Below are 144,179 nucleotides of genomic sequence, written 5' to 3'. Positions count from 1 at the left end.
AAAACGTTAAAGTGCGAGTAGGACTCGATTTTAGGGCTAAAAATTTAACTGTATATATAGATGGTTCAACTGTAGTTCTGATGAGTGACTTTTTAGGTATCAAAGTATGTGACATAAATGGCAATATGTTTTGATTCCATTCAGTAGATAAGATTTAATTTTTTTCGCTGCCTTGGTAATGGATATAAATTTCAACCGGATGACTCAACCGGTTCCTAAGAAAAACCAGTCTTTACAGACGGAGAAACAGCAGACGGTCTAAAAGTTACGTTTCCACTGATTGAGGAGCAGAGTCTTAACAAATGGCTCTGAGCACTATGGGACTTAACATCTGAGGTCATCAGTCCCCTAGAACTTAGAACTACTTAAACCTAACTAACCTAAGGACATCACAAACATCCATGCCCGAGGCAGGATTCGAACCCGCGACCGTAGCGGCCGCGCGGTTCCAGAATGAAGCGCCTAGATCCGCTCGGCCACACCGGCCGGCAGAGTCTTAACAACATGACTTAAAAGATGGCATCATGCAAGTTCTGTGACAAATGCAGTTATGCACTGTAGCCAGAAAAATGATGTAATATAAATTATAAATGCCTAAATTCGTGCTATTATATAGAAAAAAATCTGTGAAAGATGCATTGCAGATGGCTAAAACTTGTAAAGATGCATGTAACATGCATTTGCATGGAAATCCGGACTCTTACTGGCTGCGATAGCGGAACTACGTTCTTTGCTGAAAGGTAGAAACCTGATACTACGGGATTTAGTGGGACAGAATGAGCATGCTCTCGTATCTGAATGGGTCTAATATTAAATCGTTCGTTGATATATGGTACACAAATTTATAGCAAAGACACTCTCCCTGTGCTTAAAATTAGTGAGAGGAATGAAGCAAAAAAATCGTATAAATGCATTAAGTGAGCTTAAATATCACTAAGTTAATTCATTCGAATTATTGTTGTCCCGTGCGTTCTAAGGCGCTGCAGTCATGGACTGTGCGGCTGGTCCCGGAGGAGGTTCGAGTCCTCCCTCGGGCATGGGTGTTTGTGTTTGTCCTTAGGATAATTTAGGTTAAGTTGTGTGTAAGCTTAGGGACTGATGACCGTAGCAGTTAAGCCCCATAAGATTTCACACACATTTGAACATTTTTTTCTGGTTGTACGACTCTCTCGAATAACGGAAAACGTCGACTGGCGTGAAGATCTGTCAACAAATAATTTTATGTAGCGTTTCTAACAATATTGTGTAAAACAGTTTGGACGACATTGTGGCGAAAGTTGGCAATAATGCAAAGCATACCAGAATAGAGTAGAACATGTAAATAGAACTCTTGTGTCAACTTGTAATAACTCTGTAATTAACTTCAGTGAATTACGACGAATATATTCTTCAGTTGTTGGAAAACACACAAAATTTTAGGTCCATTATCTGCTGCTTCCGGAGCTGCACAGTCATAAGCGCACAATATAAACAGTACTACTGTTTTGAATTGAAAACTGCTATGAGTTAATTTTTTCCTAAAATATAAAGCAGTTCGTTTCATGAAATGGGGGCCAGTGGCATGTGTCACACGTGTAAACTGCCTCTTGTGGTAACTAGACGAAAGAAGTGTTTACATAGCGGCGTCCTGCCCTACACACGGTGTGATGTGTTGCAGCAGTGGTTGTGCGGAAACTGCCGCCGTGTTGTTATCACGGCCTGTTATCACCTCTGCCTCTACTGCGTGTAATTTCATACGGCTTGAGTTACGTCAGCGCCGTAGGTAGGTGGAACAAAGTGCTCGTTGTCACAGCGTTATCAAGGTTAAGAAACCAGTTAGTGCTCCTACTATGCCACTTGTCCCACGGTGAAGGTGCCTTGCCGCTTTATTGCGTATCTGCGCCATGTGCTTGAACTGCAACTGAAAATTGCAAACACAACACTAATGTTGCGTGAAATTGCGCCACAGGATGTTAACCTAGTGTTTCATTGGCCTTAGTAAATTACGAAGTAAAAGACAACTGTGTCTTAAATACACCCGTGACCAATAAATTACAACTTGCGTTTGCATTCTATTAACTTTCAGCAGTCAATTTCGGAGAATGTTTTCTTTCGTGAACGTTAATTTTTTTGTCATGTTGTCTTAAGAAAGTATTTCGTTCAGTGAAAGCTTCTATTAAAACGTAACTATGCACCAGACATATCCATGTTTCGGAAAAGAACTTACACTCCTGGAAATTGAAATAAGAACACCGTGAATTCATTGTCCCCGGAAGGGGAAACTTTATTGACACATTCCTGGGGTCAGATACATCACATGATCACACTGACAGAACCACAGGCACATAGACACAGGCAACAGAGCATGCACAATGTCGGCACTAGTACAGTGTATATCCACCTTTCGCAGCAATGCAGGCTGCTATTCTCCCATGGAGACGATCGTAGAGATGCTGGATGTAGTCCTGTGGAACGGCTTGCCATGCCATTTCCACCTGGCGCCTCAGTTGGACCAGCGTTCGTGCTGGACGTGCAGACCGCGTGAGACGACGCTTCATCCAGTCCCAAACATGCTCAATGGGGGACAGATCCGGAGATCTTGCTGGCCAGGGTAGTTGACTTACACCTTCTAGAGCACGTTGGGTGGCACGGGATACATGCGGACGTGCATTGTCCTGTTGGAACAGCAAGTTCCCTTGCCGGTCTAGGAATGGTAGAACGATGGGTTCGATGACGGTTTGGATGTACCGTGCACTATTCAGTGTCCCCTCGACGATCACCAGTGGTGTATGGCCAGTGTAGGAGATCGCTCCCCACACCATGATGCCGGGTGTTGGCCCTGTGTGCCTCGGTCGTATGCAGTCCTGATTGTGGCGCTCACCTGCACGGCGCCAAACACGCATACGACCATCATTGGCACCAAGGCAGAAGCGACTCTCATCGCTGAAGACGACACGTCTCCATTCGGCCCTCCATTCACGCCTGTCGCGACACCACTGGAGGCGGGCTGCACGATGTTGGGGCGTGAGCAGAAGACGGCCTAACGGTGTGCGGGACCGTAGCCCAGCTTCATGGAGACGGTTGCGAATGGTCCTCGCCGATACCCCAGGAGCAACAGTGTCCCTAATTTGCTGGGAAGTGGCGGTGCGGTCCCCTACGGCACTGCGTAGGATCCTACGGTCTTGGCGTGCATCCGTGCGTCGCTGCGGTCCGGTCCCAGGTCGACGGGCACGTGCACCTTCCGCCGACCACTGGCGACAACATCGATGTACTGTGGAGACCTCACGCCCCACGTGTTGAGCAATTCGGCGGTACGTCCACCCGGCCTCCCGCATGCCCACTATACGCCCTCGCTCAAAGTCCGTCAACTGCACATACGGTTCACGTCCACGCTGTCGCGGCATGCTACCAGTGTTAAAGACTGCGATGGAGCTCCGTATGCCACGGCAAACTGGCTGACACTGACGGCGGCGGTGCACAAATGCTGCGCAGCTAGCACCATTCGACGGCCAACACCGCGGTTCCTGGTGTGTCCGCTGTGCCGTGCGTGTGATCATTGCTTGTACAGCCCTCTCGCACTGCCCGGAGCAAGTATGGTGGGTCTGACACACCGGTGTCAATGTGTTCTTTTTTCCATTTCCAGGAGTGTAGTTTTATAACTTGTGTTTTGGAGATCTGGTCTGTGCATATGAGCTTTAAAATATAGAATTACTAGGAGACAACTGCATGTTAAGAAATATTTTATGTGCATCACAGGAAACTATTATTATATAGATTATACAGAGCACAGAAAACTAAATGTAAAGGATCTTATACCTATTACTACCAAAACTGGATGTGGATTTAATATCAAATTTCAACGGTGAGTGCCACTGCTACATCGTATACAAGTCTCATAATAGGATAAGGAATGAAATTTATATGTCTAAAAACAAACTTACTTTGTATACATACCTTCAACAGTATAATCCAGTATACAGATTCGTTGTAATGTTAATTTAATACAAAAATTCACTAATGCTAGAGAACTAGACCAATACTCTTTTAGTAGTGTCTGGGATACCCAGAATCTCGGATGAAAGGAAGAAATCGATGCAGCTTAGCGACTTGCTGCTACATTTTGCTAACGATCGGTTTTTAGCATCAGTCTTCTGGCTGCTTTCATCCAGCCTTTCACGAATTCCTCTCCTGTGTCATCCTTTTCACCTCGGAGCAACACTAGCAACCTATACCCTCAGTTATTTCCTGGACGTACTCTAATCTCTGTCTTCTACAGTTTCAGCCTCTGTATCTCCCTCTAGTACCATGGAAATTATTCCCTGATGTCTTAACAAATTTCGTATTATCCCATCCCTTCTTCTTGTCAGTGTTTTCCATATATTCTATCTTCGACGATTCTGCAGGGAGCCTCCTCATTACTTATCTTATCAGTGCACCTAATTTTCAACATTCATCAGTAGCACCAAATCGCATATGCTTCGATTCTCTTATGTTCCTGTTTTCCCATAGTCCATGTCACTAATATACAATGCTGCGCTCCAAACGTACTGTTGTGTACACAGTTCCGCGTAGTCAGCGCGTACACAACTTTCCCACTAGAGCGCGCCCCGCTAAGCACAACAGCGCAGGAGCAGCGCTCGTCCGTCTCCGCACTACGAGATGGCGCTGTCTTCGAGACGGACCAAATTCTGCTTCCGCCGATCCGCGTATTAATATGTAACGCAGCCAATGAGATTGCTGCTAACGTAGAACCTTTTCTCCTTGCGGATCATACTCACACAATGATACCTGAACGCGCGAGGTATTATAACGAGTGTACAGACCTCCAATTGCATTAGTCTGCATTAGTCTGTACCAGTCTGCACTAGTTTGTACCAGTCTATAGTCAAGTTTCAGTCTGCACCTAATAAGATTATCATATTTCTGTACATAGCCATGAAGAGAAATGTATAGACACTTTGTCAAGTATCAGAGATATGTGAGAATAAGATAAACGTACCAAGACCAAAGAAACTTCAGATTGTCAATTGTAAACAGCATCCAGAACCAAGTTACGTAATATCTATGATTTTTATTATTTTAATAAATGTGTGTGAAAATTAATCAAGTTCTTTTTAAAGTTGGTCACCGTCAATCTGCTACTCTAAGCATGCAAGTAGCATTTCTATCGTCTGACCTAACAGCAGAAGATAAACACGCCACGATAAGACCACGAGACATACTGCTGACACTCGCCTACTTCGTTAGAGCGACAAGTCAAATAATCCGATGATGTGTGTACTGAAGGTCTTACAGTACGCACACCACACGTACATTATCAGAAAAGTCTTCCTGGAACTAAGACCTATATTTGATACTGGAAGACTTCTCTTGGCTAGGAAGGCCCGTTTTGCTAGTGTCAGTCTCCTTTTTGTATCCTCCTTGCTCCCTCCACCATAAGTTATATTGCTACCTAGGTAGCAGAATTCCATAACTTCATCTACTTCATGATCACCAATTACGATGCTAATTTTCTCACTGTTCTCATACCTGCTCTTCTCATTACCTTCGTCTTTATTCGATTTACTCTCAATCCATATTCTGTACTCATTACACTGTTCATTCCATTCAATAGGTCCTGCATCTTCCCGGACAAACAGTTGGGGTTTCCGTTTGACTCGGTGTGGCACGACGGTCTAGAGTTCAAACTTCTTGAACATGGGATACCGACGTCCCACCTGACGCTGCTGCGGTCGTACCTGTCAGAACGAACCTTCATGTGAGGGCGGACGACGGTGCGTCCACAGACCGGCAGATACGTGCAGGGGTGCCGCAGGGGTCGGTCCTCGGACCCTCGCTGTACTCCCTGTACACTGCCGACACCCCGAAAGTGGCAGGAGTCGACCTGGCACTGTACGCTGATGATACGGCCCTGTTCACTCCAGCATGAACGCCCAAATGCCGAGAAACCGCCTCCAACACGGGTGCGACGCCTTGGGCTCATGGGCAAGTAAGTGGCGGCTGAAATTCAACGCCACGAAGAGCCAGGCAGTTGTCTTCACCCGAAGACTTCTTCCTCCAGGGCTTACGCCAGTCGAAATCCTGGGAGAACCTGTCCCATGGAGTGGGACGGCGAAATACCTAGGGGCTACCCTAGACCGCAGGCTCACCTCGAAGCATCACATCCGTGATGTGAAATGGAGAACAATAGGACGCCTTCGGGCCCGTGTCCGCTACTAAACCCGCAGTCGTCATTGCCACCGCAACACGGTATCACGCTTTACCTAACATTGGTTCGCCTACTGTTAGAGTATGCGGCCGTGGTCTGGGGGAAAGCTGCAGATGTTCACATTGTGACTCTTCAGTGGATACAGAACCGCGCCCTGAAGACTGCTATGCAACTTCCGAGGCGCTTCTCGACGCGCCAACTCCACGAGGACACCGGGATCCTGCCTCTCCGAGACAGGTTTCGCGCCATCGCCAGGAAGTTCTACGAGAAAGCGGGACGCTCCCGCAACCGGCTCATCCGTGGACTGGGCCAACAACCTCATCACAGGCCAACCACGCGTTGGCCTGACCTGCTGAGGGATTAAATTTTACTAATCCCCAATCAGAGTGTGTCTTTCTCTTTTTCAAGTTATACCAGCAAGGACCAATCAACAAGAGTGGTAATATATTTTTCTCTCTTTTACAGGAACCACAGGAATGACAAATTTTGTCCAAACTGCACCACCTCGACCCAAGGAAGGCTCGTCTTTTTGAGCGTCAGCGGCAACAGATCCTGTAATTCTTCCTCACTGTCAGTGAGGATAGCAATGTCGTAAACGAACCTTACCGTTGATATCCTTTCACCGTGAATTTTAATCCCACTCTTGAAGCTTCCTTTTACTTCCATCAAACTGATGGCGTGATAATTATCGCACATGTTGGCTGTTGCAGTCTTGGATGATATTTTTCCGAACGTCTGAAGCTCTATCACAAGCCTCATATATCCTACACATCAACGTGAGTAGTCGTTCTGTTGCCACTTCCATCAGTGGTTTTATAAATTCCGACAGAAAGTTATCTGTCCCTTCTGCTGTATTTAAGTCGTCCAAAGTTCTTCTACGAGGGACGTTTGAAAAGTCCGTGCAAAAGAAAAAACTACTTACTTGTTTGGAGTAAACCTTTTTTTCCACATAGTCTCCTTTTAGACTTATGCACTTCGTCCAATGATGTTCTAATTTCTTGATCCCTTCCGAGTTATAGGAATTGTCCAAGTCTGCAAAATAGCTATTGGTTGCTGCAATCACCTCCTCGTTTGAATAAAATCTTTGTCCCGTCAGCCATTTCTTCAAATTGGGGAACAAATATTAGTCCGAGGGAGCCAAGTCAGGAGAACAGGTAGGATGTGAAATGAATTGGAATTCTTTTTCCGTTAATTTTGTAACCACAACTGCTGAGGTGTGTGCTGGTGCATTGTCGTGACTGAAAAGGACTTTTTGCGGTCCAATCGCCGGCGTTTTTCTTGCAGCTCGGTTTTCAAACGGTCCAATAACGATGAATAATATTCACCTGTAAGAGTGTTACCCTTTTCCAGATAGTCGATGAGGATTATCCCTTGCGAATCCTAAAAGACAGTCGTCATAACCTTTCCGGCCGAAGGAATGGTCTTCATCTTTTTTGGTGCAGATTCTCCCTTGTTAACTCGTTGTTTAGATTGTTGTTTGGTCTCAGGAGTATAGTAATGTACCCATGTTTCATCCACAGAGACGAAACGACGCTTTAAGTCCTGCGGATTCTTCCTGAACAGCTGCGAACCATCCTTGCAACACTTCACACGATTCCGTTTTTGGTGAAGCGTGAGCCATCGCGGAACCCATCTTGCGGATAGCTTTCTCGTGTCCAAATGTTTATGCAAAATATTATGGACCCCTTCATTCGAGATGCCCACCAGCACTAGCAATTTTACGCACCTTAACTCTTCTGTCATCCATCACCATATCATGGATTTTATCAATGATTTCTGCATTCATAACCTCCACAGGGCGTCCAGAACGTTCAGCATCACTTGTGCCCATATGGCCACTCCGAAAATTTTGAAACCACTTATAAACTGTTCTAAGCGAAGGTGCAGAGTCACCGTAGTGTTTATCAAGCTTCTCTTTATTCTCCTGAGGCGTTTTGCCTTTCGTAAAGTAATGTTTAATCATCACACGAAATTCGTTTTCGTCTATTTTTTGAGAATCATTCGACTTCCTTGATTCACACGAATGCCAAACACAAAGAAATAGACCAATATGGCTGAAATATGGTATGCGTTCTTTCCAAAGATGCTACTAACTAAACATGACCTCGATACGCCCCGGTGGTGCCATCTCTCGGACTTTGCACGGACTTTTCAAACGCCCCTCGTAAATTACGATTCTAACACTGGATCTCCTATCTGTACCCTATGTCCTCCTGTTTCTTCTTCTATCACGTCAACAGACAAGTCCCCCTCCTCATAGAGGCCATCAGTATACTTCCACCTATCCGCCACCTCCTCTGCGTTTAACAGTGGAATTCCTGTTGCACTCTTTGTTACCACCCTTACTTTCAATTTTCCAAAGGCTGGTTTGACATTCTCTGCGCTGAGTCAGTCCTTGTGACAACCATTTCTTTCTTGATTTCTTCACATTTTTCATACAGCCTTTTCGCTTTAGCTTCCCTGCAATTCCTGTTTATTTCATTCGTAAGTGATTTGTATTGCTGTATTCTTGAATTTCCTTAAGCATTTTCGTACGTCCTTTCGTCGATCAGTTGAAGTATTTCTTCTGTTACCCATTGGTTCTTCCCAGTTACCTTCCTTGTATCTATGTTTTCTTTCCGGCTTCTTTGACTGCCCTTTTTAGAGATGTCCATTTCTCTTCATATGAACTGGCTAGTGAGCTCTTATGGCCACAGAATAGTAAGAGACAGAAATTAGAAAAATTTTGTTGAAACTCACTGACACTGCCACAAGCAACTGCCACAGGCAAATTCAAATAATGCCACAGACAGAGGTGGACGTAAGAAGCAAGCCAGTATGTCACCAGTGGGTCACGACGACGACACACCCTGCTGAGTGAGGATATGCAATCAGCACAAAAGCAGACTGTGACAGAAAAGCAAAGAAAGCGAGACAAGCATATTCGTCAGCTAATAAGACATCTTCCCCCATGAACCATGGACGTTGCCGTTGGTGGGGAGGCTTGCGTGTTGCGTGCCTCAGCGATACAGATGGCCGTACCGTAGGTGCAACCACAACGGAGGGGTATCTGTTGAGAGGCCAGACAAACATGTGGTTCCTGAAGAGGGGCAGCAGCCTTTTCAGTAGTTGCAGGGGCAACAGTCTGGATGATTGACTGATCTGGCCTTGTAACACTAACCAAAACGGCCTTGCTGTGCTGGTACTGCGAATGGCTGAAAGCAAGGGGAAACTACAGTCGTAATTTTTCCCGAGGGCATGCAACTTTACTGTATGGTTAAATGTCGATGGCGTCCTCTTGGGTAAAATATTCCGGAGCTAAATTAGTCCCCCATTCGGATCTCGGGGCGGGGACTACTCAGGAGGACGTCGTTATCAGGAGAAAGAAAACTGGCGTTCTGCAGATCGGAGCGTGGAATGTCAGATCCCTTAATCGGGCAGGTAGGTTAGAAAATTTAAAAAGGGAACTGGATAGGTTAAAGTTAGATATAGTGGGAATTAGTGAAGTTCGCTGGCAGGAGGAACAAGACTTCTGGTCAGGTGAATACAGGGTTATAAATACAAAATCAAATAGGGGTAATGCAGGAGTAGGTTTAATAATGAATAAAAAAAAAATAGGAGTGCGGGTAAGCTACTACAAACAGCATAGTGAACGTATTATAGTGGCCAAGATAGACACAAAGCCCATGCCTACTACAGTAGTACAAGTTTATATGCCAACTAGCTCTGCAGATGACGAAGAAATTGAAGAAATGTATGATGAGATAAAGGAAATTACTCAGGTAGTGAAGGGAGACGAAAATTTAATAGTCGTGGGTGACTGGAATTCGACAGTAGGAAAGGGGAGAGAAAGAAACATAGTAGGCGAATATGGATTGGGGCTAAGAAATGAAAGAGGAAGCCGTCTGGTAGAATTTTGCACAGAGCATAACTTAACCATAGCTAACACTTGGTTCAAGAATCATGAAAGAAGGTTGTATACATGGAAGAATCCTGGAGATACTAGTAAGTATCAGATAGATTATATAATGGTAAGACAGAGATTTAGGAACCAGGTTTTAAATTGTAGCACGTTTCCAGGGGCAGATGTCGACTCTGACCACAATCTATTGGTTATGAACTGTAGATTAAAACTGAAGAAACGACAAAAAGGTGGGAATTTAAGGAGATGGAACCTGGATAAACTGAATAAACCAGAGGTTGTAGAGAGTTTCAGGGAGAGCACAAGGGAACAACTGACACGAATGGGGGAAAGAAATACAGTAGAAGGAGAATGGGTAGCTCTGTCGGATGAAGTAGTGAAGGCAGCAGATGATAAAATAGGTAAAAAGACGAGGGCTAGTAGAAATCCTTGGGTAACGGAAGAAATAGGGAATTTAATTGATGAAAGGAGAAAATATAAAAACGCAGTAAATGAAGCAGGCAAAAAGGAATACAAACGTCTCAAAAATGAGATCGACAGGAAGTGCAAAATGGCTAAGCAAGGATGGCTAGAGGACAAATGTAAGGATGTAGAGGCTTATCTCACTAGAGGTAAGACATATACTGCCTACAGGAAAATTAAATTGACCTTTCGAGAGAAGAGAACCACTTGTATGAATATCAAGAGCTCAGATGGAAACCCAGTTCCAAGCACAGAAGGGAAAGCAGAAAGGTGGAAGGAGTATATAGAGGGGCTATACAAGGGCGATGTACTTGATGACAATATTATGGAAATGGAAGAGGATGTAGATGAAAATGAAATGGGAGATACGATATTGCGTGAAGAGTTTGACAGAGCACTGGAAGACCTGAGTCGAAACAAGGATCCGAGAGTAGACAACATTCCATTAGAACTACTGACGGCCTTGGGAGAGCTACTCCTGACAAAACTCTACTATCTGGTGAGCAAGATGTATGAGACAGGCGAAATACCCTCGGACTTCAAGAAGAATATAATAATTGCAATCCCAAAGAAAGCAGGTGTTGATAGATGTGAAAATTACCGAACTATCCGTTTAATAAGTCACAGCTGCAAAATACTAACACGAATTCCTTACAGACGAATGGAAAAACTGGTAGAAGCCGACCTCGGGGAAGATCAGTTTGGATTCCGTAGAAATATTGGAACACGTGAGGCAATACTGACCTTACGACTTATCTTAGAAGAAAGTCTAAGCAAAGGCAAACCTACGTTTGTAGCATTTGTAGACTTAGAGAAAGCTTTTGACAATGTTGACTGGAATACTCTCTTTCAAATTCTAAAAGTGGAAGGGGTAAAATACAGGGAGCGAAAGGCTATTTACACTTTGTACAGAAAGCAGATGGCAGTTATAAGAGTTGAGGGGCATGAAAGGGAAGCAGTGGTTGGGAAGGGAGTGAGACAGGGTTTTAGCCTCTCTCCGATGTTCTTCAATCTATATATTGAGCAAGAAGTAAAGGAAACAAAAGAAAAATTCGGAGTAGGTATTAAAATCCATGGAGAAACAATAAAAACTTTGAGGTTCGCCGATGACATTGTAATTCTGTCAAAGACAGCAAAGGACTTGGAAGAGCAGTTAAACGGAATGGATAGTGTCTTGAAAGGAGAATATAAGACGAACACTAACATAAGGAAAACGAGGATAATGGAATGTAGTCGAATTAAGTCGGATGATGCTGAGGGAATTACATTAGGAAATGAGACACTTAAAGTAGTAAAGGAGTTTTGCTATTTGGGGAGTAAAATAACTAATGATGGTCAAAATAGAGAAGATATAAAATGTAGACTGGCAATGGCAAGGAAAGCGTTTCTGATGAAGAGGAATTTGTTAACATCGAGCATTGATTTAAGTGTCAGGAAATCGTTTCTGAAAGTATTCGTATGGAGTGTAGCCATGTATGGAAGTGAAACATGGACAATAAATAGTTTAGATAAGAAAAGAATAGAAGCTTTCGAAATGTGGTGCTACAGATGAATGCTGAAGAGTAGTTGGGTAGACCACATAACTATTGAGGAGGTATTGAATAGAATTGCGGAGAAGAGGAATTTGTGGCACAACTTGACAAGAAGAAAGGACCGGTTGGTAGGACATGTTCTGAGGCATCAAGGGATCATAAATTTAGCACTGGAGGGCAGCATGGAGGGTAAAAGTCGTAGAGGGAGACCAAGAGATGAATACACTAAGCAGATTCAGAAGGGCTTAGGTTGCAGTAAGTACTGGGAGATGAAGAAGCTTGCCTAGGACAGGGTAGCATGGAGACCTGCATCAAACCTGTCTCAGAACAGAAGACCACAACAACAACAACAGTCAGGACCTGTACCTCTTTCATAAGAGAACTTAGCGAGGGACTGACATAACAGTTAACAACAGGCTGTTGAATGAATATAGCAGAATGAGGAGGACACTTTCGGTCATTACGAATCGAGTCTTGCTTCAAAGCCTCACGCTGGCTCCCTTTAAATACTCCTCCAGCTGTCATCATGGGTTGATCATTGGGATCGACGACGTTCACAATAATTGCACTCGATTCCATGATTGCGATATTGTAGTGAATCTATGTCTTAGACGCTCCAGAACATCTATGAACTAGCCGAAGACGTACTCAAGATGATGGCCTTCACGTGGTGAACTTCATGCTGCTCGCCGCCTATCATCTGGTAATGGAGAAACTGACTGTCTTTCGACAACACTACATCGCAGAGTGTTGCAGATACCGGATTCCAACGAGGAAGTCAGTAACAGGGACTCTTGGGGCCACATTCAGCACTCAGGCGCCTTCGGGTGCTGAAATCTACCAGGGGTAGGGAGGAGATCAACCGACACACGACCTCAGACATCAGATACATCGCAGATGGGTTAAGGGTCATCGCAGAATTCCGAGTGGGATCGAGTACACCACAGCACCCAGTCCGAAATGGCTTGCTTCCAGTCCGCCGCGGCCCCAGCGTCGCTGACATCTTCTGCTGGGAGTGCAGCCGCTGAGCTGACTCAACGAATGTCAGCTGAAATCCAACACGCAGCTGAATGAGCAACAGCCGAGGCCGGTTCAGAAGAAGCACGATTTGCAAACATTGAGAATATGGTTCAAATTGCTCTGAGCACTATGGGACTTAACATCTGAGGTCATCAGTCCCCTAGAACTTAGAACTACTTAAACCTAACTAACCTAAGGACATCACACACACCCATGCCCGAGGCAGGATTCGAACCTGCGACCGTAGCTTTCGCGTGGTTCCAAACTGTAGCGCCTAGAACCGCTCGGCCGGCTCCAAACAGTTATCTTGACTTCATGCAGAGGTGTGTCTGCCCGGCCCTCTGCAGATCTATTCACTATCGCAGTATACATAGCCGCAGAGCACTTCAAGAGTATTTCTTCATCCCTAGTTCTACCCTATCCCACTTCTTTGCACATTGATTCTTCCTAATTAGTCTCTTAAATTTCAGCTCTCTCTTCATTGTTATTAAATTCTGATCTGAACTTTTATCTGCTCCTGGTTACGCCTTACAATCCAATAACTGATTTCGGAATCTCTTCCCAACCACGATGTAATCTAACTGGAATCCTCCCGTATCTCCCGGCCTTTTCCAAGTATACCTCCTCCTGCGATTCTTGAACGCAGTGTGCGCTATTATTATCTGAAATTTGTTGTTGAGCTCAGTTAGTCTTTCTCCTGTTTCATTTCTACTACCAAGCCCTTTTTCTCCAGTAACTCTTCCTTCTGTTACTTCCCCTACAAACGCATTCGAGTCCCCCCATGACTATTAGATTTTCATCTTCCGTTACTTACTGAACTACCCATTCAATATCCTCATATACTTTCTCCATCTCTTCATCCCCTACTTGGGATATCGGTAGAGATCGCGACTCGTGAAACTGACACTGGCAGATCGAAGGTTGGTCCTATTATGTTACAGTTAGTTCCATTGATTAAAATCCGCTCCCCTCAAGCTCTATACGTTTCGCTTCTGCAAATACTGCAAATACTCCCTGCTCAAAACAGCTTGCTACTACTACCAAATTCTCATGGGTGGAGAAGATCCAATGCAGCCCGACCCTTTGCAAGCTCAATTTTGGCACCACAATGTTCCTTGCACAGTCTATTCGTTTCCCCCTACCTAAAAATAACTGCACCAAGCATGTGTCCCATATTTGTAGCTTCACAAATTTTCCTCCAACATTCACTATTTTTTATTCAAACTCAACACCGATTATGTGACTACTTTCATCCTTAAATTACATTATATGAACTGGTGCAATAAACGCGGCTTTCCTGACCCAGCACTGTCGATAACTAAAAAATTTAAACAGGCAATCGTACGACTCTGACATCGTCCAACACATATTTATTACAACTTTGCCGCAAAATTTACTCCGACGCATTTATTTCTCCAGAACTGCGTTTCTCCTCCAACACTACTCCTGAGGACAGGGATCACCATCACCCTTCCTCCCTCTGCAAAAGACTACTGCCCCTAGCAGGCGCACAATACTCGAAAACACATACAACACATAAAAACACAATGCCTAATGAATCTACACAAACCTAATGATAGATAACTGAAACGTCCCCTTAGAAAAATTATACATGACTGTGCTTAAACTGACACACAATATTTTTTGGCGCAACGCAATCTGACTTTCAAAAATCCCTACAAAAGAATGGCCCTGACTAACATTAACCTATACCTTTCACAAATCACTTACCTCACAAAAATCTTCGTTACTCGAACTACCGCAATACAGCGAGCGCCGCTACTGCCAGCTAAATAAAAGATTCAAACTACTGAAGGCACTAACAACTGATAGGCATAGTTAGCAAATGAAAGATTTTGATAGAGAACAAACAATGTATTTACCTTAATATTGTTCAAAAGTCATATTATATATATCAGTTCATGGCATCCAGTCTTACAAATTTCAAAACTCCGCCATTTCTCTCCCCACATCCACCACTACTGGCGGCTCACCTCCAACTGCGCAACGCTACGCGCTGTTAACATCCAGCTGCCCAACACTACAATGGCAGACAACAATGTAAACTAGCCACAGACTGCACACAGCACAGCCAGTGATTTTCATACAGAGCGCTACGTAACGTTGCCAATAAGAAAACATAAACAGCCTACTTACATAACAAGAAAACAAAAAAAAACAAGAAAACTACGAATACTCTACTACTTTCTGGATCGCAAAGCATACGGTACTTGGTTTTCTCTGTGATTAGCACCTCTCTTCACTCTCTCTTTCTTCCTCTTTCCTTCCTGTGACACACCTGGAATCACATCTGGGCAACCCTTAAATGGCCATAACCGCCCTATGTGTACTATCGTCGTTCTAGTTGATAGCTGAAGCTTAACTTTAACGGGAGTTGTGGTTTCAACAACTTGGTATGGCCCTTGATACCTCGTGAGGAACTTCTTAATTTTCCCTTTTTGCATGTAGGCGTGGACAGTATTACCCATTACCCCATTCTAAACTGCGGTAAACTTTCTTGCCACTTTACTGCGTCTTCCTGTCTTTCCAAAGCCTTTGTATTCGCCTTTTGTACCCGTTTCCAAACATTCCGAATTGTCCTTGCGAATTGACAGACAGATTCACCAGTCCTTCCTTTCTGTAGCTTCACTAAATCAAACGGTGACGGCATTTTTCGCCCGTACATTACCTCATATGGAGACAAACCGGTATTTGTATGATTTTTTGCATTGTATGCTCATACAATATGCTACAAATACTCGTCCCACTGATGGTGATGAGAATCCATATAAAAACTCAGCATCTTCCCGATTGTTCTGTGTACTCGTTCTGTCCTTCCGTTGGCCTGTGGATGTAACGCGCTCGTCCTCAGCTTTTTTACATTCAACAATTTACATAGTTCCCTCATTAAATCCGACATGAAGTTGGTCCCTTGGTCAATAATTATTGTCTCCAATACACCAAACGTCAAAATCCAGTTGTCTACTAACGCTTGCGCGACCATTGCTGCCTATTGATTTGGCATAGCGACCATCTTCACATACCTTGAAAAATGGTCTATTATTGTGAGAACGAATCTGTTCCCTGAATGTGTTCGCCTAAAATCCCGAGCAAAGAAAATGGACATGTCGCTTCCAGTAATCGTTGTAGCTGTATCTGTTGCCGACTCAAATCTGCTCTCTGCGCACGTGGTATACAATTCTTGACATACTGATCCACATCTACTTTCCTCCCTCTCCACCAACATCTCTCCACCACTCTCCTATTCGTCGCTCTACACCCTCCATGACTGGATAACACGTAATCATGTGCTTCCTTTACAACCTCATCCCTCAGATTCACTGGCACTACTACCCTTGGCCCTAACTTCGTTTCCCTGCACAGAAGACCATCGTACACATTAAATTGTGGCTGTGTCCAATACAATTTACAATCGTTGTCCATGTCCTGTAGATTTTTGCCATACTGCTAGGTCATAACCTATGACCTCTACTTTTGCCACCTTCCTTTAACTGCTTAAACTGTTCCGCCTACCTTAAGGCCTCAGAACACCTTACATGTGTCTTCGCTTCACCCGTTAATCTAATCTTGGCTACCTGTAACAACTGCTCATCAGACCAACCATTAAACACAGCTGAAACTTCGAAGTCCTCCACAAATGAATGAACATCCTCAGATGTCTTCCCAGAAAACGGAATAATCAAACTCATGGCGGCTGGATCAATCTCCTGGATCCTAGGCAACAATGACTGATCAGATGCGGTTTCCCGCTCACTTCTAGATGTTAATTCATTTCTCAACTGAATACCGTCTGCTGCCAATTGTGCTATCTTTTCCATCAAAATCTGCACCGCTTCTTGTTCCGACACACCTCGTGTCCCTGACCCTGCCATTGTGTTGCTTTCGTTCCCAGTTGTCCCGAAACAAAACATTTAAGTACATGAACAACATGACTTCCTGCAGCTCCGTATCATCACACTCAGTATCATCATAAACCAATACAAAAGTAATGATATGCCACAAAAAAATTCTTACTGCGCCAAATACACTTACACTTACGCTGACAACAAAAAATAATATGCCCACGAAAAACACCTAATATATGGCTTGCTAGGAGCCATATTCGAAAAAACAAAAAAAAAAGGCAAGAAAGCGTCCAATACTCAAAAGAAAACTGGTAAAAACTCACCGCATATTGTGAATGTAATGTGGGCGGTGGGCTCGAATGTCATACTGGACATACGACATCCCACTTCTGACACCAAATATAGTGGCTGCTTCTGCCACAGAATGTATCAGGATGACCAAATGTAGCTGGAAGACACCAAATGTAGTGGATGGGTGCCAGTAGATGCCGTATTAAAACTCGGCGAGAACTTTCCAAGTGATTTATTTGTTTTTTAGCTACCTTGGTCCATGTCACAGGGTCCTGCAATGCTGAGGGCAATGCCCCAGCGTCCCAGTGCAACGTGATGATGTGCGGACCTGGCCACGTACACCAGCAGAGTTGCGTCATCGTCAGGATGCAGTAGTTTACCCAGTGGTCTGCACTCCTGCCGACTCAGCTGTCCCTGTCCTCGTTGCCTCTGCGCCACTCTGAGGAGACGCCGAGTGGCCCGCTGCTTCCTTCCTCACTGGTGTAGCTGAGATCACAGTGACGAACAAGCGCCCGTGATCCAGCGTCCGAATCTCCGGTCCTCGCCTCGGAAGTCTCTGGCGTGTGTCGGAAGCTGAGACGACTGCCCGCGGTAGCGAGCCGAAGAGTGGCCCGCCCTGGCTGGCTGTGGACCCTGCGTCGGCCTCAGAGGGTCGAACCAATGACCTGCCGATGACTGGGACGCTGGCACCCCACTTGTACTGCGTGTAGCCGGTGGTGTGACATGCCTCGCCATCCAGGAGAGCTGTCACACTTGAATGAATCTCGTTAGAAAACGGCACGTACTTATACTCTGCTGTGCGCCTCTGTTTTGCTAACGCGCTGCTTCGTGTCACGTACGCACCACACCCCGGTTGCGCCAGTGGGCCCCTTCTGCCAGTAGCTTGCACCATGCGAACCGCTGCATTTACACTTTTCAGTGGTTCGACAGCCATGTGGCCTCCATTCTACTTCGCAACCATAAATCTAACTTTCCTATCTTAAACTCTAGTGCCGTAACAGAAGCAATGCATCCCGAACAGTATGTTTGTAGTCCTCAGTTACCTCATAACGATTGTGATGCCTGATATGTCCATATGATGCAATATTACAGGATGCCAGATCGGGAATTCGAGCCCATGTCAGAAGTGCCAGTTTATTGGTGAATCTCTTCCAATGCATGTGCCCCCAAAATCAGTTAGATATTGCTAAATGCATTGGTGTCCTATCTTTTTGGAGTCGGACTCGGTCAAGAACCAAACATAGCACCTGTGATTCAAGCTACGAAATTAGCATACTGAGATGTTATCTGATTTACCTGCTCAGGATCATGAGTCTCGGGACATTCAAAACAAATATTTGTATGTGATACTACAGAACATATCTTCACGCCAGGTGGGTCATTTTGAAGTAGAAAAAGTGGATTCTCCTAACGTAAAAGAATACTCTTTTGTATCTTTCCATAGCGGTACGTGGTGTACTTTGTGGTGTAGTTGCCTTAAATCTAATCCTGAAATCATATTGCATTTCTCTCATTGTTTTTCTTGCATACATTCGTTAATGAAATTATGATTCGTTGCTCCATTGTGCCAACATACAAGGTGTTTCAGAATTCGGGGAAGTACAAACGAAAAGTAGCTAAGAAGCTCCAACAGACATGGGTCTACAAACCAACCGTCGTCGAGATACAACACATTTATGTTGCGTTTCATCAGTGCTAGGAACAGATGGAATATCTAAAATGTTGGAAATGTTGTTCATGCGTCTGAGTGCTACACTGAACTAATCTCAGAAATGATTTGCGAATCCTCCCAGACAGCCATGGGGAATTCTGTGAATGCTAGAAGGCTTCTTCAAACCGCAAGCATAATTCCTCAAGAGAGTTGACCTCAGCAGCGCAGACTAGGCTATTGACATGACCATACAAGCAGAAATCCATGGGATTTAAATCCGGAGACATTGGAGGACATGGCATAAGCCCTCCTCTATCTACCCAATTTTGATCACATATCCGAGTTAGAAGCTGGCGCACTCGTAAATGAAAATGTGCTGGAGCACCGTCATGCATGAGCCACATGTTCAGGCGTTTGTTCAGTGGGACATCATCATGTACATCTGGAAGCAGAGTCCGTAGAAACCACATGTGCCGCTGTTCCGCTAGTCTGTGTGATAGGACATGTGGTCCGATTATGCAATCTCCGAGCAGTTTTGCGCAGATGTTCAACGAGTAACGCTGCTGACGTCGTTATATGTATGATGCATTAGGATTGACATCGGGCCAAATGTGACAGTTATGGTGGTTAAAGATACCGTCACGGGTAAATCCAGCCTCATCCATGAACAGAACACCAGTTACAAACAGGGGATTCAGGGTACACTGTTGTTGCACCGATTGGCAGAAATTCTCTCTGTAGGAGGGAAGTCTGCATTGTTGAAAGCTTGCACTCGCTGGGGGTGATACAGATAGAGTACTTGCCGATGTAAAATCAGCCACACGCTGCTAGGACTCAGGACACGCTCTTGGGTAGCAATCCTGTTGAAGTGCTCGGGCGTTCGTGTACAATGTGTTACCAACCTTTCCTCATCATCAGGTGTTATGAATATGGGTTGCGGTTGCATAACTCCCAGTTGGTCTAAGTCGCTGATGTAATGGGCTAAATGTACTTCTGTCGCGCTGCCTGCGGGGAGTAAAAGCTTCTTCATACAATCGTGCAGCCTGAAGGGCACTGCCATTCGCTTTGCCATACATGAAGTGCATGTCAGCGTACTCTTCACTGGTGTAACCTCTGACCATGATGCCTTCACGTTCGTCACTGATTGTGAGGCTGGTACGGCACAGTGCACTGAGGGTGGAAAGGGAAGTAGTTGCGCATGAATAAACAAACAGTCGATCCCAAACCTTGACTTACCAACGTAGATACCGCGGTATCGAGGGGCGTTTACAGATGGCTCCCAACTGGAATTAATGCGATACCTCGCAACGGTTGATTTGCCAGCCCATGTTTACTGGAGCTTTTTACCAACTTTTGGCCTGTACTTTGCATGTGTGAACTATTTATCATTACTTCTAAAACACCCTGTAGAGGTTCCCCAACCTTTTTTACATCTAACTTAGGATGAATTCTAAGATATTGGATAGGAGGAGATTACAACCATTTTTCCAAAGTGTATTTGTAGTTGGACACAGTTGATAACACATGGAAAATACAAACGTATTTAATTGAAACATACATAGTAACACATATACCTATCTGGATAGGCACGCGTGTTAAAGTGCCTCTTCTGGGATCTGAAGGTACGCCGGCCGCGGATCGAATCCAACCGACGAATTAACGACGTGGATCGGTGTGCTCGCCGGCTGGAATGTGGCTTTTAGGCTGTTTTCTACATCCAACGAGGTGAATTTCAGGCTGGTACTCAAGTCCAGCCTCAGTTATACGATTCGTAAACATACAGAAAAGTTTCACACACTTTCACAGGAATAACACTACATACAGACAGTCGGGGTACACAGATTCGTTCCCAGGGCTAATGATGTGGCGACAGGAAGAGCATCCGGCCATCCTTTGGATTAACCGTGCCAAATCCATTCACAGCCATACCAACCCTACGCATATGCAGGGCAAATGCGCAAGAAAAAAAAAAGAAAGGTGTAATTAGAACACATTTAAATTCTTTTTGGCGTTCCATGCTTCAATCGGTAAAAAGAAACCATTATAGGATCACTTTTTTGTCCATCTACCTGGCTGTCCGACTTTTAGAAACCCTTCTTCTAAGGAACGAGTCGATGTATGAAGTTGGAATTTATGTATCTTACTACGGTCTAAGGTCCCTTGTCGAAGTAAAAAATTGAAACGTCAAAGTCCATGCAGTCAAAATATGTAACGTATTTTCATTCTTGCACACTCGCTCATCCATCAAAACCTATAGGGTACTTCCCGGTGAAAATGAGTATGAACAGTCACAACCGCAATGAACTTTTTTTTTAATAAGGTTTGGCAGTTAGCGTTCATGGAAGTGAAGCGCCTGCTCCGTTCATAGCCACCGTCTACCAACATGGTGTGAGTCTGAAGATGGTCTAAAACAGACCGAAACTGGTAACCTTATATAAAAAAAGAAGTTTATTGTGGTTGTAACTGTTCATATTCATTTTTAATAATAAATAAACCGCTATACTCCAGAGAGACATGTTCTCAAAAATTACTACTTTCCGTTGGTCTGGAATCATGAAACTGGTAAGAAGCAAGGTTTCGCAGTGCAGCCAAAGGGAAAAGTCATAATTGTTAATTTGTGATTATAAGACACGAAAAAAATGCCAGTTGTTATCGGACTGTCTGTCTGTCCTTCCGTCTGTTAACGCCCCTTTTTCTCACGAACAGGTACACGCACCAAGATGAAATTTATGTCGCTTACTAAGGCATATAGTCCCTTCGCGGTGGATTGCAGTCATTAGATACGACCACATACGCCACATATTATGATACTTGCAAACTCACTCATCAAAAAGAATAAGATATTTTCAGTTGGTCTGAAATTACGAAATTTGACGAGAAGAAATGTTTCATGGAATCATGAAATATGGCAAAAAGAAAGGTTTCACAGTAAAAGTAAAGAAAAGAATCCGAAATTGTTCGTTTGTAATTATATCACACGGAAAAAATTTTTTGTCATTTACTGAGCGACTCTAGGTTTATCCTTCCGTTTGTTAAGACCCCTTTGAGATGGAATAGTTTGTTCCATCTCTTTACAATTATTTTTTTTTGTTTTTTGTTGCATTATATTGAATATACTTCCAACATTTTTTTTTTTTTTTAGTTTAACTCGACTGAAGAAATGGACTGCGTGTTTATTTAATTCATAATTACATAAATGCACTTCCTTTCCTTAATCGCTCTACGTTGCCTTGGGTTAATTAACTTTGGGGTTTGTATTAAGAGTTCGTCTGCTGGTAGTGCCAAGGCAGAGGTGTGGTCACCCTGTAGGTCGGTTAGTGCCAACCTAAGCCTGGAGTAAAGACAGAGATGATGCACCTGTTTGCCAGGTGATAGTTCGGGGTTGGTAACAGGTCCCCCTCCCCACCATGTAAGGAGTACGGCCGTTGAGAGCCCCATGATAGACACACTCTTGGGGAAGTGGCTGAACTGAGCGGACGGAATCGATGGCGATCTCCGTCTTTGCCGCCAATTTCATCGTGGGATGAGGTATAACGAGTTACACTGTTATTAATCCGCTCTCTTTCAGGACTAAATTAGCGTGTCGTTACGGCCATTCATTCATTTTTTTGAAAATTTTGCCTGTACAATTACAGTTTTCAGTTAGGGTTTCTTTTCCAGAGGTGAGCATGGGGGCTCGCGTTATCCCTTTATAGTGCTGCAATCACTGGGTGCCTTCAGCACACGAGAGCAGCAATAGCTCTAAAAAAGTCGCATACTTTCACTTTTAGAAGCAGCGTTTTGCAATGTTAAAGTAATCTGGGGCCTCACCCCGCCTAGTTAAATTAACGCGTGGTCGTAACAGCTGATGAATAATTTAGATGACGATTCCGTGTGAAACCTGGTAGGAGATGTGTGTGTTTCGTGTGAGTTACTTGAGGTTCTAAGCGTGTAACGTAATTTTTTAGGCCATCTCATAAATTTTGTTCACGGATCCTTTTAACCCCCTTTGCAAGCAGCACGTCCTAAAGAATAGGTTGAGCGTGTGAATAATTGTGTAGAATGGAAAGCAAGAACGAACAGAGGGGTGAGTACAAAGAAATTAGCTGTTGGTATCGGTCACCCACGTGGTGTCGAATTGCACTGCCAGCGAACTACCAGTTCGTTCTTGGAAATTAGTAAAAGCTGAGGATGCTTGCGTGTGCTGTTAATTGTTTATTTGGGTGTGTCATATTTCACAGGATGTTTACTTTTTTAAGAATTTGCTTTCTTTTGTGTATATAGGGAGACGTCTGTGTCTGCTTTGTCCCCCGTTTTCCCGCCAAAAGAATTTTTGTTATTCGGTCCAAGTAGTGATCTTGGGTGTGAATTTCGATCACTGTCACAGCAGACGGACCACAAGGGCAGCAACGCAGTCCCATCCTCTTTCCCAGTGCTTAATAGCAACGAGATGCCTATTAGTTTAAGCACCTTCAGTGCGAGACAAAACTGGAAGTTATTTGACTTGACTTTGTTTGCTGCAATTACTAAGTTTGTAAAGTTTCTGGGGATATAGATAATAAATGTCTTATAAACTCGATGTCATGGATTCAGTGGTCATTACAAACCGCAGTCCTGTGTAGAGAGCAATGTTATCAACAAAGTGGAGTCCTTATAGATCATGTTAGAGCGTGGCATTTACTTACTTTGCCACTTGGTTGCTTGAGCCCTCTCCCGCGTTATCCGTTGCGCAATTTTAGTAGACGTCGGGCCGGCCCCCTTAAATTCAGTCATTCCGAGCATTGAACCAAGCGGGTAAGCACGTGTATATGAGGCGCCTTGGCCACACACACGTCCGGCTCACTCTAGCATATAGAAGGAAAGAGAGGAAGAGAGATACAAAGATAACGATACATGACCAGACGGAAAACTTTCACCTTTTTCTTAGAAACATGAAGATGTATCAAGTTGAAGTTTGTCACATACTGAGGTCAATGATTCTTTGGTGATGTAAAGACGTTAGGCTTCTAAGTCCATGTAATCAAAAGATACAGCCACTTATGTCACATATTTTGATACTTGCTAACTCATTCACTAAAGCCTATGGCGTACTACTCCATTGACATAGAATCATGAAATTTGGCAACAACAAAGGTTTCACAGCACAAGTAAAGGAAAAATAATCAGAAAATTGTTAATTACATCACATGAAAAAATATTTCTTTTGTCATTCGTTATCCGACTTGAAATTAAACATTCTCAGATGTCTTGGATTCCTTGGGACCGATATCATACAGTAACACTGTCGATAGGAGGTAAAAATCGTCGAGGTTCTTGTTGAATCCTGCCTAGTTGTCAAATATGGGGTGTCTAGGTTCAAATGGCTCTGAGCACCATGGGACTTAACTTGTGAGGTCATCAGTCCCCTAGAACTTGGAACTACTTAAACGTAACTAACCTAAGGACAACACACACATCCATGCCCGAGGCAGGATTCGAACCTGCGACCGTAGAGGTCGCGTCGGGTGTCTAGGAAACCTGCTTTTTGGATCGCTAGACAACAATTCAAGCAAATCGTATTAATGAATTTTATTACAAAAGGAAATGATTACAATACTTAACTTTGTGTTAAACAGATGTGTCGAAAGCAAAGGAGACAGACAAAATAGACAACGTTCTTCAGTGTATATAATTCCTAAGTCGCTGGAATTGAAGTGCCTAATTCTGATGCTGCTGTAGAAGAGGACGGCGACCAGTCAGTGCGGTGCTTATGTCCTCTTCGCATAGAGGGCATTGCCGTCGCGTTGTCGTCCTGGAGAGGGGTCAGTCAGCGTGCAATTTGCTGGCGTCTCCTTCACAGCCCTCTCTGCTCCCTCGTTTCGGTCTGACGTGCCGGTGTTTGACTTTACACCGTAACAGTTCTTCATTCCCAGAATGAGTGAACTGTCTATATACCTAATTAAGTCGGAGCCCTCAAAGCGCGAATCCTACTTACACTTGGCCAATTTTTTTTACATTCTTATGTAAAATAAATGATAACAATAACATAAAAAAGTTAAGATGGTATAAAACTTCTTTACGATAAATTCAAAACAAAAATTCACTTTAATTTTTACACTGCATTACACGTGAATAACTGTGAGACTATGATGATATTCGGGCCTGTAACCAATTCTCCAGGACTTCATCAGTAAGTCGAAATCTGTACTTTGATTTTGTGATAGTCTTTGTTGGAAATAAATATTCACACAATTCTATTGAACTGAGAAACGATTCTTAACTTCTACCTTCAACTGTGACAAATTTAAACGTGAAATAATTTTGCTTCCTTTTTTTAAACGATTATATTTGGTGGTCTACTAAGTTCATATTTGTGACGTGTTTAAATGTACTTATTGATTTGTTCACTTTTTTTCTGTCTACAAATGGGTCTCACTCAAAAATGGTTCAAATGGCTCTAAGCACTATGGGACTTAACATATGAGGTCATCAGTCCCCTAGACTTAGAACTACTTAAACCTAACTAACCTAAGGACATCACACACATCCATGCCTGAGGCGGGATTCGAACCTGCGACCGTACAGCAGCGCGGTTCCGAACTGAAACGCCTAGAACCGCTCGGCCACACCGGCCGACTCTCTCACTCAGCTCATTCATTTACATCTCAATAAAAACTGAGGTACTGGTTTCTTTTAACGGGGGGTGTGTATTTATCCATGGGATAATTTAGGTTACGTAGTGTGTAAGCTAAGGGACTGATGACCTTAGCAGTTAAGTCCAATAAGATTTCACACACATTTGAACATTTTTCTCTTAACGGATCATATAATGAGACATAATTTTTGGATGTAAATATTATGTTGCATTTAGGATTAATGTAGCATCAGGACGTTAGGTGCAAACAGGACAACTATCTCAACTAGAATTTCGAAATAATATTTCTTCTACTGGCGTGACCCACACAAACAGTTTGGTTTTAGCGTTTACAGATCCTGTTTCGTTGGATTTTTTTTATATGGCCGTATTAAAAGGTGGGCAAACACGCAAGATCTGTCACCAGGTGCCATGATGCCGGCTGGCATAGGGTTAGGGACCATTGAACCACAGTGTTAGGAATCAGCGGCACATGCAGCAAACAAACACACGTCTTGTGTACTGGCATATTTAATACGGTCGTAACTGCAACAGTTATCATAAGGAAAGGAAACCAGAATGGAGCGAAGTACAAACATTAACACTGTATATAACAAGTGCTACGTCAAACCGTACTGTCAATTTGGTAACGATGGCTGCAACCAAAAACAGATGATAACCGCCCGAGTCTACCGATTCAGGAGTAGGAAGTAGACTGGGCAGCTTGCAGTTAACACACTGCAGAAGGCACTCAGGTAGATCTAGTGGAAATTTGCAACTACACTGAGCTATCTACGTTAACAAAACGCGTAAATAACGACGGGCGAAATTCAGTAGAAATTCGGGAGGCTGTAAAAAGATCGATGCGCGAAGCATACAACTACTACCACCATCATACCTTAGCAAAAGACGTTGCCACCGATAACACGAGAAAATTCTGGTCCTAAGGCATTATCCAGTCACCCTTCGACCGGACTGGTTTGGTGCTAGAACACGACAAGGGAAGCCAAAGTTCTAAATTTCGCATTTAAGAAATCGTTCACGCAGGAGAATTGAACAAATATACCGTCGTTTGACCATCACACAGACTCCGGTGTGGAGGACATAGTAATAAGCATGGGTGGTGTAGAGAAACAACTGGATGAGTTTAAAGCAAATAAGTCACCTCGTCCTGATGGAATACCAGCTCCGTTTTACAAAGAATACTCCACAGCATTGGCGCCTTACTTACCTTGCATTTACCGCGAATTTCCCGCCCATCACAAACTCCCAAGCGACTGGAAATAAGCGCAAGTGACTCCTATATATAAGAAGGGTAAAAGAAAGGACCTGAAAAATTGCAGATAAAATCTACAACATCGTTTTCCTGCAGAATCACTGAACATATTCTCAGTTCGAATCTAATAAATTTCCTTGGGAGGGAAAAACTTCTGTTCACAAATCAGCATGGTTTTAGAAAGCATCGCTCTTGTGAAACTCAGCTTGCCCTCTTCTCACACGAAATTCGGCGGACTACAGATGTAAGACAACAGGCGGATTCCATATTCCTACACTATGTGATCAAAAGTATCCGGACACCCCCAAAAACATACGTTTTTCATATTAGGTGCATTGTGATGCTGGCTACTGCCATGTACTCCATATCAGCGACCTCAGTAGTCATTAGACGTCGTGAGAGGGCAGAATGGGGCGCTCCGCGGAACTCACGGATTCGAACGTGGTCAGGTGACTGGATATCACTTATGTCATACGTTTGTACAAGAGATTGCCGGCCGCGGTGGCCGTGCGGTTCTAGGCGCTGCAGTCCGTAACAGCGGGACTGCTACGGTCGCAGGTTCGAATCCTGCCTCGGGCATGGATGTGTGTGATGTCCTTAGGTTAGTTAGGTTTAAGTAGTTCTAAGTTCTAGCGGACTGATGACCTAAGATGTTAAGTCCCATAGTGCTCAGAGCCATTTGAACCATTTGTACGAGAGATTTCCACACTCATAAACATCCCTAGGTCCACTGTTTCCGATGTGATAGTGAAGTGGAAACGTGAAGGGACACGTACAGCACAAAAGCGTACAGGCCGACCTTGTCTGTTGACTGACAGAGACCGCCGACAGTTGAAGAGGGACGTAATGTGTAATAGACAGACATCTATCCAGACCATCACATCAAGATACACTGCAAGTACTATGACAGTTAGGCGGGAGGTGAAAAACCTTGGATTTTATGGACGAGCGGCTGCTCATAAATCACATATCACGCCGGTAAATGCCAAACGACGCCTCGTTTGGTTTAAGGGGCGTAAACACTGGACGATTGAGCAGTGGAAAAACGTTGTGTGGAGTGACGAATCACGGTACACAATGTGGCGATCCGATGTAAGGGTGTGGGTATGGCGAATGCCCAGTGAACGTCATCTGCCAGTGTGTGTAGGCGGTGGTGTTATGGTGTGGTCGTGATTTTCATGGAGGGGTCTTGCTCCCCTTGTTTTTTTGCGTGGCACTGTCACAGCACAGGTCTACATTGATGTTTTAAGCAACTTCTTGCTTCCCACTGTTGAAGAGCGATTCGGTGATGGCGATTCCATCTTTCAACACGATGGAGCACCTGTTCATAATGCACGGCCTGTGGCGGAGTGGCTGCACGACAATAACATCCCTGTAATGGAGTGGCCTGCACAGAGTCCTGACTCGAATGCTGTAGAACACCTTTGCGATGATTTGGAACGCCGACTTCGTGCCAGGCCTCACCAACCGACGTCGATACCTCTCCTCAGTGCAGCACTCCGTAAACAATGGGCTGCCATTCCCTAAGAAACCTTCCAGCACCTGATTGAACATATGTCTGCGAGAGTGGAAGCTGTCATCAAGGTTAAGGGTGGGCCAACATCGTATTGAATTCCAGCGTTATAGACAGAGGGTGCCACGAACTTGTAAGTCATTCTCAGCCAGGTGTCCGGATACTTTTGATCACATAGTGTAGATTTCCGAAAAGCATTTGACACGGTGCTCCACTGCAGACAGTTAACAGAGGTATTAACTAATATGCTAGTATCTTCTTAAGTAATAGCACCCAGTACGTTTTCCTCAAGGCGGGATGCTAGACATGTTACCGGTAGGTTCGAACAACACGGAAGTATTACGGAGATGCTTCTGCAACTGAAATGGGAATCCCTGAACGGAAGGTGATGTTCTTTTCGAGGAGTGCAGGTGAGAAAATTTGGAGAACCGGCATTTGAAGATGTCTGCCGAAGGGTTCTACAGCCGCCAACGTACCTTTGGCGTAGGGACCACAAAGATGAGATACGTTACGGCTAGGTTACGGGTGCGTAGAGGCACTCGTTTTTCCTCGCTGTATGTTCGAATGAAACAGGAAATGATATGACTGCATCTAAATCTACAACTACTTCTACATGATTACTCTGCAATTCACAATTAAGTGTCTGGCAGAAGGTTCATCGAACCTCCTTCAAGCCTCTTCTCTACTTTCCACTCTCGAAAAGTGCGAGGGAAAAGAGAACACTTAAGTCTCCCCGTGTGACCTCCGATTTCTCTTATTTTATTACGATAATCGTTTCTCCTTATATAGGTAGGTGCCAACAATATATTTTCACACTCTGAAGAGAAAGTTGATGATTTATATTTGATGAGAAGGTCCAGCCGCATCGAAAAACGCCTTTGTTTTAATGACTGTCACCCCAATTCGTGAATGGTATCCGTGGCACTCTTCCCCCCATTTCATAATAACACAAAACGAGCAGCCCTTCTTTGAACTTTTTCGATGTACTCCGTTAATCCTATCTGATGCGAATCCCACTCTCCAAAGCAATACTCCAGAATAGCGCGACCAAGCATGATGTAAGCACTCTCTTTAGTAGACCTGTTACATTTTCTAACAAGGGAACCTCCCCATCGCACCCCCCTCAGATTTAGTTATAAGTTGGCACAGTGGATAGGCCTTGAAAAACTGAACACAGATCAATCGAGAAAACAAGAAGAAGTTGTGTGGAACTATGAAAAAAATAAGTAAAATATACAAACTGAGTAGTCCATGCTCAAGATAGGCAACATCAAGAATAGGCGAACTCAGGAGCGCCGTGGTCCCGTGGTTAGTGTGAGCAGCTGCGGAACGAGAGGTCCTTGGTTCAAGTCTTCACTCGAGTGAAAAGTTTACTTTCTTTATTTTCGCAAAGTTATGATCTGTCCGTTCGTTCATTGACCTCTCTGTTCACTGTAATAAGTTTAGTGTCTGTGTTACCGCACCGCAAATCCGTGCGATTAGTAGACGAAAGGACGTGCCTCTCCAATGGGAACCGAAAACATTTGATCGCAAGGTGACAGGTCAACCGATTACTCCACAGGAAAATACGTCTGATATATTCTATACGTTCTATCCCTTAAGGAACTTTCCGATTCCTTACAGTTCGGAAAATATTCATTGACCTTGTTATTGAAGTCGCGAGCTATATTTGCTGGATTCATATTGCCCACGGAATAAATCTCACGTATTTAATGCACTCTCGTCCAAAGTAGCGAACAGTCAACTACCAGCCAGGGAGCCTCGTTAGCAGGAATACTGTCTCTTCCGTGCGCTGTAGTCGACGGACGTGTGTTTCGATGTTTGTTTAGGTGTAGCCTCCCCATACTACGGCGCAGTTACCTCGCATCGGACGGACAGATAATAATTGTCTGAAAATAAAAAATAAAAGTTTTCACTCGATGGAAGACTTGAACCAATGACCTCTAGTTCCGCAGCTGCTTACGCTAACCAGCTAACCACGGGACCACTGCGCTGCTGAGATCATTTCTCCTTGATGTTGCTTATCTTGCGCATGGACTACTCAGTTTGTATATTTTGCTTATTTTTTTCATAGTTCCACACAACTTCTTCCTGTTTTCTCGATTGATCTGTGTTCAGTTTTTCAAGGCCTGTCCACTGTGCCAACTTATAACTAAATCTGAGAGGGGTGCGATGGGGAGGTTCCCTTGTAAGAGTTCTGCCAAAAAAAACACAGTCTTTGGTTTGCTTTCCCCACAACATTACCTATGTGTTCGTTCCAACTTATTCGTAATAATAATAATCACTAAGTATTTAGATGAGCTTACAGCTTTTATATTTGTGTGATGTATAGGTAACTGAAATTTAGTGGATTCTTTTTAGTGCTCATGTGGGCGATTTCACACACTTTATGATTTAGAATCAATTACCACTTTTTGCAGCACACACATATCTTGTCTAAATCAGTTTGCAATTAATTTTGACCATCTGATAGCTTTACATGGCGGTAAATAACAGCATCACCCGCAAGCAATCTAATAAGGCTGCGCAAATTGTCTCCTAAATCTTTCAAGTAAATCAGGAACAACAGAGGGCCCATAACACTTTCCTGGGGAACGCTACATATTACTTCTGTTTTACTCGATGACTTTCCGTCAGTTATTACGAATTGTGACGTTACTGACAGGAAATCAGGAATCCAGCCACACAACTGAGAGGAAACTTCACAGGCACACAATTTAATCATAAGTCGCTTGTGAGGAACAGTGTAACGGGTCTTCAGGAAATCCAAAAATATGGAAACGATTTGACGTCCCCAGTCGATAGCAGTTATTCATTCGTGAGAAAATAAAGAGCTAGTCCTGTTTCGCAAGTACGATATTGACTGAATCTGTGTTGGCTGTTTGTAAATAAATCATGTCCTTCGAGGTGATTCGTAATGTTCGAAGACACTATATGTTCCAAAATTTTACTACAAATCGTCGTTAGTGATACGAGTCTGTAAATCAGTAGATTATTCTTATTTCAATTTTTGGGTGTTGGTGTGACTTGTGCAACTTTCCAGTCTTTGGGTACGGATGTTTCTACGAGTGAGCCGTTGTATATGATTGCCAAGTATGGAACTATTGTAAACGCTTACTCTGAAACGAATCTGACTGATATACAATGTAGACAGGAAGTCGTGCCTTTGCTGAATGTTTTATGTTCCTTCGGTGCACCGCTTCTAAGTTACTCATGCTGGCAATTGTTCTTGATTCGAATTCTGGAATATGTATTTCGTCTTTTGTGAAAGAATTTCAGAAAACCGTGTTCAGTAACTGCTTTAGTGGGACTGTCATCAATAACATCACCATTGTTATCGCGCAGTGAAGGTATTGATTGCGTCTTGCCAATGTTGTTCTTTACACACACTACTGGCCATTACAATTGCTATACCAAGAAGAAATGCAGATGATAAACGGGTATTCATTGGACAAATATATTATACTAGAACTGACATGTGATTACATTTTCGCGCAATTTGGGTCTATAAATCCTCAGAAATCAGTACCCAGAACAACCACCTCTGGCCGTAATAACGGCCTTGATACTCCTGGGCATTGAGTGAAACAGAGCTTGGATGGCGTGTACAGGTACAGCTACCCATGTAGCTTCAACACGATACCGCACTTCATCAAGAGTACTGACTGGCGAATTCTGACGAGCCAGTTGCTCGGCCACCATTGACCAGACGTTTTCAATTAGTGAGAGATCTGGAGAATGTGCTGGCCAGGGCAGCAGTCGAACATTTTCTGCATCCAGAAAGGCCCGTACAGGACCTGCAACATGCGGTCGTGCATTATCCTGCTGAAATGTAGGGTTTCGCAGGGATCGAATGAAGGGTAGAGGCACTGGTCGTAACACATCTTGTTGTAACTGCGACCAGGACGGTCGCGGGGTAGCAACGACGGAAGGCGGGGCGGGACCCGCGGAGAGGCCCGTGAACAACAACACAACGGAAGAGGACGGACACGACCAACGTAGGACAGAACGAATACAAGACCGAACAACAGAGTCACAAGGGAACAAACTCGTACACGAACCAGGAAGTAAGCAGTCTAGCGCAAAGCGCGGTGTAAACCGACGAAAGCCAGATTAGACTGACTGGCTGAGCTGTTTTTTTTTTCCTTTATTGATTTTCAATTCCCCCCCGAAGGGGGCGGGCTGGCAGCAGCTTAGTACGCTGCTCTACAGCCTATAGACTTTTATTTTAAAAAATGGAAGAAGAAAAGAAACAAGAAAGGCGATAAAACGGTGACATAAAGTGTAAAATGGCGGAAAAATGCGGAAAGTGAAAACAGAAAGCAAAAGGGGTTGGCAATGTTAATAAAAGACACAGGAATCAGACAAGTAACATAGTACACACACAATTAAAAAACACGGCGACTGTCTGGTTTCTGTTCGCAAGAGATAAAAAGCACACCCAGCGACAGTATGATGGCCGTTCGCAACACTTCCCAAAAAAACACAATACGGAACACTCACTGTAAAACACTGCACGAAAAGGGCGGCACAAAGATGACACTCCTGAGCCAAAGGCAGATGGGGGGGGCCTGGAGGAGGGGGAAGTACAAGGAGAGAGGAAAAAAACGAAAAGGGGGGGAACCAAGGAGGGAGAGGACTAATAAAGGGGGGGAGGGGCAGGGCAGATGCGAGAGGGAATGAGAGGAGGCAGAGGAGGGAAATGCAAAAGGACTCAGGGGAGAGAAGGGGGCAGAGAGAGGGGAGGTGGGGAAAAAAGAGGATGGAAGGGGGGGAGAGGGAGCCCGGGAAAAGGACAGAGGAAAGGAGGGGGAGTGAGGATCAGAGTTGATAGGAGGGATAAATGGAGGGAGAGAGGGCATCATCCACGAGGGGGAGTTGATGGAAGCCACCTTGGGAAAGGAGACGGTGTACAGATGGAGGCTAGGGGGGACACAACAGTGAAGACGTGGCAGGGGGCGGGGATGGGAGAGGAGAGGAGCAACCAGGGGGTGAGGGGGATCAAGGCGGCAGGAGGTGTAGAGGATGTGGATATGTTCGAGGAATAGGAGCAGATGGGGGAAAGGAATGATGTCATAGAGAATCCGCGTGGGGGACGGGAGGCGTATATGGAAGGCGAGGCGGAGTGCATGATGCTCAAGGATCTGGTGGGACTTGGGGGGGGGGGGGCAGATATCCAGGCAGGACTGGCATAACAGAGGATGGGACAGATTAAGGATTTGTAGGTGTGGAGGATGGTAGAGGGGTGCAACCCCCATGTCCGGCCAGAGAGGAGTTTGAGGAGTCAGAGGCGGTTGTGGGCTTTGGATTGGATGGAGCGGAGATGAGGGATCCAGGTGAGGTGACGGTCAATGGTGAGGCCAAGGTAGGTGAGGGTGGGGGTGAGGCAGACAGGACGGGCGCAGACAGTAAGGGAGAAATCCAGGAGCCGCAAGGAGCGAGTGGGACGACCTACGGTGATTGCCTGGGTCCTGGAAGGATTGATTTTCAGGAGCCACTGGATACACCATGCAGCAAAAAGGTCAAGGTGATTCTGAGAAGGCGTTGGGACCGTTGGAGGGTAGGAGCGAGGGCGAGGAATGCAGTGTCATCAGCATATTGCAAGAGGTGTACTGGAGGGGGGGTTGGGGCATATCTGCTGTGTACAGGAGGTAGAGGAGAGGGGAGAGGACAGAGCCCTGGGGCACACCTGCAGAGGGGTAGAAGGTGTGGGAATTGGCATTATGGATGGTAACATAGGAGGGGCGGTGGGAGAGGAAGGAGGCCATCAGACGGATGTAGTTGATAGGAAGGGCGTAGGTTTGGAGTTTAAACAGGAGACTGGGATGCCAGACACAGTCGTAGGCCTTTTCGAGATCAAGGGAGACAAAAATGACGGAGCGACGGGAGTTAAGCTGGAGGAAGAGGAGGTGAGTGAGATGGAGGAGTTGGTCATCAGCAGAGAAGGAATGTCGACAGCCACATTGGGTGTTGGGGAGGAGGTGGTTTTGGCAGAGGTAGTGATGGATGCGCCGGGAAAGGATGGATTCCAAGAGCTTGCTGAACACTGATGTGAGACAGATAGGACGATAGGAAGAAGCATCAGATGGAGGCTTGGGTTTGGAGAACATCAGGATACGGGAGGTTTTCCACAGGTCGGGATAGAAGCCAGTGGCAAGGATGACATTGTAGAGGGTGGCAAGGACTGAAAGGAAGGAGGGAGGGCAGTGTTTGAGGTGACGGTAGGTAATGCAGTCGTGGCCAGGAGCAGTGTTGCGTTTAGTGCGGAGTGTGAGGCTGATGTCCTGTGTAGTGATGGGAGTGTTTTCAGATGGTGGTGTGTGGCCCAAGTACCAGAAGCTAGGAGCACGGGGAGGAATGGAGGTATTCGTACGGTCCATGACATCAGGGAAGAGGGAATAATCAAAGTGGGGATCATCTGGGATGGAAAAAACATCGGAGAGGTGAGAGGCACAGTGGTTGGCCTTACTGAGGTTGTCAGGAAAGGGATGGTCATTAAGGAGGAGAGGGTACTGGGGGGTGGGGCGGTTCCCAGGAAGGCGGTGGAAAGCAGACCAATACTTGGAACAGTTTATAGGGATCGTGGTGTTGAGTTGTGTACATGTCTGGCGCCAGGCACGGCGTTTCTTCGCAGTAAGCAGGTTGTGGATGTGTCGTTGTAATTGCCGGTGGCGGGTAAGTGTATCCCGGTCACGAGTGCGAAGAAAAGAGCGGTAGAGGCGTCGGGGTTCTCGAAGGAGAAGGACGGCCTGTGGAGGCAGGGCGGGGCGGTGAGGATGGATGGCTTTGGTGGGGATATGGGTGGCGACGGTGTCAGAGAAGGTCTGGTGCAGGAAGGCAGAAGTGCGAGAGATGTCATCAGGAGATTGGAGGGTAAGGTCGTGGCCGTCAACCTGGGTGTGAATGGAGTCCCGGTAGGCATCCCAGTTGGCACGGGAGTAATCATGGACAAGTTTAGGAGGGACGTCGGGGCGAGGAACGTTGCAGGGATGGCGACCATTCGAGATAGTGAGGAGAACAGGAGCATGGTCACTGCCAATGAGGTCAAGGACATCTGCAGTGATGCGGCCAAGGAGGTTGGGAGAGGCAAGGACCACATCGGGAGTGGTGTTGGATTCGGGTTGGGTGTGCTGATGCAGGAGAACTAGGTCTCCCTGGATGGTGGTGAGAAACTGATGCCACCACTGGAGGTCGGCAGGATATTGAGGTCGGCGGCAAGCACATAGGTGGAGAAGGTGCGGTCAATGTGGGCCAGGAAATCGCACGGGATGGGGGTGTGAGGGTGAACATAAATGGTGGCACAGGTGATGGTAAGGGTGGGGAAGAAGAGGCTGAGGGTGAGATGCTCGGCAGGATTGTTAAGGAGAGGTTGGGGCTGGACAGGGAGGTGCTTGAGGTGGCCTATAGCAACTCCGCCATGCGCCAGAGGGTATGGGTTATCAGTGCGGTGAAGGGTGTAAGGAGCCGTGAAGATGGAGATACGAGGTTGAAGGAAGGTTTCGTTTAGGACGAAGGCATCCACACGGTGCTGACGGAAGGTGTGGGTGGGCAGGGAGCGAATGTTGTGGTACAGGATATGGTAGGGTTGTTGTACCATGGGAGGGGAGAGTTAGGCGAGGGTGGTGAGGGGGGTGAAGGTGAAGTGGGCCTGGTTGTGGGAGTATGTGGCATAGGCGGTAAGATGGAAGATGGAACGGGCAGCGAGGGTGATTTGGGAAAGGGTGTGGGAGCACTGGAAGCGGTGGATGTTTTGGAGCACAATGGTGATGAAATGGATGATGTCCTCTGCAATAGGTGGAGGGTGGAGCGACTTGTTGGGGTGGATGGGGTCATCAACAGGACAGACAGGGACGGTGAGCTCAGGGGTGACTGGAGGTGGTTTCACTTTACACTTCGAGAAGTAGGTAGGATGTGGTTCATTACAGGTGTTGCAGGAGGGGGGAGAGGTGAGATTGGGGCAATTCTTGAGGAATTGTGAAGCTTTGCAGTGGGGACAAGTAGGGGGGTTCTTGCAGGCAGAGGTAACGTGTTCGTTGTATGTGAGGCAGCATTGGCAGCGTTAGGATTGGACTGGGGAACGGGAGGGGTCCACCTTATGATGGCGATTGTAGATGAGGGCTCCCTCGGTGAGGAGGCGGTCAATGGAGGAGGAGGATTCGGTGAAGATCGACATGAGAAAAGTCGGTCCGGCATCATTGAAGATGTGACGGGCCAAGCGCATTTCAATGTCGGGCCGGGAGTTGATTTCCGCCAACACCTCAGCCTCTATGATCACGGGGCTAAGCTTCGTGATCACAGCGGTGAAGGTCGGCGGACGTCGAGGAGGTTGAGGCTCACGGGGAGAGGACGGGGTGTGGTAGGGGGTGAGGGTTGCACGTTGGCCAAATTGGATACGGGGGATGCGGGAGAGACTGGCTGAGCGAAAGGCAGGCACTTAAGTACGCTATCGAGGGCGCCGCTATTGGCCGCTTGGACGACGTATTCCACTGTGCTGCCCCCGCTCTAAAAGCGGGCTAGGAGGCGCGCGACGCCACACCTTGCGGCGCGATGGTGCAGAGACCTCTAGGGGTCTTCGACGTCCATGACGTCTGGCGCGGATTCAAATTCCGCGGCGCGCGGTACCAGACATCTGAAATGTGACGTCCACTGTTCAAAGTGCCGTCAATGCGAACAAGAGGTGACCGAGACGTGTAACCAATGGCATCCCATACCATCACGCCGGGTGACACGCCAGTATGGCGATGACGAATAAGTGCTTCCAATGTGCGTTCACCATGATGTCGCCAAACACGGATGCGACCATCGTGGTGCTGTAAACAGAACCTAGATTCATCCGAAAAAATGACGTTTTGACATTCGCGCACCCAGGTTCGTCGTTGAGTACACCATCACAGGCGCTCGTGTCTGTGATGCAGCGTCAAGGGTAACTGCAGCCATGGTCTCTGAGCTGATACTCCATGCTGCTGCAAACGTCGTCGAACTGTTCGTGCAGATTGTTGTTGTCTTGCAAACGTCCCCATCTGTTCACTCAGGGATCGAGACGTGGCTGCACGATGCGTTACAGCCATCCGAATAAGATGCCTGTCATCTCGACTGCTAGTGATACGAGGCCGTTGGGATCCAGCATGGCGTTCCGTATTACCCTCCTGAACCCGTAGATTTCATATTCTGCTAACAGTCATTGGATCTGGACCAACGCGAGCAGCAATGTCGCGATACGGTAAACCGCAATCGCGATAGCCTACAATCTGACCTTTATCAACGTCGGAAACGTGATGGTACGCATTTCTTCTCCTTACACGAGGCATCACAACAACGTTTCACCATGCGACGCCGGTGAACTGCTGTTTGAGTATGACAAATCGGTTGGAAACTTTCCTCATGTCAGCATCTTGTAGGTGTCGCCACCGTCGCCAACCTTGTGTGAATGCTCTGAAAAGCTAATCGTTTGCATATCACAGTATCTTCTCCTGTCGGTTAAATTTCGCATCTGTAGCACGTCATCTTCGTGGTGTAGCATTTTAATGGCCAGTAGTGTACGAACAGAATCTCTTTGGATTTTATGCCATATTTCGAGACAGAGTTTCGTTGTGGAAACTCTTAAAACCATCTCGCATTGAGTTCGAACTTCTGCAAAATTTAGCCAATCTTGTAGATTTTGCGTTCTTTTATATTTTTCATGCTTTTTTTCGTTGCTTCTGCAGTAGTGTTCAGGCCTGCTTTGTGTACCAAAGTGGATCTGTAACACCTGTTATTAATTCAACTGGTATGAGTCCCTCAAATTCCGTCGATACTAATTCTTTGTAGTGGCGCAGGAAACCCTCCGCCACGTACCGTATGGTGGCTTGAGAAGTGTGTACCGGTATGCCAATGTAGATGTGGCTGTACCTTCAGTGCTGGAGGAGAGTTGTATTGTTGTGATAACAGCGCGCGGGAAGCCAGTGAGCGGGCGTCATCGCTTGCGTAACTCGACGCGCTTCAAGGCCACGCGTGTCAGACCGCTTTATAAGACGTGCAAAGTGCCGGTGCGGTGGGTCAGTGCCGTGCTGAGCCGCGGTGTGAAAGGCCGCAGACACAACGTGCAGCGGCGAGCTGGCTGTCCAGAGCAGCAACACTCTCTAGCACAACGTACGTATATCTTTTATTTCGTCTCAACCTTTTCTCCCACTCTGGTTGGTAACGCTGCCATGTTTACACCCGAGAAAGAGAGATGGCAGCAGCTTCACCGTGCACTCAAGTTTTCTTAAAGATGCAGAGCTGTCGTGCGCTGAATACCGTGCTGTTATAATTAAAGTGCAGCTACTCATTTAGGTCCAGTGTGCGCCGTAATTATCGTATGGCAGCGATACTTCGTAGATATGGTAAAGCGACAGCGATTTACGCTGTAGAACAAATTATTTCCAACTGTGGCCACCAGGTGGAAATCTGGCGCTGTACTCTGTTTATGCTACGGTATAATATCCACAGTGTCATCTGACGAGCCGTAACGTGAGTGAACAGTACGGCTATGGAGAAAAGCGAGCGTGCTCTGTTAGTGAAACTGCTTTATGTGAACGGCAGCAATTACAGCGCTGCATTGAGAGAGTACCGCCGACTGAAAGGTCTTAGGAGAGGCCCAATGTCATTTCTTGGTATAATGAAGGTGACAATAAAGTCGTAAAATACGGGTGATCTTGGTGTGGCACCTGGAAGAGGAAGGCGTCCTATCCCAGCAGAAGTTATTGACGTGGTTGCTGTTGGTGCAACTGACCATGCCGCACATCATCTGAGTAGTACTAGCGCTCGGGCAGTGTCACGAGTATGGAAAATTTTACGGTCTGTTTTACACTGGTACCTGTACACGATCCAGGCGGTGGGGGAACTGAAACTTCATAATCCGCAGCAACGTTCCGAATTTGCTCTACGGTTTCTGGCACAGATCGAAGTTCATGAGATGTAGTCAGTCAATATTCTATGGAGCGACGAGGCACATTTTACGATACAGGTACAGTGAAGAGACAGAACTGCCATCGGACTCGCCTTGATACGACATTGTGCTGTGGATTCTCAAGCACCTTTTTCTCTATCCGTTGAAGAGAAGACACCCAGAGGGCCTGTCAGGTTTACTGTGATACCTCTTTGTACAACACGGGATTCCTGCTTTGGAAGAGCGCAGCTGTGTGGAAACTACTATTTCGTGCAAGATGGGGCAACACATGTCGCTCGCTCAGTCAAAGATCTGCTTAATGCAACCCTCTACGGTCATGTTGTGGTGTCACCGCCAGACACCACACTTGCTAGGTGGTAGCTTTTAAATCGGCCGCGGTCCGGTAGTATACGTCGGACCCGCGTGTCGCCACTGTCAGTGATTGCAGACCGAGCGCCGCCCACACGGCAGGTCTAGAGAGACTTCCTAGCACTCTCCCCAGTTGTACAGCAGACTTTGCCAGAGATGGATCAATGACAAATACGCTCTCATTTGCCGAGACTATAGTTAGCATACCCTTCAGCTACGTCATTTGCTACGACCTAGCAAGGCGCCATTACCAGTTTATATTGAGATTGTAATTAATGTATCATCAAGAGCGATGTTCTCCAATTATGGATTAAAGTTAAGTATTCAAGCAACTACGTTCTTTTCTTGATAGGATAATTACTTTACCTTGTTCCAGACCTCACGCCAGTCTGCATGAGCTTAAACGCGTGCATTTCGGCCTCCTCTAGCAACACGGTGTTGGCTCTTCTGCCAACACATCACATGTTATCTCCAGAGACTTTCCAGATGCATGGCCTGAAAGAGCATCTGGTGTGATCCACGTTTGTCTCTGCGAATATCTAAAAAGCATGTACCAGGGACACGATCGGTCTCTGTCCGATCTGAAGAACGATATAAAGGAACACGCTGCTCGGATTCCACTGGAATTTAATGAAACCTGTAAGGGAGGAGACGGCGGTCTACATGTGGTTTATTGAATAATTTTTTAATAAAAAACAAGACTTTCAATGCCTAGACGGCAATTTTCTTACGAGAGTTAAAACACGATAACTACTTTCGTTTGTTATTCGCAATCATCTTTAAATTGTTCAAAATGTGATGATAAGCATTGAACAGCGTCATTAGTGTTGCCATGCAATAACACGCATTCGTAAATACCAAAACATTAACAGTACGTTGTTTAAAAACATCACCCTGAGCAAGCCAGATTGCAGACCCTAATCTGATTGCAGACCCTAATCTCACAGGATCATTTTTCTGTAAGTCAGGTTACGGAATAGCTGATAATTTTTGGAACCGTTTCATATAATGTTCTCACTATAATACCTCCTACACTACTGCAAATAATGAGCTTCTGATTCAACTTTTACTCATTCACCTGGACATTTTCCTGTATTACCGCCATCCTGCGAGCTTACGATTTACAACCTGGCTTGTTCGCGGTGATGTTCTTCAACTGCGTACTGTTAATGTTTTGGTAGTTATGAATGCATGGTATTTGCATGACTACAGCTAATGATGCTATCCAATGCTTATTCGGCGCTTTTTCTCATTTTGAACGATCATAAGATGGTTGCAGATAGCAACCGAAACTAGTTATCCTATTTCAGTTGTGATTGTGATCTAGGCATTAAAAGCTTTTCTACGTTAAAAATAAAAAAAAAAATACTTTACATGCCATTGGAACTGCTGTGAGCAAGTCTTGATCATATGAGTATGCAGATGCAGCATCTCGTTCACGTCTCCGCTGCTCACAGTGAACAAGTTGGGTAAGGGGTGCTTAATAATATAATCCCCCCCCATGAACCACGGACCTCGCCGTTGGTGGGGAGGCTTGCGTGCCTCAACGATGCAGATAGCCGTACCGTAGGTGCAACCACAACGGAGGGGTATCTGTTGAGAGGCCAGACAAACGTATGGTTCCTGAATAGGGGCAGCAGCCTTTTCAGTAGTTGCAGGGGCAACAGTCTGGATGATTGACTGATCTGGCCTTGTAGCACTAACCAAAACGGCCTTGCTGTTGTGGTACTGCGAACGGCTGAAAGCAAGGGGAAACTACAGCCGTAATTTTTCCCGAGGGCATGCAGCTTTACTGTATGGTTAAATGATGATGGTGTCCTCTTGGGTAAAATATTCCGGAGGTAAAATAGTCCCCCATTCGGATCACCGGGCGGGGACTACTCAAGAGGACGTCGTTATCAGGAGAAAGAAAACTGGCATTCTACGGATCGGAGCGTGGAATGTCAGATCCCTTAATCGGGCAGGTAGGTTAGAAAATTTAAAAAGGGAAATGAATAGGTTAAAGTTAGATATAGTGGGAATTAGTGAAGTTCGCTGGCAGGAGGAACAAGACTTCTGGTCAGGTGAATACAGGGTTTGTAACCTCCCCGGAGAATGTTGTAATGACAATAATTAAATGTTAATGGGAATAGAGCCAAGTGTAACCTCCCCGCAAAAATGAAAGATGAAATTATTTAAATGTGAATAGGACGTCGTGCTAAGTGTAACCTCCCGTGAAAAATATGCAAAATGAAAAGAATTGAATAGAATTGCAAATAGTGCCAAATGTTAGCTTCCCGCAGTAATAACACTCAATGATAATAAAAATTTGCAAAAATGTTACGTCCCCACAAAATTAACGTTAAGGTGAACCTGATAAATTTTATAAGGGCAGCTGCGCTGACCTTAGGCCCTGTGCAATAATTAATCTGATAAATTAATTCTGGGAGGAAAAGCATAGGAAATATTGTTTCAATTGTAATAATTCTTTTCTTAAAAACGATTGCTTTGAAAACAAAATTATTATTGGGGCATTTCTTGAACAAATTAATTACAATTAACATACATTACATTATCAGATGTGCGCAATGCTGCTTCATTACCTTATTTAACAATATACCTCGTCCCGAACCTTGACCAGAGACCCATGTCGACGCCCGCCGACTCCTCACACACAACTCCGACTCGCAACTGCCAACTCGCAACTGAATTACATGCTCTCGCGACTCGCTACGTACAACTACTGCACTCACGCGCGGTCAAGCGCAGACTAGCAACAATAAATAACTCTCTGGTCAGAGATTCTGTCATGCCTCGCCATCGCTGCTACTGAATACATACGTGTTTCAGGTTATAAATACAAAATCAAATAGGGGTAATGCAAGAGTAGGTTTAATAATGAATTAAAAAAAATAGGAGTGCGGGTAAGCTACTACAAACAGCATAGTGAACGTATTATAGTGGCCAAGATAGACACAAAGCCCATGCCTACTACAGTAGTACAACTTTATATGCCAACTAGCTCTGCAGATGACGAAGAAATTGAAGAAATGTATGATGAGATAAAAGAAATTATTCAGGTAGTGAAGGGAGACGAAAATTTAATAGTCGTAGGTGACTGGAATTCGACAGTAGGAAAAGGGAGAGAAGGAAACATAGTAGGTGAATATGGATTGGGGCTAAGAAATGAAAGAGGAAGCCGTCTGGTAGAATTTTGCACAGAGCATAACTTAATCATACCTAACACTTGGTTCAAGAATCATAAAAGAAGGTTGTATACATGGAAGAATCCTGGAGATACTAAAAGGTATCAGATAGATTATATAATGGTAAGACAGAGATTTAGGAACCAGGTTTTAAATTGTAGGACATTTCCAGGGGCAGATGTGGACTCTGACCACAATCTATTGGTTATGAACTGTAGATTAAAACTAAAGAAATTGCAAAACGGTGGGAATTTAAGGAGATGGGACCTGGATAAACTGACTAAACCAGAGGTTGTACAGAGTTTCAGGGACAGCATAAGAGAACAATTGACAAGATTGGGGGAAAGAAATACAGTAGAAGACGAATGGGTAGCTCTGAGGGATGAAGTAGTGAAGGCAGCAGAAGATAAAGTAGTTAAAAAGACGAGGGCTAATAGAAATCCTTGGGTAACAGAAGAAATATTGCATTTAATTGATGAAAGGAGAAAATACAAAAATGCAGTAAGTGAAGCAGGCAAAAAGGAATACAAACGTGTCAAAAATGAGATCGACAGGAAGTGCAAAATGGCAAGCAGGCATGGCTAGAGGACAAATGTAAGGATGTGGAGGCTTATCTCACTAGAGGTAAGATAGATACTGCCAACAGGAAAATTAAAGAGACCTTTGGAGAAAAGAGAGCCACTTGTATGAATATCAAGAGCTCAGATGGAAACCCAGTTCTAAGCAAAGAAGGTAAAGCAGAAAGGTGGAAGGAGTATATAGAGGGTCTATACAAGGGTGATGTTCATGAGGACAATATTATGGAAATGGAAGAGGAGGTAGATGAAGATGAAATGGGAGAAACGATACTGCGTGAAGAGTTTGACAGAGCACTGAAAGACCTGAGTCGAAACAAGGCCCCAGGAGTAGACAACATTCCATTAGAACTACTGACGACCTTGGGAGAGCCAGTCCTGACAAAACTCTTACCTTCTGGTGAGCAAGATGTACGAGACAGGCGAAATACCCTCAGACTTCAAGAAAAATATAATAATTCCAATTCCAAAGAAAGCAGATGTGAAAATTACCGAACTATCAGTTTAATAAGCCACAGCTGCAAAATACTAACGCGACTTATTTACAGACGAATGGAAAAACTGGTAGAAGCCGACCTCGGGGAAGATCAGTTTGGATTCCGTAGAAATGTTGGAACACGTGAGGTAATATTGACCTTACGACTTATCTTAGAAGCTAGATTAAGGGAAGGCAAACCTACGTTTCCAGCATTTGTAGACTTTGAGAAAGCTTTTGACAATGTTGACTGGAATACTCTTTTTCAAATTCTGAAGGTGGCAGGGGTAACCAGATGGCAGTTATAAGAGTCTAGGGGCATGAAAGGGAAGCAGTGGTTGGGAAGGGAGTGAGACAGGGTTGTAGCCTCTCTCCGATGTTATTCAATCTGTATACTGAGCAAGCAGTAAAGGAAACAAAAGAAAAATTTGGAGTAGGTATTAAAATCCAGGGAGAAGAAATGAAAACTTTGAGGTTCGCCGATGACATTGTAATTCTGTCAGAGACAAAAAATGGTTCAAATGGCTCTGAGCACTATGGGACTCCACATCTATGGTCATCAGTTCCCTAGAACTTAGAACTACTTAAACCTAACTAACCTAAAGACAGCACACAACACCCAGCCATCACGAGGCAGAGAAAATCCCTGAACCCGCCGGGAATCGAACCCGGGAACCCGGGCGTGGGAAGCGAGAACGCTACCGCACGACCACGAGATGCGGGCTGTCAGAGACAGCAACGGACTTGAAAGAGCAGTTGAACGGAATGGACAGTGTCTTGAAAGGAGGATATAAGATGGAAATCAACAAAAGTAAAACGAAGATAATGAAATGTAGTCGAATTAAGTCGGGTGATGCTGAGGGAATTAGATTAAGAAATGAGTCACTTAAAGTAGTAAAGGTGTTTTGCTATTTGGGGAGCAAAATAACTGTGATGGTGGAAGTAGAGAGGATAAAAAATGTAGACTGGCAATGGCAAGGAAAGCGTTTCTGAAGAAGAGAAATTTGTTAACATCTAGTATAGGTTTAAATGTCAGGAAGTCGTTTCTGAAAGTTGGTTGGTTTGAGGAAGGAGACCAGACAGCGAGGTGATCGGTCTCATCGGATTAGGGAAGGACAGGGAAGGAAGTCGGCCGTGCCCTTTGAAAGGAACCATCCCGGCATTTGCCTGGAGTGATTTAGGGAAATCACGGAAAACCTAAATCTGGATGGCCGGACGCGGGATTGAACCGTCGTCCTCCCGAATGCGAGTCCAGTGTCTAACCACTGCGCCACCTCGCTCGGTACGTTTCTGAAAGTATTTGTATGGAGTGTAGCCATGTATGGAAGTGAAACATGGACAATAAATAGTTTGGACAAGAAGAGAATAGAAGCTTTCGAAATGTGGTGCTACAGAAGAATGTTTAAGATTAGGTGGGTAGATCACGTAACTAATGAGGAGGTATTGAATAGGATTGGGGAGAAGAGGAGCTTGTGGCACAACTTGACTAGAAGAAGGAATCGGTTGGTAGGATATGTCCTGAGGCGTCAAGGGATCACAAATTTAGCATTGGAGGGCAACGTGGAGGGTAAAAATCGTAGAGGGAGACCAAGAGATGAATACAGGACACACCACAACAACAAAAATAATATAATCAACATTATGCCTTTCTCACCCATTTGACCTTTTCTGCCCACATCTCATTCCTCATCCAATACACATGGAAACATTTCCATATATCTTTTTTGCATTCACAATTGCTCCTGGTGGCAAAAATTGGGACTAATTTTTTTCCATCCTAAATCAGTTCTACATTAACGCATTAGAGAATTTATCAAGTTTCGCTGCCATACAATAATTACAGACCACATTGGATCTCTGTGAGTAGCTGTACTTCAATCGTAACTAACCGCTATCTAGCATCAGCTGAACGTTGAGCGACAGTTACCTACGGAAATTCAGCGTGCACGCTATCACTTGGCTGACATATCTACAGTGCTTCCGCCGCTTCGCTGAATGACCCGTTGGCACTCTCGGCTACAACCCACGCACACCTCAGGCCGGCGTTGTACAGAGCGAACAGAAGCAAAGAGAATTGTCTCAAACGGTTGGCAAATGCGAGATAACTGCATTCTGACGTATTCGGTTCGCTTTCGCTAGTGTTCCCTCGTGTTCCGCTATATGTTGGTCTTTTAACAGACCATCAAAGAAGTTCGCGTTTTCTCCGTTTCGGCGCGAGCTGCACGGAAAGCTTTCGTCTGCAGCCTTGTTGCCAAAAGTTGCGAGATCTATGGAGTGGTCTGGAGAGCATGTAATGTCGCTGACAGAATCATGTAGACATCATAAGTGCTTCTCGGCTGCAAGAGATGCACGGCGCAAATGTAGAAGGAAAAGAAATATGATTGGTGAGAAATGGCTGAACCACTCAAAGATACAACAAGGAACGAAAGAAACGCGCTAAGTTCACTCAATGCGTGTATCGGCGGAACAGTGTGAATAAGCCGAAGCTTTGTGTTTCTTTTTATTAAAAGCGAAAAGCTCAATAAATTTTCTTTGTAGTAAACAAGTGCGAACATGTATCTATCGTGCCGATTAAAATTAAAAATATACGAAGGACCTGATACTTCTCGTAGCTTAAGTTCAAGATAGCTCTACTTACACGGCCGATGTATCATTGTTATGGTACTGATTTTTAGTAATAAAAACACGAAGGCCATTCGGAAAGTAGGGGACGATCAGCCGTGAAATGGAAATCACAGTGAAAATACTCCTGAAACTTTTCACAGATGTGTTGGGCAGTGTCTGTAGTATGCCCGTAGATAGCGTCACGTCCCTCTTCTCAGTTCCGAGCGCATAGTGGGCGCGTAAAGATGCCTAGAAAATAGTGTATCTCGCCAAGTATGAGAGCCTGCCGAGAGATTTCGCCTGATTTCACACAACCCCACGTCACGTATCTCCGTGACAGTTCTCGACCGCACACTCCAGGGGCAATCTGGAAGTGTTTGATCGCCCACCATAGAGCCCGGGCTTGGCTCCCTACGATTTTCATTTCTGCTCTGATGAACCGCTGGCTATAAAGACAACTTTTTGACACAGACAACGAGCAGCAGTCCAGCGTGGAAAATTGTTGGAAGGCACAGAAGGCTACCTCCTATGACGAGGGTATTGGAAAGTTAGTGCAGACAGATGGCTAAGTAGCAGCGAAGACTATGTAGACTAGTAACTGGGAGCTGTAGCTGACTGTTGCAAAGCAAACGATTTTGTTTTTCACCGTTGTTTCGATTTCCCGACCGATCCAAGATGAAATGGCAGATGGGATACTGCGTGAAGAGTTTGACAGAGCACTGAAAGATCAAAGTCGAAACAGGGCCCCGGGAGTAGACAACATTCTATTAGAACTACTGACAGCCTTGGGAGAGCCAGTCCTGACAAAACTCTACCATCTGGGGAGCAAAATGTATGAGACATACGAAATACCATCAGACTTCAAGCACAATATAATAATTCCTATCCCAAAGAAATCAGGTGTTGACAGATGTGAAAATTACCGAACTATCAGTTTAATAAGCCACGGCTGCCAAATACTAACGCCAATTCTTTACAGACAAATAGAACAAGTGGTAAAAGCCGATCTCGGGGAACATGAGTCTGGATTCCGTAGAAATGTTGGAATACGTGAGGCAATACTGACCCTACGGCTTATCTTAGAAGAAAGATTAAGGAAAGGCAAACCTACGTTTCTAGCATTTGTAGACTTGGAGAAAGCTTTTGACAATGTTGACTGGAATACTCTCTTTCAAATTCTGAAGGTGGCAGGGGTAAAATACAGGGAGCGAAAGGCTATTTACAATTTGTACAGAAACCAGATGGCAGTTATAAGAGTCGAGGGGCATGAAAGGGGAGCAGTGGTTGGGAAGGGAGTGAGACAGGGTTGTACCCTCCCCCCGATGCTATTCAATCTGTATATTGAGCAAGCAGTAAAGGAAACAAAAGAAAAATTCGGAGTAGGTATTAAAATCCACGGAGAAGAAATTAAAACTTTAAGGTACGCCGATGACATTGTAATTCTGTCAGAGACAGCATAGGACTTGGAAAAGCAGTTGAACGGAATGGACAGTGTCTTGAAAGGAGGATATAGGATGAACATCAACAAAAGCAAAACGAGGATAATGGAATGTAGTCGAGTTAACTCGGGCGTTGCTGAGGGAATTACATTAGGAAATTAGACACTTAAAGTAGTAATGGAGTTTTGCTATTTGGGGAGTAAAATAACTGATGATGGTCGAAGTAGAGAGGATATAAAATGTAGACTGGCAGTGGCAAGGAAAGCATTTCTGAAGAAGAGAAATTTGTTAACATCGAGTATAGATTTATCTGTCAGGAAGTCGTTTATGAAAGTATTTGTATGAAGTGTAGGCATGTATGGAAGTGAAACATGGACGATAAGTAGTTTGGACAAGAAGAGAATAGTAGCTTTCGAAATGTGTTGCTACAGAAAAATGCTGAAGATTAGATGGGTAGATCACATAACTAACGAGGAGGTATTGAATAGAATTGAGGAGAAGAGGAGTTTGGGGCACAATTTGACTAGAAGAAGTGATCGGTTGGTAGGACATGTTGTGAGGCATTAAGGGATCGCCAATTTAGTATTGGAGGGCAGCGTGGAGGGTAAAAATCGTAGAGGGAGGCCAAGAGGTGAATACAATAAGCAGATTCAGAAAGATTAGGCTGCAGTACGTACTGGGAGATGAAGCAGCTTGCACAGGATACAGTAGCATGGAGAGCTGCATCAAACCAGTCTCAGGACTGAAGACCACAACAACAACAACAACAATGGCACTTGCTTTCCGAAAAGCCCTCACACATTGTCTTCTATGTCGGTTATATCATCAGAGTTTTGACACACAATAAACTATACACAGTCAATGCGTAAAATTTCGAGATTGTATGAATAGAAAGATAAAGGACAGTTAAGATGGTGGGTTTAATGCTTCAGATGTTTCCCCCCACCCTCACTTGAGTACAACGCACAGAACGTTCATACAGTGATGTCAAACTGTTAGAAAAATAGTGCTCTGGGATACTGCGCAACTCACACGTTACATTGTCTGCAGTGTCGGTTATATCATCAGAGCTTTGACGCTTCATGTGAATTTCTGCACTTTGTGGTTTCGTGGCAGCAGGTTCTGTTGATGGCACCAAGTCTCATCACTCGTATCTTTTTTCCCAAAGAAAGAGCTGTCCGCGTTTTAGAAACAATCATGACGCACAAAGCATCCGCCCGTCGTTGCTTTTGTTCGGGAGTCAAGTGAAGGACGGACTTACCAGATACTTTTCTCTTCTTCAAAACATTCTGCAGAATCTCTTGAGCACTTTATTTAGAGATGTTCCTCTATGGTGATTTGTGACATGACAAAGTGACCCACTACAGCCGCACTACCACTGCTAAACACTACCTCCTCACAACTCACTGGTCTAACGCATGACGCTTACAGTCCTTGCTCCAAGCCGCCACCCTAGCTACTGCGCTGACGTCGCTTACACGCCAAAATAAAATCAGTTTTTGGTCTTTTTGAGTGGGCGATGCACACCAGTTTTTATCAAGTAACCTATCACTATTTCAAATTTCGTTAATGTCATTTTATTGACATTTACAGGGTGATTCAAAAAGAATACCACAACTTTAAAAATGTGTATTTAATGAAAGAAACATAATATAACCTTCTGTTATACATCATTACAAATAGTATTTAAAAAGGTTTTTTTTTCACTCAAAAACAAGTTCAGAGATGTTCAATATGGCCCCCTCCAGACACTCGAGCAATATCAACCCGATACTCCAACTCGTTCCACACTCTCTGTAGCATATCAGGCGTAACAGTTTGGATAGCTGCTGTTATTTCTCGTTTCAAATCATCAATGGTGGCTGGGAGAGGTGGCCGAAACACCATATCCTTAACATGCCCCCATAAGAAAAAATCGCAGGGGGTAAGATCAGGGCTTCTTGGAGGCCAGTGATGAAGTGCTCTGTCACGGGCTGCCTGCGTTGAACCAATTTCAGACGATAAGGTTTCATAACTAACCTTTTTCGTAGGACTCTCCATACAGTTGATTGTGGAATTTGCAGCTCTCTGCTAGCTCTGCGAGTCGATTTTCATGGGCTGCGAACAAATGCTTGCTGGATGCGTGCTACATTTTCATCACTCGTTCTCGGCCGTCCAGAAGTTTTCCTTTTGCACAAACACCCATTCTCTGTAAACTGTTTATACCAACGTTTAATACACCACCTATCAGGAGGTTTAACACCATACTTCGTTCGAAATGCACGCTGAACAACTGTCGTCGATTCACGTCTGCCGTACTCAATAACACAAAAAGCTTTCTGTTGAGCTGTCGCCATCTTAGCATCAACTGACGCTGACGCCTAGTCAACAGCGCCTCAAGCGAACAAATGTACAACTAAATGAAACTTTATAGCTCCCTTAATTCGCCGACTGATAGTGCTTAGCTCTGCCTTTTGTCGTTGCAGAGTTTTAAATTCCTAAAGTTGTGGTATTCTTTTTGAATCACCCTGTATATTAAAAATGAAGAAATTCCTCCAGCTGTATTTAAGGTGTCGATTTCATTTTGGCAACTAGTTTCAACGTTTCAACAACGTAATCTTCAGGCCCATACACTTGTTGACGTCAACTGCGTGCAGCTGGTTCTAGAAGTCAGTGGTGAGATATGGACGCACTCCGTGTGGAAGGTGGGTAGTAACTAGTATGAAGTAAAAACTTCATACTAGAGAATGTTTTAATTTCAGGTTTGAAATCGGTAACAAATGACAAAAAAACAGATTTCGGGTTTTTCTTTGATTGTACTATGAAACTTTGCTTCTTGTCAAATTTCATGATTCTAGGCCAACGGGAGGTGCCATATAGGTTTTAGTGAGTGAGTTTGCGAGTATCAATATACGTGATATAAATGACCGTATCTTTTTATTGCATTGATTTAGAAAATTAACCTTTTCACACTACTAAAGAACCATGGACCTAAGTATGTGAAGTAAATTTCAACCTCACACGTCGTCCCGTTTCTGAGGAAAAGAGTTTTTAAATGTTGGATAGCAGATAAACAGACAGACAACTGGACAGCGAAGTGATCCTATATAGGTTCCATTTTTACCAACTGAGATATGGAACCTTAAAAAAATTATTTCTGTTAAAATGTTACATTGGAAAAAAAGTTGAACCCTCATCCTTCCCAATATTTTAGAATGTATCCTGATTTACATATAAGAAAGGATGGAGAACCTCTATATTGTTTCAACGGGGCAACGGGTCAAAATGATTTCTTGAAGGACTGCGTGTAGGAAAATCAATAAATTAGCTGATTTCAAGATTAGATTGAATGCAACTACACCACCACGTAAAGCATGCATAGTTGTGCAAAGGTCTGCAGCTCGTGGTCGAGTGGCCAGTATTACTGCCTCTGGATCACGAGGTCCTGTGTTCGAGTACCGGCGTCGGCAGGGACTTTATGTCCAGTGACTGGGTGTATGTGTTGTTCTCATCGTTTCATCATCATTCAAGAAAATGGCGAGACTGGACAGTGAAAAAATTGGGAATGTGAACGGGCGCTGATAACCACGCCGTTGAGCGCCCCACATACTAAAAATTCAGCATCGCAAAGATGCGAAAGTATATTGTTCAGGTTGAGAAGAATCCACTTTTCTCTAGAGAATTCTACCTGGCGTGATTACATGTTCTGCAGCATCAAACACAAATGAGATTGTCCCATATTCCTTAGAAAGGCCCCGAGACTCATGCCCTGTGCACGTGAAACAGATAACGTATCTCAGCAGGTTAACTTCCTTGTTTGTACCATAGGTGCGACCTTTCGGTTTCCAAAAGTGTGGAACACCAGCGCAATTTGCGATATCCTACGCTGATTTTGGGAGCAGATGCGTCGGAAGGGATTCGCCAATAAAATGGCACCTCTGACATGGCCTGGAATTTCCCGAGTTCGCATCCTGTAATATTGCACCATGTGAGCAAATCAAGCATCGTGTAACCCACAGTCGTTATGAGATAACAGCCTGCGTGACTCGGAGTGCATCAACGCCTCACGTGGCAGACCGCTTCTACAAAAAGACGCGCCAAGTCCCGGGGCGTGTGTCTCAGTGCTACGCCGCGCTGCAGGCAGCCGCAGACACACGTGTGACACCAGCGAGTCAGCTGTACGGCGGAGCAACACTGTCAGCGCAGTGTATGTACGTGTTTCATTTCATCTCAACTCATTTTCTCAGCCTGGTCACCTAACGCTGTCGTGTATACACCCCAAAAAAGAAAAATACAGCAGTAACATCAACGTACACTCAAGTGTCCTTAAAAGTGGAGGGCTGTCCTGTGCTTAATACCTGTGGTGCAATTAAAATTACTTGATACGTGACGTCTGTCACTTTGCCGCTGCAGTGTTGCCACATCTGCTGCCGGATTCCGCTAGGTTATAGCTGACACATACACTACTGGCCATTAAAATTGCTACACCAAGAACAAATGCAGATGATAAACGGTTATTCATTGGACAAATGTATTATACTAAAACTGACTTGTGATTAAATTATCGCGCAATTTGGGTGCATAGATCCTGAGAAATCAGTATTCAGAACAACTACCTCTCGCCGTAATAACGGCCTTGATACGCCTGGGCATTGAGTGAAACAGAGCTTGGATGGCGTCTACAGGTACAGTTGCCCATGCAGCTTCAACACGATACCACAGTTCATCAAGAGTAGTGACTGGCGTATTGTGACGAAGCAGTTGCTCGGCCACCACTGACCAGACGTTTTCAATTGGTGAGAGATCTGGAGAATGTGCTGGCCAGGGCAGCAGTCGAACTTTTTCTGTATCCAGAAAGGCCCGTACAGAACCTGCAATGTGCGGTCGTGCATTATCCTGCTGAAAGGTAGGGTTTCCTAGGGATCGAATGAAGGGTAGAGCCAGGGATCGTAACACATCTGAAATGTAACGTCCACTGTTCAAAGCGCCGTCAATGCGAACATGAGGTGACCGAGACGTGTAACCAATGGCACCCCATACCATCACGCCGGGTGATACGCCAGTATGGCAACGACGAATACACGTTTGCAATGTGCGTTCACCGCGATGTCGACAAACACGGGTGCGACCATCATGATGCTGTAAAGCGAACCTGGATTCATCCGAAAAAATGATGTTTTGCCATTCGTGCACCCAGGTTCGTCGTTGAGTACACCATCGCAGGCGCTCCTGTCTGTGATGCAGCGTCAAGGGTAACCGCAGCCACGGTCTCCGAGCTGATAGTCCATGCTGCTGCAAACGTCGTCGAACTGTTCGTGCAGATGGTTGTTGTCTTGCAAACGTCCCCATCTGTTGACTCAGGGATTGAGACGTGACTGCACGATCCGTTACAGCCATGCCGATAAGATGCCTGTCATTTCGACTGCTAGTGATACGAGGCCGTTGGGATCCAGGACGGCGTGAACCCACCAGTTCCATATTGTGCTAACAGTCATTGGATCTCGACCAACGCAAGCAGCAATGTCGCGATACGATAAACCGCAATCGCGATAGTCTACAATCCGACCTTTATCAAAGTCGGAAATGTGATGGTACGCGTTTCTCCTCCTTACACGAGGCAACACAACAACGTTTCACCAGGCAACGCCGGTCAACTGCTGTTTGTGTATGAGAAATCGATTGGAAACTTTCCTCATGTCAGCACGTTGTAGGTCTCCCCACGAGCGCCAACCTTGTGTAAATGCTCTGAAAAGCTAATCATTTGCATATCACAGCATCTTCTTCCTGTCGGTTAAATTTCGCGTCTGTAGCACATCTTCGTGGTGTAGCAATTTTAATGGCCAGTATTGTACACGGTTTGCCACTTCACAGGTGCTGTTAATGTATCAATGTTGGAAGTGGCGGCTGGCAGGTATGGCGGAGATGGTAGCTGCTCTGTCGGCAGTTCGTTTTAAGTGACCAGTGACTGAACTGCAGCAGACGACAGCATGTCGTAGCCCTGAATTTAAATTGATGTCCTAAATTAACCACAACCTCATAATGTGCAAACTGTACGAGAAAACGCAGAGCTGCGGTAGAACTAAAATCACGAGCGCTTTGCTCACGGGATTTAAGGCTAACCTCTACTCAGTTTCAGCGTTCAAATCAAACTGCTTCTCGCTTCATTGGTTACCTGAAACTATCCTCACACTGGCTACACGGGATGCCCCGTTACCAACCGATGAGCAGTTCAGGTTGACACATGGTAGCAGATTATAGGCGACACAAGCAGATTCCAAAAGAAAATAGAATGATAGGAAGAAAAATAAGAGCAAATGGTTCAAATGGCTCTGAGCACTATGGGACTTAACTTCTGAGGTCATCAGTCCCCTAGAACTTAGAAGTACTTAAACCTAACTAACCTAAGAACAACACACACGCCCATGCCCGACGCAGGAGTCGAACCTGGGACCGTAGCGGTCTCGCGACTCCAGACTGTAGCGCCTAGAACCGCTCGGCCACTCCTGCCGGCAAAAAGAGCAAATAAACAAGTCAATAAAATTATGAAAACGATGCGGCAAAGTATTGGAAATAAAAAAATGTATTTAAACCAATCAATTGAATAAAATAATAAAAGTCTCTTGATCAGATTTACAAAAACAAAAAATTTCGATAAGATTCGAACCTACGATCTCCCACAAGTCACAGGTTTCTATGCTACGCTATACCCTTACACTGAAAAAGGCTGTTGGTCTTCTGACTCAAATGACCCCAATCACGACGACTAATTGCCAACGTCCAAAAATTCGGCATCACGCAATGTTATGCGAAGCTCATCTAATGTAATCTGATTTCAGTGATTATAATAACAGTGTATGTGATGTTGAATCACGTCTTATGTGGAAGGATCCAGTAGTGTTTGGTTAGTACTATGTATGAAACTTATGTATTTCGGTAGCATCGTTGTGTGTTTGTGCCGTTTTTGTTGTGGTTATCATGTGTGAATATAATGGCCAGTCACAGGATTCGGGATTCACGCACATCAAGAAAGAGAAGCCGGACAAGGAATTGGGAGTGAACTCATTAATTGTTGTGGCAGTTTGGCAACGGCGAGCGGTTTTGGGCGTGACCTAGAGCGCTCTGATTGGAGGAAACCAGCTCCAACATGTGAAGTGTCAAATGTCAAGTAATTTTAATCGGGCTATAGTATTGATTGGCAGGTTTCTAAGGAAATACAATGCGCTCACTATCACTTGATCAATATTTCTTGAGAGTTCCGTGGTGTCGTGCGAAGATCCATTCGCAGCCTCGGCTGGAACCCATGCGCACTTCAGTTCAGTGTTGCACCGGAGCGAACACAAGGAACGAGAGTTCTCTAACAGTAGGCAAGTACGAGCTAACTGCATCCGGACGTATTCGACTCGATTGCGCTAGTGTTTCCTGGTGCTCCGCTGGTTTTGCAAACCATGAAAGGAAATTCGTCGGAAGTCCTGTCTAATTTTGTTATTGCCGTGAGTTACATGAACTGTGGAGTGATCTGAAGAGAATGTAATGTCAGCAGCCAGAAGAATATAGATATCGTGAGTGCTTCCGGAATCCAAAAGATCCATGTCACACATGCAAAGGGAAAGGAATATAACTAGCAGAAAACTGCTGTAGCACCCAAAGGTGCAACTGTGAACATGAGAAACGCGTTACAGTCATTAGATGCTCGCATCAGGTAGAACGGTGTGAATAAGACCGAGTTTCGTGCTTATTTTTATTAAGAAGGAAAGCCACTATAAATTTCCTCTGTAGCAAACGGACGCCGGTTAAAATTAAAAAAATATACCAAGGATCTGATCATTCTCGTAGCTTACGTTCATGGTAGCTCTAATTATAAGCGGTCTAAGGCGCTGCATTCATTGACTGTGGGGCTGGTCCCGGCGGAGGTTCGAGTCCTCCCTCGGGCATGGGTGTGTGTGTTTGTCCTTAGGATAATTTAGGTTAGGTAGTGTGTAAGGTTAGGGACTGATGACCTTAGCAGTTAAGTCCCATAAGATTTCACACACATTTCAACATTTTTTTTTGTAATTACATGGCTAATCTATCACTGTTATATTAGACATATTGGGTGAAACTAAGGCAGTCCAAAATGTAATCTATTAAAAAGAAGGTATAGAGAGAAGTTAAAACGGCGGGTCTAATGCTTCAGATGTTCTACATAGTCCCCCCCCCCCCCACTTGAGTACAATGAACAGAACGTTCATACAACCATGTGAAACTCATAGAAATCATTCTTCGTTGTTCAGCATTGGCTGGAATGTCGATTATGTCATCAAAATGTTGACGCCTCATGTGAAATTCTGCGCTTTATCGTTTAGTGGTAGGTTGGTATTGATGGCACCAAGTCGGATCACTCGTAACGGTTTTCTATTTTTCAGAAAAGAACTGTCCGCGTTTTACAAACAGTCAAGTCGCGGGAGGCATCCAAGCGATGTTGGTCTTCTTCGGGAGTCAAGCGCGGGAAAATCTTAGCACGTATCTTTCTCTTCTTCAAATAATTCTGGAGAATGCTTTGAACATCTGATTTAGATTTGTTCCTTCATTATAATTTGTGACACAGTAGCGTAGACACCACAAGGCGGCACGAACCATGACTTAATACTGCCTGATCGAACACGTATCTATTGCTTACAGTTCCAACTTCAAAGGGATAGAAGGGTACCCTACAAGTCGCCTTCCAAGAAGAACCGTTGAACTTCTTCGCAGTACCTTTGATGGAGAAACTGTCAAGAAACATCGACCACGAGCGGCTGCACCGCCACGGCTGTATGGGCTACCAAAGGTCCACAAGGATGGGACACCCATGCGTCCAATAGTGAGCAACATAGGAGCAGCAACCTATGAAATGGCCCAACACCTGACGGGTCTCCTTAGTCCATTTGTGGGAAAATGCGAACACCACATCCGCAATTCCATCCACTTTGTGCAACGTATACAGAACAAAAGCAACTGGGATCACTCAACAGAGGAAAGTCCACTGGACAGAGTACGCGAAAGAGCTTGCCCCCCTTCTAACAGCCGTGTACCGCAAGTCTCTAGAGGAACGGTAGGTTCCAAATGATTGGAAAAGAGCACAGGTAGTCCCAGTCTTCAAGAAGGATCGTCGAGCAGATGCGCAAAACTATAGACCTATATCTCTGACGTCGATCTGTTGTAGAATTTTAGAACATGTTTTTTGCTCGCGTATCATGTCGTTTCTGGAAACCCAGAATCTTCTCTGTAGGAATCAACATGGATTCCGGAAACAGCGATCGTGTGAGACCCAACTCGCTTTATTTGTTCATGAGACCCAGAAAATATTAGATACAGGCTCCCAGGTAATTGCCATTTCCCTTGACTTCCGGAAGGCGTTCGATACAGTTCCGCACTGTCGCCTGATAAACAAAGTAAGAGCCTACGGAATATCAGACCAGCTGTGTGGCTGGATTTAAGAGTTTTTAGCAAACAGAAGACAGCATGTTGTTCTCAATGGAGAGACGTCTACAGACGTTAAAGTAACCTCTGGCGTGCCACAGGGGAGTGTTATCGGACCATTGCTTTTCACGATATATATAAATGACCTAGTAGATAGTGTCGGAAGTTCCATGCGGCTTTTCGCGGATGATGCTGTAGTATACAGAGAAGTTGCAGCATTAGAAAATTGCAGCGAAATGCAGAAAGATCTGCAGCGGATAGGCACTTGGTGCAGGGAGTGGCAACTGACCCTTAACATAGACAAATGTAATGTATTGCGAATACATAGAAAGAAGGATCCTTTATTGTATGATTATATGATAGCGGAACAAACACTGGTAGCAGTTACTTCTGTAAAATATCTGGGAGTATGCGTGCGGAACGATTTGAAGTGGAATGATCATATAAAATTAATTGTTGGTAAGGCGGGTACCAGGTCGAGACTCATTGGGAGAGTGCTTAGAAAATGTAGTCCATCAACAAAGGAGGTGGCTTACAAAACACTCGTTCGACCTATACTTGAGTATTGCTCATCAGTGTGGGATCCGTACCATGTCGGGTTGAAGGAGGAGATGGAGAAGATCCAAAGAAGAGCGGCGCGTTTCGTCGCAGGGTTATTTGGCGAGCGTGATAGCGTTACAGAGATGTTTAGCAAACTCAAGTGGCAGACTCTGCAAGAAAGGCGCTCTGCATCGCGGTGTAGCTTGCTGTCCAGGTTTCGAGAGAGTGTGTTTCTGGATGAGGTATCGATTATATTGCTTCCCCCTACTTATACCTCCCGAGGAGACCACGAGTGTAAAATTAGAGAGATTCGAGCGCGCATGGAGGCTTTCCGGCAGTCGTTCTTCCCGCGAACCATACGCGACTGGAACAGGAAACGGAGGCAATGACAGTGGCACGTAAAGTGCCCTCCGCCACACACCGTTGGGTGGCGTGCGGAGTATAAATGTAGATGTAGATGTAGAACTTTGGCTCCAGGATAGCGACTTGTTAGTGACGTAGTGTGCCTCTTCACTAGGGTACCACTGAAATACTCCATCAATCTGATAAGCGAGAAATTCGACAATAACCTAACAAGGCTCTTCGGGTTCGTGCTCACCTCAACATACTTCCTGTTCGACGTAAATTATTATGAATGGTTCAAATGGCCCTGAGCACTATGGGACTTAACTACTGTGGTCATCAGTCCCCTAGAACTTAGAACTACTTAAACCTAACTAACCTAAGGACGTCACACACATCCATGCCCGAGGCAGGATTCGAACCTGTGACCGTAGCAGTCGCGCGGTTCCGGACTGCGCGCCTAGAACCGCTAGACCACCGCGGCCGGCAAATTATTATGAACAGACAGATGGCGTTGCCATGGGATTCCCGCTTTCACCGGTTGTAGCCAACTTTTTTTTGAGAATTTCGAGGAGAAGGCACTAGAACAAGCCAAACAAAAACCAACTTGTTTCTTCCGCTACGTGGATGACACGTTCGTTGTTTGGCCACATGGACGGGAGAGCTTACACGAATTTTTCGAACACCTCAACTCGCTGCACCCCAACACACAGTTCACGAGCAGGATGGTGCCCTACCGTTTCTTGACGTCCTGGTGAAACGGAAACCTGACGGCAAACTGTGACACAGTGTATACAGAAAACCTAGAAAACCTACACACACCGATTTGTACCTAATTGCCTTCAGTTGCCACCACAACTCCCAGCGTGAAGGCGCTTGGCGCACACTTGTTCACAGGGCACGATCGATCTGCGAGAGCCTCCCAGCAGAACAGAAGCACCTCGAGACAACATTTCGGAAAAATGGGTACAACCAGAAGCAAATAAGACATGCACTCAGACAGACTGCGCCAAGACAACAAGAAGAAGAAACAGAAGAACACAAGTCATTGGCGTGCATTCCGTTTGTCGGAAACACCTCAAGAAAAATCGGTAGAATCCTGGGGAAACACAATGTGAAATGTGTATTCCGACTCCCTGCAAAAACCTTGACTCTACTGGGTTCAGTGAAAGATGACCTAGGCCTTCGAAAACCAGGCGTTTATCAAATTCCCTGTCAGTGCGGTAAATCATACATTGGGGAGACAGTCCGCACTGTAGAAGAGAGGTGCCGCGAACACAAGCGCCAACCCGAATTACGCCAGGCCACTAAATCAGCCGTGGCTGACCATTGCATAAAGACTGGCCATACTATGGACTATGAAAAAACAAAAATACTCTGTCAATCCTCCCACTTCTGGGACTGCGTTACCAAAGAGGCCATCGAAATCCGACTACAGGACGATCTAATTAATAAAGACAGCGGCCTTCAACTTGGTCAGGCTTGGAACCCTGCACTCAGCCTGGGGAGAAAGATACGGTCCTAGAGATCGAGGACCGCCCCGACGGCGGTAGCTGGGAGACTGCAGACCCCAGTTCAGACCCAGGCGCCGCTTCCCCCCCCCCCGCCCCCCCCCCGCCCCCCACCGCCAGTAACCGCGCCGGCCACACCAAAGACACCAGGAGAGGAACGGTGGAGGGGGTAATGGCTAGTATATATAAGGTGCCGAGAGGAACGGCACAGCATTCGTCAGGAACCACCTGAAGATGGCAGCGTGTACGTCTGCCGAAATATCGTGGAGAAATTACGACGCTACCGTGTCAGGTAACCCGAGTACTGTTCGAATTGGAAATACGCCGGGAAAACTTCAGATCGCAATTGCAAACATTTTGCCATCAAGGCCCTAACCGTCTTGTTTCACAGTAGGATAAATCCATTAACTAAAAGTTATGGCGATTACATTTCGAGTGATTACTTACTTCATCTGTCTAGTTTTCATTTGACGGCTCTTATATCACTGCAGGCATCAGAAACTATCTGAGATAACGGTACCGTTGCTATTGAAATACGAAACAATCACTAACACAATGTCTTCAGTTGTCTAGAGTGTGATTGGCAACCCTTCTCCAAGTTTTTTGTCGTCTGTAGTTAGTGTCGAACTTTTAAATTTATTCCGCGGTTGTAATGAGAAGCTCGCGAAAAGCGTCAACAGACGTATGTCAATGTACTGAAACATTCCAGAAAGGAGTGGAGATCTATTTCTGTGATAAGGGCGCTACTTCCTAGCATTTCACGCTTGCGTACAATTTCTGCAAACTTTTTTGTTTGTTTACTGGCTCATAATTTTCGTGTGTATATGTATTGTAGTGTGAACGTTCTTTTAACTGAATAACGGAAGTGGTGTGCTTACGTAAATGCTATCTGATGAAAAGAGTTGCAAAATCCATGCGAAATTAAGTAACTGCATTCCAAGTAAATTTTACTAGAAATAATTAGAAAAACTATAACTGTAAACTAAAGAAGCTATCCTGTGAAACTTGTATTGCGCAGTGCAGAGAAAAGTGCTACAATACGTGACGTAACAGTAAGATTCTTGCAATTTTAACACACTAAACTAACAGACCAAAAATCATGCATAAAATTACAAACTTAACTTTGAAAGAATAAATGCTAATATTGCTTTTGTTAAAATGCTCTGCAAATTTACGTACACAGAATGACCAAGCAAAATTCCAAGCGTTAAATGATACACACGCCGAGATGTAACACTGCACTTTAAGAGTAAGAATGTTTGATAAAGAAATGAGGTCTGAATTAAACTTTAACTTTACTGACCCTGATGATAATGTGCAGTGCAATGAGTGACTGTAAAGACTCTTACTGTGTCCTAACAGCGATGTTAAATTGGCGCTAACAAACTTTCGTAACTTTCCTTGTGGCAACGGAAAGTCGCTACTGCTCTAAAGTAATATATGTTAGAAATCAGCTAAATAAAACCTTGTCCAAGTGCAACGCAAGCAAAAGCAGCTGTGCTAAGCCCATCATACTTCAAACTTTAAGTAACGGTGTTCCAATGAGTGCAATGCGGTGACACTCGATTACAAAATAAGGGGGAAAGGGGACGGTGAAAGAAACGGAACCTACTGAATGATATAAAAGAGACTAGCATTTAGAAACTGCATGTTAAAACTGACATTTAACGATTACAACAAACTTTACAAAATTCACTTTTGACAAAAATTATAGCTCATATAGCTCTACCACGTAACTCGTTAATGAAATGACTGAGTGCAATCCACGTAAGTAGATAATCTTGTTTAGTCTCATCTCGACACTCAGACTAACCGACCCGTATCAGTAAACAAAAATCGTACCGAAAATTTGCAAATTCTCAAGCTCAACATAAATTACACGCGAGCAAGCAGTGCAGCGGCAACAATAGCTAAATGTTTTCACATTTCCATAATCAACCTTTACAAAGCGTTTGCGTCTCTGTGCACATCCCTCTCAGCTTTGTGACCAACACATACTCTACGATACTACGCTGGCAACGGCAATAATACAGACAACTAAAAATCACATTGCTTGTGCTCAGAACCTTTGTGGCATACTATATCGACTGTTAAAGACTTTTTCCTGAAAAATATCGAGTGTATAACTCTGAAGTATCACTCATTACCTTACAATTCTGGCCCCCAAAATCTTTTTTTCCTACATCATTTTGCCTTGTTCTTCAGAAACAATGAGCTCTCCATGGAAAATAGTGGTGCCTTCGAACGAAAATCATCAGGTTATATCGCCAACAGTCTTCATAAGAAATCACCAAAAAGTTGTGTCAGTATCATGAGTTAAGAAGTCTCGTTACCTTATATAAAGATAAAAGCAAATTTTGGGATATCACCATCGTACAAATACTCCATCGACCGTCTGCAAGAAGCTAGGTGAGCAGTGAGTGCAGGCAACTTGGCAAAAGCTGTAATTAGATCTCAGCATGTCAATCTCGTTCCTTTAACATCAACAATTAGCTAACGGATGGCTTCGTGCTCCGATATGACCTCTCCAGCCCAGCTAGGAAGCCGGAAGCTAATTAAGCAGAACGCTCATCCTTGTAAGAGATCGCCCGTTCAGATACTGGTAGGATTTCCACATTGAAAAAAGTAACTTTGTTGATCATAAAGGATTATTGGCTGCAAACTTATACACATACCGCCACACTGGACACAGGACTTGCTCTCTCCACCCGCAGATCTCAAACTGCTTTTTGGAACTGTTTACGTCCAGGCCTTTGACTGTTCACAGCCAGGAGCAGAACACAGGCAGTTTCTGTTGTGTTGGCAGAAGAGCCAACACCGTGTTACCAGAGGAGGCCGAAATGCACGCGTTTTAGCTCACGCAGGCTGGCGTGAGGAGGGAAGAACTATACTGACGTGAGGTCTGGAACATGACAAGGAATGAGAATTCAGAAAGCGGACGTAATTAGTTTGATACTTAACTTTAATCCATTAATGATGAACGTCGCTCTTGACGGTACATGATTCACAATATTATCCGTTCAGAAGACATATAGTAACTGAATATGGCGCCTTGCTAGGTCGTAGCAAATGACGTAGCTGAAGGCTATGCTAAACTGTCGTCTCTGCAAATGAGAGCGTATGTAGACAGTGAACCATCGCTAGCAAAGGTGGCTGTACAACTGGGGCGAGTGCTAGGGAGTCTCTAGACTAGACCTGCCGTGTGGCGGTGCTCGGTCTGCAATCACTGATAGTGGCGACACGCGGGTCCGACGTATACTAACGGACCGCGGTCGATTTAAATGCTACCACCTAGCAAGTGTGGTGTCTGGCGGTGACACCACAGTTTCATTGACCGTTTCCTGTTCACGTTGATAGCACTCCTTTGCAAAGTGCTGCGTCCTGCCAGAGCTTTTCAGAAATTTATTTTCAACAGTTTCTGGGAAACAGCTGCCATAATGAGGCAGCCACTGTGTCTTTAGCAAATCTAGCAGCTCGCTATACGATCCATTGTGAAGGATTATGGAAAGACTGACGTATCATCTCCAGGTTAGACGAAAGCCTCATCCCCACACAATGGAACTGAATCTCAATCCATAATAGCCAGGCAGACGAGCTACCAGGCACCAGGAATAATATACAGTTTGTGTAAAAAAAGTGTCACACATGCCTACAGGAGGGATTATTGATCGAAACTAGAAGAAAATCATATACAAGGTGATTTAGCTGCCCCTGCCTATGGGTTATATGCAGCCTCTAACACTTTCAAAAACCGCACACCAGATTTCCATATTCTCTTGCTCATTATGCACATACTATTAGTGGTACAGAAGAAATGAACAGGATCCTTTTTTGTATAGAATTTGTTTTGTATAGAATTTAATTTTGTGCTGGAATACGTTTTTGCTATAGACCATGGTTTTCGAGTTGTTCAAAAAAACGCGTTTGAAGGTCAGTTTTGTACGTCTTTCTTGAATAACTCGAAAACTGCAGCTCTGTCGGAAATGTACCCCAACACAAAATTTAACTACATTAAATTTCCTACAAAAAGGTCCTACTCATTTTTTCTGTAGGACTAATAGTCTGCATGTAGCGAACGAGAGAATATAGAAACCTTGCGTGTGATATTTGAAAACGTTGCAGGTTGCATAAAACCCAGCGATATGGGCATCTGAATCACCGTGTATATGTCTCGAGTCAACGCTCAACATTAATCGTACAGGGATCGATTAGGTGCCGTTAGAAAGGTTTTTAAACTGGCTTCTGACATTGCAAACCGACTGTGCACTAAAACGTATTATTTGAAGAAAATTTTAACATATAAGAAAGAACTATCAAAGGCAGAAGAGCGTCACGGATGCCCAGATTCATACTTGTATTTTACGAAGCTAGTGACAAGTAAGGGACTCCCTTTTCATATTTTGTTACAAGTACAAGTTACATTTTAAAGTACTTATTAACTGAGTACTTTGCACACAGCATTGTTATAGGTGATAATCGTGACTACGGCGGTAGTCCATTATCTCTACCCGTCGTACAAGCTGACTTTTGTGAACGTATATACCTTCCGAAACAGCAAACGTATTTTTCTTTGTCGCCTTGAATTGTAACTTACCTATTGCTAATACAGCCTTACTGTAACGGAAAATGTTTGTTGATTTAAAGTTACAAATTATGTACCTCTACTGACAGTTCCTGATCTCTGCCCGTCGTACAAACTGGGACAAACATTCCGAATGAAAAACATATTTTTGCATACAAGGATGTGTCATAAAATCGTGATTATTATTTCGCGTGCTTCGGTTCAGTTTTAAAGATGTTTTCTCTTCATTCACACAACTACCCTTATCCCAACGACTATACTTCTTCCAGACACTGTCCTTATTTAAAACTATAAAAGTGCGAAAGCTTCGCATGGGTCTCCCGTCTTCCAATAATAATCTGTTGAGAAACCAGTACCTGTCGAGAGACGGAGCAGTCTGTCTTTCCCATTTGCCTGTTACGTGGAAGCAGAGTAGGGCAGTGCTGCATGCGGTTACCACGCATTCTGACAAGGCCTCTTTTCGCATTGAATAACGCGTCCTTTGAGATAGACTTGGCTGCTTGCTGACTGCGCCACATGCATTCGTCACAAGCTCCTGTAACATCCGCGAATCGTCCATGGGTTGGGCATTAACCTCTACCTTTAAATGTCCCTATAGGCAAAATATCAATATATTCAGGTTTAGTGACTGGGAAGGCCAGCCTACTGAACCTCGCCCACAAAATAATAATAATAACAAAAGGTTCAAATGGCTCTAAGCATTATGAGACTTAACGTCTGAGGTCATCAGTCCCCAGACTACTTAAACCTAACTAACCAAAGAACATCACACACATCCACGCCAGAGGCAGGATTCGAACCTGCGACCGTTGCAGCAGCGCGGTTCCGGACTGAAGCGCCTAGAACCGCTCAGTCACACCGGCCGGCGCCCACGAGAAGTTGCAGTGAGGTGCTATGACCCGATCTGTAGAAAATGGGATAGTGGCCCATCCTGCATACACCATAGTAGTTTAGTAGTTAGAAGAAACTTCAGGCTTGGAGCTAGCCAGTCATCGTAAACTACACTCCACGATATTTCAATTGAGACCTCGCAGTCATCCTCGTGCGAGCCATCGAAAACAGATGATGACGTTCTCCGGCCGGCCGCAGTGGCCGAGCGGTTCTAGGCGCTACAGTCTGGACCCGCGCGCCCGCTACGGTCACAGGTTCGAATCCTGCCTCGGGCATGGATGTGTGTGACGTCCTTAGGTTAGTTAGGTTTAAGTAGTTCTTAGTTCTAAGGGACTGATGACCTCAGCAGTTAAGTCCCATAGTGTTCAGAACCGTTTGAACCATTTGACGTTCTCCGTTCCACAATACACACAGCGAATCACCTAGAACTTTCGCCGTACATATTGCGAAATAGAACGTGCTTTGATGTCTGGTTTCAAGGAATTTATTGCTAGTCAGGAGCTCGTATTTTTAGCCAATCAACAGATGCAATAATACTTATAAAGTGTATCTTTTGCACAAACATACAGTTTTTAAATGGAGCAATGCCTACTGACATTAAATACTAAATGTAGGGTACATTAGAATGTCAGTGGCATTTGTTGCAAGATTCTGCTGAAAGTCGTTTACAATATACCGTATTTTGAAAAGTTCCCACACCAACACTTGTGCAGTACGTGTGGTAGTACACATTAAAGAACAACACCAATGCATGCACTGGTTGTGTGGATTCTGACCAGTAACGAGACAGTTGACCATCACGGCTTGCGTTCAAAATGACCACCGCCAGCGGCAGTATATGCTTCCAGTCTGGTATGAAACGACTGCTGCACGCATGCTAGCATTTCAGCGGAGGTGTCTTTGCAGGCTGCAATAATACGTCGTTGCATATAATAGGGTGTAGTTCGTAAGTCCTTGTAAACATCGTCTTCCAGTTTTTCCCAGAGAAAGAGGTCTATAGGCTTCAAATCCAGAGAACGGGCTGGCTGAGGTTCAGGTCCTCTGCATCCAAACCAACGATTTGGAAACAATTCGTAAAGACATGCTGTAGTACTTCGTGCACTTTGAGCTGGACACAGGTTCCACCTAGTTCTAGCCTCCATGGAAAATCGTCTGTTAGGAGGCTGGGATCCTTGCGCCCATTCAGTGTTCCATCTACGAAATGTGGGCCTATGAGTCACCACACGTTTACACTCCATGAGCGTTGCTGTTACACCTGACGAAGCCAATAGGGTTTGACAACAGACGAATAGTGCATATTTCGGCGACTTCCCTGGCCATGATTGGTAAATGTGGCCTCATCACTAAACAAGATACACGATACTTCTGGAGTATCCTGTCTTAATTTCCATGTACAAAAATTAACGCGATTTCCATAATAATTTGCATGCAGCTGTTTGTCGAGAGAGACGTGGTAGGGATGGAATCTACAAGGTGTTACAAAAAGGTACGGCCAAACTTTCAGGAAACATTCCTCGCACACAAAGAAAGAAAATATGTTATGTGGATATGTGTCCGGAAACGCTTACTTTCCATGTTAGAGCTCATTTTATTACTTCTCTTCAAATCATATTAATCATGGAATGGAAACACACAGCAACAGAACGTACCAGCGTGACTTCAAACACTTTGTTACAGGAAATGTTCAAAATGTCCTCCGTTAGCGAGGATACATGCATCCACCCTCCGTCGCATGGAATCCCTGATGCGCTGATGCAGCCCTGGAGAATGGCGTATTGTATCACAGCCGTCCACAATACGAGCACAAAGAGTCTCTACATTTGGTACCGGGGTTGCGTAGACAAAGCTTTCAAATACCCCCATAAATGATAGTCCAAAGGGTTGAGGTCAGGAGAGCGTGGAGGCCATGGAATTGGTCCGCCTCTACCAATCCATCGGTCACCGAATCTGTTGTTGAGAAGCGTACGAAAACTTTGACTGAAATGTGCAGGAGCTCCATCGTGCATGAACCACATGTTGCGTCGTACTTGTAAAGGCACATGTTCTAGCAGCACAGGTAGAGTATCCCGTATGAAATCATGATAACGTGCTCCATTGGGCGTAGGTGGAAGAACATGGGGCCCAATCAAGACATCACCAACAATGCCTGCCCAATCGTTCACAGAAAATCTGTGTTGATGACGTGATTGCACAATTGCGTGCGAATTCTCGTCAGCCCACACATGTTGATTGTGAAAATTTACAATTTGATCACGTTGGAATGAAGCCTCATCCGTAAAGAGAACATTTGCACTGAAATGAGGATTGACACATTGTTGGATGAACCATTCGCAGAAGTGTACCCAATCAGCTGCTGATAGTGCCTGCACACGCTGTACACGGTACGGAAACAACTGGTTCTCCCGTAGCACACTCTATACAGTGAAGTGGTCAACGTTACCTTGTACAGCAGCAACTTCTCTGACGCTGACATTAGGGTTATCGTCAACTGCACGAAGAATTGCCTCGTCCATTGCAGGTGTCCTCGTCGTTCTAAGTCTTCCCCAATCGCGAGTCATAGGCTGGAATGTTCCGTGCTCCCCAAGACGCCGATCAGTTGCTTCCAACCTCTTCCTGTCGCGACACCTTCGATCTGGAAATCTGTCTAGATACAAACGTACCACGCCACGGCTATTAACCCGTGCTAATCATACATCAAATGGGCTTCTGTCAACTCCACATTTGTAAACATTGCACTGACTGCAAACCCACGTTCGTGATGAACACTAAGCTGTTGATGCTACGTACTGATGTGCTTGATGCTAGTACTGTAGAGCAATGAGTCGCATGTCAGCACAAGCACCGAAGTCAACATTACCTTCCTTCAATTGGGCCAACTGGCGGTGAATCGAGGAAGTACAGCACAGACTGATGAAACTAAAATGAGCTCTAACATGGAAATTAAGCGTTTCCGGACACATGTCCACATAACATCTTTTCTTTATTTGTGTGTGAGGAATGTTTCCTGAAAGTTTGGCCGTACCTTTTTGTTACACCCTGTACATCGATGGAGAATACATAGGACACTTGCCTGACTCATGCCACTTCCTCGTGCGACTGCGCAGGAGCCAACTTGCGAATCAACTGCTGTAGCATCAAGATCATTAATTCTGCCTGTTCTGTCGTCTCTTTCTATTACTCTGAGAAGGTGCTACACTTCCACATTCACGTAACGGTTGAAGAGGTTGATGAATAACTGCCGAGATGGTTGATGTCTACTGGAATTTCTTGTCGCACACACCGTACAAAAGCGAGCTGCGTTCTTCGTACACTCTCCATACATCATGACGTGTCGGCTCTATCTGCATTGATAAATCCGATCGTCCACTCACGACCTGCAGATTGGGCTCACACACTGTTTAGTAAGTCGCAGCGCACTCAAGAAACACACAGTCACAGAAGCAAACATGACAACAACGTATCTAGCAACTACGCGGGTTGAATGACACAAAAATGGTTCAAATGGCTCTGAGCACTATGGGACTTAACATCTGTGGTCATCAGTCCCCTAGAACTTACAACTACTTAAACCTAACCAACGTAAGGACATCACACACATCCAAGCCCGAGGCAGGATTCGAACCTGCGACCGTAGCGGTTCCAGACTGAAGCGCCTAGAACCTCACCGCCACAGCGGCCGGCTTCAATGACACAAACAAGTGTCGGTGTGGAAACTTTTCAATAAAAAGAAGAACACGACAAAGGTAATATTGTTAAAAAGACGAAGAGTTAAAGAACAGTGGTTGACATTTGCTCTAGTGCCAATATTCTAGGCAATGACATAAATATTAAACACCGTTGATATTGCACCGGGTAATATAAACAACATAAAACAAATCGCTAAAGGAGCCAGAAATGAAAGGAAATATAGTTCTGCACATAATCAGCGCCCTCTGTTAGCGCTAACTCTAGAATTCCGCACAGGCGGGAAGTGGTTGGAGGAACGTGACCGGCAGAGGGCCCTACGTATCCTGTGGTACTTCGCTACAAGCAAAGAATGAGTTGACTATGCCACTACGACTGCAGTGCATTAGGACTTTGTTTTTATGAGAAAGGTATGCCTCTTCACATTTAAAGCGCACAAACGTAAATTTTGTCAGTACTACTTTTCAATATGCTCTATGTATTGTTCTTAAGCTGTATACAGTTTGCGAGTGTATTTATATTTTGCCGGCCGGAGTGGCCTAGCGGTTGTAGGCGCTACAGTTTGGAACCGCGCGACCGCTACGGTCGCAGGTTCGAATCCTGCCTCGGGCATGGATGTGTGTGATGTCCTTACGTTAGTTAGGTTTAAGTAGTTCTAAGTTCTAGGGGACTGATGACCAAAGAACTTAAGTCCCATAGTGCTCAGAGCCATTCGAACCATTTTTTGTATTTATATTTTCCCATTTTTGCTGCAGATCTGATGATGGTCATTAAAGACCGAAACCGGTAATCTGTTAAACAGAAAAGATTGTGACGATAGACGTAAATTATAGGAAACTTGGTGAAGCGTTCTTCCACAGTGTGTCTGATCTAGGCCGCATAAGCCAGACCAAGCTAGCAAAGCAGTTTGTGAATTGCAAACCGCAATAACAAATTGACCTGCACTTATTCCAGCAGGTTGGCAATATTGGATGGTGCACGGAAAATTACTTTCACCTGAAAACTGCGGAGGATTCTTGCAATTTTTAGCTAAATTCAATGATGGAAAAATTTGCAACACCAAATAATAATTAATGTAGAGTAATGAAAATGCGGGAATTCTGTTGTCTAGGTAACATCTTTAAGATCATAGGGTAATTAGTTGCCAGATAAGTGACTGCAAATCTGAAAGGCTGGTACATTAATAGCCGCCAGAATGTTGAATGCTAGCATGCAAACGTGCATGAAGTGAGTTGTACAGGTACCGGCTGTCAGTTTCTGGCATGGTGACCAGACATGCTGCACCTGGTCGTTTAGTACAGTAATGGATAATGCTACTTGTGGATACCGCTGGAGTTGTCATCCGATGATGTCCCATATGTGCTCCATTACAGACAGATCTGGTGATCGAGCAGGCCCTGGCAACATGTCGACACTCTGTAGAGCATGTTGGTTTACACCATCGGTATGTGGGCAAGCGTTGTTGTTGTTGTTGTTGTTGTTGTGGTCTTCAGTCCTGAGACTGGTTTGATGCAGCTCTCCATGCTACTCTATCCTGTACAAGCTTCTTCATCTCCCAGTACCTACCGCAACCTACATCCTTCTGAATCTGCTTAGTGTATTCATCTCTTGGTCTCCCTCTACGATTTTTACCCTCCACGCTGCCCTCCAATACTAAATTTGTAATCCCTTTATGTCTCAGAACATGTCCTACCAACCGGTCCCTTCTTCCGGTCAAGTTGTGCTACAAATTCCTCTTCTCCCCAATCCTATTCAATACTTCCTCATTAGTTATGTGATCTACCCATCTAATCTTCAGCATTCTTCTGTAGCACCACATTTCGAAAGCTTCTATTCTCTTCTTGTCCAAACTATTTATCGTCCACGTTTCACTTCCATACATGGCTACACTCCATACAAATACTTTCAGAAACGACTTCCTGACACTTAAATCTATACTCGATGTTAACAAACTTCTCTTCTTCAGAAACGCTTTCCTTGCCATTACCAGTCTTCATTTTATATCCTCTCTACTTCGGCCATCATCAGTTATTTTGCTCCCCAAATAGCAAAACTCCTTTACTACTTTAAGTGTCTCATTTCCTAATCTAATTCCTTCAGCATCACCCGACTTAATTCGACTACATTCCATTATCCTCGTTTTGCTTTTGTTGATGTTCATCTTATATCCTCCTTTAAAGATACTGTCCATTCCGTTAAACTGCTCTTCCAAGTCCTTTCCTGTCTCTGACAGAATTACAATGTCATCGGCGAACCTCAAAGTTTTTTTTCTTCTCCATGGGTTTTAATACCTACTCCGAATTTTTCTTTTGTTTCCTTCAATGCTTCCTCAATATACAGATTGAATAACACCGGGGAGAGGCTACAACCCTGTCTCACCCCTTTCCCAACAACTGCTTCCCTTTCATGCCCCTCGACTCTTATAACTGCCATCTGGTTTCTGTACAAATTGTAAATAGCCTTTGACTCCCTGTATTTTACCCTGCCACCTTCAGAATTTGAGAGAGCGTATTCCAGTCAACATTGTCGAAAGCTTTCTCTAAGTCTACAAACGCTAGAAACTTAGGTTTGCCTTTCCTTAATCTAGCTTCTAAGATAAGTCGTAGGGTCAGTATTGCCTCACGAGTTCCGATATTTCTACGGAATCCAAACTGATCTTCCCCGAGGTCGGCTTCTACTAGTTTTTCCATGCGTCTGTAAGGAATTTGCGTTAGTATTTTGCAGCCGTGACTTATTAAACTGATAGTTCGGTAATTTTCAGATCTGTCAACACCTGCTTTCTTTGGGATTGGAATTATTATATTCTTCTTGAAGTCTGAGGGAATTTCGCCTGTCTCATACATCTTGCTCACAAGATGGCAGAGTTTTGTCAGGACTGGCTCTGCCAAGGCTGTCAGTAGTTCTAATGGAATGTTTTCTACTCCCGGGCCCTTGTTTCGACTCAGGTCTTTCAGTGCTCTGTCAAACTCTTCACGCAGTATCACATCTCCCATTTCATCTTCATCTACCTCCTCTTCCATTTCCATAATATTATCCTCAAGAACATCGCCCCTGTATAGACCCTCTATATACTCCTTCCACCTTTCTGCTTTCCCTTCTTCGCTTAGAACTGGGTTTCCATCTGAGCTCTTGGTATTCATGCAAGTGGTTGTCTTTTCTCTGTAGGTCTCTTTAATTTTCCTGTAGGCAGTATCTATCTTACACCTAGTGAGATAAGCCTCTACATCCTTACATTTGTGCTCTAGCCGTCCCTGCTTAGCCATTTTGCACTTCCTGTCGATCTCATTTTTGAGACGTTTGTATTCCTTTTTGCCTGCTTCACTTACTGCATTTTTGTATTTTCTCCTTTCATCAATTACATTCAGTATCCCTTCTGTTACCCAAGGATGTCTACTAGCTCTCGTCTTTTTACCTACGTGATCCTCTGCTGCCTTCACTGCTTCATCCCTCAAAGCTACCCGTTCTACTTCTACTGTATTTGTTTCCCTCATTCCTGTCAATTTTTCCATTATGCTCTCCCTGAAACTTTGAACAACCTCTGGTTTATTCAGTTTATCCAGGTCCAATCTCCTTAAATTCCCACCTTTTTGCAGTTTCTTCAGTTTTAATCCACAGGGTATCCTGTTGGAAAGCACACCCTGGAATGCTGCTCATGAATGGCAGCACGACATGTCAAATCACCAGACTGATGCAAAAATTTGCAGCGGGGTGAATGGGATACTCACGGGAGTGTTCCTACTGTCATATGAAATCGCTCCCCCTCCCCCCAGACCATAACTTCAGGTGTACGCCAAGTGTGACTAGCACGCAGACAGATTTGTTGCAGGTCCTCGACTGGGCTCCTTCTAACCAACACACAGCCATCATTCGCACCGAGGCAGAACGAGCTTTCATCAGAAAACACAACTGACCTCACCCCGCAATCCAATGACCTCTTGAGTAACACTGTAAGTAGGCTGTTTAGGTTTTTATGCTGGAAACGCCACGTAGCGCTCTATATGAAAATCACTGACTGTGCTGTGTGAAGGCTGTGGTCGGTTTGCATTGTTGGAGCATATGCTACTGTAGTGTTGGGCAGTTGGCTGTTAACAGCGCGTAGCGTTGCGCAGTTGCAGGTGAGCCGCCAGCAGTGGTGGATGTGGGGAGAGAGATGGCGGAGTTTTGAGAGCGGATGTTCTGGATGTGTGTCCATCAGAAACATTAAATTTGCAAGACTAGATGTCATGAACTGATGTATATATTATGACTTTTGAACACTATTAAGGTAAATACATTGTTTGTTCTCTATCAAAATCTTTCATTTGCTAACTATGCCTATCAGTAGTTAGTGCCTTCAGTAGTTAGAATCTTTTATTTAGCTGGCAGTAGTGACGCTCGCTGTATTGCAGTAGTTTGAGTAACGAAGATTTTTGTGAGGTAACTGATTCATGAAAGGTATAGGTTATTGTTAGTCAGGGCCATTGTAGGGATTTTTGAAAATCAGATTGCGCTGTGCTAAAAATATTGTGTTTCAGTTTAGTGTTGATCAGAATAAGAGAGTAATGTCTGAGTACGTTCAGTTTTGCTCAGCTGTTTGAAAAGCAAATAATGTAAGACGTCTATCAGCACAGCCATTCATAAATTTTTCTAAGGCGACGTTTCAACACCACTGAAGTCGCAAATGGCGGTGGCTTGGGGTCGGTGGAATACACGCTACAGGACATCTAGCCCAGAGCTGTTCTTGGAGTAACCTATCTGTAACAGTTCGTTGTGTCACAGCGGTGCCTACTGCTCAAGTTGTTGCTGCAGATGCAGTAGGATGCACCAGAGCCGTAGACCGAACATGATGGTCTTTCCTCTCGGTAGTGCCACGTGGCCGTCCGTAGCCTGGTCTTCTTGCAACCGTTCAGCCTCATGACCACCTGAGCTTTTCGTAGCCCTACTAAACGACTTTGTTCAAACTCAGTGGGGTGTTTATAAGGGTATTTTGTCGCCTTAAAGGCATCCTTGACTAACATAAACCGACTACGTCCAATGTCAAAGGTAACTAATGCTTATGACGGCTAAAGCGTGTATTTACTAGGGTCACTCCAAAAGAAATGCACACTATTTTTTTTAATCCATCTTTTATTCTACATGTTTGAAAGTTTTGCAGTGTGTACATACATCCTTTAGGAACAATATTTTCATTTCTCCACATAATTTCCATCCCTCTCAACTGCCTTACGCCGTCTTGGAACCAGCGCCTGCATACCCGCACAGTAAAATTCTGGACCAACCTGTTGGAGCCACTGTTTGCCACCGTGCACAAGGGAATCATCATCTTCAAACCTTGTTCCACGAAGAGAGTCTTTCAGTTTCCCAAAGAGATGATAGGCACATGGAGCCAGGTTAGGACAGTAAGGCGGGTGTTTCAGTGTTGTACATCCGAGTTTTGTGATCGCTTCCGTGGTTTTTTGACTGACATGTGGCCGTGCATTGTCGTGCAACAGCAAAACATCCTGCTTTTGCCGATGTGGTCAAACACGACTCAGTTGAGCTTGAAGTTTCTTCAGTGTCATCACATATGCATCAGAATTTATGGTGGTTCCATCTGGCATGATGTCCACAAGCAAGAGTCCTTCGGAATCGAAAAACACCGTAGCCATAACTTTTCCAGCAGAACGTGTGGTTCTGATTTTTTTTCTTGGGTGAATTTGCATGATGCCAATCCATTGATTGCCTCTTCGTCTCTGCTGCAAAATGATGGAGCCATGTTTCATCACTTGTCACACTTCTTCCAAGAAATTAATCTCCACCATTCACGTACTGTTCCAAAAGTTCGCTGTATACCTTTTTTTTTTTTTTTTTTCTTTGTGAGCCACTGTCAACATCCTGGGAACCCACTTGGAACAAACCTTTTTTTAACGCCAACACTTTCAGTATTCTGCAAACACTTCCTTCCCCTATCCCTACGTAGCGTGACAATTCGTTCACTGTGATGCTTCTGTCAACACTCACGAATTCGTTAACTCTCTGCACATTGTCTGGATTGTGTGCAATACGAGGCCTGCCACTGCGAGGACAATCCTCAATATTGCCGTGCCCGCTTTCATCACGTAACCTGCTTGCCCACCGACTATCTGTACTGCGATCGACAGCAGCATCTCCATACACCGTTTTCAAACTCTTGTAGATGTTTCCCACTGCCCCGTTTTCACAGCACAGGAATTCTATGACAGCACGTTGCTTCTGACGAATGTCAAGTGTAGCAGCCATCTTGAAGACATGATGTGACGGCGCCACTCACGGGAACAGGTTGAACTAAGTTTGAAAACAAGCGGCAACGATGTATCTACACACTGTAAAACTTTCACACATGTAGAATGAAAACTGTATTTTTACAAAAATAGTGTGCACATCTTTTGGAGTGACCTTCGTAAATCAAACATGATTTTCATCGTCATAGTGGCACTACTAGCGCCGCTGTTATCCGACTGGCGCGAAATTTGAGTACACATCATCTTTCAGATGTAGAAACACGCTTACCGACTTTCATTTATGTCACACAAATCCTTCTTGATACTGCAATTTTTTTTCCATCAGTGTATTTCCGATAAAGGAAAGGAAACCGTGAGATTCTGCCGACGTGCTCTCCTCTTCATCCGCTTGCTGGTGCATGATTTCAAGTGACACTGCCCTGTTAATCTGTTGGGCAGAGTATCCATTTTCCTTAAACACTGTCTCCAGGTGAGCGTGCTCTTTAGGCGAACTATCTGAGAGTCAGACTATGCGAGTTCTGTTTTTTATCGATTGGTGTGACAGGTCAGTGATTGTAAACACAAGTCATTATATACAGGCTTACGATAAACTCAGTGCCCCAGAGAGCTGCATCATTCTTCCGGCTAACCAAACCGTCTTTATATAATCCCATAGTGAACTCGATATTTTTAAGAATGGAGTTGAAGTGATATAAAAGCTCCATTAGTTTATTTTCTTCATGAGGCCACCTATGAAAGTATCGTCCACATCTCCAAAATACGGTTGGTGTTACGGGGTGGACCAAGGTAGAAAATTTTTTTGAGTAGTTTTTTATTAGCTTAAAATGTTCTTCAGAGAGCTCATTTTTAAGATTCACTCATATTTAGTCTGCCATAAATGGTAAAATATGTCAAAACCCCAGTTTAGTGCATGGGGGTCTGCTGCATCCGAAGCCTCGAATGCAACGAATGTAATAACGCAGTAGTTACCGACAGAATAGCAGTCCTGTTAGTTTCGGATAGTGTCGCAGGCGGCATTAGTATCAACTAAAATAGTATTCTCAACAAGATTTCACTTCCTGACACGATTCGTTTGTGGTAAAAAGCCTGAAGCCACGTACTTGTATCGCGTCTGCTCAACTTGTCATTTCCATTTTTTTTATGCGAAGTAAAACATGAGTACTTGAAAATAACAAACATACTTACATTCATGGGAAAGGTCCGAAAAGTAGTCTTACTCGTGCGAAAAACGCTTCCATTAGTAAGCGGAAGCCAGTTAATCAATATATACTTTCGTGAAAATGACAGGCCAACTATATGGTGCTGACATTGCCGATTAAAGGTTTGTTCATTTACAATATTAAAAAACACAGGCTGAAACTTTAAACGCTTATTTTTCCAAAACAACATTTTTGAAGTTCATACACATGCAATTACATTATACTGTTTTGTAACTTCTGAGTCGGCGTTTTTCTAGTACGTAGGATTTTTGCGATACACATCAATTTCGATTTTTCGTGCACGTTTTTAATGACTTTTTGTCGAAAAAATTGTCTTCTATTTCGGAGTGCCGCCATTTTGTTAGCAACCATTTTATGAAATATCCCTACAGAATACGTTATACAACATCGTCAACTTCAACGCAGTTTTTGAAATTTTGTTTTAGCTCCAAGTCCATCGATGTCGCGCAGTGTTCTCTGGGTGCAAGTTTTTTACTTAAAAAATACATGAAACAATTTTAAGGGTGTACAATAAAGATCTGAAGTCAGTTTTGTAACTGAAGAATAAAGTGAAAGAGAAGGTGAATGTGGGTGAGAGCCAGTGATAATGAGAGACAGAGTACATGACAATGACAACGAAGAGAGAGAGAGTGACAGGAGAAGATACAGCAGCAGTGGGAAGGAAGGAACGAGATATTAGCTGTATGAGAGAGGAAGAGGGGGGTCAATGACAGTGAGGGTTGACTGTGGTAGTAGGGTAGTACGAAGGTGATTTTGACTGTGAAACAGAAAACAATGAGAGAGAGACGCAAAGACATAGTGACAGTGTGTTGGGCTGAATGAGTGACTGAGAAAGGGCAGCTGGGAGCGGTTGGGGGTGAGCAACTTACAGCGGTGGATTAGGGGGTGTGATTGAGTTACAGTTAGGGGAGTTCGAAGTGAGCTGCATGGTAAGAAAAAAAACGTTAATATTTTCGAATGCCTAGATTTCTGGGAAAATTCCAGAATTTGAAACACGAACAGCTGCTGGCATGAGTTTCTTAGAAGTAGATACCTTAGGGGTTGCGAAGCAACTCAAATCGCTTGATACGGGCAAGTCTTCAGGTCCAGATTGTATACCGATTAGGTTCCTTTCAGATTACGCTGATACAATAGAACCTACTTAGCAATCATATACAACCGCTCGCTCAACGATAGATCTGTACCTACAGATTGGAAAATTGCGCAGGTCGCACCAGTGTTTAAGAAGGGTAGTAGGAGTAATCCATCGAACTACAGACCTATATCATTGACGTCGGTTTGCAGTAGGGTTTTGGAGCATATACTGTATTCAAACATTATGAATCACCTCAAAGGGAACGATCTATTGATACGTAATCAGCATTGTTTCAGAAAACATCGTTCTTGTGTAACGCAGCTAGCTCTTTATTCGCACGAAGTAATGGCCACTATCGACAGGGGATCTCAAGTTGATTCCGTATTTCTGGATTTCCGGAAAGCTTTTGACACCGTTCCTCACAAGCGACTTCTAATCAAGCTGCGGGTCTATGGGGTATCGTCTCAGTTGTGCGACTGGATTCGTGATTTCCTGTCAGGAAGGTCGCAGTTCGTAGTAATAGACGGCACATCATCGAGTAAAACTGAAGTGATATCAGGTGCTCCCCAGGGAAGCGTCCTGGGACCTCTGCTGTTCCTGATCTGTATAAATGACCTGGGTGACAATCTGAGCAGTTCTCTTAGGTTGTTCGCAGATGATGCTGCAATTTACCGTCTAGTAAGGTCATCCGAAGACCAGTATCAGTTGCAAAGCGATTTAGAAAAGATTGCTGTATGGTGTGGCAGGTGGCAGTTGACGCTAAATAACGAAAAGTGTGAGGTGATCCACATGAGTTCCAAAAGAAATCCGTTGGAATTCGATTACTCGATAAATAGTACAATTCTCAAGACTGTCAATTCAACTAAGTACCTGGGTGTTAAAATTACGAACAACTTCAATTGGAAAGACCACATAGATAATATTGTGGGGAAGGCGAGCCAAAGGTTGCGTTTCATTGGCAGGACACTTAGAAGATGCAACAAGTCCACTAAAGAGACAGCTTACACTACACTCGTTCGTCCTCTGTTAGAATATTGCTGCGCGGTGTGGGATCCTTACCAGGTGGGATTGACGGAGGACATCGAAAGGGTGCAAAAAAGGGCAGCTCGTTTTGTATTATCACGTAATAGGGGAGAGAGTGTGGCAGATATGACACGCGAGTTGGGATGGAAGTCATTAAAGCAAAGACGTTTTTCGTCGCGGCGAGATCTATTTACGAAATTTCAGTCACCAACTTTCTGTTCCGAATGCGAAAATATTTTGTTTTGCCCAACCTACATAGGTAGGAATGACCATCAAAATAAAATAAGAGAAATCAGAGCTCGAACAGCAAGGTTTAGGTGTTCGTTTTTCCCACGCGTTGTCCGGGAGTGGAATGGTAGAGAGATAGTATGATTGTGGTTCGATGAACCTTCTGCCAAGCACTTAAATGTGACTTGCAGAGTAATCATGTAGATGTAGATGTAGAATGTATTAAAGATGCTGGGGAATGTAGAATGAGGCAGCTGGTACCGCACTAAACAGAAACATATTTGCATTTTTGTGCTCCGATAGGAGCACTTTTCCGCTCGTATCTATGATCAAACTCAGCCGTACTGTGCGTCTTACGCTTCATGGACTCGACTATAATGTTGACTGTAGTACAAGATGTAATGACGTACCTGTGACATAACAAAAGGACTATTCCATTAGCCATAATGACAGGACAAAACCACTATTCCAATTCATTTAGTCGTTAGTGTATTTTGGGAACGAATTGACGTAACTTTCTCTTATTTCTTCCACGAGATTTTTGCCGATAACGCAGTACGACTGAAGTTTTCACGCTGCGCAGGTGGTACCAACTTTCCGGCATGGGGAGCGCCCGCCTGCTGCTGCTGGTGCTGCTGCCTGCCCTGCTGGCTGGGGGGTGCGCGGACGGCGCCAGGATCCTGGCCGCGGTGCCGTTCCCCAGCGTCAGCCACCAGTACCCCCTGCGGATGATCGTCCTCGAGCTGGTCAAGCGCGGCCACGAGGTCACCTTCATCACCACGGACCCCATCAAGGTACGAACTTACATTCACTTCTACACCTCGCCAGCCTCAGAGCACACACCTTTCCTTTCATATTTAAAGTTGCGTACCTCAATCGGTAGAAACGGAACCTTAGGATTACTTTCTTCCCTTTCCGTCTCTCTGTCCGACTGTTTCAAACCCTTCTCCCAGGAACGGGTAAAAGTATCACGTTGAAGTTTATGCCACATACTAGCATCTACGATCCCTTGGCGCTCTAAAAAATTGCAGTGAAAGGATACGGTCATTTACACTACTGACCATTAAAATTGCTACACCAAGAACAAATGCAGATGATAAATGGGTATCCATGGACAAATATGTTATAGTAGAACTGACATGTGACTACATTTTCACGCAATTTGGGTGCATAGGTCCTGAGAAATCAGTACCCAGAACAACCACCTCTGGCCGTAATAACGGCCTCGATACGCTTGGGCAGTGAGCCAAACAGAGCTTGGATGGCGTGTAGAGGTACAGCTGCCCATGCAGCTTCAACACGACACCACAGTTCATCAAGAGTAGTGACAAGCGTATTGTGACGAGCCAGTTGCTCGGCCACCATTGACCAGACGTTTTCAGTTGGTGAGAGATCTGGAGAATGTGCTGCCAGGGCATCAGTCGAACATTTTCTGTACACAGAAAGGCCCGTACAGGACCTGCAACATGCGGTCGTGCATTATCCCGCTGAAATTTACGGTTTCGCAGGGATCGAATGGAGCGTAGAGCTACGGGTCGTAACACATCTGAAATGTAACGTCCACTGTTCAAAGTACCGTCAATGCGAACAAGAGGTGACCGAGACGTGTAACCAATGGCACCCCATACCATCAAGCCGGGTGATACGCCAGTATGGCGATGACGAATACACGCTTCCAATGTGCGCTCACCGCGATGTCGCCAAACACGGATGCTGTAAACAGAACCTGGATTCATCCCTAAAAAATGACGTTTTGCCATTCGTGCACCCAGGTTCGTCGTCGAGTACACCATCGCAGGCGCTCCTGTCTGTGATGCAGCGTCAAGGGTAACCGCAGACATGGTCTCTAAGCTAATAGTCCATGCTGCTGCAAACGTCGGCGAACTGTTCATGCTGATGGTTGTTGCCTTGCAAACGTCCCCATCTGTTGACTCAGGGATCGAGACGTGGCTGCAAGATCCGTTACAGCCATGCGGATAATATGCCTGTCATCTCGACTGCTAGTGATACGAGGCCGTTGGGATCCAGCACTGCGTTCCGTATTACCCTTCTGAACCCACCGATTCCATATTCTGCTAACAGTCTGGATCTCGACCAACGCAAGCAGCAATTTCGCGATACGATAAACCGCAATCGCGATAGGCTACAATCCGACCTTTATCAAAGTCGGAAACGTGACGGTACGCATTTTTCCTCCTTACACGAGGCATCACAACAACGTTTCACCAGGCAACCCTGGTCAATTGCTGTTTGTGTATGAGAAATCGGTTGGAAACTTTCCTCATGTCAGCACGTTGTAGGTGTCGCCACCGGCGCCAACCTTGTGTGAATACTCTGAAAAGCTAATCATTTGCATATCACAGCATCTTCTTCCTGTCGGTTAAATTTCTCGTGTGTGGCACGTCATCTTCGTGGTGTAGCTATATTAATCGCCAGTAGTGTATGTCCACTGATGCGCCAAAGAAACTGCTAGAGGCATGCTTATTCAAATACAGACATATGTAAACAGACATAATACGGTGCTGCGGTCGCCAAAGCCTACATAAGACAGCAAGTGTTTGGCGCAGTTGTTAGATCGGTTACAGCTGCTACAATGGCAGGTTATAGAGATTTAGGTGAGTTTCAGAGTTATGTTATAGTTGGCGCACGAGCGTTGGGACACAGCATCTCTGAGGTAGCGATGAAGTGGGGATTTTCCCGTACGACCATTTAACAAGTGTGCCGTGAATATCAGGAATCCGGTAAAACATCAAATCCCCGACATTGCTGAGGCCGGAAAAATATCCTGCAAGAACGGGACCAACCACAACTGAAGAGAATCGTTCAACGTGATAGAAGTGCAACCCGTGCGCAAATTGCTGCAGATTTCAGTGCTAGGCCAGCAACAAGTGTCAGCGTGCGAACCATTCAGTGAAACATCATCGATATGGGCTTTCGGAGCCGAAGGCCCACTCGTGTACCTTTGATGACTGCTTGATAGAAAGTTTTACGTCTCACCTATGCCCGTGAGCACCGACATCAGACTGTTGATGACTAGAAACTTGTTGCCTGATAGGACGCATCTCGTTTCAAATTGTATCGAGCGGTTGGACGTGTACGGATATAGAGACAACCTCATGAATCCTTGGACCCTGCATGTCAGCAGGGGTCTGTTCACGCTGGTGGAGGCATTGCAGTTGGAGTGGTATGGGACCCTGATACATTTAGATACGACTCTGTCGGGTGACACGTATGTAAGCATACTGTCTGATCACCTGCGTCCATTCATGTCCATTGTGCATTACAGCGCACTTGAGCAGTTCCAGCAGGACAATGCGACAGCCTACACGTCCAGAATTGCTACAGAGTATCCAGGAGGAGTCTTTTTAGTTTAAACACTCCCCAGATATGACCATTATTGAGCATATCTGGGATGCCTTGCAACATGTTGTTCAGGATAGCACTCCACCACTCGCACTATTACGGATTTATGGACAGCCTTGTGTCAACTCCCCACAGCACTACTTCAGACATTAGTGGAGTCCAACCCACGTCGTTTTGCGGCACTTCTGCGTGCTCGCTGGGGCCCTACACAATATTAGGCAGGTGCACCAGTCCCTTTGGCTCTTCAGTGTATGTTATGTTACAAATTTTGATGCTCGCAGTCTCTTTCATCAAAATATATAGGTACTTCTCGTTAACGAAGAAGCAAGGAAATTTGGCAAGCAGCAAACTTTCCCAGTAAAAGTAAAGGAAAATAGCTGCAAATTGTTAATTCGTAATTATACCAAACTAAACAAATTTTTGTTCATTTCTATCCGATTTTCTATCTGTCCGTCTGTTGAAACCCCTTTTTCTCAGGAACGGATAGACGTATCGAAATTTACGTCACATACTGAGATCTAAGGTCCCTTGGTGGTGTAACAAATGTAAGCTTCTAAGTCAGTGCAAAAAAAAGATACGGTCGTTTATATCACATATTTAGGTACTCGCAAACTCACTCATCAAAACCTGTGAGTTACTTCCCATTGACCTAGAATCACGAAATTTGGCAAGAAGCATGGTTTAACAGTAAAAATCAAGAAAAAATCCGAAAAATTTTAATTTGTGCCTATCTCACGCGATAAAGATATTTTTACTGTCATTTTTTGTCCGATTGTCTGTCTTTTCGGCCGTCTGTTAAGGCCCTTTCTCTCAGGAAAGAGCAGACGTGTCAAATTGAAATTTAAGTCACATACTAAGGTCTACGGACCCTTGGCACTGTAAAAATATTTGCCTTCTAAGTAACGTCAGTCGAAAGGTACGCCCATTTATTGTATCACATAGTGTGATACCCGCAACTCACTCATTAAAACCTATAGGATATATCCCGTTGACCTAGAATCATGAAATTTGGAAGGAAGCGAGTTTTCACGGTACAAGCAAAGAAAACGTCAGGATACGGTAATGTGCAATTGTATCATTCAAAAATGTTTCTTTTTTCATTTGTTATCCGACTTCAAACTTACTAAAACATTCTCGGAAGTCTTGGAATTCCCGGGATCGATATCTTGCCAGTATCAATGCTGATAACAGGCAAAAACGTCAAAATTCTCGATTTCCGGAATGGATGAACTTTCTGTATACATAATTAAGCTTTTACGGACCACGTAGAGCGTAAGTCCTTTTCGCACCTGCAGATTTCTCTCTTTCTCCGAACTCCACATTTTCATATCCCTTTTTTCTACTGCGACTACTACTAAAGGTGCGAATTCTGTTTGTTATTCTGTGGTGCACTTCTCGTGTACTTCCTGATTATTTCAGACATAAAAATTTTAATCACAAATACCAAGTTTCACATATCACTCTTTGAAAAATTTTCTATCCTCCAGTGCTGTGGCTTGTCTTCCTGTAGCGAGGACATGTATTTCTTCCCTAATCTCTGTTTTATGGAACTGGATAATATGCAGGATAGATGCAAACTCTGTTAGTGATCTTTACAAGGTTGTTGAGGATTAAGACAATCTTTAAAAATGGTACAAACGGCTCTGAGCACTATGGGACTTAATATTTGAGGGCATCAGTCCCCTAGAACTTAGAACTACTTAAACCTAACCTAAGGACATCACACACATCCATCCCCGAGGCAGGATTCGAACTTGCGACCGTAGGCTATTTTTTAGGTACGTATATAGACTCACTAAGTATTCGTAGGCTTTATAAAGATTTTTGACAGTGTTAATATAGAACATCTGTGGGGAATAATGAAAAATTAGGTTATCCATTACATTTGACAGACGTTCTGAGGCGTCTGTACAAAAATATATCCATCACTGTAGCTTTAAATGGTAAAATGCCCCAGGTCGTACTGACAAAGAACTGGGAAAAGGGCCTAGCATATTACCCACATTTTTTAACACGTATGTGAACGAGAATGGAAAGAGGTAATTAGACAGAACAATCTGTCATACTGTAACACACATGCTGACGCTGCCACTCTTTTGGCGGAAAACAAAGATGACCTATAAAAAGGAATTTATTTGTTGGACAGTATACGTAAACAACATAACCTGCAGACATCAACAAGGAAATTGAAAATCGTGGTTTCCAAGGGAAAAGACGCAAAAGCTCAAAAATTGTTGTCAATAACGAAATATCAGACTCAGTTAAAGTATTTAACATTACATTTAAATATGATAAACGCACACAGCAGAAACGAGTAAAATTCTCAGATACACACAAGAAAAAGAGTTTTGCGTCACTTCGGTTCCGAGAGTTCTGGAACCTGTACAGATAAAAAGGAATGGAAATCGACATAAACATCATTTTCGGCCTTTTCATTGCTCATGAGAACCACAAATTACCTTCAGAGGTGGTGGTCCAGATAGCTGTACACTCTGGTACATCTAATACCCAGTAGCACGTCCTCTTGCAATGATGCATGCCTGCATTCGTCCTGGCATACTATCCACAAGTTCATCAAGGCAGTTTTGGTCCAGATTGTCCCACTCCTCAACGGCGAATCGGTGTAAGTCCCTCAGAGTGGTTGGTGTGTCACGTCGTCCGTAAACAGCCCTTTTACATATATCCCAGGCATGTTTGATAGGATTCATGTGTGGAGAACATGTTGGCCACCCTAGTCGAGCGATGTCGTTATCCTGTAGGAAGTTGTTCACAATACGTGCACGATGGGGGCGCGAATTGTCGTCTATGAAGAAGAATACCTAGTCAATATGCTGCCGATATGGTTGCACTATCGGTCGGAGGATATCATTCACGTACCGTACGCCCGTCACGGCGCTTCTGTGACCACCAGCGGCGCACATCGCCCCCACATTATGCCACCCCAAAACAGCAGGGAACTTCCACCTTAGTGCACTCGCAGGACAGTGTGGCTAAGGCGTTTAGCCTGATTGGGTTGCCTCCAAACACGTCTCCGAAGATTGTCTGGTTGAAGGCATATGCGACACTCATCGGTGAAGAGAATGTGGTGCCAATCCTGAGCGGTCCATTCGGCATGTTATTGGGCCCATCTGTACCGCGCTGTAAAGTGTCGTGGTTGCAAAGACGGACCTCGCCATGGACGTCGGTAGTGAAGTTACGCATCATGCAGGCTATTGCGCACAATTTGAGTCGTAACACAACGTCAGGGGTCTGCACGAAATGCATTATTCAACAAGGTGGCGTTGTTGTCACGGTTCCTCGGCGCCATAATCCGTAGGTAGCGGTCATCCACTGCAGTAGTAGTCCTTGGGCGGCCTGAGCGAGGCATGTCATCGACAGTTCATGTCTCTCTGTATCTCCTTCATGTCCGAACAACATCGCTTTGGTTCACTCCGAGACGCCTGGACACTTCTCCTGTTGAGAGCCCTGCCTGGCACAAAGTAGCAATGCGGACGCGATCGAACCGTGGTATTGACCATCTATGCATGGTTGAAATACAGACAACACGAGCCGTGTACCTACTTCCTGGTGAAATGACTTGAACTGATCGGCTGTCAGACCCCCTCCGTCTAATACGCGCTGCTCATGCATGGTTGTTTACGTCTTTGTGCGGGTTTAGTGACATCTCTGAACAGTCAAAGGGACTGTGTTTGTGATATAATATTCACAGTCAGCGTCTATCTTCAAGAGTTCTGGCGACTTTCAAAACTTTTTTGATGTGTTTCCATGGGGCACAGCCAAACAGTCAGTAGCTGCCTGAAAAACAAAACACGGAAAGAGATATAACCAAAACTTTTAAGTCAACCGGCTGTTCCTACTTTATCGCACGAAAGTGAGTCATGGGTCGCATATGAACATCAAGAGAGTAGAATTCAGGCGGTACAAATGAGCTTTCTATGAGCATTATGAGTATGTACATTGGACAGAAATAATAACGACTAACATTAGGAATGAATTGAATATTTATAAAGTATGCATAAAATTCACGAAAACAGAGAAAAATGGAATGAACACAGTAACATGGTGATCCGCCAACGATTCTCTCTCAGTATCTTAGAAAGCAGACCTAAAGGGAGAAGAAGAATGAAGGAAAGGTGTGTGCTGCAATAAGGAAGTGTCTAACCCTTCAACTATAAACACCTGCGACTCATATTTGATGATATGTTTTTCATTCCATTGCTTCAACTCTGCTCTATTTACGTATGTTTATGTTTTATGAAGTAAATCTTCATTGTGTACTTGATGTAGTGTACGGATTTCTTTCATATCACTTTTCTCATTTGCAGAAAAACATCGCAAATTACACGGAGATTGACATATCTCCTGCATACAGGTACCTGAGGAAGACCTTCGATTGGATGGAAATGGCGAAACATGCTTGGGACCCAGTCGAGATGTTATGGGGCATGGAGGACATGGCAGGTCCCATCTGTGAGGATGGCCTCAAGAGTCCGGAAATGCTCAAGTTCCTAAAGTATGTGTAAACCACATATCTGTTTTATCTTCATAGTGAACCAGTGCAGAGCAGAATAAATACGCTATCTGATCGAAAGTATCCAGACACTTATTGCAAGGTGTGATAAAAAAATACGGCAACGAATTTTTTTAGCAGAAACTGCTGACACTACAACCACTTGACATAATTTGACCCACAACCTGAACCGTTGAGACAGGCAGCGTCAAGCTGGAACATTTTCTGACTTGTCATTTAGCCCCCTGCGTGTCTGGGGGTTAGAATAGGCCCGAGGTATTCCTGCTTGTCGTAAGAGGCGACTAAAAGGAGTCTCACCCGTTTCGGCCTTTATGTGATGGTCCCCTGTAGGGTTTGACCTCCATTTTTCAAAATTTTCCCGAAGAGCGAACTATTTGGGGAAGGGCGCTTTACATAGTGCATTGTGTCCATCGTGCATTGAGATCTTTAGCCCACTTTCTCATCGTGGCATTGCAATCCCGCCCATTCCCCATATCCTGGGCTAAGACACCTTTCTGGATGCGTTTTCCACCATGCACTATGCAGTGTCACTTTCTGTGCCGACAATGACCATGGACTTCTTTGCACCTCATGCTCGGTAGCCAGTCCATCGTGGTGGAGTCACCATTTACCCTGTTGGTTGTAGACCCCTGACAACACAGGGATCACTCTGCTGATGCCTGCGCCGTTCACTCCTCACGTATGCCAAGGAGTAGATGCCCGTCACCCTGGGGCATCAGAACTCTCGGCAATGGCCATCCTGCCAGGTGGCCTTTGGTGCAGCTGGGTGGCGCCCGTGGGGCCCTGGAGTGGTTGGCATCAGGGTGGATGACACGCCATGAAACGTAGTACGTCATCTCTTGCTGGTGGTCCGCCGCCAACAGTCTCTAAGCGGCCAAAGTCCAACTTCAACGCTAAGAAATATGACCCCAAGTCGTTCCCCTCCCTGGTCACAACATGGGAGGAACGCTAGGCTAAGGATGGCAGTAAAGCTTCTTCGCCCCGGTACCTCGTATGTACGAGGGTTGATGGGGAAACTTTCATGTCCATGAAGCCTCAGTTTTTGAGGAGCATTTCGAGGACAAGTTTGGGGAGGTGGAGGGCTTGTCCAAAATGCGGTTTTGATGGAAACAGCATCCCCTGCCCAGTCACGAGCATTACTTGCTTCTGGCAAGTTCGGGGATGTTTCTGTTACCATCATGCCTCATAAGAGCTTAAATATGGTCGAGGGTATTATATTCCACAGGGACCTTCCTTTGCAGTCTGACGACGAGCTGTGCGCCAGTTTAGAGTGGCGAGGTGTTTATTTCGTCCGGCGCGTCCATCGGAGTCTGAGGGATAATCAGGTTCCCACCAGTGCCTTCATCTTGGCCTTCGAGGGTGACACATTTCCAGAGAAGGTCAAGTTGATGGTCTACCGCTGTGACGTCAAGCCATTTATCCCTCCCCTAATGCGGTGCCTTAAGTGCTGGGAGTTTGGCCATATGTCTTCGCGCTGTACTTTCAGCCCCACCTGTCGAGATTGTGGACGTCCATCGCATCGCAATACTCCATGTGCCCCGCCTCCCATCTGTGTCAGCAGCGGAGAGCATCATTCACCTTGCTCGCCAGACTGCAGGATTTTACAGAAAGAGAGGAAAATCATGGACTGTAACACTCTGGACTCACTGACCTACACTGAGTAAATTTGAGCACCTACATCCTATGGCTATGAACTCCTCATACGCCGCCGCTACGAGTGCATTTGTCGCCTCATCAGTTCCTCGAATTCCTGTCGCCTCTCTTCAGAACTGGGAGACTACACATGCCCCCTTGATGGTGGGTGGCGGGGGGGGGGGGGGAGGAGGCACTTACCTCCCTGTTGCTCCTGCACCACCTACTTCAGGAGAAACACCCTTCCTCCCCCCCCCCCCCAACCATTGGGAATGCTAGGGAGGGGTCCCTTGGGTTACTCCCTTCCTAAACTCAGTCTGTAGTGAAACTGTGCTCTTTCAAACCCCTCATGAAGCTGTGGCTGTCAGAATATGGACGACACAGGAAATAACTGTCTGCAATGTATATCTTCCTGCAGATGGTGCAGTACCCCTGAATGTATTAGCTGCACTGATTGATCAACTCCCTAAACCTTTCCTACTTTTGGGAGATTTTAACGCCCATAACCCCTTGTGGGGTGACACCGTACTTACTGGCCGAGGCAGAGATGTCGAAACTTTACTGTCTCAGTTCAACCTCTGCCTCTCAAATACTGGGGCCGTCACACATTTCAGTGTGGCTCGAGGTAGTTGCTCGGCCATTGATTTATCAATTTGCAGCGCAGGACTTCTCCCATCTATCCACTGGAGAGCACACCTGTGTGGTAGTGACCACTACCCAATCTCCCTGTCACTGCCCCAGCGTCAGGCTCACGAACGCCTGCCCAGATGGGCTTTAAGCAAGGCGGACTGGGAAACTTTCACCTCTGATGTCATCGTCGACTCTGCCCCGCATGGTAACATCGATGTGATGGTTGAGCAGGTGACTACCACAATCGTTTCTGTTGCAGAAAACGCGATCCCTCACTCTTTAGGGTGCCCCCGATAAAAGACAGACCCTTGGTGGTCGCCGGAAGTCGCTGAGGCAATTACAGAGCGTCGCCGAGCTCTACAGCGCAGCGACTATCGCGGTATATATATATATATATGGGTGTGGGTCCCTTATCACGGGATAATTATATATTTTTATTTTTATAATTATATATTTTATGATTATCGTACAAGGAGCAACATAGAGGTGAGATAAATGAATAATATGACAGTAACAATTGTGTAAACGTTTATCTATGATTCATTGAAATTTTGAATCAAGTATAGTAGCAGTAACTATTTTTTTTTCAAGAATCAAGGTAGCATTACAAGTACATTACAAGTATTTATATTACAAAGAATACCATATTATAAATACTTGTAATGTACTTGTAATGCTACCTTGATTCTTGAAAAAAAAAATAGATGCTGCTACTATACTTGATTCAAAATTTCAATGCACTATAGATAGATGTTAATACAATTGTTACTGTCATATTATTCATTTATCTCACCTCTATGTTGCTCCTTGTATATAGCACAATATTTACATAATACCATATAATTAGCATTCACACAAGCTGCTTACTACATCTGTCAACTTCATTTGTAATATTATACGCTCATAATGTAAGGTTTATCTTTGTGTTTTAATTTTCATTAAGTTATGTTATTCTTTAAAAACAGTCATTCTGTGAAATCAACGCAACCTGTATATTGTGATGTGCCTGACACTGTTGTGTTTGTAAATCTGCAATCTCTGTGATAACTTCACATGTGGCAAATTCTTTCTGGTGATTGTGTGTGTGTGGTGCTTTGCACAATATGGTGATGTACAAGTTACGTAAGTGCTGGATATATTTAGGAATATGCGAAAAATACAATCCTGCAACTTCGCAACAAAATCGCGCGGAATTTTCGACGTAAGTACCATAACCATTTAACCTCACATATTCATTTACGCTGTAGTTCATCGTTTGGAGGTTAGTTATTTTCGCATAGGGCGCTTCTAACACTGTTTTTCTAACGTAGGGCAACAACACGCCAAAAATACTTCGCCACAGTGGAATAATAAAAATAGAAAACGGACGATAATGTAATGTGCATCTTGAAAATCATTTGAACTTGCCATTTCGAAACCGGTAACGGCGCTATTTACCTAAATACACAGCAGTATTAACAGTGGCTGGTTGCTGTTTGCTTCTTTGTAAGAATTAACCTTTCATCCCAAACATGTTCTACAGGGCTGAGGTCGGGACTGGGGGAGGCCAGTCCATTTCAGGAATGACACTGTCCTCAAACAGTTGCCTCACAGACGTCACTTGACAGCGTGCACCGTCACCCTGATACGATCATTCATCATCTCTGAGCTGTTCCTCTACATTACGCAATACACAATGTTCTAAAAATGTTATGATGTACTCCCGCGTTCAGCGCTTCTTTAAGCCCAGTAAGGGTACCACACTGTAACCACGAAGGAACACCCCCATACCGTAACACCACCATCTTGTTACTTCACTGTTGGGGCTACACATGATAGCAGGTTATGTTCTCCAGGTATTTGCGGAACCCAATCCCTTCTATCGGATTGACAAAAGGTATAATGTAATTCATCACTGCAGATGACTAGATTCCAGTCATCCACTGCCCAGTGCCATGTTAGTTTAAAGCACATCAAGTGTCACTTAGCACTAAATATAGAAATAAGTGGCTTAGGAGGCGGTGCTTGACCGTTGTGTGCCACACTTAGCTCCTTACGCACAGTAACTGTGCCAGCTGGACTGCTGGAAGCGCCCTGTACCTCGCAATTATTTACACGTGCTGGTTTCATGCGATTCTTACAACCGCCAACCGCAGTGCTTGACAGTCCCTGTCCTCAGTACATGAGGTCTACCTGATCTTGTTTTAACTGTGGTTGTTCCTACGTGTTTTCACTTCACAGTCACATCACGAACAATCTACTTGGGCAGCTTTAGAAGGATTGAAATGTCCCTGATGGATCTGTTATTCATGTGATATCCAGTGACTGGTTCAGATCCTGACCGACGACCTACACTATTGTTATTGCTCTACTAAAGATAACACAATTGGGAATCAGAATAAAAATGCTCCTGTCACAGCACAAAAAAGGCAGATAGGTCCTGTGCATTATTAGGGATATAAAAGAAAGGAACTAGCTTTTCCACTTATCTGGCAAACATTTACATCAAAAAATCTTCACGTATTCGCGCTTTTTAACTCGTTAGTACTCTTGTCATGCAAACATAATGCATCGCGTCAACTAAAGTAACATGATAATTTTTTAGACTTTCCCAGTAATTCGGAGTCATCTCGTAGAATCGGGTGTACTGGCTGTGGTCTGCGTCTTCTCACGAGAGATTTCGTTTGCGCGGCCGCCGCCGGGGAAAACAGCGGAAACGGGCGCGGACAGAAGACGGAACGCCTAGAGATAAATAGAGTTGCCAGAAACGGCCGCAGTGGGCGCGGACGGCTTAGGGAACACCAGACACCACCCAGGCATAAATATGGGGCACGGTCAGCTTGTCGACCAGTCGCGGGAAACACCTGATCACGACAGCGGGTTACGACGTCGAAATATTGTGATGGAAAGTCGCAGACCATCGGCAGTACACCCGATTCCACGAGATGACATGATACGTGATGTCATGTCCTACAACATGACTGGTCCGAGCACGGGGCTCACAACCCGAACCGCACGCCGCTGTTAGGCACTAATGAAGGACTGGGTCCCTTACTTCGATTGCACATAATTCATTAAAGTCAATCCAACACATTTATTTCAAATAACATAAATGAAGTTACATTTGAATCTGTCTGACATTAAACAGGAATTTAAAAAAAAAACAATTTCAGTATCAGCTGATTTAGTGCGTGAAGCGCGAGTTAAGCCAGTAACCAGATAAACTAAACAATTCTCCGTACTTCAAAAGAAAGGGAAAAACAAAATTGAATCAATATACCCCACTGACAAATATCCAAAAAACCTTACAATACTACTCAAAAGAATACACTGAAGTGGGGAGCAGTCATTCATCCGACACAACACTTCAAAGTGAGTCAATAACACAGCTGCGTGCCCCAGAAAACTGCAAAACATTAAATACACTTCATTTGACGAATAACAAATACTCATTAACATGACGCCACTCCTGTTTGAACTTCAGTGTCCCAAAGAAACAGGCGCTTATTCTGAAAGAACAATTTTTTTTATATGTTTAATTTACAGCATTAAGGAATTCCAAAAGATGTCCAGTCGAACCCCCCCCCCCCCCCTTTCAGTTGAGCCAAAAATCTTTCCCCTTTCTAGGCGGAGGCTGAGCCAGAAACACAGAATGCCACAAAAACACAGTTTTGCTGAGAAATCTTACAAGACACCCAGAGCCAGTAACAGACAAGGGGTCGGTACCCACAAATAACACAGGCTAAGAGTCAGGCTGGGAGCACATCCTACGAGAAGTGGCTCACACGTTGCTCACCACAAACTGTAGACATTCCGGCCGAACATGCGCTTGCGGTGGCTGCTAGAAGGACGAAGCAACCAACAGGCCCCACGCCGTGCTTCTCACGCAGGCACCTCAATTTGTACAAACATCTAGGCCAACACCAACTCCGGACTCCCCTCTCACTGTGAGGCTTGGCACAGTTTATATGAAATGCCTTCCAGGCAACCAGTAACCGCCGCAGGAGTTTCACGATTAGCAAACAGCCCCAGCGCAACAGACATCACACATGTGCTTACTCCCGCCCCAAACCGACTGCCTCTCGCCGTCCCGCGCGCCCCAGCCGAAAACGCAAAGATGCTCATGCCCGGGGACGCGCTAAGATAACAAGCCGATCGCTGTTGATCGACCAGCGATTTGGCTCAATGACACATGCCATCATGTCATCCAACATGGCATCCGTCATGATGTGCAATACGACACAACGTGTCATTAAAGTATAGGATGCATGCATCCGCATTCTGGGGTACTTACTTTTATAGATGCGACCCCAACTTTCTGATACTTCCTGTTTTAGATACATCCCATTTTCTAGAACGACATAAATTTATGTGGCTCTGAGCACTATGGGACTTAACATCTATGGTCATCAGTCCCCTAGAACTTAGAACTACTTAAACCTAACTAACCTAAGGACAGCACACAACACCCAGTCATCACGAGGCAGAGAAAATCCCTGACCCCGCCGGGAATCGAACCCGGGAACCCGGGCGATAAATTTATGTCTGTGTGTCCTTAAACCCCTCACCATACATGCAACAGGGGGTGGCCTGAGAGAGTTCACTATGCTGGGGGAGTGGGGTTAACTCGTAACAAAGCGTGAATATACCAAGACGTTTTGATTTAAACGTCTTTGAACCTGCCAGGTAAGTCGGAAAACTAGTTCCATTCTTCAGCATCCATGACTCTGCCCAGGACATATTCACATTTTTTGTGGTACGATAGGAGCATTTTTCGTTGTGGTTCCCAAGTTTGACTTTAGAACGCCTTGTTGACTTGACGATGACTGATCCGGTATAGGTGTTTTTATTGCCTTTAGAAACGTGTTGCTTATATCGTGTCAACGGATAAAGCTTTCACAAAACAAGAGGACGACCATTAATTACTTAACCATTAATTACTTATCTTTGTCTACCTTCTCAGAAAATTTGAACCGACCGGCGCAAATTTGAAACAACAGTGACGGGCGTAAAAAGACTCACAAATATATATTTTTTGCACGTAAAATGCGAATCAGAATAGATTTTTGGAAGTTGGTTTCCAGTTTTATCCTAAGAAAGCATTTTTTATTTATTCGAATCCAAACCGTTTCCGCTCATTCAGTTCACGTGATAACGAATTTTAAGCGTAACATTTAGCTCGATTTTAAACCATCATAGTGTATCTCGAAAACGGATAAATGTTATTGGGCAAAAAAGCGAAAATCCCATTCTGGTCGATGACATTCCTCGCTCAGGCCGCTCAAGGGCTACTACTGCAGTGGATGACCGCTACCTCCGGATTATAGCTCGGAGGAACCCTGACAGCAACGCCACCATGTTGAATAATGCTTTTCGTGCAGCCACAGGACGTCGTGTTACGACTCAAACTGTGCGCAGTAGACTGCATGGTGCGCAACTTCAGACGTGCATAGCGAGGTCCGTCTTTACAACCGCGACACAATCCAGCGCGGTACAGATGGGCCCAACAACATGCCGAATGGACCGCTTAGGATTGGCATCACGTTCTCTTCACCGATAAGTGTCGCATATGCCTTCAACCAGACAATCGTCAGAGACGTGTTTGGAGCCAACCCAGTCAGGCTGAACGCCTTAGATACACACATATCGAGTGAACCAAGGTGGAGGTTCCCTGCTGTTTTAGGGTGGCATTATGTGGGGCCGACGTACGCCGCTGGTGTCGGTGGACAACAATTCGCGCCCCCATCGTACACATCGTGTGAACGACTTCCTTCAGGATAACGACATCACTCGGCTAGAGTGGCGAGCATGAATCCTATCGAACATGCCTGGGATGGATTAAAAAGGGCTGTTTATGGAAGACGTGAGCCACCCACCACTCTGAGGGATCCACGCCGAATCGCCTTTGAGGAGTGGCACAATGTGGACCAACAGTGCCTGGATGAACTTGTGGGTAGTATGCCACGACGAATACAGGCATGCATCAGTGCAAGAGGACGTGTTACTGGGTATTATAGTTACCAGTGTGTACAGCAATCTGGACCACCACCTCTGAAGGTCTCGCTGTATGGTGGTACAACGTGCTATGTGCCGTTTTCCTGGGCTATAAAAATGGCGGAAATGATGTTTATGTTGATACCTATTCCAATTTTCTGTACAGGTTCCGGAACTCTATGAACCGAGTTGATGCAAAAAAATTTTAATGTATGTAAATCCACCCAGGATTCCTACGGGGAGCACTAAGTTACTACGGCCTGGCTAATTGCTTCTAATATGTAGTGATGTATACAAACTTTCCTCTAGAATCAACCTGTTAGTGAAAACTGTATCAAAATCCCTACATTAGTTCCAGAGATAAGCCATGACATAGAGATAGAAAAGGACGGCTGGGGCTTTTATAATATTTGTAGAAGATACAAATAAAAGTGCTAGGCGCCTTTGTGATATGTATCTTGCAACGGAGAGAGAGAGAAGGTTCAAATATTGTGGCGCTCACTCATACCTGAGTTGTCACACTGTTGTGAAGCTGACCAGCCTAGGTTTCTCCGGAAGCATGAGCTAATGTTACTTAGGCGACGAAGAGTACAATTTCCTGAAATATAGAGCGTAATGAATGCAATTTCAGCGAACCAGCACGTGCGTTATAAGACATTGTGGTTGAGAGCAGTCTGTGAGTAATGGTCCTTTAGAGACATAAACTAGCTCACGTGTGAACAAACTTCTGCTGTAAACAGAACCTGGATTCATCCGAAGAAATGACGTTTTGCCATTCGTGCACCCAGGTTCGTCGTTGAGTACACCATCGTAGGCGCTCCTGTCTGTGATGCAGCGTCAAGGGTAAACGCAGGCATGGTCTCCCAGCTGATAGTCCATGCTGCTGCAAACGTCGTCGAACTGTTCGTGCAGATGGTTGTTGTCTTGCAAACGTCCCCATCTGTTGACTCAGGGATCGAGACACGACTGCACGATCCGTTACAGCCATGCGGTTAAGATGCCTGTCATCTCGACTGCTAGTGATAGGAGGCCGTTGGGATCCAGCACGGTGTGCCGTATTACCCTCCTGAACCCACAGATTCCGTATTGTGCTAACAGTCATTGGATCTCGACCAACGCGAGTAGCAATATCGCGATACGGTAAACCGCAATCGCGATAGGCTACAATCCGACCTTTATCAAAGTCGGAAACGTGACGGTACGTATTTCTCCTCCTTACGCGAGGCATGACAACAACGTTTCACCAGGCAACGCCGGTCTACTGCTGTTTGTGTATGAGAAATCGGTCGGAAACTTTCCTCATGTCAGCACGTTGTAGGTGTCGCCACCGGAGCCAACCTTGTGTGAATGCTCTGAAAAGCTAATCATTTGCATACCACAGCATCTTCTTCCTGTCCGTTAAATTTCGCGTCTGTAGCACATCATCTTCGTGGTGTAGCAATTTTAATGGCCAGTAGTGTATTTGTTACAGCGGTACGGCACTGTAACCTCCTTTTATAATGGCTGATCCACCTCTAGCGAGATCTTATGGTCACTGCCGCATTACACAGGAATGCCAGGATACTTTTGGTCAGATACTGTGCAAGCTTCGCTTGGTGATGCCGCCGGACGGCTGAGACACAGCTGATGCTTCCCTCTGTCGCAGGTCCGACAAGCAGCGGTACGACCTGGTGATGCCGCCGGACGGCTGAGACACAGCTGACGCTTCCCTCTGTCGCAGGTCCGACAAGCAGCGGTACGACCTGGTGATGCCGCCGGACGGCTGAGACACAGCTGACGCTTCCCTGTGTCGCAGGTCCGACAAGCAGCGGTACGACCTGGTGATGCCGCCGGACGGCTGAGACACAGCTGACGCTTCCCTCTGTCGCAGGTCCGACAAGCAGCGGTACGACCTGGTGATGCCGCCGGACGGCTGAGACACAGCTGACGCTTCCCTCTGTCGCAGGTCCGACAAGCAGCGGTACGACCTGGTGATGCCGCCGGACGGCTGAGACACAGCTGACGCTTCCCTCTGTCGCAGGTCCGACAAGCAGCGGTACGACCTGGTGATGCCGCCGGACGGCTGAGACACAGCTGACGCTTCCCTCTGTCGCAGGTCCGACAAGCAGCGGTACGACCTGGTGATGCCGCCGGACGGCTGAGACACAGCTGACGCTTCCCTGTGTCGCAGGTCCGACAAGCAGCGGTACGACCTGGTGATGCCGCCGGACGGCTGAGACACAGCTGACGCTTCCCTCTGTCGCAGGTCCGACAAGCAGCAGTACGACCTGGTGATGCCGCCTGACGGCTGAGACACAGCTGACACTTCCCTCTGTCGCAGGTCCGACAAGCAGCGGTACGACCTGGTGATGCCGCCGGACGGCTGAGACACAGCTGACGCTTCCCTCTGTTGCAGGTCCGACAAGCAGCGGTACGACCTGGTGATGCCGCCGGACGGCTGAGACACAGCTGACGCTTCCCTCTGTTGCAGGTCCGACTAGCAGCGGTACGACCTGGTGATGCCGCCGGACGGCTGAGACACAGCTGACGCTTCCCTCTGTTGCAGGTCCGACAAGCAGCGGTACGACCTGGTGATGCCGCCGGACGGCTGAGACGCAGCTGACGCTTCCCTCTGTCGCAGGTCCGACAAGCAGTGGTACGACCTGGTTATGCCGCCGGACGGCTGAGACACAGCTGACGCTTCTCTCTGTCGCAGGTCCGACAAGCAGCGGTACGACCTGGTGATGCCGCCGGACGGCTGAGACACAGCTGACGCTTCCCTCTGTCGCAGGTCCGACAAGCAGCGATACGACCTGGTGATGCCGCCGGACGGCTGAGACACAGCTGACGCTTCCCTCTGTCGCAGGTCCGACAAGCAGCGGTACGACCTGGTGATGCCGCCGGATGGCTGAGACACAGCTGACGCTTCCCTCTGTCGCAGGTCCGACAAGCAGCGGTACGACCTGGTGATGCCGCCGGACGGCTGAGACACAGCTGACGCTTCCCTCTGTCGCAGGTCCGACAAGCAGCGGTACGACCTGGTGATGCCGCCGGACGGCTGAGACACAGCTGACGCTTCCTTCTGTCGCAGGTCCGACAAGCAGCGGTACGACCTGGTGATGCCGCCGGACGGCTGAGACACAGCTGACGCTTCCCTCTGTCGCAGGTCCGACAAGCAGCGGTACAACCTGGTGATGCCGCCGGACGGCTGAGACGCAGCTGACGCTTCCCTCTGTCGCAGGTCCGACAAGCAGCGGTACGACCTGGTGATGCCGCCGGACGGCTGAGACGCAGCTGACGCTTCCCTCTGTCGCAGGTCCGACAAGCAGCGGTACGACCTGGTGATGCCGCCGGACGGCTGAGACGCAGCTGACGCTTCCCTCTGTCGCAGGTCCAACAAGCAGCGGTACGACCTGGTGATGCCGCCGGACGGCTGAGACACAGCTGACGCTTCCCTGTGTCGCAGGTCCAACAAGCAGCGGTACGACCTGGTGATGCCGCCAGACGGCTGAGACACAGCTGACGCTTCCCTCTGTCGCAGGTCCGACAAGCAGCGGTACGACCTGGTGATGCCGCCGGACGGCTGAGACACAGCTGACGCTTCCCTCTGTCGCAGGTCCGACAAGCAGTGGTACGACCTGGTGATGCCGCCGGACGGCTGAGACACAGCTGACGCTTCCCTCTGTCGCAGGTCCGACAAGCAGCGGTACGACCTGGTGATGCCGCCGGACGGCTGAGACACAGCTGACGCTTTCCTCTGTCGCAGGTCCGACAAGCAGCGGTACGACCTGGTGATGCCGCCGGACGGCTGAGACACAGCTGACGCTTCCCTCTGTCGCAGGTCCGACAAGCAGCGGTACGACCTGGTGATGCCGCCGGACGGCTGAGACACAGCTGACGCTTCCCTCTGTCGCAGGTCCGACAAGCAGCGGTACGACCTGGTGATGCCGCCGGACGGCTGAGACACAGCTGACGCTTCCCTCTGTCGCAGGTCCGACAAGCAGAGGTACGACCTGGTGATCGTGGAGCGCCTGCTGACTCCGTGCTTCTACGCGCTGCAGCACCTCGCCGGCTCGCCGCCGCTGGTCGGCTTCGTGTCGCTGGGCGCCTACCCCTACACCCACTGGAGCCACGGCAGCCCCGACAACCCGGCCTACCTGCCCAGCTGGGTGCTGCCCTACTCCGACCACATGACCTTCTGGCAGCGCCTCTACAGCACCTACTTCTGGCTCTACCTCAACTACGTCTGGTTCTACGTCGTGCTGCCGCGGCACGACAAACTCCAAAAGCAGTACTTTGGGCCCGAGGTCCCGTCCATCTATGAACTCGAGAGAAATTTCAGTTTCATGATTCTCTCCAATCATTTCATCGAAAACTATCCCAGGCCGAATCTGCCAAATTTCATCGAACTGACTGGACTCCATGTGAAACCGGAACTGGAGCCTCTTCCGAAGGTACAGTATGACTCATACAAATCCATAGCAGTGTATAAAAATGACTTTTTTAATAATAATATCAATATTTATACAGGGTGTTACAAAAAGGTACGGCCAAACTTTCAGGAAACATTCCTCACACACAAAGAAAGAAAATATGTTACGTGGACATGTGTCCGGAAACGCTTACTTTCCGTGTTAGAGCTCATTTTATTACTTCTCTTCGAGTCACATTAATCATGGAATAGAAACACACAGCAACAGAACGTACCAGCGTGACTTCAAACACTTTGTTACAGGAAATGTTCAAAATGTCCTCCGTTAGCGAGGATACATGCATCCACCCTCCATCGCATGGAATCCCTGATGCGCTGATGCAGCCCTGGAGAATGGCGTATTGTATCACAGCCGTCCACAATACGAACACGAACAGTCTCTACATTTGGTACCGGGGTTGTGTAGACAAGAACTTTCAAATGCCCCCATAAATGAAAGTGAAGAGGGTTGAGGTCAGGAGAGCGTGGAGGCCATGGAATTGGTCGGCGTCTACCAAACCATCGGTCACCGAATCTGTTGTTGTGAAGCGTACGAACACTTCGACTGAAACGTGCAGGAGCTCCATCATGCATGAACCACTTGTTGTGTCGTACTTATAAAGGCACATGTTCTAGCAGCACAGGTAGAGTATCCCATATGAAATCATGAGAACGTGCTCCATTGAGCGTAGGTGGAAGAACATGGGGCCCAATCAAGACATCACCAGCAATGCCTGCCCAAACGCTCACAGAAAATCTGTGTTGATGACGTGATTGCACAACTGCGTGCGGATTCTCGTCAGCCCACACATGTTGATTGCGAAAATTTACAATTTGATCACGTTGGAATGAAGCCTCATCCGTAAAGAGAACATTTGCACTGAAATGAGGATTGACACATTGTTGGATGAACGATTCGCAGAAGTGTACCCGTGGAGGCCAATCAGCTGCTGATAGTGCCTGCACACGCTGTACATGGTACGGAAACAACTGGTTCTCGCGTAGCACTCTCCATACAGTGACGTGGTCAACGTTACCTTGTACTGCAACAACTTCTCTGACGCTGACATTAGGGTTATCGTCAACTGCACGAAGAACTGCCTCGTCCATTGCAAGTGTCCTCGTCGTTCTAGGTCTTCCCCAGTCGCGAGTCATAGGCTGGAATGTTCCAGGCTCCCTAAGACGCCGACCAATTGCTTCGAACGTCTTCCTGTCGGGACACCTTCGTTCTGGAAATCTGTCTCGATACAAACGTACCGCGCCACGGCTATTGCCCCGTGCTAATTCAAACATCGAATGGGCATCTGCCAACTCCGCATTTGTAAACATTGCACTGACTGAAAAACCACGTTCGTGATGAACACTAACCTGTTGATGCTACGTACTGATGTGCTTGATGCTAGTGCTGTAGAGGAATGAGTCGCATGTCAACACAAGCACCGAAGTAAACATTACCTTCCTTCTATTGGGCCAACTGGCGGTGAATCGACAAAGTACAGTACATACTGACGAAACTAAAATGAGCTCTAACATGCAAATTAAGCGTTTCCGGACACATGTCCACATAACATCTTTTCTTTATTTGTGTGTGAGGAATGTTTCCTGAAAGTTTGGCCGTACCTTTTTGTAACACCCTCTATATGTGTTTGGAGAGAGAGAGAGAGAGAGAGAGAGAGAGAGAGAGAGAGAGAGAGAGAGAGAGATTGGTTTTTGATGGAGATTTTTACTTTAAGTCGTAGCTGGTACCTGAATTTTTGTTGCTGCCTCCTCGAATGATCAGCTTCTGCACCAGTTGGTGACGTATTGCAATTTGGAGGAAGTTATTGTTCTTTAAGGTTTAAAATACGACTCTGTTGGTTACTTGGCCGTATTGCGGATAGCTTTTAGCCCAATTTTTCGTAGCTTTCCATACTTAAGGGACCACTGTTGTAAGTAAGTAGGATCACACAGCAATCTGCTTTTCGTGGGAAAATGAGATTACTTGGCACACAAACTTCCTTCAAACTACACGTCCTGCTACATCAAAATTGGTCAGTGGAGTTCAGCACCATACTATTGTACAAGAACATAATCCAGTTACTGTAATTAAGAAATTATGAGAGGTTGTTGCTTATTGAATGAAAACTATAGAGAATGCATTTCTTTTCCTGTATTTTAGTGAACTTTGTACACTTACAGTTCTGTCGATTGATAGACGGCAACGACAATGAAGTTCACTTCCTTTTCCAAAAATAAGATATTTCTATTCTTCACTTCCAGAAAATTTGTATACATAAATGTCTGGCAACTCTTACACATACTTCACTCGGTTTTATCACTAAAATATCAATTTTCATTAAATGTAACAATACGTTCTGAACGACGGCCTAGAAACACGTCCTCTTTCCACAACATACAGATTAACAGTCTTTTTTTAAATAAAATCAATTGTCTTTTTTTCAGAGTCCACACTCAAAGATTCTCTAATACTATCGTTGCGGGGATTGCGCGCTAAAGAGTTTCCTGCTGTCCAGCTGCGCTTCGCTTCACTTCACTTCAAGTACTTTATGAATCACATTTACATTTACGGTATTTACATACATTACTGAGCTTCTCAGAATAAAATCAGATACAAATTAGTTTTAAAAAAAGGGGCAGTGAGGCTCACATAACATTACAAGTGCTAGAGAAAGTATATACAATATAAGCCTCAGCGATAATCTTAATAACAGTCTCGACTGAGATGTGATCAGCAGAATCCATGAGTTCTAAATCATTGTAGAAGTGGTTACGTGACACGATTCTGACCCTATTACTTACGATTTAATAGTTACGATTTAATAGTTACGATTTAATAGTTAATTTGCAACCGTTATATAGTTTCTCAGAACATACGGACGGCATACAGTGAGTAAAGCAACACTTTTTTTTTCCTGAAAGCAATTTCATTTTGTTCAGAATTCCAGTAGACCGTATTATTCTCTGCACTCTTTTGGTTACAAAACCCTATTTTTCAACACAATCTGCGTTCAATGCGATGACCTTATGCCACCTAACTGGGAGGGACTGTATGCTTGCATGTTACCACTCTATCGTCGACGTCGGAACCAACGTCTTGTTGCATCAATAATCTCCCCGTCATCCACTACTGCTTCCCGTGGAGTGCATCCTTCTTTGGACGAAACAGGTGGAAGTCGGAAGGTGTGAGATCAGGGCTGCAGAGTGGATGAGGAAGAACAGTCCAATGAAGTTTTGTGAGTTCCTGTCGGGTGTACAGTCTAACAGAGGTGGCCAGTTGAACAGTGAGGTATTTGACTATAAGCCCTCGATGACCTCGTGTGTTATATCCACAGATCAACACACATGTGCGAACAAAAAATTTTTATTAGGTGGAGCAAGGCCACCGCTTAATTTTACAAAAAGATAAACTTCCTTCAAAAAAACAAAAGGCTTCTTCTCCTACCAAAATTTTATAACAAGCCAAATAATTATACCGCCTTATTGAATTGAAATCTTAGCAACTGAACTGAATTTACGTTCCTTTGTCGGGTTTTCTCTCGGCGCTTTCCGGCGGATGCCGAGGAAGTAGACGGGCGCAGAGTCCGGAGTCGGTGGCCGGCGTAGCGAAGACGTGGCACCTGGACGTTCCGGCTGCGTCGAAGTATCTTCCGGTCGGCAGTCCACGGCGGGTCGAAAGACGTCTGCTTCCCTTTCTTCCGCTGTCGGGCGTCGCTAGCACTTGTTGGATGTAACGACCGACTTCGTCTGCCGAGCGCTGTTGGCAAACTGGGTGCACTCAGCCCTAGTGAGGCAAGTGGAGGAGGTACTTGACTGAGAAGCAGCAGCTCTGGTCACGAAAGCTGACAGCAGGTGGGAGAACGGTGTGCTGACCGCATGCCTCTGCGTATCAGCATCCAGGCTGCAGGTGAAACAGAGGTGGTCGGTGCCGTTGGGCCTTCAGTGGCCTGTTCGGAAGGATAAGAGTTGAACGATGTTTTTCAATACACAGGAAGAGTAAAATTTTTTTCACGATGTCGTCGTCTCTGTGGTGGTTTTCTTTCCTCAAACAACAGCATTGCAAAGACGGTCCGTTTTTAAGAACCGCCATGAAGTTAAGCATGGCTCCATTTTATCAGAATTTCGTTATTCCTGCAGATTTTTAGTTCCCGGATATATTTTAGTTCCTAAAGTTTAGTTAAAAAGTATCCTTCCACAATATTGGAAGATTTTAGTTGTGAGGAGAATCTGAAATTCATTTAGAGGATTTCAGTTTCATTAGGAGGATTTCACTTTTCCACTAAATCTTTAATCATAAAGGAGGTGCAGTAGCAAAGAGGGGCGTTTCGCAGAAATATACTGTCAGAAACGAGGAAGCTGTTCTACTTCTTACGTTTTTTCTGCTCATTTTCCATGGGAAAGGCCGGTGAGGGTCAGAGGTGAAGGCAAAATACCCGCCAAAATTGGCGAGCAAGTCCGGACAGAGGTTCTAAAATAAATTAAAAACAGGTGGAGTAGCGGTCAAGTCAGTGGATTCCCATTAACGACGAGTAAAGTTCAAATCAGTCTACCGTCCTCCCTATGTATGTTTTGCGCGGTTCCATAAAAAGAATACGGCACAGTTTTTTCCATGTGAGATGTGGGCCGATAATCTAGTCGTCGACGAGTAGTTAAACCCTTATTATTCCACCATCCTTTTGGCCGGCCGAAGTGGCCGTGCGGTTAAAGGCGCTGCAGTCTGGAACCGCAAGACCGCTACGGTCGCAGGTTCGAATCCTGCCTCGGGCATGGATGTTTGTGATGTCCTTAGGTTAGTTAGGTTTAACTAGTTCTAAGTTCTAGGGGACTGATGACCTCAGCAGTTGAGTCCCATAGTGCTCAGAGCCATTTGAACCATTTTTGAACCACCATCCTAGGAGTTCCATGGGAAGACAGTATTAACAACAAACGAATTCTCTGCAAGACCGCGTATTTGTTCATCGATGGGAACAAGTTGTATACCAGCGTTCCTGTGGCCATATTAATGTATTTGGCATGTTTGCCAAGACGTCCAAGCCGCTGTTACGAGAATAATTTTTTTCGTCATGTTCTGCAGTAAAAACCTAAGGACCGTGTATCTACCTGATCTCGCTAATCATTAGCTTACCGGCATGATCGCGCACCCTAGCAGCCAAAAGCTTACAGCATGCTTCGAAACCGCCTGCGACCTGCTCAGAGCTGATTCTTGCCCTTATACAGGGTGAGGAATTATTTAAACAGAGGAAATCTTGGGGACTGCACGGGACGATAAAACGAACATTTTTCTCTAATTGAAACCTCCCCATAGAAAAATTTATGAATGATTGTGCTGATAAACCCCCGTATTTGATTTTCAAACAGCTGAGCAGAACTGAACGTACTCAGACATTTCGCTCTTTACTTATTCTGATCAACACTAAACTGACACACAATATTTTTAGCGCAACGCAATCTGACTTTCAGCAATCCCTACAAAAGAATGGCCCTGACTAACAATAACCTATAACTTTCATGAATCACTTACCTCACAAAAATCTTCGTTACTCGAACTACTGCAATACAGCGAGCGCCAATACTGCCAGCTAAATAAAAGATTCCAACTACTGAAGGCACTAACTACTGATAGGCATAGTTAGCAAATGAAAGATTTTGATAGAGAACAAACAATGCATTTACCTTAATAGTGTTCAAAAGTCATAATATATGTATGTATATCAGTTCATGACATCCAGTCTTACAAATTTACTCTCTGTGATGGACACACGTCCAGATCATCCGCTCTCAAAACTCCGCCATCTCTCTCCCAACATCCACCACTGCTGGCGGCTCACCTCCAACTGCGCAACGCTACGCGCTGTTCACATCCAACTGCCCAACACTACAATAGCGACTATTCCAACAGTGCCAACTACCCAAAGACTTCACACAGCACAGCCAGTGATTTTCATACAGAGCGCTACGTGGCGTTACCAATATAAAAACCTAAACAGCCTACTTACATAATATAATATACGCTGAGCTGACGAAAGCCATGGGATACTTCCTAAAACCGTGTCGGACCTCCTATTCCCCGACGTAAAGCAGCAACTCGACATGGCTTGGACCCATCTAGCCGTTGGAAGTCCACTGCAGAAATACTAAGCAATACTAGGTCTATAGCCGTCCATAATAGCGAAAGTGTTGCCAGCGTAGGATTTTGTACACGAATTGACCTCTCGATTTTGTCTCATAAATGTTCGATGGGATTCATATCTGGTGATCTGGGTGGACAAATCATTCGCTAGAACTGTCCACAATGTTCTCAAACCTGGAGGCATGACTCATTGTCATCCACAAAAATTCCATCGTCGTTTGGGTACGTGAAGTCCATGAATGGCTGTAAATGGTTTCCATGTAGCCAAACATGACCATTTCCAGTCAATGATAGGTTCAGTTGGACCAGATGATCCAGTCTATTCCATGTAAAAACAGCCCGCACCATTGTGGAGCCACCACCAGCATCCACAGTGCTTTGTTGACTTGGGCCCATGGCTTCGTGCAGCCTGCGTGACACTCGAACCCTGCCATCAGCTCTTGCCACTGAAATCGCGGCTCATGTGAACAGTGCATGGTTTTGGAGTGTTCTAGAGTCCAACCGCTATGGTCCCGAGCCCAGGAGAGGCATTGCAGGCGATGTGCTGTCAGCAAGCTTTCTTCGCGAAGAAGTTCGTCACAACCACAAAGACATAGTAGGCGTCTATCTTTCTGTCACTAGTAACGTATATATCAAACTGACAAGTGACATTGTCTGTGATGACATGGTGTCCAAAAATGCCATCGGCCTTAAAATCGCCGACAGACATGTAGGAGCAGTCACCATCAATTACGCGGGACTCGGATTATGCTGTCTGCTCATCTTCGATCTTCCTTCTGAAGTGCCACACGATGTTGTTGTCGATGCCTTATGACCATACAGGAAAGTGCTCAATCAGTTAGTTGAAAACTGGAATACGTTCACAATGTATTTCGCCCTTAATTCAAATGGCTCAAATGGCTCTAAGCACTATGGGAGTTAACATCTGAGGTCATCCGTCGCCTGGAACTTAGAACTACTTAAACCTAACTAACCTAAAGACATCACACACATCCATGCCCGAGGCAGGATTGGAACCTGGGACCGTAGCAGCAGCGCTGTTCCAGACTGAAGCGCCTTGAACCACTCGGCCACAGCGGCCGGCTCGCCCTTAATTGAGTCACGCAAATTAAGCTGGATCTAACTAAATGTGTGCTGTCATATATTGGTGGTTACCGAGCAATAATAATGTATGACAGACAGCCACACATGTTCCGGACGTGACCAGGAAGGCCACGTCAGTTCAGCACACCTCCAACAACGCCTCATACTACTCCCACTGGGCGATTAGTCGCAGGATTGTGAGGCCACGACCCTCCCCTCAATTATGCTGTGGCAGTGAGGCCAGTAACTCTGCCTGACGGAAGACACTGTCTCTTGAGACATCGTGTCCCACACTGGAGACAGATTTGAACACTGACATGCTGGTAGTGGAACAGACAGACACCATTCGACAGCAGTCAATGTTGGCAATATCTTTTGATGCAATGGTAATAGATGCTAAGATTTTGCCGTCCTCTTCCTTTGCTTTTGGAGGGAGATGCGACCCACCACCTGAGATACATGTCTGCAGGCAACACGCACTGTGGAGGGATGAGAACTGACGACAGATATCCTTTGATGACTGTCTCGTGCGACCGTCACCCATGGAAGATGGACCACTTGCTGCTGCCAAGAGCAACGTGCATTCCAGGATTGTTCAACACTCTGTAAAAGGAGGCCAAGGCACCTGACATTCCTCTCCCAGCAACATCTCCACCCAACGAGCTGCACCTCACAGCTGACCCCCTGCCAGAGCCACATCTGATACTACAATATACCATCACGGACAATGCCTCCCCATAACCATTGCCCTCTCATACCTCAAGCGCAGATGATACTGAAGAGGCCGAGATGTTGACAATCTCCGAGCTGCACAGGGACATCGACCGCAATAGTCAGCTGCAGCGGTTGGGCCACATCTCATGGTAGCCTTCGCAGCTTCGTAGCTGATGGTGACCTTTCAGACAGAATTCAGGTATATTGAATTGCGACCATCAACATCACAACATATGCACCCATTCTTAGTTATGGTTGTTACGGGATATGTTAAACGCTGCTGATGTCGATTAAGCCTTCTATGCCATGTATGGTTACACCATGTTTAAATCCCGTGCTTCACCCACCAAGAGCGCGGTCGAAGGCGTCTTGTCACCGCCCGTGCGGCTTCCCCCATCGGAGGTTCGAGTTCTCCGTCGGACATGGGTGTGTATGTCGCCCTTAGCGTAAGTTAGTTTAAGTTAGATTAAGTAGTGTGAAAGCGATAACCTCAGCAGTTTGGTTCCATAAGACCTTACCACATTATCTCATTGTAAAATTTGCAATTTTCCGAATAAAATGATATATACGTCACTTACAAACTGACGTGGGAAGTATTTTATATCATTTTTTAAAAATATAATCTACACTGGTTGAAAATGTTAAAATTCTTACGTGCATTACTTCAAGATCTAGTAAAATTGGTAATTTTGTATATAAAAGGCTGGAATGTGTTGGTCATGTCCAGAAGAGGATGGGTACCAGGTTGAGGAAGTTGAAACAAAGTTTGAGGGACAAGAAACTGTCTGGTGGAGAACTTGAACAGATGGACAAGGTTCGAAACTTCCTGGCAGATTAAAACTGTGTGCCCGACCGAGACTCGAACTCGGGACCTTTGCCTTCGCGGGCAAGTGCTCTACCATCTTAGCTACCGAAGCACGCTATATCCTTTCTTTCAGGAGTGCTAGTTCTGCAAGTTTCGCAGGAGAGCTTCTGTAAAGTTTGGAAGGTAGGAGGCGAGGTACTGGCAGAAGTAAAGCTGTGAGTACCGGGCGTGAGTCGTGCTTCGGTAGCTCAGATGGTAGAGCACTTGCCCGCGAAGGCAAAGGTCCCGAGTTCGAGTCTCGGTCGGGCACACAGTTTTAATCTGCCAGGAAGTTTCATATCAGCGCACACTCCGCTGCAGAGTGAAAATCTCATTCTGGAAACATCCCCCAGGCTGTGGCTAAGCCATGTCTCCGCAATATCCTTTCTTTCAGGAGTGCTAGTTCTGCAAGTTTCGCAGGAGAGCTTCTGTAAAGTTTGGAAGGTAGGAGGCGAGGTACTGGCAGAAGTAAAGCTGTGAGTACCGGGCGTGAGTCGTGCTTCGGTAGCTCAGATGGTAGAGCACTTGCCCGCGAAGGCAAAGGTCCCGAGTTCGAGTCTCGGTCGGGCACACAGTTTTAATCTGCCAGGAAGTTTCATATCAGCGCACACTCCGCTGCAGAGTGAAAATCTCATTCTGGAAACATCCCCCAGGCTGTGGCTAAGCCATGTCTCCGCAATATCCTTTCTTTCAGGAGTGCTAGTTCTGCAAGTTTGGAAGGTAGGAGGCGAGGTACTGGCAGAAGTAAAGCTGTGAGTACCGGGCGTGAGTCGTGCTTCGGTAGCTCAGATGGTAGAGCACTTGCCCGCGAAGGCAAAGGTCCCGAGTTCGAGTCTCGGTCGGGCACACAGTTTTAATCTGCCAGGAAGTTTCATATCAGCGCACACTCCGCTGCAGAGTGAAAATCTCATTCTGGACAAGGTTCGGGTTGATAAAGCAGAGTATGGAGTACAGTTGGCCACTAAGGAGTCCAGAAAGAAGAAAAGAAGAAAGAACTTGGAAAAAGATCAAGAGGATGATATACAGTATGGTGCAGGGTGCTTCTGAGTGACTAAAAATAAAAAAAATTAAGCATTTATTGAGTTACAGTCTTTTGAACCGTAAGAAGCCGTTCCTGAAAATTTACATTTTCTGTTGCATTTTTCTTTAAATTTCAGAAACCACTTCCAGTAGAGTGTTCAAATTTTCACTGAGTAATAAGATGCATGTCCTGACATTACTGAACTAAAATAAGAACATAATGTTATGTATAATTAAAATTATTAAGGATAGTGTACAAAAAAGTACACAAAATTTTAACCATGTAATTAAAAAATTGTATTTCCGAAAGCAGTGGCTGAAATGCAATTATTGTGGTTCAGTAGACTCAGAACATACAGTTTAACGTTCTGTAAAAGTTTCATGTCAATGGCTACAGTAGTTCCTGAAATACAGGGAAGCCGAGTCACTAAATTTAATATTGTCAGGATAGGGTGTTCCAAATCCCCTTAAATACCGACAACATTACCACACCGTCAAATGGATAAAATATATGAGGAGATTCTGAACTGGTAAAATATACTACCTAATCAAAAGAATCCAACACCCTACGTAATACGGAACAGCCCCCTAGAAGTCACTGTAGACAGACCTGTCAGTATGGAAGGAGACGGCGAGTATCCTCTTGTAAGTAGATAAGTGTCAACAGTAGAATGGGTCGATTGGGAGAGCTCAGTGATTTCGACTAGTCATTCGATCTCCGCCGAGTAACAGATCCATGAGAGACATTTCCACCTTTGTAACGCTGCCCAAGTCGACTGCTGGTGATGTGGTTGTGAAGTGGAAACGCGGAGGATCAACCTCAGCTAACCGTGACGAGGCGTACCTCATGTACTGACCCACAGGGGCCGTCCAGCAGGGGCACCCGCACAGGGGTGGGGGGGGGGGCGGTGCGCACGGGGGGGTGGCAGTTGCCCCTAGTGAGAATTCATTCAGTTTACGAATATAAAAAATTCCTGTAACCTTAGGGCTCAGTTATGTATGATTTAAAATACCTGTAAAATTACCACTAAAATAACTGGAAAATATCGATAAAATGACGTAAAAATGATATAAAACATATGTAAACAGAATTACAGGATTAACTAGAGAAATGAAAAACTTTAAAGGAGAATCGAGCTAAAATTAAAAAATGATGATAAATTTAAAAATTGTGTGTTTTTCTTCAAGAAATCTCGTTCGTTGAAGATGTGCAAAATTGTTATATATCCTTCTTACAGGTATTGCCTACGAAGTACCTTTATTTTTGTTTCTACACCCACACGTGGTAGAAATTAACAACAGCAAATGAGGCAACAATGGGAATAATCAGATGAACCAGCAGTTTATTGTTAACTTTTACAAATGCATTCTTGAGCAACATTTAAGCGATTTTCCTGAAGGCACGCCCATTGTTCGTTCTTTACATATTAAAAGAATCAGTTGAGTCATTAAGGGACGTTAAACACGGACGTAAAAAAATGATATCTTCCTTGAAAAAAAAATCTACGATTGTTGTTGTTGTGGTCTTCAGTCCAGAGACTGGTTTGATGCAGCTCTCCATGCTACTCTATCCTGTGCAAGCTTCTTCATCTCCCAGTACCTACTGCAACCTACATCCTTCTGAATCTGCTTAGTGTATTCATCTCTTGGTCTCCCTCTACGATTTTTACCCTTCACGTTGACCTCCAATACTAAATTGGTGATCACTTGATGCCTCAGAGTATGTCCTACCAAGTGATCCCTTCTTCTAGCCAAGTTGTGCCACAAATTTCTCTTCTCCCCAATTCTGTTCATTACCTCCTCATTAGTTATGTGATCTACCCATCTAATCTTGAGCATTCTTCTGTAGCACCACATTTCAAAAGCTTCTATTCTCTTCTTGTCCAAACTATTTATCGTCCATGTTTCACTTCCATACATGGCTACACTCCATACAAATACTTTCAGAAACGACTTCCTGACACTTAAATCTAGACTCGATATTAACAAATTCCTCTTCTTCAGAAACGCTTTCACTGCCATTGCCAGTCTACATTTTATATGTGATTCTTGAGTTTCTCCCGGTGTATTTGATAATCAAAATATCCACGGGTATGCTGCCGGTCTATAGTGTCCAACGGACACTATAGACCGGCAGCATACCCATGGATATTTTGATTACATTTTATATCTTCTCTACTTCGACCATCATCAGTTATTTTGCTCCCAAAATAGCAAAACTCCTTTACTACTTTAAGTGTCTCATTTCCTAATCTAATTCCCTCAGCATCACCCGACTTAATTCGACTACATTCCATTATCCTCGTTTTGCTTTTGTTGATGTTCATCTTACATCCTCCTTTCAAGACACTGTCCATTCCGTTCAACTGCTCTTCCAAGTCCTTTGCTGTCTCTGACACAACTACAATGTCATCGGCGAACCTTAAAGTTTTTATTTCTTCTACATGGATTTTAATACCTACTCCGAATTTTTCTTTTGTTTCCTTTATTGCTTGCTCAATATACAGATTGAATAACATCGGGGAGAGGCTACAACCCTGTCTCACTCCCTTCCCAACCACTGCTTCCCTTGCATGTCCCTCGACTCTTATAACTCCCATCTGGTTTCTGTACAAATTGTAAATAGCCCTTCGCTCCTTGTATTTTACCCCTGCCACCTTTAGAATTTGGAAGAGAGTATTTCAGTCAACATTGTCAAAAGCTCTCTCTAAGTCTACAAATGCTAGAAACGTATGTTTGCCTTTCCTTAATCCTTCTACTAAGATAAGTCGTAAGGTCAGTATTGCCTCACGTGTTCCAATATTTCTACGGAATCCACACTGATCTTCCCCGAGGTCGGCTTCTACCAGTTTTTCCATTCGTCTGTAAAGAATTCGTGTTAGTATTTTGCAGCTGTGACTTATTAAACTGATAGCTCGGTAATTTTCACATCTGTCAACACCTGCTGTCTTTGGGATTGGAATTATTATATTCTTCTTGAAGTCTGAGGGTATTTCGCCTGTCTCATGCATCTTGCTCATCAGATGGTAGAGTTTTGTCAGGACTGGCTCTCCAAAGGCCATCAGTAGTTCTAATGGAATGATGTCTACTCCCGGGGCCTTGTTTCGACACAGGTCTTTCAGTGCTCTGCCAAACTCTTCACGCAGTATCGTATGTCCCATTTCATCTTCATCTACATCCGCTTCCATTTCCATAATATTGTCCTCAAGCACATCGCCCTTGTATAGACCCTCTATATACTCCTTCCACCTTTCTGCTTTACCTTCTTTGCTTAGAACTGGGTTTCCATCTGAGCTCTTGATATTCATACAAGTGGTTCTCTTTTCTCCAAAGGTCTCTTTAATTTTCCTGTAGGCAGTATCTATCTTACCCCTAGTGAGATAAGCCCCTACATCCTTACATTTGTCCTCTAGCCATCCCTGCTTAGCCATTTTGCACTTCCTGTCGATCTCATTTTTGAGACGTTTGTATTCCTTTCTGCCTGCTTCATTTACTGCATTTTTATATTTTCTCCTTTCATCAATTAAATTCAGTATTTCTTCTGTTACCCAAGGATTTCCACTAGCCCTCGTCTTTTTACCTACTTGATCCTCTGCTGCCTTCACTACTTCATCCCTCAGAGCTACCCATTCTTCTTCTACTGTATTTATTTCCCCCATTCCTGTCAATTGTTCCCTTATGCTCTCCCTGAAACTCTGTAAAACCTCTGGTTACTCAGTTTATCCAGGTCCCATCTTCTTAAATTCCCATCTTTTTGCAGTTTCTTCAGTTTTAATCTACAGTTCATAACCAATAGATTGTGGTCAGAGTCCACATCTGCCCCTGGAAATGTCTTACAAGTTAAAACCTGGTTCCTAAATCTCTGTCTTACCATTATATAATCTATTTCATACCTTCTAGTATCTACAGGATTCTTCCATGTGTACAACCTTCTTTCATGATTCTTGAACCAAGTGTTAACTATGATTAAGTTATGTTCTGTGCAAGATTCTACCAGACGGCTTCCTCTTTCATTTCTTAGCCCCAATCCATATTCACCTACTATGTTTCCTTCTCTCCCTTTTCCTACTCTCGAATTCCAGTCACCCATGACTATTAAATTTTCGTCTCCGTTCACTACCTGAATAATTTCTTTTATCTCATCATACATTTCATCAATTTCTTCATCTGCAGAGCTTGTTGGCATATAAACTTGTACTACTGTAGTAGGCTTAGGCTTCGTGTCTACATTGGCCACAATAATGCGTTCACTATGCTGTTTGTAGTAGCTTACCCGCCCTCCTATTTTTTTATTCCGTATTAAACCTACTGCTGCATTACCCCTATTTGATTTTGTACTTATAACCCTGTATTCACCTGACCAAAAGTCTTGTTCCTCCTGCCACCGAGTCCGCAGCTCGTGGTCTTGCGGTAGCGCTCTCGCTTCCTGCGCCCGGGTTCCCGGGTTCGATTCCCGGCGGGGTCGGGGATTTTCTCTGCCTCGTGATGACTGGGTGTTGTGTGATGTCCTTAGGTTAGTTAGGTTTAAGTAGTTCTAAGTTCTAGGGGACTGATGACCATAGATGTTAAGTCACATAGTGCTCAGAGCCATTTGAGCCTCCTGCCTCCGAACTTCGCTAATTCCCACTATATCTAACTTTAACCTGTCCATTTCCCTTTTTTTTAATTTTTTTAATCTACCTGCCCGATTAAGGGATCTGACATTCCACGCTCCGATCCGTAGAACGCCAGTTTTCTTTATCCTGATAATGACGTCCTCTTGAGTAGTCTCCGCCCAGAGATCCGAATGGGGGACTATTTTACCTCCGGAGTATTTTACTCAAGAGAACGTCATCATTATTTAACCATACAGTAAAGCTGCATGCCCTCGGGAAAAATTACGGCCGTAGTTTCCCCTTGCTTTCAGCCGATCGCAGTACCATCACAGCAAGGCCGTTTTGGTTAGTGTTACAGGGCCAGATCAGTCAATCGTCCAGACTATTGCCCCTGCAACTACTGAAAAGGCTGTTGCCCCTCTTCAGGAACCACACGTTTGTCTGGCCTCTCAACAGATACCCCTCCGTTGTGGTTGCACCTACGGTACGGACATCTGTATGGCTGAGGCACGCAAGCCTCCCCACCAACGGCAAGGTCCATGGTTCATGGTTGATACAGTATCTATATGACGAAAAATACAAAATTAAAGATTGATATCTATAGTCGGGATATTCGAGATTTTAGTAACTGTAAACAATGCATATCTGATAAGGAAAGACCGTTTACATGTTAACAAACTCTGGGCATTACTAATAAGCTATAATAAAATAAAGCGAATCTGCCGATCGACAAACTGCTACATGTGTACGTGGTCCCATTAAGAATGGTACCCATGGTGAGAGTTCCATCTCGAAAATGTTGACTTACAGGGTACTAAAATGTCACCCTCTCTGTTCCCACCTCACTAGATACAAAGCTCTTCATAAACCTCAACTGCCGGCCGCGGTGGCCGTGCGGTTCTAGCGCTGTAGTCCGGAACCGCGGGGCTGCTACGGTCGCAGGTTCGAATCCTGCCTCGTGCATGGATGTATGTGATGTCCTTAGGTTAGTTAGGTATAAGTAGTTCTAAGTTCTAGGGGACTGATGACCTAACATGTTAAGTCCCATAGTGCTCAGAACCATTTGAACCATTTGAAACCTCAACTGGCAACACAATACAGTTGCACAACAAAACACACTCGGCAAAATTTTATTCTTTCAAATTTCAAATAATGGTTGACAATTGTCAGACGCTAATTTAAATTAGCGTATTGTATTATGTTCCTTTTCGTTTGCTGAAGAAGTGTTCGAGGGTGCTGTGTGACCACCAATATCGCTACTTGTCTGTAGAAGTAGGCAATATTCGTCACTGGAACTACTGTCAACGAATGTGATCTAGCAGGGTGTGGCGTGAGCTATTTTCATTTCCGGAACGTTCTAGGTGAGTCTTGCGATGTTCTGATAGGAACATATCGCATAAATATTTCCACATCCATCGCAAGAAACAATTATTAGTGGTAAGAAAACAATTTATTGGCAGAATACGTTTCAGAAGCATAAAATCTGGGAATATATATACGCAGTAAAAAATCGCATGAAATCAACGGCAGACGTACTTACTCAAATAATTCCTCTTATTCAATACTGAAGCGACACGTCAGGTGACAAAATCGAGATGATGAACTTTGTTCACAGGATATACAGGAGTGGCTGGACGGGGCGAAAGAGGGTGTTATCTACTTCAGCCTGGGGACCAACGTGATCGGAAGCACGATGCCACCAGAGAAGAGGCAGGCTTTCCTCGACGCCTTCTCCGAGCTGCCACAGAGGGTGCTCTGGAAGTGGGAGAAGGACGACGCGACCGTTCTCCCAGCCAACGTCAAAACCTCCAAGTGGCTGCCTCAGCAGTCTGTCCTAGGTATGGTGTTTCTACAGCTCGATTTTTCACAAAAACAACCCATGATGACACATATGTGGTAAGGATCCAAGACTGACAATCAGTACTTACAAATGTCCGCCCCCGGTAGCTGAGTGGACGTCGGCATGGTAGCTCAGCGTGCTCGGTGAGAGGGCTAGCTGCCCTCTGTAATAAAAAAACTGAGTTAATGGATCAACAACGAACTGAAACGGGTGTCTTTCGACGTCCGCCCAGAGCAGATACAACGAACGAAAACGAACAAAATGAGATTAAAAAAAGCAAAAAAAAAAAAAGTGGTCAGCGTGACAGAATGTCAATCCTACGGGCCCGGGTTCGATTCCCGGCTCGGTCGGAGATTTTCTTCGCTCAGGGACTGGGTGTAGTGTTGTCCTAATCATCATCATTTCATCCCCATCGACGAGCAAGTCTCCGAAGTGGCGTCAAATCGAAAAACTTGCACTTGGCAAACGGTCTACCCGACGGGAGGCCCTAATCACACATTTATATTCTAATTCACTACTCGCCATTACAATTGCTACACCACCAAGATGACGTACTACAGACGCGAAATTTAACCGACAGGAAGAAGATGCTATGATATGCAAATGATTAGCTTTTCAGAGCATTCACACAAGGTTGGCGCCAGTGGGGACACCTACAACGTGCTGACATGAGGAAAGTTTCCAGCCAATTTCTCATTCACGAACAGCAGTTGACCGGCGTTGCCTGGTGAAACGTTGTTGTGATGCCTCGTGTAAGGAGGAGAAAGGCGTAACATCACGTTTCCGACTTTGATAAAGGTCGGATTGCAGCCTATCGCGATTGCGGTTTATCGTATCGCGACACTGCTGCTCGCGTTGGTTGAGATCCAATGACTGTTAGCAGAATATGGAATCGGAGGATTCAGGGGGGTAATACGGAACGCCGTGCTGGATCCCAACGGCCTCGTATCACTAGCAGTCGAGATGATAAGCATCTTATCCGCATGGCTGTAACGGATCGGCCGGCCGCGGTGGCCGTGCGGTTCTAGGCGCTCCAGTCCGGAGCCGCGCTGCTGCTACGGTCGCAGGTTCGAATCCTGCCTCGGGCATGGGTGTGTGTGATGTCCTTTGGTTAGTTAGGTTTAAGTAGTTCTAAGTTCTAGGGGACTGATGACCACAGCAGTTGAGTCCCATAGTGCTCAGAGCCATTTGAACCATTTTTGTAACGGATCGTGCAGCCACGTCTCGATCACTGAGTCAACAGATGGGGACGTTTTAAAGACAACAACCATCTGCACGAACAGTTCGAGACTTTTCTAGCAGCACGGACTATCAGCTTGGAGATCATGGCTGCGGTTATCCTTGACACTGCATCACAGACAGGAGCGCCTGCGATGGTGTACTCGCCGACGAACCTGAGTGCACGAATGGCAAAACATCATTTTTTCGGATGAATCCAGGTTCTGTTTACAGCATCATGATAGTCGCATCCGTGTTTGGCGACATCTCGGTGAACGCACATTGGAAGCGCGTATTCGTCATCGCCATACTGGCGTACCATCCGGCGTGTTGGTTTGGGGTGCCATTGGTTACACATTTCAGATGTGTTACGACCCATAGCTCTACCCTTCATTTGATCCCTGCAAAACCCTACATTTCAGCAGGATAATGCACGAGCGTTTGTTGTAGGCCCTGTACGGGCCTTTCTGGATACAGAAAATGTTCGACTGCTGCCCTGGCCAGCACATTCTCCAGATCTCTCACCAATTGAAAACGTCTGGTCAATGGTGGCCGAGCAACTGGCTCGTCACAATACGCCAGTCACTACTCCTGATGAATTGTGGTATCGTGTTGAAGCTGCATGGGCAGCTGTACCTGTACACGCCATCCAAGCTCTGTTCGACTCAATGGCCAGCCGTATCGAGGCCGTTATTACGGCCAGAGGTGGTTGTTGTGGGTACTGATTTCTCAGGATCTATGCACCCAAATTGCGTGAAAATATAATCACATGTCAGTTCTAGTATAATATATTTGTCCAATGAATACCCGTTTTTCATCTGCATTTCTTCTTGTTGTAGCAATTTTAATGGCCAGTAGTGTACTTGTAAATCAGCATCTTTTAAGGTACTTATTTCGTGGCTGAATATATTTTCTTCGCAGTCTTTTAACGAATCTGCTTTGCTGTAACTACACTAAAGTGACAGAATTAATGGGATACCGATGTGCACATATACAGATGGCGCTAATAGCGCGCACGTAAAGTAGAAGGGTAGTGCATCGGCGGAGCTGTCATTTGTACTCACATGATTATGGCCGCACCACAGACTCTGAACGCGCTATGGTAGTTGGAACTAGAGGACTGGCACTTTCCATTTAGGAATTCGTTAGAGAATTCAGTATATCGATATGACAGTGCCAAGGAGTGCCGAGATACCAGATTTCAGGGATTCCTCTCACCACGGACAACGCAATGGCTCACGGCCTTCACTTAACGACCGAGAGGAGCGGAATTTGCGTAGAGTTGTGAGTGCTAACAGACGAGCAGCACTGCGTGAAATAACCGCAGAAATCAAAATGGTTCAAATTGCTCAAAGCACTATGGGACTTAACATCTGAGGCCATCAGTCCCGTAGAACTTGGAACCACTTAAACCTAAGGACATCACACACATCCTTGCCCGAGGCAGGATTCGAACCTGCGAGCGTAGCAGCAGCGCGAGGTTCCAGTTTGAAGCGCCTAGAACCGCAGAAATCAATGTGGGACGTACGACGAACGCATCTGCTAAGACAGTGTGATCAAATTTGGCGTTGTTGGGCTATGGCAGCAGAAGACGGACGTGAGTGCCTTTGTTAACAGCACGACATCGCCTTGAGCGCTGTCCTGGGCTCTTTACCATACCGGTTGGACCCTGGACGACTGGAAAACCGTGGCCTGTTCTGATTGCTGATTTCAGCTGGTAAGAGGTGATGGCAGGGTTCTAGTGTCGGGCAGACTCCGCGAAGCCGTGGACTCAAGCTGTCAACAAGAGACTGTGCGAGCTGGTGGGCGGTGTTTACATGGAATGGACTGGGTCCTCTGGTTCAACTGAACCGATCATTGACTGGAAATGCTTATGTTCGGCTACTTGATTACAATTTGCAGCCATTAATGAAATTCATGTTCCCAAACTCCATGGAAGTTTTATGAATGACAATGCGCTTTGTCACCGGACCATAGTTGTTCGCGATTTCGCGAAATTTGTGCGGAAGAGGTGGTTCATTGACGCCCTTTAAGGCTCTCTTTTGAGGCCTATACGTGTCGATCTTGAGAGGCTGTGTGTCTGAAATGTATTCCTCTGGCACCCATACGAAAACCGATTTTAAAGCTGGGCTTCGCGGTTCTGACTTCGATCACATAGATGTCGAAAGAAGGGGTGAAATGTGAGTAAGAGAGGGTGTGCCGACCTTCCCATAGTATGACACGTCCACGGTGGCTTTGGGCTGAATTGATGAGGAACATTGTGACAATGTGACATCATTAACCCACCTTATAGATCACGTGAACTTCTGAGCTGCGGCCAATTTTTTGCATGTGTCGACACCTTGCTGATAGAAGCGCCGCGGAGCCTGAAGGTGACGTCACAATGCGCCGTGCTTGTCTTCCATTACACTAGAAGGCTTTGGCACTTTCGAGGTAAATTTCAAACTTATGCATCATAATGGGAGACAGCTACGGGATTTCGAAAAGATCACCCTCTAACTGTGTTGCGCAGTGTTGTAGTTTCGAGGACGTTCTGAAGCAGACTGCAGCAACCGTTACTAGCAGTGCTTTGTAGGTTCTGCCCCGTATGTCTGGCCAGAGTCTACAGGTATACAAATACAACGAGAATGTCGTTACTATAAACACTGAGAACAGTTCCAGAGGTGCTGCGTGGGGCCACATGGACACGTCGGAAGTGGTAGTTCCCCACGGCTATGGCAAGACATGGCGGCAATTGTAAACCCTGGTGACTGAATGACCTCGCAGGTAGAGGGACCCATGCATCGGACAACCGCGATCAGCATACGTTCGAATACCCTGGTCGGACATCACAAGTCTTTCTAGTTGTAATTGTTCTTCATTTACGTGACTAATACGGCACTCCAACCCTAGTTCTCGATACCAGTAATATCGTACTACTTTTCTGCGAAGTAACAGACATATTTTTGTAACAATATTCACATTTGGTTTTATTAATGTATAGGTACTCCGATGTATCGATATGTTAGAGTGATATGGTGCTTGTATCTATTCATTTCTGTGAGACTGTCATAATCTTTGACTTACTTGTAACCGTTTTGGCGCGAATGCGCACAGAGCAGTCTTTGTTTCACTCTGCAGAAGTGAAGTTGTTATTTCGCTTTGTAAAAGAACAGTCAGGTCTTGTGTTTGGTTAAAGTGGAAATTAAATATATGAAGATTGATACAAAACTGTTTTCTTGATGATGTGACAATTAAGAAGTATATGTGAATTTACAAGAAGTTTAATAAAAATGTGGATCGTGAACACCAGGTCAAAAATTATTTCTACCATACCGTTATTCTGATCTGGGATTGTTTGATCATTAAGAATTTCCTGAAAAATGCGTTTGTTAGGTCTTCAAATATTGCTAAAATACAGATCTGGACCTTCTAGCAGTCAAAGTGGAATCACCCTAGAATCAACAGATGAGCCATAATAACTTCGACGAAATCTACGCGGGAATCGATGCAAGATAAGTGCCAAAATTATTGATTTTTTTACAAAAAAAAAAATTGTGTGAAATCTTATGGGACTTAACTGCTAAGGTCATCAGTCTCTAAGCTTACACACGATTTAACCAAAATTATCCTAAGGACAAACATACACACCCATGCCCGAGGGAGGACTCGAACCTCCGCCGGGACCAGCCGCACAGCCCATGACTGCAGCGCTCAAGACCGATCGGCCAATCCCGCGCGGCTTTTTTTTTCCAGTGACTTCATTATTTCCATTCTGACGATACCATCCACAGTCAATAACTTAGTTGTTGCCCGATAAAGCGAACATATGCCGCGTGAGCAACATTATTAATCTGATTTCTAACCTACTTTGCAAGTGGTGGTGTTGTTAAACAGTCCTCCACCCATATGTCAGCATTAGGCCTCACGTTATCTCAGTCAGATGTCACGTCCAACGGTTTTTTGTGTTCTACGCAGCGTCTGCAATTTAACTGTTCCTCATTTGCTGTCCTGACAGAAACTCTCTCTGCAGTGCAGCAGCTATTTGTAATTGAACTGTTTACCATTACTGTGCTGACAAACTCTCTCCACACTGCAGCAGCTATATGTAGTTTAGTTGCTCACGAGGATAAATTTGATTTTACAGCTGTTTCTGGTATTCAACGTTGCATAAATTCGCACAGGTGATGGGAGTAACGTGACTGATTTGCGTGTTGCAGCGCACCCGAAGGTGAGGCTTTTCATCACGCAAGGCGGCCTGCAGAGCTTCAACGAGGCGTCCTACCACGGCGTCCCCCTGATAGGGATCCCGTTCCACGGCGACCAGCACCACAACGTGGCCAAGATGGTGGCCGCCGGCATCGGCTACGAGCTGCAGTTTCGTCACGTCACCAAAGACACTGCGTTAAAAGCCATCAAGACAGTGCTCGAGGATAAAAGGTAAGGAAAACCCTTTCCGTTTTTCTTTTGTTTTGCTTTGGACGGAAAGCTGTCTCTGGGTCAGTGCACTTGTTCGAGTCTCACTTATCAAGTTTCGAAGTTTTCAGTAAAACTAGTTGTATTGAAATTCTATAGATACTAACAAGGGAACCTCCCCATCGCACCCCCCTCAGATTTAGTTATAAGTTGGCACAGTGGATAGGCCTTGAAAAACTGAACACAGATCAATAAAAAAAACAGCAAGAAGTTGTGTGGAACTATGAAAAAATAAGGAAAATATACAAACTGAGTAGTCCATGTGCAAGATAGGCAACATCAAGGACAGTGTGAGCCGAGGAGTGCCGTGGTCCCGTGGTTAGCGTGAGCAGCTGCGGAATGAGAGGTCTTTGGTTCATGTCTTCCCTCGAGTGAAAATTTTACTTTATTTATTTTCGCAAAGTTATGATCTGTCCGTTCGTTCATTGACGTCTCTGTTCACTGTAATAAGTTTAGTGTCTGTGCTTTGCGACCGCACGGCAAAAGCGTGCGACCGTGCGATTAGTAGACGCTTTTGCGGTGCGGTCGCAAAGCACAGACACTAAACTTATTACAGTGAACAGAGACGTCAATGAACGAACGGACAGATTATAACTTTGCGAAAATAAATAAAGTAAAATTTTCACTCAAGGGAAGACATGAACCACAGCCCTCTCATTCCGCAGCTGCTCACGCTAACCACGGGACCACGGCACTCCTCGGCTCACACTGTCCTTGATGTTGCCTATCTTGCACATGGACTACTCAGTTTGTATATTTTGCTTATTTTTTCATAGTTCCACACAACTTCTTGCTGTTTTCTCGATTGATCTGTGTTCAGTTTTTCAAGGCCTATCCACTGTACCAACTTATAACTAAATCCGAGGGAGGTGCGATGGGGAGGTTCCCTTGTAAGTGGTGAGTGTACAGGAATTCTTTTTGTCGTAAGGAGCCAGATGTCAGAGAGACCGAGACAGAAAAACAAACGTCGGTCACGTATACCCTGATCCGATACACTAGTGGCCATTAAAATTGCTACACCACGAAGATGACGGGCTACAGAAGCGAAATTTAACCGACAGGAAGAAGATGCTGTGATATGCAAATGATATGTTTCTCAGAGGTTGGCGCCGGTGGCCAAACCTACAACGTGCTGACATGAGGAAGGTTTCCAACCGATTTCTCATACACAAATAGCAGTTGGGGCGGCGTTGCCTGGTGAAACGTTGTTGTGATGCCTCGTGTAAGGAGGTGAAATGCGTACCATGACGTTTCCGACTTTGATAAAGGTCGGTTTGTAGCCTATCGCGATTGCAGTTTATCGTATCGCGACATTGCTGCTCGCGTTGGTTGAGATCCAACGACTGTTAGCAGAATATGGAATCAGTGGGTTCAGAAGGGGAAATACGGAACGCTGTGCTGGATCCCAACGGCCTCGTATCACTAGCAGTCTAGATGACAGGCATCTTATCCGCATGGCTGTAACGGATCGTGCAGCCACGTCTCGATCCCTGAGTCAACGGATGGGGACGTTTGCAAGACAACAACCATCTGCGCGAACAGTTCGACGAAGTTTGCAGCAGCATGGACTATCAGTCCTGAGACCATGGTTGCGGTTACCCTGGACGCTGCATCACAGACAGGAGCGCCTGCGATGGTGTACTCAACGACGAACCTGGATCCACGAATGGCAAAATGTCTTTTTTCGGATCAATCCAGGTTCTGTTTAGAGCATCATGATGGTCGCATCCATGTTTGGCGACATCGCGGTGAACGCACATTGCAAGCGTGAATTCGTCATCGCCATACTGGCGTATCACCCGGCGTGATGGTATAGGGTGTCATTGGTTACACGTCTCGGTCACCTATTGTTCGCATTTACGGCAGTTTGAACAGTGGATGTTACGTTTCAGATGTGTTGCGACCCGTGGCTCTACCCTTCATTAGATCCCCGCTAAACCCTACATTTCAGCAGGATAATGCACGACCGCATGTTGCAGGTCCTGTACGGGCCTTTCTCGATACAGAAAACATTCGACTGCTGCCCTGGCCAGCACATTCTCCAGATCTCTCACCAATTGAAAACATCTGGTCAATGGTGACCGAGCAAATGTTTCGTCACAATACGCCAGTCACTACTGTTCATGAACTGTGGTATCGTGTTGAAGCTGCATGGGCAGCTTTACCTGTACATGCCATACAAGCTCTGTTTGACTCAATGCCCAGGCGTATCAAGGCCGTTATTACGGCCAGAGGTGGTTGTTCTGGGCACTGATTTCTCAGGACCTATGCACCCAAACTGCGTGAAAATGTAATCAGATGTCAGTTCTAGTATAATATATTTGTCCAATGAATACCCGTTTTTCATCTGCATTTCTTCTTGGTGTAGTAATTGCAATGGTCAGTACTGTAGAACATGAACAGAGAAGATAGCTTTGTGGCCTTTCCCACCATTGGCACTAAGGCAGAAATTGAGATGATGTCCTTGGAACATAATGTAGTGGACATATATACAAGCCACGTTCCTAGCGTTTCCCAAGAATTTTTGGGAAATGTCTCTACCACGATACAAATCAAAGGAGAATGCTCACACTACTGTAAAACTATGTACTGTCGCGTGTTACTACTTGTTGTGGCCTATTAGTCAATGACTGGTTTTCAGCCTTTGACCGTAACGATTTTTGTAAATCGATAAACTCGCAGGCAGTCGACGGCCTGTTTACTGAGGATGTGTTTTTACGTTTGTAGCAATCGACTGTCATCCGTGTACCTAAAATCAATGTAACCACGGTTATTATTAAAAAAAGTTGAAATCTATGACCATGCTAATCAGTGTGAGCATCTTGAGGATGGGGATGATGGTTAAAGATATTTGTCGGCTTGAATGGTGAACAGAAATTTACCTTGACAATGAAGATTTATTTCCGGGACGAACTTCAGGACGATCCAAGTACGAAAAGGCTACAGAAATAAGCATACCGTGTCCTCTATTATTATTATTGATTACTTTCGCTGACTAATATACACCATGAATTAAATACTGTAATAAATTAATATCGAAAATTCTTCCAAGCAACCGGGGCAAGTTTCTCCTCACGCTCCAGCAACTCGTACTCTGCACAGCTCCCACTGTCATTTTAATCCAAAGGCTTGAGCGTAGCGAAAATGAGATTCCCTGTAAATTACACAATGGATTTCTGTCCGTGTTTTCATAACGAAGAGTGAGAAATAGACAAATGAGATATCAAATTGACCAATGTGAGGTCTAATTATCCAAAAAGGGATTTACTTGCTCGAACGTAATCATTGTGATTAAGAAAAACTTAATTAATGATTTCAGAAAAAAATCGTCCGAATTTTCGTATTCAAATGAGAAGTGGGAGATAGACAAACGGGGTATCGAATTGGCCAATATGAGGTCCGGTTTTGCAAAAAACATATGAGGATAATAAGTTGGTCAGGTGTGATATTTAACTGTCAAAAGGGTTCCTTCAAATTAAGTACTAAATTTTGGCCATTTAAAGAACAGGAGACACGAGGAAAGCAAGCGAGATGTTAAAAATTTCATATCTTCAAGGTCTAGCGGTGTCGCGCACAAAAACATGGATGGGTGTGATGTTTAACTCTCAAAGAGACTTCCTTAAAATAGAGAACTAAATTCAAGGCGTTTCGAGAAAAGAAGACGCTAGGAAAGCAAATGAGGTGTCAAAAAGACCATACTTACTGAAAAAATTTTAAACCAACAAAATAAAAACAAAAAACGATCAAATGTTTTGTGGAAACCTTTGTCTAAAAATAACAAATAAAGTAGATTTGAAAGACATTCGACGTGCTCCCCTAAAGATTTTAGAAACAAACTGCAGCAAATGAGGTGCCAATTCAGAATTTAAAGCTCGATGTTTAACTTGGAATTTTAAAGAGTATTAGAGAATATTTGTCTGGTGGATTATGTTGAGCGTGCAGGCTGCGGTTGTGTGGCCTTGACATATTTTTTCGTGTATGCTCGTATGTGTGAAAGAAATGTCAACAATTTTTCAGCCTCAAAACTTTAAAAAAAAAAAAAAAAAAAAAACATGTTCAAATGTGTGTGAAATCTTATGGGACTTGCTCGAGGGAGGACTTGAACCTCCGCCGGGACCAGCCGCACAGTCCATGACTGCAGCGCCATAGACCGCTCGGCTAATCCCGCGCGGCAAAAATTTTTCAATGGAGAAACTTTTAAATATCAGGAAATGGAATAATACATTCTCAAACGTTACCTCATTTGGTGTGCATAATTTCGAACATAATTTAAAGGTCCTCGTAATCTGTTTTATTTCATAGTTTTAGACAAATAATTCCACAAAGTATTTGACAGTTTCTTTAACTATTTTTTTAGCTTAAAAAAAAACAGTATTTGCACCGGTTAGCTATTCTGGGTTCACTGGCCCATTGACATCCGGCAACGTTATCTCTGAGCAACTTTAAGAAACGTATAGCTATAATTAAATAGACAAAATAAAGACGAAAATTAAATAAATGCTACCATGAGCATGGTATGCTCACACGTTTCACAACAAACAACAGACACAACAGACAACAGACAAAAACGCTGGAACTCATGCACAGTTTCCAGGTAGATGACGTGCAAAAATATTTTTAACAGTGGACTCTTATGGGATCCAGTTGAACGCATCTGGCAATTGCATTTGTCACATAAGTTGAACTGGATCCCATAAGACTCCATTGTTAAAAACATTTTTCTACGTCATCTACCTCTAAACTGTGCAGGAGCTCTATCGTTTTTGTCTTGCTGAACACAATTCCAATGTTCGTCGAAACAGAAAATTTCAAATTTTTATGCATTCAATGTGAGCACCATGTGTTACAAGACAATATCAAAACGGTGGCTCGTTTCCTGCCACACACGAAGCAGCAGGTCTCTCGTTATCGAATTCGCAGCCTCAAGACTTTCAAGAGTGTCGGAAAAAGGGGGGATAAAAACGCGGGCTTTTATGTAACCCCAAAATTATGTCACAAGGTGTGAGGTCTGGAGACCTGGGAGGCCAACGGCGATGAAGTTCATCTTCTGCTCCTCTCTTTCGATCCAGCGTCTAGGTCAACGGGAAATATCTCATACGTTTCGATGAGTGAGCTTACGGATTTAAAAGTATGTGACGTAAATGACCGTATCTTTTGATTGCATTGACTTAGAAGCTTAAAGTTTTTACTCCGCCTAGGGACCATAGAGACCTCAATAATGCAAATGAAGTCCCATACTCCTCGACAGAGCTTAGGGGACGATGCGGGAGACCCGCACCGCCGTACTAGGCAAGGTCCTAGTGGGGGTGGTTTGCCGTTGCCTTACTCCGACCGTAATGGGGATGAATGATGATGATGAAGACGACACACCCAGTCATCTCGGGGCAGGTGAAAATCCCTAACCGCGCCAGGAATCGAACCCGGGAAGCGAGAACGCCACCGCGAGGGCACGAGCTGCGGACATAGACCTCAATATGTGACATAAATTTCAGCATGATAAGTCTACCCGTTCCCAAGAAAAGCGGTTCTTAACAGGCGGGCCGACTGACTAACAGACTGACAATAAAACGATTTTTCCATATTTACGGATCGAGGCTGGGAACCCTAAGAAGAGATACGTTCGCAGTTTTCGGTAAACTGACCATGGTATCGCGAATTACCGGGTGGTTTTAATTAAGCTTTCCCTAGTTAACGCATTATAACATGGAAATTAATTACCGTACTAGTACCAAACTTGGTAGCATTAATGTCCAGAGTATGCAGTGCATAATTTTCATGCATCACAGCGTCACCGTCCAGTTCCAGTCTCACACACGTGACCAGTCATAGCGCACTTGTTGACGTGTCAACATGAGGTTGGACAAAAGGAGCAGTGATGCTGCAGCTGCACTTCGAGAATATCGCCAGCTGAAAAGATTACGAAAGGGTCCTCTTTCTGCAGCTGCTGTGCGGAGCATGGTGAAGAAGTTCGAACCAACTGGAGAACTGGGCGTAGATCCGGGAAGAGGCCGAGCACCGGTTGCATCATAGGTGGCCGACGAAATCGCTGTTGCTATGGCAGACAACACTGTGAGTAATTTGCGATTGTCAGGCAGTGCGTGTACTGTGTCACAACAGTTGAACATCCCGTCGTCCACTGTATGGAAGGTGCTTCGAACCATTGTCACATGGTATCCGTACAAGATCCCTATCGTACAGCAGCTTGCTCCACAGGACGGAGAACGACCTGTTGACTTTGCTCTCCACTTTCTTGCAAGGATTAAGATCGACGAGGGCTGGCCCTGGACCATCCTATGGACAGACGAAACTCATTTTTCTCGTTGGGTGAGGTGAACACCCAGAATTACCGAATGTGGGGATCTTAGTCTCCAGTCACTGTGCATGAAGTTCCTCTGTCACCGTACGGTGTGGCTTCAGGGCTGCGTTCATCATTATCCCATTCTTTTTTGACCAGATTGGCGCTCAAGGACCAAAGACGTGCTGGCCATCGTCACTGCGATATTCTTCGACTGCATGTCATACCCGCCCTACAGGACAGAGACGCGTTGAACGCAACAGTTTTCATCCAAGATGGAGCCCCACCGCGCATCGCTCGTGAAGTTTGGAAACGATCAAATTATCAGCCGATCATTTCCAAATGCTTGGCCGGCACCATCACCTGATCTCACTCCCTGCGATTTCTGGTTGTGAAGCTACCTGAAGGACAGTGTTTTCCAGGCGAACATTCACACGTGTGCTAATATGGAGCACAGCATATCAAGAGAGGTAGCCAGCATATCAAGAGAGGTAGCCAGCATACCTACAGACATGCTTCATTTTGCTATGCAGAATGCAATCCTGCGTTTTCAGACTCTCTTGGACACTGGCGAGCGCCACATTGAGCCCCTTTTGTAGCAGCAAATAAACCGGTATGTAATGGTATGATGTATTGTAGGACCACATTAAAAGTGTTTCACTCGAATTGGTTTTGCATTATTTGTCTTCCTCGTGTCGTTCATCTTCACCTACATACATACTCCGCAATCCACCATACGGTGCGTGGCGGAGGGTACCTCGTACCAGAACTAGCTTCTTCTCTCCCTGTTGCACTCTCAAACAGAACGAGGGAAAAATGACTGCCTATATGCCTCTGTACGAGCCCTAATCTCTCTTCTCTTATCTTCGTGGTCTTTCAGCGAAATATAAGTTGGCGGCAGTAAAATTGTACTGCAGTCAGCCTCAAATGCTGGGTCTCTAAATTTCCTCAGCAGCTATTCATGAAAATAACGCCTCCTTTCCTCCAGAGACTCCCACCCGAGTTCCTGAAGCATTTCCGTAACACTCGCGTGATGATCAAACCTACCAGTAACAAATCTAGCAGCCCGCCTCTGAATTGGAATGTCCTCCCTCAATCCGACCTGATAGGGATCCCAAACGCTCGAGCAGTACTCAAGAATAGGTCGTATTAGTGTTTTATAAGCGGTCGCCTTTACAGATGAACCACATCTTCCCAAAATTCTACCAATGAACCGAAGACGACTATCCGCCTTCCCCACAACTGTCATTACATGCTTGTCCCACTTCATATCGCTCTGCAGTGTTACGCCCAAATATTTAATAGACGTGACTGTATCAACTGCTACACTACTAATGGAGTATTCAAACATTACGGGATTCTTTTTCCTATTCATCTGCATTAATTTACATTTATCTATGTTTAGAGTTAGCTCCCATTCTTTACACCAATCACAAATCCTGTCCAAGTCATCTTGTATCCTCCCACAGTCACTCAACGACGACACCTTCCCGTACACCACAGCATCATCAGCAAACAGCCGCACATTGCTATCCACCCTATCCAAAAGATCATTTATGTAGATAGAAAACAACAGCGGACCTACCACACTTCCCTGGGGCACTCCAGATGATACCCTCCGATGAACACTCACCATCGAGGACAACGTACTGGGTTCTATTACTTAAGAAGTCTTCGAGGCACTCACATATTTGGGAACCAATCCAATATGCTCGTACCTTAGTTAGGAGTCTCCAGAGGGGCACCGAGTCAAACGCTTTCCGGAAGTCAAGGAATATGGCATCCGTCTGATACCCTTCATCCATGGTTCGCAAGATGTCATGTGAAAAAAGGGCGAGTTGCGTTTCGCAGGAGCGATGCTTTCTAAAGCCGTGCTGATGCATGGACAGCAACTTCTCCGTCTCAAAGAAATTCATTATATTCGAACTGAGAATATGTTCGAGAACCCTGCAACAAACCGATGTTAAGGATATTGGTCTGTAGTTTTGAGGATCCGTCCTTCTACCCTTCTTATATACAGGTGTCACCTGCGCTTTTTTCCAGTCGCTCGAGACTTTACGTTGGGCAAGAGATTCGCGATAAATGCAAGCTAAGTAAGGAGCCAATGCAGTAGGGTACTGAGACTTTAATGCTACCAAGTTTGGTCCGGGTATGGTAATTAGTTTCCGTGTTAGAATGTGTTAAACAGGGAAATTTTAATTATAACCATCTACATCTACATCTACATCCATTCTCCGCAAGCCACCTGACAGTGTGTGGCGGAGGGTACCTTGAGTACCTCTATCGGTTCTCCCTTCTATTCCAGTCTCGTATTGTTCGTGGACAGAAAGATTGTCGGTATGCCTCTGTGTGGGCTCTAATCTCTCTGATTTTATCCTCATGGTCTCTTCGCGAAATATACGTAGGAGGGAGCAATATACTGCTTGACTCCTCGGTGAAGGTATGTTCTCGAAACTTCAACAAAAGCGCGTACCGAGCTACTGAGCGTCTCTCCTGCAGAGTCTTGCACTGGAATTTGTCTGTCATCTCCATAACGCTTTCGCGATTACTAAATGATCCTGTAACGAAGCGCGCTGCTCTCCGTTGGATCTTCTCTATCTCTTCTATCAACCCTATCTGGTACGGATCCCACACTGCTGAGCAGTATTCAAGCAGTGGGCGAACAAGCGTACTGTAACCTACTTCCTTCCTTTTCGGATTGCATTTCCTTAGGATTATTCCAATGAATCTCAGTCTGGCATCTGCTTTACCGACGATCAACTTTATATGATCATTCCATTTTAAATCACTCCTAATGCCTACTCCCAGATAATTTATGGAATTAACTGCTTCCAGTTGCTGACCTGCTGTATTGTAGCTAAATGATAAAGTATCTTTCTTTCTATGTATTCGCAGCACATTACACTTGTCTACATTGAGATTCAATTGCCATTCCCTGCACCATGCGTCAATTCGCTGCAGATCCTCCTGCATTTCAGTGCAATTTTCTATTGTTACAACCCCTCGATGTACCACAGCATCATCCGCAAAAAGCCTCAGTGAACTTCCGATGTCATCCACAAGGTCATTTATGTATATTGTGAATAGCAACGGTCCTACGACATTCCCCTGCGGCACACCTGAAATCACTCTTACTTCGGAAGACTTATCTCCATTGACATGCTGCGTTCTGAATTGGTCTGATAGTCCATATGCTCTTACTTTGTTCATTAAACGACTGTGGGGAACTGTATCGAATGCCTTGCGGAAGTCATCTACCTGGGAACCCGTGTCTATGGCCCTCTGAGTCTCGTGGACGAATAGCGCGAGCTGGGTTTCACACGATCGTCTTTTTGGAAACCCATGGTGATTCCTACAGAGTAGATTTCTAGTCTCCGGTATATTTGACATAGAAATGCCATATTTTTGGTTTGTTTTAACTGCCACGACTTACGTTAGCTGTTTGAGCGCATGGTAATAATTTTGTTCCATCTTAGCTCTCCAAAGCGACCTGTATGCTCTTTTAAAGGGGCGACCAATACTTTGTCCATTTCGCTTGTATCACGGTGTTCGCTTGAGAGTGCTTACAGCCGGCTGCCTGTTGGTGCCCGCAGCTACCGGGAGAACATGAAGAAGCTGTCGGCGGTGTACCGCGAGCACCAGGCGGAGTCTCTGCCGCGGGCCGTCTGGTGGATCGAGTACCTGTTGCGGCACAACGGGGCGCCGCACCTGCAGAGCGCAGCCTCACAGCTCAGCTGGTACCAGCTGCTCCTGCTGGACGTGCTCGCCTTCCTGCTGGCCGTGACGGCGGCCGCCGCGTACGCCGTCTACGCTCTGGCCAGATACGCCATTTCGTTCGTCACCAAAACACCAAAAGTGAAGAAGCACTAAGTTTCTTAACGAACTTCATCTAATCATTCGGAGCAGTTTCCAAAGTGGATCAAGATGTCGACTCAGTCTACATCTCCATGTAGTGTATTTCTCGTGTACATGCTGCGTTTTAAGTGTGTTATAGCACAAGGTCTAAACCCCAGAGCTCTCATTTATCGCGTCACTGTGATAATATGAAAACCTGTGTCAGTAGTTCACGCTGAAGTAAATAAATCTAGTCATAGAATAGTATCAAACACAGAGTAGCTTTATGCGCAAATAAATTTTTTCCTTATGCACCGAAGCGATCAGCGATTCATCACTTAATTAAACCTACCTCAAACTCAAACAGTACCATCTATTGTTATTTTTCTCAGAATATTTTTTGGAATGTGACAATTTACTTTACAGATCCCTTCTATGTAGAATTTTCATTCAGCGGCGTGGCTTTTCAATGTGTACGGAAAATGAAATGATGTACAGATAATATTCAATGGGATCGAAAAGCCGGCCGGAGCGGCCGAGCGGTTCTAGGCGCTACAGTCTGGAACCGCGCGCCATTTGAACCACTAATTCCCTGTTGTCCTCTGGAATCATTACTTGTTCATGAGAGCTCTTGGAAATTCTCACTGTCTAAGCGGTCTAAGGCGCCGCAGTCGTGGACTGTGCGGCTGGTCCCGGCGGAGGTTCGAGTCCTCCCTCGGGCATGGGTGTGTGTGTGTGTGTTTGTCCTTAGGATAATTTAGGTTGTGTGTAAGCTTAGGGACTGATGACCTTAGCAGTTAAGTCCCAGAAGATTTCACACACATTTGAACATTTTACTAATGCAGTTTATTCTAATGGGCAAGCTACTGTGCTACATAGTCTGCTGAGAACTACAACTGAACTACTCTCCTACTGCAGTACACTAGTTGCAGCGTTACAGGTGTGCCAGCAAACTATAAGCCTATTATTTTGGCCCTGCCCACAGAGCTAACCCAAGTGGGCGTGCCACTGGCACTGCGCTGGCCCCAAGAACTTGACTCCCGCTGTGGGATACTAACTACTGCTTTCAAATATCCATTTCTACTAAACTGCTCTATTACTCACTATCTTAAAAAGTTAGTACAATTGCCTTCGTTGGTGAAAAATGCGCCGCCCTCCTAGTCCGTGACGTGGGGGATTCCAACCGTAATGGCGGTCAGCCATTCCGCACCCTGGCAGTACACGGCAAGTGTTTAGGAACTTCTCTTGTCAATTTTACCTTCATTGGTTATCCGTCAAGTATTCCCTTCATATTTTAGCGGATACCTCGTTAGCCAAGCTGTTGAGGAACCCGAAGGTTTTCATGTCTTATTAGGTGACTGGTGTCATGGTTTGGTAGTTGACATCTCAATTAGGTTGCCACGTTGTCATGTATGGGGCACTGATACATCACACGGGTAGGAGTGCCTTCTCAGGCTCCGCACTCACACATTCTCGCTTCCCAAACGGCCACAGGTATGTAGGATAGGGCCTATGTCCCATGCGAAAGTGCAACAGGCCTCTGGTAGGTTTTATGTCCAGTTCCAGTGAGATTGTTCAAGTACTTCCAGCAACCTCTTGGTCTTTGTCTCGACGTGTGTGGCGAAGTTCCATTTCTCATCATGAGACTGCCAGGTATCAGCCTTCGCGACGCTGAAGAACTGGCAAGCCATTGATCCTTATGGTTGGGTTTCTAATTAACTGCCCCTGTAACAACAAATAGGTAGATTTATTTTGGACTATCCTCATTTTAGCTTTTTAGAACTAGTCTGATAGCAGAGATATTGCTCACTGTATCTTAGGTTCCAAGTCCTCGCGGCTACGGCCGCCCACTAGTGCGAGAAGGTCATCTGCATAGGCTGTCACATCTAGCACATCGTCACTGCATTTTAGACTCTCCAGTAAAGGTTCCATATCAACACCCCAAAAGAGTGGCAGCAGGGCAGACCCCTACGGACGCCCCCCAAGAGGGGACGACAGCTAGACCTCCTTTCCCTCACAATACCTCCTCCGACAACCTTTAGCGTCGCTGGACACTCCTTTCCCCGCAAGCGGGAGAAGATAAAAGGTTACCACAGTAGTCAAAAGTGCCACTCATATCTACCATGATGCCAAGGATGTGCAGAGCTGACCCACAGACCTCAGCCGCCATGGAAATAGCGTCAGACCGCGATCGCCCCAGCCGAAAGCCGAACTAGCTGTCGCTCATCCCGCACAGCACTCATTTCGCCTTTCAAAAACGTTCTTGACAAGGTCCCTCAAAGCTCCAAAGTCGGTGGGAGAGACTTCAGCAGTATCCTATCTATAGCCTCCATTGCCGAGAAGATGACTTTCCTCCCGTGTTTGTGAGCTACCCGGACCATGTGCCGCAAATAGTGGCCATAACAGCCGGCCCCTCCAGTCGTGCAAGTTGCACAGGAGTTGTTGGATTTGTACTTGTGATCGTAGTGCCCTGAAATTGGCCATTCTGTACTTCATTTCTCTGCATCACGACAGCCAGCCTACCACCACAGGACGCCGTGTTTGCCGTTCCCAGTCATCTGTTGGACTGTATCCCCATCTGTGGGAGAAGAGAAGAGGGCTCCAGTTGGAGTTTGAAGCTCAGTTTGGATAGCTACATCCACTGTTTCAACTTAACACGTTTGAGCTTCGGTGGCCAACCTCAGAAACTCCTTAAATTTGCTGGCTCTTGCGGCATCTTTCCGCTTTCACTCAGGGACTTTCTTTTGGGCATCCTGGGTCTGGTAGTGTCCTCAGCCATAAAAAAATAGTTCAAATGGCTCTGAGCACTATGGGACTTAACTTCTGTGGTCATCAGTCCCCTAGAACGTAGAACTACTTAAACCTAACTAACCTAAGGACATCACACACATCCATGCCCGAGGCAGGATTCGAACCTGCGACCGTAGAAGTCGCGCGGTTCCGGACTGCGCGCCTAGAACCGCGAGACCACCGCGGCCGGCCCTCAGCCATAGTCTGTTCTTGAAATTAGAAGCTGCTCCAGCATCTTATGTGCAGGAGGGGGGAGGGCTGCGGTTGAAAAAAAAAATTCTTTATGCATAACAATGTTCATCATACAACACAACCCAACATCAAACTAATTAATGGGTCCTACAATTTACTACAATTACGCAGGCAGCTTATTATACAGTACTGTTTCCTAATTCTAACGGACAAGCTGAGTTCATTATTTGCTCTACTGGGAACTACAAGTCGTTCCTACTATTTTACTATACTACACACTACCGCAGCATAACAGATGTGCCAGCACAAGTAAAAACCTACTTTTGTGGCCGTGCCCACCGAGCTAACCCCAGTGGGTATGCCCCTGACACTGGGTTGGCCCTAGAAACTGTACTATCGCTGCAGGATCCTGAAATGTTAGTTTCAAAAAGTCTATTTCTATTAAACTACATCTATGACTAACTATTTTAATAAAATAGTGCAATATCCTTTGGTCTGAGACGCATCTCCCTCCTATTCCACGATGGCGGATTCAGTTGTCGCCATATCATCATATGGGGGGCACTCATAGACCACGTGGTCTGATGTGCTCCCTCAGGCTCCATAGTTGTTCGAAGGCACCACCCGCTTTCCACGCTTTCCAGACAGACATAGGTATGTCGGATTGGGCCCGTGTCCTGTGAGGAAGTGCAACAGACATCTGCCTGGTTGATAATACGTGAATTACAGTCGTTTCGAGCTACTTGGGAAAAAATTGAAATGTCCTGCGTCCCGTTCTGTCAGTCTCCAAGGTCTCTTGCCATAATTCCCTCCCTTGTCATCTGATCGAAAATTTATCCCCTACCTGGACCCCCATAATTTCTGCCGTCTTTTTAATTTCCCCCCTCTTTACCCTGTACTAGGGCGCCTGTTGCCGTATTTTAATGACAACGGGGCAGAGCCCCATTATCACTAGCAGGGACCCACCTGGACTGGTTCTATATGCCCCAATTGACCTCATCAGCATATTCTGCTGCACTCTATGCACAGACACGGCGGGCGCGACCCTCGTGAGCCTGTGCGTCCAGACTCTGGAGCCTTAACCCAGAATCGAGGTGAGGATACTGTTGTGATACAGTTGGATCGGATTGGCCGGAAGGTGAAATCTTTTATCTCAAATACAAATAAGACTGTTCAGTACCTCCATCGATCTCTCAGTTACGGTCTCAATATGTGTGGCAAAGTTCCATCTCTTGTCAATGACGACGCCCAGATATCGGGCCTCTCAACCCCCACAGAAGTGGTGAGAGCCGGCCGTTGTGGCCGACTGGTTCTAGGCGCTATAGTCTGGAACCGCGCTGCTGGTATGGTCGCAGATTCGAATCCTGCCTCGGGCATGGATGTGTGTGATCTCCTTAGGTTAGTTAGGTTTAAGTAGCTCTAAGTCTAGGGGACTAATGACCTTATATATTAAGTCCCAAAGTGCTCAGAGCCATTTGAATTGGTGAGCTATCGATTCTGACGGTCGGGTTTCTCACAAACTGGCTTTTTAACAGTAAATATGTGGACTTATTCGGAGCAATCTTCATCATGGCTTTCCGGCACCACTTAGGTAACAAAGATATCGCGCATTTATTTATTTATTTGTTTACATGTTAAGTTCCTTACGACCAAATTGAGGAGCAAATCTCCAAAGTCATGGAACGTAGCGTTACATGAAATTACAACCTAAAAGTAATAACAGATAAAAATTAAATGATTATGAACCCAAAAAAATCAAGCCATAAGTTTCAGTAAACGCAGTTAACAATATAACATAAGAATCAGCTTAATTTTTGAATGAACTCCTCAACACAATAAAAGGAGTGACCCATGAGGAAGCTCTTCAGTTTCGATTTGAAAGCGCTTGTATTACTGCTAAGATTTTTGAATTCTTGTGGCAGCTTATTGAAAGTGGATGCAGCAGTATACTGGCCACCTTCTGCACAAGAATTTAGAAAGTCCGATCCAAATGCTGTTTGAATATCTGCCGAGTATTAAGTGTGTGAAAGCAGCTTTTTCTTGAGAATAACCTAATATTGTTAACAAGAAACGAAAGTAAAGAATACATATATAGATAAGCCAATGTCAAAATACCCAGAGTAGTGAACAGGGGTCGACAAGAGGTTCACAAACTTACACCACTTATTGCCCGAACCGCCTGTTTCTGAGCCAAAAAATCCTTTTAGAATAGGGAAAGCTATCCCAAAATATAATACCATATGACATAAGCGAATGAAAATAACCACAGTAGATTAATTTTCGTATCGAACGGTCACTTACTTCAGATACCGTTCGAATAGTAAAAATGGCAGCATTAAGTCTTTGAACAAGATCCTGAGCATGGGCTTTCCACGACAGTTTACTATCTATCTGAACACCTAGAAATTTGAGCTATTCAGTTTCACTAATAATATGTCCATTCTGTGAAATTAAACTGTCAGCTTTTGTTTAATTGTGTGTTAGAAACTATAAAAACTGAGCCTTACTGTGATTTAGTGTTAATTTATTTCCTACAAGCCATGAACTTATGTTATGAACTGCACTATTTGATACCAAGCCAATGTTGCACACAACATCCTTTACTACCAAGCTAGTGTCATCAGCAAATAGAAATGTTTTAGAGTTACCTGCAGTAGTAGAGGGCATATCATTTATATAGATAAGCAAGAGGAGTGGCCCCAACACTGATCCCTGGAGCACCCGCAACTTGACCTTACCCCACTCAGACCCCGCATTACAGCCATTCTCTACAATGTGAACGATGACCTTTTGCTGTCTGTTGTTAAAGTAAGAGGTGAACCAATTGTGAGCTGCACCCTTTATTCTGTAATGGTCCAGCTTCTGGAACAATAGTTTATGATCAACACAATCAACCGCCGTAGTTAAATAAAAAAAATACGCCTAGCGTTCGAAACCTTTTGTCTAACCCATCCAGTACCTCACAGGGAAAAGAGAATATAGCATTTTCAGTTGTTAAACAACTTCTAAGGCCGAACTGTACTTTTCATAGCAACTTATGTGATACAAAATGATCAGTTATCCTTACATACGCAGTCTTTGTTGGTGACAACTAGCTGAGCTTTTGGTTCATCACCAAAGCTTCTTACCTTCCGCGAAAGCGATCTGCCAGCAAAGGAGTATGGCTCCTGTAGATAGAGTACATCCAGTCTCCTCTCCTCCACCGTTTTACGGATCTCTTGCATTACTAGTTTACTGTTGTCTGTATTTAGTTGCCCTACACTTACGTCCATCTTATGGAAAGTAAGTGTGGGCATTACAGTTAGGCCACGTCTTCTTCCAGTCGAGCGCTATGCGCCGATTGGCTAGTGCTAACTGTCCGTAAATCTCATCCAGGTCTAAGGTCTCGTTTCGTCTTTTAAATACTTTCTTAACAAGGTCTCTCAAGGCTCCAAAGTCAGCGGGGAGATTCTACAGCCTCCATTGCCGAGAAGGTGACTTTTCTTCCGTTCTTGTGTCCTACCTGACAACATGCCGCAGTGCAGTGGCCAGGACAGCTGGCTCTTGCAGTCGGGCGCATTGCATTGCAAAAATTCTATGCCGGGATGTGCCCTTACTGTGTTAGTTACCATCCCTCTGGTGGGGGGGGGGGGGACTTGAACTGCGGTTGTTGGTGTAGAACTACTAATTGTAGTGTCCTGTAATTGGCTGTTCTGCGTTTCATTCCTTTGCATTGCCACTGGTTAGCCACCACAAGACACCCTGTTTGCCGTTCCCGATCGTCAGTCGGTCTATATCCCCAGCTATAGGAGGAGAAATATCCAGTTAGACTTTGGGGATCGGTTTGAATACCGACATCCACGGTTTCCGTTCAACAGCCTCGATCTTCCGTGGTTAACCCGAGAAACTCCTTGAACTTACTGGCCCTTGCGGTACCTCTCCTCCTTTTGCTCGGGGACTTTCTTTTTGGCATCCTGGACCCCGCAGATCCCTCAACCATAACGTATCCCAGAGATTAATCGCTGCTCCAGTATCTTGTATTTGGGGCAGGTCCTATGAGTGGCGCCAGGGGTTACGGTTTTTTCTTTTTTCCTCTCTTTTTTAATTTCTTTATTCAACAACTACATGATAAATGTTTAGCCCACCACCTAATACACAAGTGGGTCCTAATTTATACTTATGTTACAAATACTGCAGCTTATCTTATTTTGTTACTACAGGAGTGTTAGTACTACTTCTGCTCCTACTAGGGACATCACTAATTCTACTGGCATCTTAATATACATGTTTCTTTTATTGCTATGTTACTTATACTTCATTGCTGGTATTTTCCTCTATATGCTACTTTATCCACTGAACTAATCCACACTACCTGCAGCATTACAGGTGAGCCAGCGTGTTATAAACCTACGTTATCGGCCATGCCCACCGACCTAATCCCAGTGGGCATGCCCCTGGCACCGGGTTGGCCCAAAATATTTGAATCACTGCAGTTTTAAGCTAGTAAGATTATCCTATCCCATCCTACATCTTACCTAATTCTAATTCCGGCTGCCATTTCCAGTGCGTGTCTTGACCGGTTGGAATGTGCTCCCTCCCCCTAGTCCGAGACGTGGAGGATCACAGCCATGAAGCGGCTGGCCAAGTCTACGCCTCAGCGGAACAGGATAGGCACATGGAGTCTAAATCGGGTTTTATTTATTGTTGATTTTTCCTTAGAAACTCTTTTAAATCTTTGCTCTGCATTTCGTTAGCAAGTTTATTTAGGATTTGAAAATGGCACTCTTGCCTGAGCAGGTGGTAAGTGTCGAGGTTTTGTAGTTGTTGTCTTAGTTGTTCTGGTACGTCGTCAAAGAGGTGGCACTCATACACCACATGGTCTGGGGTGCCCTGTACGGCCCAATAGCCACATGTTGGTTTAGTCCGCTTCCCAAACCGGCATAGGGACACCGGGTAGGGTCCATGTAAGGTAAGAAAGTGTAGCAGTCCTCTTGATGGCTTGAAGTATTTGAGCTGCAAACGCTCCTTGATGTTTGGCAGCAGCTCGTGTCTTCTTCGACATGTATCGTCGTTATCCCACTGTTCCTGCCATAACTCCTGCCCCGTACGTTTAATTTCAGATTGGCCCCCTACACGAATCGCCATTATTTCAATTATTTTGTCACTTTTCTCCTTTTTCACCCAGTACCATGCTGCCTGTTCTCTAATTTTTACTTCAAGAGGACAAAGTCCCATTAGCGCAAACAGTGCTCCCCCTGGAATTGTCCTATATGCCCCTGCAGAATTTAGGAGCATATTCCGTTGCACTCTTCTTACGGCCATGGTGGTCATGACCATCACGAGCCTGTGTGCCCAGACTCCTGACCCATAACCTACGATTGATGTTAGAATACTGTTATGGATAATTTTATGAACTCTGGTGGCAAGTGGAAACGTGTATGTCCTATCCCAATCAAGCTGTTAAGTGTTTCCAGGGTTCTTTGCGTTACAGTGTCAATATGTGATGTATAGCTCCATCGCCCATCGACGACTACACCTAGACATCGGGCCTCGCGGTGCCGAAGAACTGGTGGTCCGTCTATTCTTACTGTTGGGTTCCTTACGAGTTGTCCCTAAAGTAGTAAATTCGAGGACTTGCTAGTTGATATTGTCATTTTTGTCGCACGGCACCACATAGTCAGGGTGGATATATAGCCCTTTCGATTTTCGGCTCTAAGTCTTCGTGGCTTTGACCGCCAACCAGCAGGAGGAGGTCGTCTGCGTAGGCTGTGACCTCTAGCACATCAGTACTGTTCTGTAAGTTATCCAAAAGGGGTTCCATATTTATGTACCAAAAGAGTGGCCCCATGACAGAGCCCTGTGGACACCCCTTTGTTATCTTCTTGCTGATTTTCCCGCTAGGGGACGATAGCCAAACCTCCCTTTCCTTGCAATAGCTCCTAAAACAGCCATATAGCGTCTATAGCGGCCATGGTTTGAGTGCCATCCTTTCCTGTGTTCCATTCCATGACCAGAGGCAGGCCAGTAGCCTAGACGGCGCAGTCGTACATCAGCCACGGCGCGCGGTCCCTGCCAGCTGTGGCTGCCCTGCTGATTGCAGCTGGCAATGCAGCATTTGCACACCGTTGCCCAGGCATACCTGCTGACGACTCGCTGTGCTCTGTGGCATCCTAGCAGCGATCACGCCATTGCAACTGATACTGGTAAAAATCTAGTTCAACTAGCGATGTCTTATAAGCGATCCGCCGCTCAGTTCGAGTCACGAATACCACTCTGAACCAAAGTCCGTGTGTAGGAGGAGACTTTACTTCATGGCCCTTCTGTAATGCGACATCTTTGTTTTATAGCAAACCAACATTATTCTCGAGACCATAACACATTATGGTTTCCACATTGTTGGTAAAATTTACCTTCACAGATGGAGCCAAAGTGGAAACTGGTTGGAACAGGTCATTGGTTCCTTTATCACTGCAGTAGCAACCACATTTACTGTTACATTTTCCGTTACCAAGGGGCAATGATGTGGACGTATTAGTTGTTTGTTCCTTTCAGGATAGTTATTTTAATGTGAGTCCCCTTTCCTCACACCATCGCGGTGCTTGTCTTAGGTGCGTCCCCTTGGCTCTCATCAATCTTCATGTTGTACTGAAGCAAATGTTCGAAATGGTGCCTGATTGCTGCAATACATATTGAAACCCTATTTCTGAAAGACGGTCATACATCTGTAAGTGTCTCCTTGCTGTTTGCACATTCAGTGTTAATTCGCTCCACATATTTGCAGGGGTTGTTGGTATGGCCGTGTAACATCTCTCTTTCAGCGTCCCCCACAGAAAAAATGGGGAGGCGTCAAACTGAGAGAATGCACAGCCCATTCATGAGGATCTCCTTATCCAGTCCATCAACACATTCACATTACTATCTATGAAGTATGGGCTAGTTATTTGGGTACCTGACACACTGCACCAAATAGTGACACACCAGAGGCGTTGAAGCTCAACTCGCCTTAACCAGTGGGGATTCCCCACTGCTCAGCAGTATATTATTATGCCGATTCACCTGTTGTCTGAACACTTCCAGTTGAAGTAAACAGTTGGATAATGGTGCAAAACTTCGTTGCAGAAGGAACATTCCTCTGAGGGAACAAGTTCGAATTCCATCGACGAGCTTCTCCTACGATGTGCATTCAAGTTCTAAGGCCTCCGATTTTTTTTCTAATTAACTACTCACCCGAAATCGATGAAACTGGCGTTACTTCTCGACGTAATCGCCCTGCAGACGTACACATTTTTCACAACGCTGACGCCATGATTCCATGGCAGCGGCGAAGGCCTCTTTAGGAGTCTGTTTTGACCACTGGAAAATCGCTGAGGCAATAGTAGCATGGCTGGTGAATGTGCGGCCACGGAGAGTGTCTTTCATTGTTGGAAAAAGCCAAAAGTCACTAGGAGCCAGGTCAGGTGAGTAGGGAGCATGAGGAATCACTTCAAAGTTGTTATCACGAAGAAACTGTTGCATAGCGTTAGCTCGATGTGCGGGTGCATTGTCTTGGTGAAACAGCACACGCACAGCCCTTCCCGGACGTTTTTGTTGCAGTGCAGGAAGGAATTTGTTCTTCAAAACATTTTCGTAGGATGCACCTGTTACCGTAGTGCCCTTTGTAAGGCAATGGGTAAGGATTACGCCCTCGCTGTCCCAGAACACGGACACCATCATTTTTTCAGCACTGGTGGTTACCCGAAATTTTTGTGTTGGCGGTGAATCTGTGTGCTTCCATTGAGCTGACTGGTGCTTTGTTTCTGGATTGAAAAATGGCATCCACGTCTCGTCCATTGTCACAACCACCGACGAAAAGAAAGTGCCATTCATGCTGTCGTTGCGCATCAACATTGCTTGGCAACATGCCACACGGGCAGCCGTGTGGTCGTCCGTCAGCATTCGTGGCACCCACCTGGATGACACTTTTCGCATTTTCAGGTCGTCATGCAGGATTGTGTGCACAGAACCCACAGAAATGCCAACTCTGGAGGCGATCTGTTCAACAGTCATTCGGCGATCCCCCAAAACAATTCTCTCCACTTTCTCGATCATGTCGTAAGACCGGCTTGTGCGAGCCCAAGGTTGTTTCGGTTTGTTGTCACACGATGTTCTGCCTTCATTAAACTGTCCCACCCATGAACGCACTTTCGACACATCCATAACTCCATCACCACATATCTCCTTCAACTGTCGATGAATTTCAATTGGTTTCACACCACGCAAATTCAGAAAACGAATGATTGCACGCTGTCCAAGTAAGGAAAATGTCGCCATTTTAAGTATTTAAAACAGTTCTCATTCTCGCCGCTGGCGGTAAAATTCCATCTGCTGTACGGTGCTGCCATCTCTGGGACGTATTGACAATGAACGCGGCCTCATTTTAAAACAATGCGCATGTTTCTATCTCTTTCCAGTCCGGAGAAAAAAAATCGGAGGCCTTAGAACTTGAATGCCCCTCGTACAAGCCTGGTTAACACGAAGTATGAAGCAACGATAGCTGCTCTCTCTGCAAACGTCAACATCGTTCACACGTAGGAAGCGATGTCTGTGGTTTGAATGTTTGCAGTAAAGTGAACCGTGACCGCTTCATGCTGTCACTTCCTTGTCCGCTGTTTTCAGTGCGGCCAGTCACTCCTGACACCATGGAACTACTACGTTCTTGCACCTAGACGTGTTGCACCTACAGCGACAGTCTGATCACGGGCTGCGAGGTATGTTCGCCTTCTGTGCATTGCAGGCAGTTCCTGAATGAGATTTTCACTCTGCAGCGGAGTGTGCGCTGATATGAAACTTCCTGGCAGATTAAAACTGTGTGCCCGACCGAGACTCGAACTCGGAACCTTTGCCTTTTGCGGGCAAGTGCTCTACCGACTGCTCTACCGAGTTCGAGTCCCGGTCGGGCACACAGTTTTAATCTGCCAGGAAGTTTCATATCAGCGCACACTCCGCTGTAGAATGAAAATTTCATTCCAGAAACATCCCCCAGGCTGTGGCTAAGCCATGTCTCCGCAATATCCTTTCTTTCAGGAGTGCTAGTTCTGCAAGTTTTGCAGGAGAGCTTCTGTAAAGTTTGGAAGGTAGGAGACGAGATACTGGCAGACGTAAAGCTGTGAGTACCGGGCCTGAGTCGTGCTTCGGTAGCTCAGAGGGTAGAGCACTTACCCGCGAAAGGCAAAGGTCCCGACTTCGAGTCTCGGTCGGGCACACAGTTTTAATCTGCCAGGAAGTTTCATTACAGACAGTTATTTCAATAGAACAAGCTGTATCGCGGGTAATGGTTAACATATCGAACATTCCCCTGTCACTTGGTAAGGTACCCTTTATTTGCAGATAAGAGCGCAGTTTATTTCCAGTTTTGCTATTTCGCATACGCGAAGTGAATGTATCAGCACTGCGGTATGTACGGAGTAAGGAGCGAGTAGTGTGTTTCCACGCTGCCTAGCAGAGTTGGTTGGCCATTTGGTGCTTTCAGAGCCAGTGGGATGAGGTTCCGATGCAGAACTAGCTTGTGACGTCAGCAAAGAGATACATAGGGAAAGTACACTTATACTGGCGCGAATCAAATAATTGTTGTTAATAAATATTTGCTGACAAAAGCTGCCTTTTGCCACTCAGACATTTGAAGGAGTCTACGGGTAATGAATACTATCCTTCAGTAATTTTAAAATGGCAGGAAACGTTGATATCAGTAAATAAATCAATAACTTTGGCATAACCGAAGATGTACGATCCTGTACAGACTATAGTAGCGGGTGTGTGCTCAAGTTGCAGACTGTGCGCCATAATTGGCAGTCGTGAGCAGGTTTCCTTTCGATCTAGTTATGCGGTAGACCGTGATCTCGTACCGTTAATAGTTAGCTTACAATCAATGTGAAGAAGTTCATTTTAAAAGTTCCTTAAATAAATGCACCATAATGGTATCCCGTGTAAAAATTATTTGCACAAAAAAACTTCATCCCGCTTTATTGCACAAAACATAGAC

The 144,179-nt window shown here is 45.2% G+C and overlaps 1 protein-coding gene across 1 annotated transcript; it reads left to right on the top strand.

Annotated features, from left to right (window-relative positions):
* Positions 1-38,309: 38,309 nt before the first annotated feature.
* LOC124789611 (UDP-glucosyltransferase 2-like) lies at positions 38,310-131,506 on the top strand. The gene is made up of 7 exons (XM_047257026.1): positions 38,310-38,419; positions 79,180-79,390; positions 86,285-86,472; positions 98,696-99,158; positions 115,174-115,396; positions 120,816-121,035; positions 130,960-131,506. Exons 2-7 carry the CDS (start codon positions 79,199-79,201, stop codon positions 131,234-131,236), a joined length of 1,563 nt encoding a protein of 520 aa, XP_047112982.1. The 5' UTR covers positions 38,310-38,419; positions 79,180-79,198; the 3' UTR covers positions 131,237-131,506.
* Positions 131,507-144,179: the final 12,673 nt, after the last annotated feature.

The sequence above is a fragment of the Schistocerca piceifrons genome, chromosome 3 (assembly GCF_021461385.2).
Source record: "Schistocerca piceifrons isolate TAMUIC-IGC-003096 chromosome 3, iqSchPice1.1, whole genome shotgun sequence".
NCBI classification, from domain to species: domain Eukaryota; kingdom Metazoa; phylum Arthropoda; class Insecta; order Orthoptera; family Acrididae; genus Schistocerca; species Schistocerca piceifrons.
This window is presented reverse-complemented; position numbering and strand designations above follow the sequence as displayed.

Coding starts and splice junctions, on each gene's coding strand:
- LOC124789611 (XM_047257026.1), top strand. CDS start 79,199: ATGGGGAGCGCCCGCCTGCTGCTGCTGGTGCTGCTGCCTGCCCTGCTG. Junction 86,473..98,695: donor GAAATGCTCAAGTTCCTAAA/GTATGTGTAAAC, acceptor CCTCTGTCGCAG/GTCCGACAAGCAGAGGTACG. Junction 121,036..130,959: donor ACAGTGCTCGAGGATAAAAG/GTAAGGAAAACC, acceptor TGGTGCCCGCAG/CTACCGGGAGAACATGAAGA.